Here is a 144,179-nt window from a genome sequence, read left to right on the forward strand (position 1 = left end):
CAGCAGGCCTCACTCGGGCAGGGCCTGAGGTGCCTGGGGCGAAGGAGATGCCCACCCTCCTGGGTGAGCAGGCACAGGCTACTCGGTGGGGGGCTACTGGGAGGGCGGTGCTGATACGTGGGTGGTGGCTGTACCTGTAGCTGGGGTGGTTCCAGAGGTGTTCGCCACCACCAGGGAGCTCCCATCGGAGGAGGTTTCAGAGTCAGTGTTGTCACCTCCTTTCCCCATCGTGGTGCCCCCCTCACCCTCCATCTCACTGGTCCCTTCTACGTCTGTGGACTCTGCCTCCCGGGTCCCGTGGGCTGCAGCTCCCTCACTCGTCGGTGAACCTGCTCCTTCGCAAGATGATGCTAATGCACACATGGAGAGACTGACAGAAGAAAATAAGGGGGGTGAAGAAAGGGAGCACTGGGTCAATTACAGCACCAACACCACAGATTGCTTACACATTACAGTCACACACAGGGACCAAGATTGAGAAGTATGCACTGCACTGGCATGCCACTGGCTAGGTACCACAGCAGGATCAGAGCCAGACACTGCCATCTGCACCCCTTCTGGGACCTACTAAGTCCTGTCTGACATGGAAAGCCACCTAGCTAGCTATCCAGATATTGGTATTCACCCAATAACCTTGAGCTGGACCACACAGCAATGTATGAGCTGGCATAAAGGGGCATTCACTGACTAAAACCCACTGTCAGAATCCAATGGCAGGCAACAAAGATGGTTGTCACACACTAGACATACCCCCTTGTGGCTGCTGTGATGCCCTCAAGCGCCCATCCAGCTCTAGATAAGCCACTGGCAGTATGCAAGCCATCAGGGGGATAAGATTCCGGGAACCCCTTCCTTGTTGAGAGGCCATCCCCAGCTTGGCCTCTGCGGTCCAGTGTCTCAGGTCCTTCCACCGTTTTATGCAGTGGGTGCTCCCCCGGTTATAAACTCCAAGGGTCCGCACCTCCTTGGCAATGGCATGCCACAGGCCCTTCTTCTGATGGGCGCTGACCTGCAGGGAAACACAAACAAAGGGACAGCATAAATCCGAATATCCAGTCTGTCACACATATGGCATTCAGACATAATTTGCCCCTCAAATGGCACACACATTACCCGGAGCCCTGCATATACACTACCACCAGACCTACCCCCCCACCCAAATGACACATTGGCAGCACATGCACACATCTCCATGCAGCCTTGTTGCATGCAACGTCCTCATGGTGTACTCACCTGTTGGTCTGGAGGCCCATACAGCTGTCCATACAGGGATAAAACCCCATCCACCAAGCGCTCTAACTCCTCCGAAGTGAAGGCAGGGGCTTTTCCCCCAGTCACACAGGTCATGGCAGGTTTCAGACACAGGTCACAGCAGCACACACAGTGGAGGTGTTATCCTGTGGAAATTCAGGAATCAAGTGAGGTCATAGTCAGAAAATGGCAGTCACGTCCACGCGGTGTACACCATCACCGCCGGCACTGATTCTCACTGGGTACTGTACTCTATAGAGCCCCATGTTAACCAAGGAGGAATTGCACAGCAGTGCAGACCGCCTTCTGCCATGACCGCCAACGTCCATGGACTGAGGTAACTTCCGCCTGTCCCTACATACAACACAGGCTGTGTCATGTTAAAGGGCTGGTACACAATTTAGAATAAAAACTGCGTCATTGGTATCAATTGTTCATTTATAGCCATTTACAGTGTCCAGTTACATACATGCTCTATCTACACTGAAGTCGTGGATCCATTTTTCATATTGTCACTCCCTTCTCACTCTTCTGTCCCTTAAGTACCTACCACTGTGGAGGAATAGGAGGAGGAGGCAAGCCCCCATGTACAGACCCTTTGTGGACTTGGCTACACTGGAGGACAGGCACATAATACTCACCTATAGACTGGACAGGGTCACAATCACAGAGCTGTATGCTCAATTGGAGCCTGATATGATATCTGCTATCTGTCATCCCACAGGGATTCCCCCCCTCTTGTGCAGGTCCTATCAGTGCTCCATTTCCTGGCAACAAGCTCCTATTCCAAGTGACAGTGGGCTTGGCTGGAGGACTGTCACAGCCAATGTTCTCAATAGTGCTGGCAACGGTTTGGGCTGCCTTGCTCAAACACATGTGCAGCTACATCGCTTTCTCCCAAGTAGAAGATTTGGCCACTGTGAAGGCTGGATTCTATGCAATGGGACATATTCCAAATGTTATTGGGGGCTTTAACGGAACACATATTGCCTTTGTCCCCCCCCCCAGGCAATGAACAGGTGTTCAGGAATAGAAAGAGTTTCTACTAACTCAATTTCCAGATGGTGCGCCTTGCTGACCAGTACGTCACCCATGTTGCTGCCAAATATTGTGGGTCAGTGCATGAAGTCTTTGTCCTGAGGAATAGCAGTGTCCCACAAGTGATGGCACAACTACAGAGGCACAGAGGGTGGCTTATAGATGAGCCTGAGGCCCCACCCAATGTATGTCAGTGTGTGCTTCCATGCCATTGTGCAAGGCTAATGTTTGTCTCTTCCTTCTTGCAAGTGACTGTGGCTAACCAAACCTGTCCTGGCTCTTGACCCCTGTAAGGATTCCGAGGACAGGGGCTGAGAATAGCTATAATGATGCTCATGGGCGTACCAGGAGGATTACTGAGAGGATCTTCGGTCTCCTGAAGAACACGTTCAGGTCCCTCAATCTGACAGATGGATCTCTCTGCTACTCCCCTGAGAAGGTCTGCCAGATAGTTGCTGTATGCTGCATGTTGCACAACCGGGCCATCAGACAACATGTGCCCTATCTGAAGGAGGAGGAGGGTGAAAATGCTCCAGTGGCAGCAGTGGACCCTGAGGAAATTGACGATGGGGAGAAAGAGAATGAGAATGTGGACAATAGGACACCAGTTATACGTCAGTACTTCCAATGGCACACAGGTAAGACAGTAGAACTGACCATTCCTCAAATAAATTATTTTTCTGTGTGGCTGTAGCATGATGACAGTCACTTCCTTAGCATCCCAACTGACTGTCACCTATGCCTTCCCATTTTGCAGATGTTGGTGTGGTTACAACTGAGTACTGATGTGATGACTACAAACTGCTAAAGTTCTGGACAATTGCACAGGATGATACTGTTCAATACATTTCACATATCTGTCAGATAAAGCACCAGTACTCCAGTTGTGTTGTAGGGTTTTTATTGAAGTGAAAATTATGAAGGAATAGTGCAATGGAATGGGGTGAAGCTAGAGGAAAGTCCAGTGTATGGTCCAGTCTGTTTGTAGCACAGGTCCACTGTCCAAGGGCTCATAGGAAAGAGAGCAATGGCAGTTCAAAGTGGACAAGGTGACACAGTAGAACACAAGGGGGACATTCAGGAGGGGCTCATTTTGTGGTGGTGGTCTTGGTCTTGGCAACTTTCTTTGGTGTCTGAGTCACAGGCAACGTTTGTGGAGTGGTTCACCTTCTGCAGGGGAGGGGTGCTGCTGGCCTATGGGTCCTCTGGCAGGGCCTCCTGTCCACTAGCTGCAGCAGATGTGGAGGGCTGGTCAGTTGGCTGGTTAGTGGAAGGGGCCCACTGGTGTGATGTGTACTCCATCCTGATGTTGGCCATATTACCCAGCACCCCTGCTATGGAGACCATGGTGGTGTTGATGGCCTGCAATTCTTTCTTGATCATCTTGTGGTCTTCCTCCTGCAGCCGCTGGTTCTCCTGCATGGTGTCTATCACCTGACCCATCTTGTCCTGGGATTGTTGTTAAGCCTTCAGTACATTAGTGAATGCCTCCTGGCCAGTCAGTTCCCTGGGTCTGTCCTCCCCCTGGCTCATAGCTGTCCTCTGAGTGTCCCTGGTCCCCTGTGCCTGTGTCCCCTGAACGGTGTGCCCACTGCCACTGACCCCAGGATTCTGATGGTCTTGCCTGTAAGGTGTGGACTGGGGTCCCTGTACAGGTGGACACACTGCTGATTGACGTGTCCTGGGGACAGAGGTCTGAGGACGTTGGGTGGCTGCTCTGGTGTTGGATACTGAGGGGTGAGGCTCTGTGGTGGACTGAGTGTGGGCTAGGGTATCTGATTGACTAGTGATCCCTGATGGGCCAGGGAGTTCATCCAGATCCAGAAGTCCAGAGTTACTGTCATCACTGGGGGCATCTTCTTGTGGGGGACTGGGTAGCTGTGGCACCTCCTCCCCACTGAGATTGGCTGGGACACCTGTGGGGATGTAAAAGGTGTATTATGCTACATGTCTGTGACATACTCTGCATCCCTAGCTTCCCCTATACTATTGCTGTTGCCCTGCCACCTTTGTTTGTGTATGGTGATGGATTGTGGGATTGTTAGTTCTCCATGCTGCGCTTGCATTGGTGGTGGGTGCACATGCAGGGCTGGCAGGGATGTGCATGCAGTTGGTATGGAAAGCAGGGCTTGGCATTTAGGTTAGTTAATTGTGGTGGTGCACTGTGTAGGATGGAGTGGAGTTATGGGTGTCAGGGTGAGGAGTGGTGGTGGCATGCAGGTATGGGGGGGATAGGTAGAAAATATTGACTCACAAGTGTCCAGTCCTCCGGCAACTCCAGTGAGTCCCTCAGGATGCAGAATTGCCAAGACTTGCTTCTCCCATGCTGTCAGCTGTGGGGGAGGAGGTGGGTGTCCACCTCCAGTCCTCTGGATAGCGAGCTGGTGCCTTGCTGCTATGGAATGTACCTTCTCCCGTAGGTCGTTCCACCTCTTCCTGATGTCATCCCTTGTTCATGGATGCTGTCCCACGGCTTTCACCTGGTCCATGAATCTCCACCATAGCTTCATCTTCCTAGCAATGGAGATCTGATGGATCTGTGCTCCAAACAGCTGTGGCTGTACCCTGACTATTTCCTCCACCATGACCCTCAACTCCTCATCAGTGAAACGGGGTGCCTTTGTGAGGACATGGGTGTTGTGTGGTGTGTGTTGTGCAGAGGTTGTTGAGTAATGTGGTGTGGCTTGTGGGGTGTGTGATGGATGAATGGGTGGTTGTGGTGTGCATGTGTAGTTTTCTGTGATTTTTGTGGCTAGCTATTGCAGTCTTTTCGTGTTGGCAAAGGGTTGTGGGTAATGTCGGTGTGTGTTTTGTAGCGCTTTGGTGTGTGTGTGTGGTGTGTGTACTAGTGTCAGGTGTGTGTTTTCAGTATTGGCAAATGTTATGTTGTTTTGTATTTGGGTGGCGATTATGAATGCACTTGTCTGTACCGCCAATGGTTTACCACCGTTGAATGTCCACTGTGGTGATTTGTGGGTCATAATGTGGAGGGCATTTTTTTGTTGGTGTAACAACAGTTTAACACTAACCTTTGGGCTGGCAGATTTGTGTTTGTGGCAGTATTCTGTCTGTTTGGTGTGTGCGTGTCATAATATGGTGGATGGATGTTCGGCTCCACGACGGTATGTTGGTGGCCATCATCGTGGCGGTAAGCGGGATTCACCGACAATGGCAAAATGAGGGCCTTTATATGTCTATTCTGCATGTTTACAAACATTCTCTTTCTCTCATTTGAAAGAGTTACACAGCAAGGCTTTTAGTGCTTTTTGGGAAATGTGATGGTGTGATGATATATTCTAAGAAAATTGTACCCCATGACATAAATTCAAAGGATATTGCAAGTCACCTTGGGGTTTTATAACCTTATAAAGGAACATGTCCTACAAACCTGTACCTCTATATGGTCATGGAACTCTTTGATGACTTGCAACTTCTTTATATTGCATGGCAACGGGAATTTTCACCCATATATATTGACCTGATTCAATCTTACCTTGACTTTGACAATGCAGTCTATCTTGTGCTGCATAAGAAAAGTATTACTCAGCTGCAACTCATCCAGAATTTAGGGTCACATGTATGAATGTTTGAATTAGCGATTTCCTAATTGCCAGTTCCAGCAAACCATAATTGGGAAATCCCTAAATCAAATGTATGAAACCCTTTAGAGGTTCACCTGCAATTCATAGTGGGTCGTAAATAGACATACCTGGTGAATATTAATAATGTAGGTCGCAACTTGCAACCCATTAGGAATCACAGCCAGCACAGGCATGGTGACCTGCTGGGGTCAGCAGACCACCATGATTGTGATTGCTTTTAAATCAAGCAATCTTTTTTTTAAGCTAAGCCCATTTTCCTTAAAAGAAAACGGGATGCATTAAAAAAGTTAAAAAAATGGAACGTACCTACCACTGTCTACTCCCTTAAGGACCCCTCCCCATTTGAGAACGGGTTAACACCAACTTTCTATTGACGGTAAACTGCAAATGTGTTGTGACCACTCAATATACCTTTCAGATTCTGTATTTCGAAGGAGCACCCTCAACATGCCCTTTCCTAATACCAAATCACAAAACCCAAATTGTCAAGTTACTGAATCACAAATTGGACTTTGTACAGAATGTATGATGGAACAACGAATGCTGGAACCATGCATGCCTGAACAACACGGTTGGAACAATGACAGCGTTGTTCCCACGAATGCCTTTACCACGCATGCTTCTACAATGATTATTCATTGTAAAAGCATGCCTAGTAAAGGCATGGATAGGAACTGCATGCATGGTTCTGGCATGCGATGCCCTCACAACAAAAGTACCCTGATCCCCAATCCCCCAAAACAATAGTACCCCAACTCCATCCCCCTAAAAACCAAACTACCCCCACCCCCAAAAAACAAACTACCTGATCCCCACAGCTACAAAAACCAAACTACCCCAATCCCTCACCCCGACCCCAAAAACAAAAGTACCCTGATCCCCAAAACAAAACTACCCTGAACCCCCACCCTCCAAAAACCTAACTACCCCAAACCCCTACCCCCCACAAACCAAACTACCCCGACCCCCACCCCAAACCCAAACTACCCTGATCCCCCACCCCCAAAAACCTAACTACCTCACCCCACCCCCAAAAACAAAAGTTCCCCGACCACCACCCCAAAACAAAACTACCTGACCCCTACACCACCAACATCCAAACTACCCGATCCCCATACCCCAAAAGCCTAACTAACCTGAAAAAAACCTACCTCCCACAAACCTAACTACCCTGATCCCCTCCACCCCAGACTCAAAAACCAAACTACCCTGCCCAATCCCCAAAAACAAAAGTGCCCGACTGTTGGACCTGGCTTTTTGACAGGGACATCCCCAAACTTTTTGCCTCCTTCCTCCTATTTTTTCTGACCTGTTGTTGTTGGCTTTTGACCTCTGAGCACTTTACCACTGCTAACCAGTGCTAAAGTGCCTATGCTCTCTGTGTAAATTGTACTATTGATTGGTTTATCCATGATTGACTATTTAATTTACCTGTAAGTCCCTATTAGAGTGCACTACATGTGCCTAGGGCATGTAGATTAAATGCTACTAGTGGGCCTGCAGCACTGGTTGTGCCACCCACCTCAGTAGCCCCTTAACCTTGTCTCAGGCCTGCCATTGCAAGGCCTGTGTGTGCAGTTTCACTGCCACTTCGACTTGGCATTTAAAAGTACTTGCCAAGCCTAGAACTCCCCTTTTTCTACATATAAGTCATCCCTAATGTGTGCCCTAGGTAACCCCTAGAGCAGGGTGCTGTGTAGGTAAAAGGCAGGACATGTACCTGTGTAGTTATATGTCCTGGTAGTGTAAAACTCCTAAATTCGTTTTTACACTACTGTGAGGCCTGCTCCCTTCATAGGCTAACATTGGGGCTGCCCTCATACACTGTTGAAGTGGCAGCTGCTGATCTGAAAGGAGCAGGAAGGTCATATTTAGTATGGCCAGAATGGTAATCTAAAATCCTGCTGACTGGTGAAGTCGGATTTAATATTACTATTCTAGAAATGCCACTTTTAGAAAGTGAGCATTTCTTTGCACTAAAAACTTGTTGTGCCCTTCAATCCACGTCTGGCTAGGTTTAGTTGACAGCTCCTTGTGCATTCACTCAGACACACCCCAAACACAGGGTACTCAGCCTCACTTGCATACATCTGCATTTTGAATGGGTCTTCCTGGGCTGGGAGGGTGGAGGGCCTGCCCTCACACAAAGGACTGCCACACCCCCTACTGGGACTCTGGCAGACAGGATTGAGCTGAAAGGGAACTTGGTGCATTTCTTAGAGACTCTTTGAAATCACCCCCACTTCAAAGGCACAACTTAGTATAAAACAGGGCCTCTGCCCTACCTCATCAGACACTTGCTGGAGAAGAAACCTGAACCAGAAACTACATCCTGCCAAGAAGAACTGCCTGGCTGCTCAAAGGACTCACCTGTCTGCTTTCTCCAAAGGACTGCTGTCTTGCTGTTGCCCTGCTGCCTTGCTGAACTCTTGTCTGGCTGTGAAAGTGCTCTCCAAGGGCTTGGATAGAGCTTGCCTCCTGTTCCTTGAAGTCTCAGGACCAAAAAGACTTCTTCCTTTCACGTGGACGCTCCGTGCGCCGAAAATTTCGACGCACAGCTTGTTTCGCGGCGAGAAAAACGCCGCACACCGACGCTGATCAACGCGACGCCCTCGGGACGATCGAGACTTCGACGCACAACCTCGCAAGGACAAAGCCGCCCGACTTCCAAGGAGAAATCGACGCGACGCCTACCGTGAGTGCGAAACTTTGACGCACGGCCTCGCAAGGACAACGCCGCCCGACTTCCAAGGAGAAATCGACGCGACGCCTGCCGTGAGACCAAAATTTCGACGCACGGCCTCGCAAGGACAACGCCGCCCGACTTCCAAGAAGAAATCGACGCGACGCCTACCGTGAGATCGAAACTTCGACGCGCAGCCCCGCAGAACGACGCGCAGCCGGAAAATAAGCAGGAGAATCCACGCACAGACCCGGGACGTCTGGTAATCCCCGCGATCCACAAAAAGAGACTGTCTGCGCGCCGGAAAACGACGCCCGACTTCCCCGCGTGGAAAAGAACGACGCAAGTCTGTGTGTGCTGAGCGGAAAACGACGCACACACCCCTTTTTCCACGCATCTCTTCTCCTGTGGCCCTCTGAGGAGATTTCCCACCAGAAACCAGGTACTCTGTGCTTGAAAGACACTTTATTGCTTTTTAAAGACTTAAAGACTCTTAATATCACTTTTCAGTGATATCTTTACAAATTCGTATTGCAACTTTGATCGTTTTGACCTACAATTATCCAGATAAATATTCTATATTTTTCTAAACACTGTGTGGTGTATTTTTGTGGTGTTATACTATGGTGTTGTATGATTTATTGCACAAATGCTTTACACATTGCCTTCTAAGTTAAGCCTGACTGCTCGTGCCAAGCTACCGGAGGGTGAGCACAGGCTGATTTTGGATTGTGTGTGACTTACCCTGACTAGAGTGAGGGTTCTTGCTTGGACAGAGGACAACCTAACTGCCAACCAAAAACCCCATTTCTAACATTGGTGATCAGCGGTGAGGATAGGACTTGTGTTTGTGCAGTGACATACAGTAGCTAAGTATTTCACTACCTACCCACAGTTGAAGGTCAACTTGATTTTTTATCTCTTTTTTGACTTTTGGTCTCTGATGTCCTCCTGGATATACTATTGATATTTTGGACTTTGGATTTTGTTTTTTGCTGGTAAGATCCTATCAGAATGGGATCGCTTACCTACTTATTCTTTTTGCCTACTGACCACCTCACTAAGGCTGACCTAAGGAAGCTTTGCAGAGAATGTGGCCTTCCTGTAGCAAAGAGATCTACTAAAGCAGAGATGCTACGTGCCTACATAGTCTGGGAGGAAGACAGATGGGCAGAGAGAGAGGCAGCAAGAAACCAAATGACTAAGTACCCCTCAGAGGAGGAGGAGGACGACTCAGATGAGGAAAGAGACCCAGTGAAAAAAGAATGGCTCATGGCTCAAGCACGGTGGATGGAAGAGCTAGATGAGTTTATTGAAAGGGCTGAGGCAGCAAGTCTCTTAGCCCTGGAAGAAGAAAAGATTGCAGCTCAAGAGCTGAGCTGTAAAGAGCTGAAACTGGAGGCCGGAAGGGCTGAGTCCAGTTCAGATGGTGGCAGCAAAAATCTTGCATCTAGTACTGCTGAAGAAGGGCACAAGCCCAGAGATGTGGTACCCAACTTGAAGAAGAGAGTTGACACACCCCAGGCGGTTCAAGGGTATGAGGTAGTTCCCGTTATGCACAGGGTCCCTGAGAAGGATTGGGGAACTGGCACAGGGAGTCATATTCCTACTGGGGGGAGGGACACTTTACTGACTCTAGCAGAGAGTGACAGAGAAAAGGGTTCCCCCCTGGTGGACGTCCTGGATATAGAGTGTAGAGACATCCCAGAAGAGTTTGGGTTGAGTGTCAGGGACAGTCAGATACTGTCTCACCAGTCTCAGGAGGGTGAAGTAGAGTGCTTTTCCAAGGTTGAGTTACTAGGTGGTTGGGTGAAGGGTACTGTGGTTAATACATGTGAAGGGCAGAGTGATGTAATTGCTGGAGAGCATATGTCTGGTCCTTATTTTCCAGAGCTACGCCAACACCAGGTGGAGTGTGAGTTCTCTGACCCCAGGGAACTTACAGTGGAGGCAGACTTTTGGGTGAGTACCAGAGAGTCTGAAGAGGCATTTGGGGGTGCTCCTGAAGGGAGTGGTCTAGGTGGTTCCCGACCAAGTGAGGTGGGAAAGGATTGTAGTGTCCCAGGTAGGTCTCAGAGCCTAACCTGTACCGTAGGGCCACCTTTTGAGGGAAGCCCCGCAGTGGCAGAAGAACTTGGGGGGATGACTGTAGACAACATCCCAACAGTTCTGGTGTCTGGCAGTACCACTCCTAGTGAGGGGGTGCAGAAGTCCAGACATAGGGTTGAGAGGGGGTGGCAGACCCCAGTGGAGGATCTTGAAAGTCAGGGGTCAGCTCTGAGAGCAGAGCCCCCCAGGAATGACCCAGGTGAGACCGTTTCTGGTTTGGGGGAAACCCAGACTCTGCCGGATGGGCAGAGGTCGGGAGACCTGCGCCAACCAGACTCTTGTGTGGCCCTTGGGGACGGCGTGTCCCTTGTGGGGGGTGAGAGTGCCCCCCAGGAAGTCCTGGCATGCCAGGCAAGGATTCAACCTCAGGGTGGTGACTCTGGGTTGGATAACCGGGTTCAGAGGTTAAACTTTGACCTGGTGGGGGGTAGATGTGCCCCCCAGAAAGTCCTGGAATGCCAGGCAATGGCTCAACCTCAGGGTGGTGACTCTGGGTTGGCTTACCAGGTGAAGAGGTCAAACTCTGACCTGGTGGGGGGTAGGTGTGCCCCCCAGAAAGTCCTGGCGTGCCAGGCAGTTGTCCAACCTCAGGGTGTCGACTCTGGGTTGGATGGCCAGGTTCAGAGGTTAAACTCTGACCTGGTGGGAGGTAGGTGTGCCTCCCAGAAAGTCCTGGGGTGCCAGGCAATTGCCCAACCTCAGGGTGGTGACTCTGGGTTGGCTAACCCGGTTCAGAGGTCAAACTCTGACCTGGTGGGGGGTAGGTGTGCCCCCCAGAAAGTCCTGGTATACCAGGCAATGGTTCAACCTCAGGGTGGTGACCCTGGGTTGGAGAACCAGGCTCAGAGGTTAAACTCTGACCTGGTGGGAGGTAGGTGTGCCTCCCTGAAAGTCCTGGCCTGCCAGGCAATGGTTCAACCTCAGGGTGGTGACTCTGGGTTGGATATCCAGGTTCAGAGGTTAACCTCTGACCTGGTGGGGGGTAGGTGTGCCCCCCAGAAAGCCCTGGTGTACCAGGCAGTTGTCCAACCTCAGGATGGTGACCCTAGGTTGGAGAACCAGGTTCAGAGGTTAAACTCTGACCTGGTGGAGGGTCAGTGTGCCCTCCAGGAAGTCCTGGCGTGCCAGGCGATTGTTCTACTTCAGGGTGGTAACTCTGAGTTGAATGGCCCAGTTCAGAGGTTAAACTCTGACCTGGTGGAGGGTCAGTGTGCCCTCCAGAAAGTCCTGGCGTGCCAGGCAATTGTTCAACCTCAGAGTGCTGACTCTGGGTTGGATACCCAGGTTCAGAGGTTAAACTCTGACCTGGTGGGAGGTAGGTGTGCCTCCCAAGAAGCCCTGCTGTGCCAGGCAATTGTCCAACCTCAGGGTGTTGACTCTGGGTTGGATGACCAGGTTCAGAGGTTAAACTCTGACCTGGTGGGGGGTAGGTGTGCCCCCCAGAAAGTCCTGGCGTGCCAGGCAATTGCCCAACCTCAGGGTGGTGACCCTGGGTTGGGGAACCAGGCTCAGAGGTTAAACTCTGACCTGGTGGGAGGTAGGTGTGCCTCCCAGAAAGTCCTGGTGCGCCAGGCAACTGTTCAACTTCAGGGTGGGGACTCTGAGTTGAATGGTCAGGTGCAGAGGTTAAACTCTGACCTGGTGGAGGGTCAGTGTGCCCTCTAGGAAGTCCTGGTGTGCCAGGCAATTGTTCAACTTCAGGGTGGTGACTCTGAGTTGAATGGTCAGGTGCAGAGGTTAAACTCTGACCTGGTGGAGGGTCAGTGTGCCCTCCAGGAAGTCCTGGCGTGCCAGGCAATTGTTCAACTTCAGGGTGGTGACTCTGAGTTGAATGGGCAGGTGCAGAGGTTAAACTCTGACCTGGTGGGGGGTAGGCGTGCCCCCCAGGAAGTCCTGGTTTGCCAGGCGGTGATCCAGTCTGAGGGTACAGACCCTGGGCTGGAAGACCAGGTTCAGGGTGTCCCCCTGGACCTGGAGGGAGGGGCTACTGATAACAGTGCCCCTACCATGTTGTCTTCTGAGGAGGCCACTCCTAGTTGGAGGGTGCTGGACCCCAGAAGGGAGGGCAGGGGGAGGGAAGCCTCACCCCGGGCCCTAGTCCCACCTGAAGGTACAGACCCCAGGTTGGAGGGCCAGTGGCAGGTTAACAGCCCTGCACTGGTAGAGGAATGGTACAGGGCGACTTCTGTAAGCCCCCTGGCCATGTTGGACTCTGGGGGTACCGCTCCAGGAAGGAGGGTACAAAGCCCCAGAGGGGAGGACCAGGTTCAGGCTGTCATCCCTGACCTGGTGGAAGGGAGAGTGGTTAAAGGGTGCCCAGCACCTGGGGCTACCGCCCCCCACTCTCCACAGCCACAGTGGTTGGAGAGCTTTGAGAGGCCTGGGGCCTGGCTCTCATCCCTGGCAGCTGTCAGTAATCACTGTGGCTTGCTGTCCGGGTGGACAGAGTTATCCCTGGGGAGGGGACAAGTGTCACACCCCAGGGGTAGAGTGGGCAACACCACTATGTTGGTCATGGGGGTACTATCCTGCTCCTGGGATACATCTGTGAGCAAAGTAAGGTTAGGTGCTGCACAGATGGGATCCGCAGGAAAGGAGAAAGGTTCCCCATGGATGGGCTTAGTGGGCCCTGAGAGTATGGACAGAGGGATCCAATTGGAGTCAGGAAGGCGAAGAACTGGAGCATGCCCCTGCTGTTGTGGGCCTGGGTCCTTGTTCTGTCGCCTCAAACAGGGAAGTACATCAGGATAGTGATTGTTCTCCCCTGGCTTTAGGCTGGTGGGGGGTCATGTTGGACCTGGCTTTTTGACAGGGACATCCCCAAACTTTTTGCCTCCTTCCTCCTATTTTTTCTGACCTGTTGTTGTTGGCTTTTGACCTCTGAGCACTTTACCACTGCTAACCAGTGCTAAAGTGCCTATGCTCTCTGTGTAAATTGTACTATTGATTGGTTTATCCATGATTGACTATTTAATTTACCTGTAAGTCCCTATTAGAGTGCACTACATGTGCCTAGGGCATGTAGATTAAATGCTACTAGTGGGCCTGCAGCACTGGTTGTGCCACCCACCTCAGTAGCCCCTTAACCTTGTCTCAGGCCTGCCATTGCAAGGCCTGTGTGTGCAGTTTCACTGCCACTTCGACTTGGCATTTAAAAGTACTTGCCAAGCCTAGAACTCCCCTTTTTCTACATATAAGTCATCCCTAATGTGTGCCCTAGGTAACCCCTAGAGCAGGGTGCTGTGTAGGTAAAAGGCAGGACATGTACCTGTGTAGTTATATGTCCTGGTAGTGTAAAACTCCTAAATTCGTTTTTACACTACTGTGAGGCCTGCTCCCTTCATAGGCTAACATTGGGGCTGCCCTCATACACTGTTGAAGTGGCAGCTGCTGATCTGAAAGGAGCAGGAAGGTCATATTTAGTATGGCCAGAATGGTAATCTAAAATCCTGCTGACTGGTGAAGTCGGATTTAATATTACTATTCTAGAAATGCCACTTTTAGAAAGTGAGCATTTCTTTGCACTAAAAACTTGTTGTGCCCTTCAATCCACGTCTGGCTAGGTTTAGTTGACAGCTCCTTGTGCATTCACTCAGACACACCCCAAACACAGGGTACTCAGCCTCACATGCATACATCTGCATTTTGAATGGGTCTTCCTGGGCTGGGAGGGTGGAGGGCCTGCCCTCACACAAAGGACTGCCACACCCCCTACTGGGACTCTGGCAGACAGGATTGAGCTGAAAGGGAACTTGGTGCATTTCTTAGAGACTCTTTGAAATCACCCCCACTTCAAAGGCACAACTTAGTATAAAACAGGGCCTCTGCCCTACCTCATCAGACACTTGCTGGAGAAGAAACCTGAACCAGAAACTACATCCTGCCAAGAAGAACTGCCTGGCTGCTCAAAGGACTCACCTGTCTGCTTTCTCCAAAGGACTGCTGTCTTGCTGTTGCCCTGCTGCCTTGCTGAACTCTTGTCTGGCTGTGAAAGTGCTCTCCAAGGGCTTGGATAGAGCTTGCCTCCTGTTCCTTGAAGTCTCAGGACCAAAAAGACTTCTTCCTTTCACGTGGACGCTCCGTGCGGCGAAAATTTCGACGCACAGCTTGTTTCGCGGCGAGAAAAACGCCGCACACCGACGCTGATCAACGCGACGCCCTCGGGACGATCGAGACTTCGACGCACAACCTCGCAAGGACAAAGCCGCCCGACTTCCAAGGAGAAATCGACGCGACGCCTACCGTGAGTGCGAAACTTTGACGCACGGCCTCGCAAGGACAACGCCGCCCGACTTCCAAGGAGAAATCGACGCGACGCCTGCCGTGAGACCAAAATTTCGACGCACGGCCTCGCAAGGACAACGCCGCCCGACTTCCAAGGAGAAATCGACGCGACGCCTACCGTGAGATCGAAACTTCGACGCGCAGCCCCGCAGAACGACGCGCAGCCGGAAAATAAGCAGGAGAATCCACGCACAGACCCGGGACGTCTGGTAATCCCCGCGATCCACAAAAAGAGACTGTCTGCGCGCCGGAAAACGACGCCCGACTTCCCCGCGTGGAAAAGAACGACGCAAGTCTGTGTGTGCTGAGCGGAAAACGACGCACACACCCCTTTTTCCACGCATCTCTTCTCCTGTGGCCCTCTGAGGAGATTTCCCACCAGAAACCAGGTACCCTGTGCTTGAAAGACACTTTATTGCTTTTTAAAGACTTAAAGACTCTTAATATCACTTTTCAGTGATATCTTTACAAATTTGTATTGCAACTTTGATCGTTTTGACCTACAATTATCCAGATAAATATTCTATATTTTTCTAAACACTGTGTGGTGTATTTTTGTGGTGTTATACTATGGTGTTGTATGATTTATTGCACAAATGCTTTACACATTGCCTTCTAAGTTAAGCCTGACTGCTCGTGCCAAGCTACCGGAGGGTGAGCACAGGCTGATTTTGGATTGTGTGTGACTTACCCTGACTAGAGTGAGGGTTCTTGCTTGGACAGAGGACAACCTAACTGCCAACCAAAAACCCCATTTCTAACACCGACTCACCAAAAACAAAAGTTCCCCGACCCCTCACCCCCAAAAACCTAACTAGCCTGAGCCCCACCCCCAAAACCCAAACTATCCTGATTCCCCACCCCCAAAAACCAAACTACCCCGATCCCTCCCCCCACCCCCAAAAACAAAACTACCCCACCCCACCCCAAAACCAAAAGTACCCCGACCCCCACCCCAAAAAAACCTACCCGACCCCCCACCCACTGCCCCTAAAAGCAGAACCGCCGATCCCTTCCCCTAAAAACCAGAGCCACCCTGATTCCCCCACCCCTGCCCCCCCAAAAAAAACTACCTTGACCAACACCCCTGCCCCAAACCCTTAATCCACCCGACCCCTAAAAACTACTCCCCAAACCCTGCCCCAGCCCCTCTTACCTGACCCCCTCCTCTCCTGATGCACTCTTATTTTTTCTCTGCCTTAACCACGCATGTGCGATGTTCAGCACATGCGTGGTTAAGGCAGAGAAGAAGGGAGTTGTTATTAATGCAAGCCTGCTTCCGCTTGTGTTAACAACGTAATTGTTGTTTCCGAGTTGTCATTCTGGATGTTTCCCCTTTGTACATTCCAAAAATAATTTTTCTAGTTGCAAATGGCCCGATTCCGTGAATAGGCCCATTTGCAAGTAGAATTTTTTTTGTACATGTGGGCCTTAGTCACAAGATCAGGATTTTATCTGAGAAAGTCTAACCTCATTGTTGATCAATTGAGCAAAATCCATTGGCTAGAGGTGCACAAAAGGACTGTTTTCAAAGTAAATTGCATCAGCTATAAAATGATTTACAGCTGAAGCCCTGCATCATCCACAAAATGATTTACAGCTGAAGCATGAATCTTCTTGCACAGAAATTTACCAAACGTGTGCATTCATGGCACTTAAACTCGTTTTTCAGCCTGACATGAAGGCCATTGATTCCCCCTGCAGTGATGTTTTAGCTTGAACTACTGCTGTCATTGCTGCACATTCTCTGTGTTTCTTAGGAAAGTTTGTACTGCTAATGCCCGTGCTTTACTTTTGCTGTATGAGTGTGTGAAGCTTGCACTCCTGCTACCTTTGGTGTGCTTATTCTATTGGCCTGATTACAAGTGGTTTGGTTAAACCCCTATTTATGCATGGGTAGGAATTACACGTTTGGCTGTATTTAACATATCTAATAATTCTCAAATGTGTTAAATACCTAAACCGTCATTACATTTCAGCAGGTCAAATTTAACAAAATTTAACGATTGGAGATCATTTTGTATTTACATACAATTTTGATTTTGGTGGGTAAAAGGTATTCCTCACAAACTCGTAATAGGTGTCATTTATCGTGCCTAATAAATAACACAACCCATGGTATTGTTGTTTGTTAGGTGCGATTAATAATAGCTCAACTCGTAACCTGTCTACCTGAAGCCTCCACAGCTGATATCTGTGCTGTTCCACTTCTGCATCTGTGAATGAAGCTTGCACTGCTGCTCACCGTGGGCTTGCTGCTGACCCTTGTGCTTTAGCTATTCTGTGCATAGAAGGAAACTTTGGATTTCTCTTGTCATACTAGTTCTGTGCATTATGGAAGCTTACACTGTTTTCAACTAGGCTGTTGTGCATATGTATGTTTTAGCAATGCTTAGAAAGCAACTGTCCCTTATACAAATGGCAAACAATTGGTATTATCAGTTCTAATAGCATGTGTATTCTAAGATGTTTTCAGTTTAGAAAGCTCTCAGCCCAACAGGAAGAGCCTGAAATGGCAGGTTTTAAGTGGCCCCATAGGGTGCTACAGCTTCCGCCTTACATGGATTATTAGTTTTTATTTTTACATGTAGGTATTTATTTATTTGTGTGTTTATGTGTTTATTTATTAACTTCTTTATTCATTTGTTTTGTTTATTTGCACTTACCTGGGCCAGGGATGTGGTCTGTGTACCTTACCGGTCGAGGATCCTTACTCCCGAGCCTGGCTCCAGGTCTATCTTTATTAACAGGCCGTCTTGCTAGTAGTGCAGGGTCGCGCACTAGTCTTTCTCCACTGTGTACAAGGAAACAGGCACATGCTTACAGGAGGATGTTGGATGCTAAAATGCTGTGTAGCGTAAGCCTGTCTGCACCCTTACATTCCCCTTTTGCATGTTTGTTCCACCGTGAGGCTCATCTACTTGCTGCAGTTGCTGGCCCTAGCAGGTAGGGACAATTATATCAGAGATCACTTCCTGTAAACGATGTGATTGATTTTGTCTTCAAATTCTCACCACATTCCCTGTGCACTTTTCAAGGGAGGGTTGTTTAATGCAAGATCTTTGCCAAACATTGCTGGGAAATTTAAAATCTTATCAATTCTAACTTTTATTTGTTACCAAGATGTGGCTGAAATATCTAATTCTGACCTCCGCATCGCTTTCCCTGTTGGTTTCAGCATTTTGTGTAGCAATATGGTCGGTTAGGAAGGGGTTGGAGGGGCTAATATTCTTAGGTCAGATCTCTCAGTCTTCTTAGATGTTCTCTCCTCTTTGACACTCTTTGTGAGATCAGTTTATCTTAAACATCCTTCTCTTTCACAATGACCTGGTCCTTCATTTTAACATTCCAGCTTGGCTTGATAACTTTAAAGAACTGGGTGAGAACTGGTGTTATCCTCCTTCATAATTACCATTTTGGTCAATTCTAATCTTCATGCCAAAACCATAAATGAGGACTCATCACTAGCTACCAATCTCTCCCCCCATGGTAGTCAGTTTGTATTTAGACCCGAATACAGGGCAAATCACATGATGGACTCTATTGTTACAGTTAATGGTTCTATCAACATGTGTGTAACATTCCCTTTCTCCTCAACCTAGCCTCATCAGTATTTATTCCATTTTTGTAGACTGGCACCTCATCATGATCTCTCAGATTAACAGTGCGCCCTCTTCTGATCTAAATTCAGGAAACTGAAGCAGTTCAACACTGCAGCAGAAGCACAGAGTCTTGGAAGGTTCTTGTTTTGGAGGGAAATGCGAGGGCAGCATTCCCTTTCTGTCAGGTCAATGACAAACTTTTTTAGTTATCCTATTGCATCGCTCCATGACCTCCAAAGACAGGATGGCATCAGCTGGGACATTTGCTAATAGATAGGTTACTCTAGAACGTAGGCAACTTTGCTTGCAGGAATGGAAGGATTAAAGATGTTGGATGTGTACCTATTCACCTGACTTGTGAGACTCATTTAAAGGTCAGATGTCACACTATAAAGCCAGGGTACATATTGCCAAAGCATCTTTTATAGCAACCAACCTGACCATGCCCTCTAATGTGTCCTGTGATCTTTTTTTCATTTACTCCTTTATGGGGCCTGACTGCAAGGCTCCCCTCGGCACCCTTTCTCAAACATTATTTGACAATCTTTTATCCTTTTTTGCTATACATCAAAAAATATGAACAAAATGATTCCACATGCTCACACGGTTCCTTTTCTGAATCTAAATGATGGAGGGGCAGTCTACCAAGATCACCCAGCTTCCTCCTATGTCTCAAGCTGAGGTCGTAACAGCAGTTAACTTATTGACATCAGGCTTCCCTGAATTTCCTTGTTCCCCAGCCATCCTAAAATCGATTGCTACCAATCATTTGTAAGGCCATCAGTGTTTCTCTTGGTACTGGAATTGTGCTTGGCATCTGTAAAAGGTGAATTGTTTCCCCTTTTCTTAACGAGGGCAGGGAGTGTACCCAGAGGATCTGTAAGTCCATCACTTATTATTCCTACCTTTGCCAAAATCATGGGACACTTTCTGAACAAATGGCTGGCTGGAATTTTGAGAGGCATAGAATTCTTGGAACAGACCCAGCGTGGACTTTGGTTAGGCCATGGCACTAAGGCCATCTTGGTTGTAGCTCTTCCCGTTGTAAAACATCTGACCTAGGCACCACCATTGGCCTCTTGTTGCTCAGTTTGTCTTTGGCCTTTGATCCAATGTTATCATTTGTGTCTTAACGGGTCAGGCTCACTGAGACAGCCTCACTGAGACAGTATTGAAATTGTTCTTGTCCTTCTTCTCAAGTTATGCTCTGTTTGTTACATTGCCTCCTTTTTGCTCTAAAGACTAGCATTTGACTTTTGGAGTCCCACTAGAATCTGCACGTTCTTCCATTCATTTCACTGTGTTTGTGCAGCCCCTGATTGAGCTGATTCAGAGCTTGAGATTTCAGGCGCTGTGATGAGACAACAACACCTACATCCTCCTAAAGTTCAACAACATGGCCTTTGATTCAGAGTTACCTTGCAGAATGTTCTTTGCCACTCAATAAAGGAGGTCAGAGAAATTCCTCAAACCTAATGGGAACTAGACTGAAATTCAATTAACTGAAGGCAGCTTCTCGGTCCAGATAAGGTTTATCTGACTGATGTTTTTGGGCAAGCTTTGCATCTCTTGCCACACAAGTGAAAAACCATTGTCTTTAGACTGATCAAGAGCTTTCATTTAATGCTCGGATCCAGAAATCCAGTTCTTCCTCTTGTGCCCTGTTGAAAACCGTGAAGAAAATTCTCCCACTTATTCCTTGTAATAACAGGGCAAAGGTGATCAGCTCCACTGTTCTTTCCCATCTAGATTATCGAAACACTTTATATCTGGGCCTCCATGATGTCTAGTTTTCTAAAGTGCAAAGTGTTCATAAAGTTGATCTGGCTCTGTGGAAATTTTCCCACCTCTTTCATGTGCAGCATGCTCTTGTGGATTTGGTGTCCTGTTGGATGAATGCTTCCACACTGACACCCCACACCGATCAGACAGAGGAGCTAGACTTTAGTGACTCCTCCTTCTAGTGCCCTTACTGCTGGCCTCAGTCTCTAAACGCCCATACATCTCCTACCTCCAGGGTTGGTAGTCTATGGGTAATTTCTGATTCAAAACGTTCTTTTGAAGCACAGATTCTTAAACGTATAGCCATCGGTTTTTATGATAACTGTCCTGAGAATGTCCTGAGAAAAATCATGCCACTCATTCCCAGTTCCTCTAATACAATTTTAGTTCAGTACCCCATCAAGAATAGACCGGATTCAAGTAATTCTCTGTTTTTTGGTCTTTTCTCCCTCCTCGTTAAAAGGATATAGCTTATACAGAATGTGTCTGCCCTGTCCTTCCTGATTGCTCATTAGCTCCAGCTAGGTCGTTTTGGACAGAATCCCTTTTTGCTTTAAAAGATGTCACGAAGAAGTTAGGCACGTTTTGGAGGAAGAGCCTTTAGAATCTTGGGCCCCACATTTTGAAATAATTTGCCTCTGGAGATTCGTCAGATCACCTCCCACTCTTCGGTTCTTGAACAACTAAAAAAGTTTGTTGTTGCTAGTCTGTTGACGTTCCCTTCCCTTTCCTATCTGATTTTGCCTTGATTTGCAACGCAAAGATAACTATGGGTGATAGTTGTGCATCACACATAAATAAATAAACTTTGCAATAATAGGCTAAAAAATACCAGCAAACAAAGAGCTGTCGGTTAAAGATCAGAGTTAGCTAAAGCTGATTGAATAGCATGCATCCACTTGATCCGTAAATATAAGAAAATGTTACAATTCAGCTTTACAAGCACAGTCCTCTTCATGCACTGGTCATCTCTACTGACACAGGAATGCCAGCTTATCCAGCACTGGGAAAGCCAGTAGATCTGACTGTAATTTACTAACACATGCAGTCGTCATTGACGCAGTCCTGTATTTGCATGGTTCTGTATCTTAAAACCAGATCATTTACCTTTGTCAATATTTGTTTGGCTAGAGTAGAACTGCATTTGAGTGTGAGTCAAGATCTGATAAGGGCCCGGAGGATTTTGAGCCTAATGATTGCTGTAATGATTGTGGTACTAAAGAAGAACATTTATATATTTGCATATAATCAATTTTGCATCTTGTGTTTCCTTTATGTTACATCAGAGGGACTGGACTGCAAAAAAAGTTTCTGCCTTTATAAAGTATTTATTTTTCATCAAGCATAAACAATGCAAAATCGCATAGTGAATGCATGGCAGACATGCAAGATAAAAACTAACTGTACCACAAGAGGTTCCTATTTTTGGAGAACGTCAGGTTTGTGTACCTGAGTAGAGGGGATATTTTGCCTTAGGCATTCTGCAAGCCTCTAGAGTGTCATTGGACCGCGAAACAATTCTATATACAGTATCTGTCCCCTAGGAACTGACAAGTAGCATTGACTCACTGCTCCCACAACACCTTTCGATTCGAAGCTCGGCCCCCAGACTTCCACTACAACAATGTAAGTACAGGCCGCACGGCGAGGCATTGTGATCACTGTATTATGCAACACTTCTCTGTGACTTGGCCATTGCACAAGAAATAAATTAAATCTTATAAAAGAGCTGTTGATGCACCCTTGCACAGTATAATAAATGCCTTGACTATAAAACAGAAATTGCTTGCAAACAAATTTAAATGCTTGGTAATTACAAAAACATAGTCATCCATTTCATCCTATCCCCTGCGGGGAGTGCGGATGCTGGACCTGCCGTATCCCTCACCGAAAAAAGCACACGCAGCATCACAGCTCAGCTGCTTCAGTGATTGATACGTGAGTCCCCGATTGATCTCGCCTGCCTGTTAACATTTCTTACTGGGGGTAATTAAAAAGTGCTAAGAATAAAATAAAAACAGCCAATTAACCTTTCACATGATCGCGGCCTGACCATTATCTCTCCCATCCATTTTCTAGACCAGACAACTTGACAGTCAAACTGGTCCATCGTCAACGATAAATATAGACAGCAATTAATGGCCCTTTGCATCAAGCAGAAAATTCCTGCTGAAGTAATCGCAACAGTAAAAGAGAAATTATCTCTTAAACACAATTCTTAAATGTGATAAAACTTCTTGTTTCTCACCAAGCAGTGTTTGTCAAGAGGTATTATTTCATAACTATAAATTGTTTAGGCCCTGATTATGATTGACCTGCATGAGGATGCAATATCTCAACCACTGTAATCCAAAACATGGAGGCACTGAAAGCGATTGGAGGTGACAATAGCACCTCTCTTCAGGATCACCTCCAACGTTTTTGCCTTCACCTGTCTTATTTTCTGAACATGTTTTTGTTGGCATCAGGACTCTGTGACTTTGCCATTCCTAACCAGTGCTAAAATACTTGTGCTTTCTTTCTTAAAACATGCTAAAATTTACCTACACCTGATTGAAACATTTGGTTTACCTATATCCCTCGTAAGTAGTACAACATGTACCCAGGACCTGTACCTTAAATGCTACTAGTGGAGCTGCAGCACTTATTGTGCCACCCAATTAAGTAGCACTTTAAGCATGACTTAGGCCTGCCATTGCAGCCTGTTGCACAGTTTTAAACTGCCAGTTCAAGCTTTCAAAATATTCCCTTTTCCAGGCCTAATCCTTCCTTTGTAATTCATATAGGTTACCCCTGAGCTAGACCCTCAATAAAGCCATAGGACAGGGTGCATTGTATTTAAAAAGTGGGACATGTGTTTTTAGGTGTTACATGTCCTAGTAGTTAAAAACTCCTAAATTTGTTTTTCACCACTGTAAGCCTACTTTCCCATAGGATAATAATGGGTTACTTCATGATATTTAATAAGTGCTAACTTTCAATTGGGAACAGGTAGTAATGACTGAATTGTAGGTCAAAACCCTCTTTAATGGTAAAGTCAGATTTTCAGTTACAATTCTGAAAATGTTACTTTTATAAAGCTTGCATTTTCTGCCCTGAACATTTGTGTTGCTCTGCCAGTGCCCTGGGTCACATAAATGTAGATGACTTTGCTTTTGAGGTTTGTATATTCCTTTCAGACTGTGAGAGAAAGGGGGCTAGATTGTGGCAGGATGGGCCATCCTGCTTGGATTGCTCAGGCCAGAGCCCCACTGCCCCACTTACATTTCAAAGAGTTGCCAGCAGCACACATACAAAAGAACATGACACTAGTCTTTTGTCAAACCAAACTTCTTGATGCCTTCAAAGGGGAAGGGAAAAACTTTCCAGAACCAGATGTGAGGGTAGCCTAGAAGATTCCTCCACTTCCCACTTCAGAGCCTGGTATCAGGTATAAATATTATACCTCCAAAGCCACTCTTCATTGCACTCCTGGACATGTGGACACTATAGAAGAAGGACTGCACTGTTCCCCAGAGGACTGTCCTGCTGTAAGAGGTTTGCCTTCTTCCCCAGAGGACTGCCCTGCTGCTATCAGAGGACTACCCTGCTGTTTGAGGCCTGTCTTGTTCCCCTGAGGGGTACCCTGCTGCTTGAAGCCTGCCCTGCTGTTAGAGAGGGAAGACTGAACATGCTCCCTTCACCCCAGGCTAATCTGAGTCACTGCAAGAGTCAGTTGGCTGACCTCCTGTTCTGAGCTACAGGAACTAAGTAAGCTCTAGAGGCTCTCCCTGCAGCTGCCGAGCTGACCTGCTGCAACCGGACCTGCAACTGGACCTTTCTGAATCCTGCTGGCCTCTGCTAAAGTGAGTCCATGATCCCCAAGAGGTGTCTCCCCAGGACCCTGGAACCTTGGCAGGCATCAGAGGGCACTCCTCTGTGAACAAAAGAAAAATCCTAAAGTTTTGGGCTCTTCATGACAGCAAACGGGCTTGTTCATAGGTGAGACGCTGCTGCTTGCAATTACCTCCAATGTGAAACTCTTGTGAACCTGATTATTTTTGCAACAGCAACTGCCATCAACAACAAAAAATGCAAGATCTGCACTTCACACTACAGCAACAACAGCCTGCAAGGACCGCCATCGCGAAGGTGTAGCAATGACTGTCCATGATGCCTGTTCTGATATTCGTGATACAGTGACAACGATCTGCGACACCAGGCCTACTCTTTGTGCTACTGCCACAACTATCCACATAGCTCTCCCTGCTCCTCTTGGCATTCTCAACCATGAACAGAATTCTAACAGCCAGACTTTGAGAAGGTAACTTCTTCTACATGACCAACCTTGCACCTGCATTTGGCTTGTGCTACACTGCAGTCAGCTTGAACTTGTAACCTCCCCCCAGTCTAACATGAGCGACTCATTGTGCTTTTAGGTGCTATACTTAAATAGAACTTTGAAATTCAATACTTCCAGTTCTACTGGTTAGATTTTTGCCATTCATGTATCATTTTATTTAGTACAATTTACACTATTTTTCTAAATTGGTTTAGGATTTTTTTGTGTTGTGTTTCACTTCATTACTGTTTGTGTATCAATACTCAACACGGTGCCTCTAAATTAGGCCCAACTTCTTTTGTGCCACACTACCACAGGTTAATTTACTGACTTTTGTGGTTCACCCTGACAAGAACTGTGGTTGTTGCCTAACTGGGGTTTCCACACCCTGAACCAATGACATTACTTTTTTACAGCACCATTTACAATTATAGCCTGAAAATGGGTACTAATGTGCACATTTTGGTGCTTTCTGCATCAAAATCTGCATATCCCATTATTTTATGTATATTAAAAAAAAATGAATTATTATTTTCAGTCATAACAGAGAACAAACACAATGCAACGCAGTAAAAGCTGCAAAAGAATATCACACCTGATCAACAGACAATTAGTGCAAGAAATATAGAGGGTCATTAAGACCCCGGCAGTAAAAAACGCCTACCGCCGTGGTCTAAAAGACCGTCGCTGCAGCTACCAGCCATCCACCGGATTATGACCACAGCTGGATTTCTGCCAGAAGGAAGGAGGAAATCTGCCGGTGGCCATGCTGGCGGATGGCAGTAAGGTGCCGCTGCTGCCAGCAGCAGCGCCACACCAGTAGACTGCTGCTGACCGTATTATGAGAATAATACGGCCTGGCGGACACTGCTGCTGGCAGCAGCTCCCCTTCCCGTCTCCTGCTGGAGGACCCCTGACTACAGGTAAGTGGGTGCTTCGACAGGCAAGGGGGTGTTGTTTGTGTGAGTGGGGGTGTGTGTGTATCTGTGCGTGTGTGTATGCGGGTGTGTTGTATGTTGTGAGTGTGTGCATATATTAATGTGTGAGTGCATGTATGTTGAGTTGTGTGAATGTGTGTCTGCGTGTATGTATGTAAGTGTGTGTAGATATGTGTGTAAATGGATGTATGCTTGCGTGGATGAATGTTGGAATGGGTGTGTGTATGCACGTGTGCGTGTGTGAAGGGAGGGGCATGTATGGGGGTCTGGAGATGAAGGGGGGTGGGGAAAACCTGTCGAGGGGAAGGGGGCGGGGAAGATCCCTATCATTGACAGAGAAGGGATTCCCTGTCACTGATAGTGCCTACCGCCATGGTTTTCATGGCAGTAAGGATTCCACGAAAACCATGGTGGTAGGCAGGGTCATAATCCTGCAGGTGTGCAAGTGACGGCCGGTAGGATGGAGAGTGAAGTCTCCAGCCTGGCGGTCATTACGGCTGTGGCGGTCGGTGTGGTACATAGGTGGTTTGGCTTTAGCCAAACCGCCAATGTCATAATATGGATAAAAGAACCGCCAGCCTGTTGGCAGTACTTTCCTCCATATTAACTCCGACCGCCGGGGTCATAATAACCCCCATACTGTGTTATTGATAAAAATATAACATTGGTTGGACAGTGGGTGGTACAATGCCCAATTGAGGCAAAGCTGAGATAATAATATGGAAAAAGTGGATTTCAGCGTGAGTTTGCTTCAGTCGAGGTCTGCGAGTCCAGCGAGGAAGCAGAGATAGTGTTTAAATAGTGCCTCAGAAGCTGCCAGATATCTTTAGGTCTACGCGATACTGGATGGAGCGAGACGTACAGTTAACTATTGGTGTCACAACATGTTTAGGCTGGCCAACCAGGAGGCAGCGCTAGGTGCATGATTTGAGCCCCAAAGGAGAGTTATCTCCCACTTCACCAACAGGAGCGATATTGCAGTGAGGTGCCTAATGTCTTTGGCAATTCATCAGCGTATCTGAGCAGGGTTGTAAGTGGGTCAGGACTAAGAGGCCAACCCACAATGACCGATAATTGATCAAGCACCTCGCACCAAAATCGACTAATATTGGGGCAAGACCATGACGTGTAAAAAACCTGCAGTTGGCGCTTGGCATTTGGGGCAGGCGGAGGAGCGAGCTGGGTCAATACTGACCTTATCACTGGGGGTAATGTAGGTTTTCCTAATGAATTTAAAGTGGATTTGCTTGTGGCACTAGTTGGGTGAAACAAACCTACTCCGTGCACAGCATGCCTCCCAGACTTTCTGGGACAGGGGGCACCCCAGATCACTTTTCCAGGATTGCCTGAACCCAGCATCTGGAACAGTAAGAGCCATAATACACATTAGGTGAAGCTTGGAAACCAATCGGGCTCCCGAGTCTGCCAACTCCACCAGTGGACGCAGAGCACTCTGTAGTCAGCATAATATGAAATGCTGCAACTGTGTGGCAACAGTGAAGTGGGTATCTATAATGTGGGAAAATATGTGGTCGTCCGGGAAGGTGTCCCCAAAGATATGGTGTTGAAAAGTCTGCAACATGCGCTGAACCAGCACCTCCTGTGTAATGGGTATGAAAGGATTATTAATCGGTTGTAGCAAGTGTTTGGATATCTCTGCAATGCAATGGAACACCACCGGGCAACAAGGTGCTCAACGGAACAGGGGCTGACAGGTCCTGCTCTGTGATGGAATATGAAGGGCGGACATCGGGGTGAAACCAATGATATGTATATTGACATTGTGCCACCAAATAATGAAGCAGTAATGGGGAACCCCAAGGCCTCCACACCAAGAAGGAAGAGTGAGGACTTCCCAACGAATGCGTGGGTGTCTATTTGCCCACACCAGCAGAGTGACCAGACCACGGAGTGTGGCAAAGAAAGAGTTAGTAAGCAGGACCAGAATGTTCATAAAAAGATACAAGAACTGTGGAAGAACCACCATTTTAATGAGTGATATTTGGCCCGCCATGGACAGCGGCAGTTTCGCCCACCTGTACACTTGAGCAGTAAATCTCTCAATTGCAGGCTCATGACTTAAATGTATCATCTGTTCCTGATCTCTATGGATGTGAATACCTAAGTATTTCGCAGAGTCAGAACAACAGCGCAAGGGAAACTCCGTTACAGGTGGGCGGGTGATGTCAGTTAACAGAAAAAGTTCCTACTTGTTCCAGTTTATATGTAAGCCGGACAATTCGCCAAAATGCTTTACTTAATCCAATTGTGGAGTAAGATTAATGTCTGGATGGCGAATGAAGATTAATATATCATCAGCACATATTGACACCAGGAATGGCCCACTAGTAAATTGCAGTCCTCACCTCAGGTGGCGCACTAGGGGATCCATCACCAGAATGAAGAGCAGTGGTGACAAAGGGCACCCCTGCCGTGTACCACGTGTGATAGGGAAAAAGGGGGCGAAAACTCCATGAGCTGTATGGCTACAGTGGGTTGCAAATATAACAAGGAAATCAGATCAGTATAACCGCAAGGGAACCTGAGCTTACCAAGTACAGTGTGCAAGAAGGGCCATTCAAATTAATCAAAAACCTTTTCGACATCTAATAAAGCAATCGCCGGAACCTCCAGTGATATTCCATTTAGCAGCGAAAAAATGTGCGAGGATTGATGCAGTTGGAGCAGTGTGGTACAAAACCAGACTGAACAGGGGAGATAATCTCGTCAAGTAAGAGGGAGAGGCGGGTGGCAACCATCTTGACCAGAATTGTATTGTCAAAGTTTAATAGGGAAAGAGGTCAGTATGATCCGCAATGTAGGGGATCCTTACCGGGCTTGGGTAAAACAGTAATTACCGCCTCTTGCATGGTTTCAGGTAGAACCCCGAATTCCATCGCCTTAGCATAGACTGATATGAGGCACGGACTAAGTATATCTTTGTATTTCTTATACAACGCCCCAGTAAACCCATCCAGCCCCGTAGGACACAACCCAGCAAACGACTCAATAGTCTGTGTCACCTCAACAGTGAAAGGCCCACTGAGGAACCGCTGCTGGGCAGATGTCAACCAGACCATAGCAATTACATCAAGGTAGTCCTGCAATGCCAGACGTGGCAGTGTGGGCTGCGCTGTGTACAGATTGGAGTAGTATGTGTATAGTTCTGCCTGAACCTCGGCGTTGCCAATGGCCATACTGAATTCCGGCCTTTTAATTTCTAATATATAGGACTCGGGATAGGATGGCCTAATCAATCTGGCCAATAACCTCCCGGGTCTGTCCCCCTCACCATATCTAAGGGCTCTAGCGTACCTGCCCGTGTATTGCGTCTCCCTGTCCGCCAGTGTATTAAACTCATTGAGCAGGAGCTTACAACGATGCAGTTGAGGGGTAACCTCAGTGGGCTGAGTCTTGCGGTCAGTATCAGAGAGCTGTGCCCCAGCCTCCACCAGCTCACGACGTAAATCTCTTAGGATGCCAGTGTGCATGGATATGCAAATATCTCTGGTATATGCCTTAAAGGCATCCCACAGCACCGCCCAGGTGCTCACTGAGCCCTTATTTAACTCGCAATAATTGACTATTGCCTTCCCTAAGGCTGCGCAGAATGAAGCATCTAGTAGTGCCATATCCAGAAACCTCCAAAATTTCCTAGCACCACTGGCTTCGGGGACAGCAAGCGTGATAAGTACAGGTGAGTGATCGGACAATGTACAGGGCAAATGTTTAACAGCTGTGACCCAGTGTGCAACAGTTCTAGTGACCAGCGAATAGTCAATACGCGATCAGGTGCCATGAGGTGCTGAATGTAAGGTGTAAGCCAGGGTGCCACTGCCAATCGATCGCCATAGTTCGTAAAAAGCTAGAGTGCTGCAGAGGTCCCACAGCACCAATAGCGAGCGGGGTTTAGAGGTTGGGGCTTGGGAAGTGGTGTTAAGTGTGGGGTCCATTGCTGTGTTAAAGTTTACACCCATCATGATGTGTTCCACGTCTAAGTGATCAATGTGTGTGTGGAGATCATGAAAAAATTCTGGAGCGTCAGTGTTGGGTACATAGACGTTTACAAGCAAAATCTTATGGTTATCCAGGAGCCCTGCTACCATCACATATCTACCATTGGTTAACAGTGACCTAAACGGTACAGTTTTGTGAACCATGATACACACCCCACAAGAGTAAGTGTGGTAGCTAGCAAAATAGAGGTGCAGGCCCCATGTGGACACAAAGGAGGGCGCAGCGCCCATGGGGAGTTGGGTTTCCTGTAGGGAAAGCAATTTGAACCGCATGCCTGCAGATGTATTGCAGCACCAATTTGCCTTTGCAGGGGTTGTTGAGACCACAGATGTTCCAGAACATGAGCCGGAGTTCTAATGAGTTTCTCGAAGCTGAGGCGTCAGCCTTCGCGTGTTGAAAATGCGAAGTCATGTACAAAACTGATAAATGTGGCATTACACTGCACTGCATAACAAAACAACATTTCCACACCCATCCCATGGAGGTAGAACAGCCCTCTCCCCTCCCATACTCAGCCCAAAAATAACAAGTGATACACACATAGCCCTAACCAAAAACCAGTACAACAAAAGAACAGATATCTTAGTATAAACCATGGGAGCATGACAACGCAGCCACGGTGATCTCCTACTTCAGTAACAGGAATTTCAAAGTGAAATATGAGTGGGCAGTCTTTAGTTGAAATCTGTGACGGGGCTACAGAGCGGCAACATAGAATTGCCCTTAAGTAACCGAGGGAGACTCATTGTTAAGTCAACAGGATAGGGAACTAGGCTCGACCAGCTCAATCCAGTCAGGAGGAAATAGTTCCATGCTTGAGGCAGGCCTGGAGTCTGGATGGTCCTGTTCTCGGAGGGACCCACGGGGTGATCCACCGAGCCCAGGGAGTTGCTTGCAGAAAGCCATGGCATCCTTAGGGTTGTCAAAATAGTGCGGTTTACTTTTCACCTCCACTCTCAATCTAGCTGGAAATGTTATGCCATATCGAACACCAACAGAGCAGAGCGCCGACTTGACCTCAGAAAATATCCGCCTGGCTTCTTGCACTGTTGGCGGGAAGTCGGGAAAGAGGGAGACCACTGCTCCCCGATATTGCAAAGGGTCCCTCTCTCTTGCCAATCGGAGGGGAGTATTGCGGTCTCCATAATTCAAGAGGTGAGTGATAATCAAGTGGGCAGGCACCCCGTGGAGGGGGGCCGAGGGCCTAAGGTGCGGTGTGCCCTTTCAACCACAAAGGTGGATGTCAAGCTTTGTCGTCCCAGCAGCTCTGTCAGTAGGTTCACAATGAACTGGTCCAGTCGGCCAGTGTTGGTGGATTCTGTGATTCTGGGTATGCGCAGGTTAATACGGAGCCACCGTGCCTCCAAATGCTCGTTTTTAACAGCCACAGTTTTCAACGTCCCCTCCACTGTCTTGAGGAGCTTTCTCAACATCGCTGTGTGGTTCTCAAGAGCAGAAATGTGACCCTCTGCACCCTCCAGGTGCGACTGCTGCTTATCCAACCTGCTTCCCATAGTATGCAGTCTGGAGGTGAGTAGATCAAACCTTGTATCAATGGCTCAGAATCCGGCCCGCAGCTCCATCCGAATATCCTCCGCCCAATCGCCTGGTCTTGCACCAGATCATCCCAGGCCTCGCCGTCATCCCCTGCCGGAGCGATAGCCATGTCCAGCTGCTGTCACTTTTCAAAGGGGAGCTGCCGCTTTTTAAGGTCACCATGGCCTCACAGGGCCTCACCACAGCCTCCTCAAACAGCCCACAAATGCTCCAGACACCAGAAGGCCACACACTCCACTGTCCAATAGCGGGGGCAGCCAGGGGAGATGACTATCACCCAGGCCGCCAAAGCCGCAGTCCACGGCCGGACCGCCAGGCAGACACCCAGGTCATCATGGTCATAAAGGGGCCAACACGGTAGTGAGAAGCAACTGGTGCGCGTAATGGGGACAGACCAGTCAGAGTCGTCAATGTCCAGACTAGGGATAAAGGGCACCCAGTCAGTCACTGGGATTCAGCACCGGAACTGGTTTCTAGGTCGGTCAAACCTTCAATACATGCACGGTTCCCCCTTGCTGCCCAGCAGCACAGTAGGGGGCAACAATGACCTCCCCCGCCACCACCATCAGTCCCGGGGACAGCAACCAGGCCACACCCCCACAGCAGTAGGACGTGTCACCGGTTGCCCCCCCGTGGGTGCCACAACACCAGCAGAAACGCCCGTGCCAGGCAGCCACCAAGCACAGGCCCAGGAGGGCGGATAGTGCTTTCCCCAGTCACATTCTGTGGTGGGAGAGTGACCAGCGACGACTGCCACAGGCGGCACCGAGCCACTTGTAGGCCTTGTGTCTCAGGTTCACTGAGGCCTCTTTCACCTCGGGGACTCAGAGGCGCAGGAGCCGGCAGGCATGGGCCACCGCATCAGCAGCGTGCACCTCCCATACCCCAACCCCCTTCTCTGCACCGCTTCATTACCACTGCAGACCGGGGCATGTGCCAACCACAGATCGCCTCGGTTTGAATGGAGACTCCGCAGGAGCTTCATCGCCGCGTGGCCATTTGGGTCGGTGGCACAGCCACCCCACCACCTCCTTCATGTCCCATTATTAACTAGACACTTTCACCCCAGGTAAGTTTTGGCTTGCTAGAATTTACCTGGGGAAACATGTGCTAGGTACAGTGTTTACCAAACAACTCATAATTTTAATATGTGCAGGAATCTTTGTTACTAAATGTATCAGAATTAAATAGAATAGGTCAACAGTAAAAAGGGGCCTTAGTCTTTTTGGTATGCAATATCATGAGGCAGCAGTGTGCTGAAGATTTTAACTGCAGGTGTGAAAACATCCAAGTCTGTATCTATGAGTTGGCATTGCCTTTATTTGCATTTTTCAAAAACATGTTAACATACTTAGGGCCCGATGTACTATAAAATTGGTCACAAAAATGTTTGTGGCTAGTATTTAATTTTGTGAATGTGACAATAGGTCTGTTTTCAAAATTCCAAAATGGAGTGGGTCACAGTCCAATCTTCTTCCTTAATATCATGAGGTAGGCTGCAAATTACAACTCACTCAGGTTGGCCTCAATCACATGAATGCTGGCATGCATGGGCCAGCAGACCATAATTTCTGAGTTTCTGTTTAAATAAAAATAAAAAAACGGTGTCCATTTTCTTTAAATGAAATGGGACTGCGTTTAAAAAAAAAAGTTTTTTGAAAATCATTTTAAAACATTCCACAAGGGAAAAGGGTCCAAAAAGGACCCCTTCCCTTTTGCGAATGGGTTACAACCACAAGTTGTGGTCAGTAACATTTCAATAGTTGGCAACCAGAATTATGCCTGCAAATCATGGCTACAAATAATGAATCTATATTTGGAAGGTCTACAACATGCGCCTTCCAAATATGGATTTAGTATGGAGTCGCAAGCCAAATAAAAAATATAACAGGCTCCTAAAAAGCCTTTAGTTCATTGCAAAAAAACGTTTTTGTAATCTCAAACAGCAATTCAGACTGTTTGTGATTGTAACATTGCTTAATGCATCGGTTTTAAGAAGCATAGTGTGAACTTTTGGCGCAATACTTTTTTACTGTTTTTATTAATCTTCAATGCTGTTAAAATGTATCTGCCATTTACAAACATTAACTTGATAACAATTTGAACAAAGTGTACAATTGGCACTAGAGACAGTAAACTATACCATTTTTACTGTGGGCTCTTCAGCTATATACTAAAAAATATTAGTAGGAAAAGCCTGAAGTTGGCGCCCAAGTCAGACAAATACTAGTTTAAGTCAAAAAAATGTATTCTAATATAAATATATAAACAAATACAGATGTCAGAAATCATATTCAGAATTACGTTTTCATACAACTGATTTTAGAAAGGCCACAACAGCAAAACAAACATTGGAGTCCTACAGCATTTTTAGAAAAATAAATTATATTCGACCACTGCAATTGTTATGTCTCTTGAGTACTGGGTTAAAGACTTGCTTGGTAACAAACTGATAATATTTTTTAAAAAAAACATAAAATGAAGTAGATTCTGATCAGAAAATTCATTGCAGGGACAGGAACACACAGAAACATTGCTATTTCAGCGCAATGGCAAGGACAGTGAATGATGTTTTGTCCCAATTAAATCTCAACAAGAGAGCGCTCTCCCAGATTGCAAAATCCATATGAAGATAAGGCTCCATATTCCTAGTTGTCGGGATTATAGCATAAACCCTGATAGAAGCTTTTTAAAAGTCAGCATCTTCTCTTAATACACATCTTCTAGCCAAAAAAGATTTCATAACTCAAGATTTATCCAGCTTGCATATTGCTGAAGGGTGTTCAAATAAATAAAGCCTTCAATGGCCTTTCATTACAGATTTAACGTATGACAACCAATGTGTTTTGGAACCATTATCAATTTTCAATCAACCATCAATGAGGTTTTTATTAATTGGAGCACAAAGAGTTTTCCAGTTAGAGACTCATAACAATGAGGGAGCTAATTTGATAATATCTTCAGCATATAAAAGCCCCAGTTTCTCATTACAGAAATATTGGGGGACACTAGGTGGAAGAGACAGGAGATGCCACAAAAGCCAGCCACCTCAACCAACAAGCACCACCTATTAGTATAGTTTTATATCCCTGCACCATAAGCAAGGATGAGAATGCATGGCATCTTCTAAATCTCCAAAAATGGAGCAATATATCTTTCTCCAATGTCAGAAGAGATATACAATACAGCACCAATTGACTGAGAGAATTTTGGGGCCTAAATGCCAAGTAAGGAAAACATAGATTAACCCAATCAAATATCACCCAAGGTTGGGACATTGTTCCACTTTCTCCAATACTTTACCCTTAACATAAAGTGTACAAGATCTAGTGCTTTAGGGACAAGTGCCATAAGATTTTGTGAAATCAGTATCTTAGCCAAAATTTGCCCACAAAGGTCGCAAATACATTAACCAGACATAGCAACCCATTGGGCATACATGGTAACACTACACCATCAACCGCATACAGTAGATCTGTAATCAGCCTTGTACCTACTGAAAGGAACATCCTGTCCTGACATCATAAAACAATTATTATTAATAATACATAAAGTAAATAGAATAGTGGATCATTGCACAGCCCTGCCTTACCCCTTTTTTCTATTTGAAAAGATTACACGCACTCACCATCATTCCCAATTCTGACTTGCGTCATTAAATCAGAACTTTGCGTCATTAAATCAGAATTTAGCAAGAATAAAAAGTTGACTAAAGCATCCTCCAGACTGATTTTACTGAGTTGCTGCCACAGTTTCAATCTGTTGATAAGTTTAAAAACGCTAGAGAAGACCATGAAGGCCAGGTGCAATGAGTACCTTGGCAATAATATATTTACTAATTATTAGGAGTAAATTAAATCATTGCTCATTGTACTTAAGTCCTCATGGAACCCATACTGTGGATCTTAAAGGTTGGTATTTTCAGAAGCTCAATCAAGAATTATTTTGTGCACAACTCTTCCAATAACTTTAACCATGGAGTCTGGTAGGATATGTCCCAATTGCACCGGGAAACCAGTCTACTGCCCTTTTTAAAAACTGGGACTATGCTAGACATGGCCCAGGAACTGGACATTTTGGACCTGCTAGTGTGGTTTAATGTATCAGTAAGGAGGCGTGCCCAGAGATTTGTGTTTGATTTAAAGAGTTTTATGGGCACAGCGTGCAGCCGATGTGCCTTTCCAGAGAGCAGATCTACTGATTAGCAGTAATGTGAGGCCCCAAACTAGCCATGAGGTCATTTTTCTTTTTGATGGAATTTACCGCCCGTCCGATTAATTTTAGATCTTTTGCCTTGCACGCAGTCATAAGAGACTCCATTTAATTATTTTCAGCTCAAGTTTTCTCAATTTTAACATGACCTTAAAATGCAGTTTATGAACGGATTCATCCTCCGTATTAATTGGCTTGTTAGACAAAGCAATACAAAGGCATCTATTAAAATGAACATGCATTGTTGAATCATCTTCTTTCCCTTGAATCATAATAAGGCAGAAGTTTAATAGCAATCGTCTAAATGTGTTACCCAACCCGATGAAAGGGTTAATAACATGTGCATGAATAGTTTCAAAAGAGATACAAATTGCAAAGAGAGACATGTGGCCTCTAATCAAGTTAATAAAAAGGTGCTTGATAAAACATGTTTCCAAGCCAACCTGTGCCCATTATCCTTTGACAGAGACACAGAAATTGTCATTAGTAGGTACACAAACTAGGGGTATGGGAAATTAAAAGGATTCTCCCAAAGAATTATGATCCTCAGTAGTCTTTTTCCAGCACCGCCCTAACCAAGAGATAATTGGCCATGTTCCACAACACAATCCCTGCAATCCCAATATTCTCTCACCCCACTCCATACCAGGACCCCCACCCTCTATCCCCCTTCTTGTACAGCACCCCCACCCCCCACTCCCCGCATACATGCACACACACACAGACACCCACATGCACCCAGCATACACTCATTCATGCACCCCGCATACACTCATTCACCGACACATGCATTCACTCACAAGCATCCATACATGCAAACACTTCAACAATCATACACGCATTTGAACATGCATACACACACCCATACACACATGCATTCATACACGTATACACACACGCATTCAAACACACATACACACACCCACATACACACGCATTCATACACCCATACACACACCCATACACACACACATTCATACACGCATACACACACATATTCAAACATGCATACACACACCCAACATACATGCATTCATACACGCATACACACACGCATACACACACACATGCATTCAAACGTGCATACACACACCCATACACACACAAATTCATACAGGCACACACACACGTATACACACACATGCATACACATATACACACACGCAGACAACACTCACTCACACATGCACACACAATACCCCCCACCCTCCCCTGTTGGACGATCGACTTACTTTGTCCGGCAAGGAGGTTGTCTGGCAGGGAACGGGAAGAGGCTCTTCCACCGCTAGCAGCGCCTGCCATCAGGACAGCGCCAGGCTGTATTTCAGGTTGTATTACGGCTGATGGAGTCTTTTTGGCAGGGAGGGGTCTGAAGTGGAACCGCCCATGTGCCTTTGACCGCCGACAGGACTACTGGAGGATTTCTGCCCAAAATGTGGTGGAAATCCTTCAGTACTCGTAATTTGGTAGTCAGAAGACCGCCAGCAATCTTCTTACACCCGTGGCTTCGAGGGTCTGCTGAAAAGTCAGCTGAAGTCATAATGAGGGCCATGGTTTGAACTGATCCGACCTCAAGAGTCAGATAGTACTCTAATCCTAATTCAGAGCTGAAATAGTCAAACAAAAAGGTGATAGTTGTAGTTTAGCATGGACATAGTCAGGTTGTTAGCATAGGATGTTGTTCACCAGACACAAGCCATCAATCAAGGTAAATAAATGATTTCAAGTACAGCCCTTAAAGACATCAATGTAAAAATGGATCCATTAAAATAAAATGAAGCAAAAGTTAAATCTTATAAAAAATAGCTGAATTGTTTGGTGGCTTGATGACACGAAAGCCCAGAATTCTTCATACCACAAGCCTTTGCTGAAGAAGGGGCTTGGCTGCATTGAGCACTACTTAAGCACATGGACATTCACACAGGAAGACCAGCCATGGGTTGCACCACAGCATGCGCTTGGGTTAAGGCCAGGCCAGGAGTGGGCCTGTCTGTGCCTGTCCATGCTTATTTAAGAATGAGCCCACATTCTTTGGTTGCATTAAGCTGTGACATGAGTAAGCCCAAAGTGATGTCTATTTAAAAAAGCTCTAAGGAGACCGGTGCTTCCAGGAGCTCCTCAATTATTCCATGTTTGACTTCAGCTGCGGGGGCTCCTACCTATGACATTCTTACAGTTGAGGAAAAATTCAGCCTGGGAAGCTCCAGCCCTGTAGGGGTCACATGGGTTACAGCAAACCCTACTTCTACCAATTCTAGTTGGGTGAATGCGAGAGCTGCAGGTATTATTATACAGACTACGTGGTAAGCCAGAACAACTATTGTGGATGTGCATCCTGTCCCACTGGAACTCCCCTCTGTGCTCAAACTGTTGGTATTTAAGCACAAGAATAATCCCACTAAGTTTTGTCTGTGGGGGAACATTGTTTTTTGGGCTGTTAACAGGTGTAAGAGAGATGCAGGGACTGATAGGAGGGTTTTGGGTTTGCTTGTCTGAATATTGACTCTGCTTCTGCTGGTGTTGCATCGCTGCTTGATCAGTTGCTAGCACAGAGCTCTTGTAACTTGAAAGGCCTTGCCAATGCTACGTTTGACACCATTATAGTTAGGCTCATAGCTATTGAGCAAATTCTTTCCAGTCCACACTCTTGTGCTGTTACCCATGATCACATTATGTGTCCACCTCCTGTTACCTCTGTTTTATTATCTTCTGCTTCTCTATCATTACAGTCCCAAACGAGTGAATAGACTGTAATAAGATAGGTCTGCGGCAATGTAGTTCCTTCATCTAATGTTCCACTAGACAGCCAGGGCTTGGCTAGGTTGCGTGAAGTAGAAGCAACAGAACAGTCTACCCTGCTTGTTGGGGACCTACCTCATTTTCCTTCACAAGGTGGGTCTGCCATCCTTGCCCCCTACCCAGCTGTGCAAAGGTTTGAAGAACCAGTGATGGGGAGGGTGGAAATTAACTCCCTTATCTATAATGGCTCACACATTAATTAGGCCCTATTATCTTAGATCTCCCTCCCAGTGTTGTTCCATATGTGTTGGTTCTAACAAATGTCCCTCTGTTATGTGAAGGGAGAACAACTCAGTAACAAAGTTGTACATTTGTATAGTGGATGCATCTGTGATGGGACTTTCTTTTTTTAACCTATCATCTTAGCCAGGAGGGTTGTTTGGATGAGCTGTGACCGTAAGGATGAACCTGGGGATTGTGTGGTGATTAATTTTGATCATCAAAAAATAGTGGGAAAGCTGATTTCACATCTAGCTCAGGATTATGGTCATGATTCTTGAATTAGGGTCCATCATTTGGCCTTTTTTATCCTTCTGCCTACGGGTGATCAGGGTCTAGACAATCTCACTCTTGGATTGGGACACAAAGGTCACATGAGGACAATTTTGTTGTGCCACTTCTAACAGATCCTTAATCTTAAGTACTGTAGACAGGGTGGATGACTTGCTCAATGTCTAAATGATCCTAGCCCATCTGATATCATAGCATAGGGGTATTTCAGAAGGATGAGCAGACACTTCCAGTCATGCTTAGTAGTAAACTAACCAAAATAGGCTGCAAAATGAATCAACCTTTGTGGGTTATGTTTATTTAAACTTATAGCATTGTTTGTTGTCAGGAAACCTAGGATATAGCCAATGCTTTTTGTATTGATGGTCATAGATCCTTTTTTTCTCCTACCATTCCTTTATTCTAGTAGAGCAAAGGGTGGTTTAGGGTGGTTTAGCTACACTAGTTTCTCACAACCTGATCTCTGTTTATTTGATGAGGGTTATCTTACCATTTTCTAAAACTAATAGTGTTCTTTTGTTGAATGTTTATTACTCTAATGAGGCTTTAGAAGCTTCAGCCCAGTTGGTAGCCCTTTGGGCTTCATTAGTTCAGCTATGAAGGGATTCTAACTTCTTTATTCCGGTAATGCTCCTCAGAGATTTTAACCTACATCTGTGTGGACAATATTGTGATTTCAACCTAAGTTATGGCTGAACTGGATTAGTTCCTACAGGTAGAGGGTCTGCTACCAATATTGATTATATGCTTCTCCCTTCCTCTTTAAGTCCATTTGCAAGAAATTATTCCATTTTAATTCACACCTGGAGCCATCATAACCCAATTACTGTAATCACCGGTTGGAACCTTGCTTCTGCTTCGTTCTGTTCCTCGCTCTTGAGGAGTAGTAATGTAGCAGTTGCTGCTTAATGGTGAAGGATTAAATGGAAAAAAGATCTGCCCAAAGCCTTTTTAAAAGAGTTGATAATGCTTTGCCCAAGGTGTTTTGAGATTTGCCTCCCTATGGATTCTCTCAAGTAGACAGTGGTGGCCTCTTTCGTTAATGTTTGTGAGTTGACAAACTTGATACTAACTCGACAGGGGGAAGGAGTGTCTCAGAGGCAGCTCACATTGTTTGATCATGTATTCTTGAGGGCTGTCTCCTAGGGTGGCTGAATGCAGGCAGATTTGCAAAGTTGATATTAGAAATAGAAAGGATCTCCTGTGGTGTGAGCCCTGGGCAAAACTCAAAGATGCCTGTTCTTTCAAGTAATGTGCAAATAGTTAATTGCCCAGTGTCTTTTAGCACTGACTTTCCAGACATGCATGACCACACTGACCCTGATAAATGGGTGGTTAACTTTAGAAGCATCTATGGGTTTGCAGACCCTCAGGGCAAGGGTGGTGGGCATTCCTATATGTTGGGCCCTTCTAATCTTGTCTTTTAGCTTGGAGAAGTCAGGGAGGCAATTTACCGGTTCAGTAACAATAAAGGGCAGGGCCTGATGGGGTCCCTTCTGTATTATCTAAATTGGATACTGACTTGTGGGCGCCCTTGTTTACCCAGTCTAATAATGTGGTATCTCTATTTTAAAAAAGGGTGTTAAGTCTAACCCACACTGGTATTGACTGATCTCCCTATTTGATTCAGTCATTAAGGTTGCTGGGAGGGTGATTTTATCACATCTCCAAGAGTGGGGGGAACAGAATCAGATATTATCTGACATTCAACAGGGGTGTAAATTAGGAAAGGTAACATCAACTAGTCCTTGAATTTATATTTAATTGTGAACAAATTCACCCTAGCCATGCCCAGAGGTGCTCACTTGGTGTTCATGGACCTCTGATCGGCCTTCAATAGAGTGAACAGAAATAAACTATGACCATTGATGATCTCAATGAGTATTGATGTTGATATTATTGTGTATTGATCTGCCTCAGAATACGAATGCTTCTGTGAGGTGTAGTGGGAATGGAGACTGTACGGAGGGGTTCGACATCAAGTGTGGAATTAGGCAGGGAGGCATCTTGGCTCCTTTTATATTAACCTTGTATGTTAACTATCTGGAGGATCATTTGTTATGTGATGGCCATGACTTGCCATGAATGGATAAGAGACCTTTTTGTAGTTTTGCTACATACAGATGATGCAGTTCTTCTACTAAGGAATGTACTGGGCCTCCCGTATCTACCTGACTAATTTGTGAGTTTTATGGTTTGTTTCGATTCATCCACAAATTTGGGGAAGTCCCATGTTATGATCATTGACCCTAGATCTACTAAAACCAGAAAGCATGTTGTCTTGGGGAGGAAATGTCAAGGTTTTTTTTCTTTCCCTTGGCTCCGAGTTTTATTTTGCCCACAAATGTTCTTGGTCCCATTAATTTCCTCTAAACAGCTTCACTTTAGGAGGAGAGTGGAAGCTTTCCTTTGATTTTGCTACCAGGTTTGGGAGCAAGCTGATTCAGACCTTAGTTAAGGTATATGAAGCCAAATGTGTTTCAACAGTGCTGTACGGTAGTGATCTGTAGGGGTATATGAATTGTTTGTCTATATCATATTATTAAATTGCACTTGAGGAGCTAATACAGAGCTAGATATCTGACACTGTTACCTTTAAACCATTATTAAAATCACTGTCTATATAAACCTAGATTTGGAACTCAGTAGGTAATTTCTGAAAGATTGTCTTTCACTGGACTATGCTAACAGAATACATTGGCTTAATTATGTCTTATATTATGTTATGTGTATTTGTGAAGTGCACAATCCCCCCCGAGGGCATCCTGGCATTCAGTAGGTGTGTGTGCCTAACCCTACCTATGGTAGACTAGTTAATTAAAAAGCCAGGTCTTCAACATCTTTCAAAATTCAAGTGGAGAGAAGGAGTCTTTGATGCAGGGAGAAAGGTAATTTCATGCTTTAGAAGCAAGGTAATTGAACACTTGTTGACCTGATTGGGTTCTGTGCAGGCATGGGATATTGGCGAGTAGGAGTCCATTCCATGCTTTAAGAGCAAGGTAAGAGAATGCTTGTTGTACTGATCTGGTTCTCTGTATGATTGGGATGTTGGTGAGTAGGAACCCTGCAGAACGGAGGTGTCTGGATCATTGGTGGAAGGAGATGTGACCATTCAGGTAAGGGACCTGAGTTGTGTGGGGCAGCTGTGTCAAATGCTGCAGATAGGTCAAGGGGAATGAGGGCTGTCATGTCTCTTCTGTCAAGGATCATGAAGATGCCATCTGTGTTATCTGTGGCAGCAATGAGTGCTGTTTCTAAACTGTGGTTGGACCTGAATCTAGACTGGGTGGCATCAAGGAGCTGGACTTTGGGTCAGTTTGGTCTTATAGGTGAAAGTTAAGGTCTTCAAAGAGGGCGAAGGTGCCAGCGTTGATGATGGGGAGTGTGATGAAGTCCCTGATATCACTGGAAAAATTGGTGTGGGGTCCAGGTGGTCTGTATACGGGGTTTCTGCCTAGGCAGAAGTTGGCTGTGACATGTATCTTGAACATGAGGCATTCCATGTCACTGGTGGGGTTGTCCATGTAGGTGGTGTGGCTTTTGTGGCTCTTAGTCATCAAGATTTGTGTACAGCTCCCGAATCAATCAAAAAAGTCGCTAAGACCTTGTCAAAAACACATTTTTAATACTTAGAAAAGTCCATTAGGGAGGTTCTCAAAAGGTAGAAAGGGACTGCAGGTATGTATGCTATTGTCAAAAGGATCATGCATACTGAACCTTATCTAATTTTCAGCAGTAGTCAATATCTTTTGATTCGGTTCAGGCATGGTTTGTTACATCATTTGTTGGCTGTTCCCAAATGATGGTCTTTGGTTGATGACTTTACCTCCTGCAGTTGTGATATGTTCTCGACCAAGATAGCTTGTATTTTACTTTCTTTTGTGATTTTCATTCTGATTTATGTGGCACATTTATTTTACACCTCCTCAAGGATATGAATTTTATCCAGGTGAGACCTGCTCTTTGTTTCTTACAAACACTTTCTTCTGAATGTATTTGTTCCTTTGATTGCAGGTTTTCCAGAAGATGCATTAAAGAAAAGATCCAGCTTGGGAATGTATTTGTTTTTAGTTTGTCCTTTTTCTGAGAGGACTGATTATATTTTATCTCCGCTTTAATCTCCTCTATTTACGGTCCTGATGTTTGTTTTTATTATCTATTGTGGATGTCTGGTTTTTAAAGTGAATATGTATTTTTAATTTTGTACTGTTTTATGGAACTTATTTTCCGAAATGAACACGTTAGCAGATGAATTCCGCTGTGATCAACATAAATTTCAGAAATGTTGCAGAATGATTTTAGTTTAAACCAAGGTCATCATCCACCATTAATTTGGCCTGAATTGAATGATGTGCCAGATTTTGAATAACAAGCAAAACCGCCACAGCATATCTCTGAGCATCGCCCAAATCTGCAGGAATGCTAGGACGTTGAGTTGGTTTATAAACTCCATCTAATCGTTCAGGTTGATTTTTGTATTAATGCCAATAATGTTCTAACTTAACATCAACAAATTTCCATGAGTAGCATTCAAATAAGAGATGATAGGCTGACCACATTGCATTAATTGATAGATGCTTGGCAAAACGGTAGCACTCCCTAACGTGACAACAAACACCTAGGAGGTGCAAAGCCTCAATTTAGCTCCTCAACGGAATCCAAAGCCTGAAATTTGTTGAGCGGTGGGAAAGTGTTAGCACACTTCTGGACAATAAGAACCTGGCCTAGTGCACAGTTGAATTCATTAAACAACATGGTCGGATGATAAAAAAAAGCCCAGCTGTAATATCTAAGTTGTGGCCACCCACCCTTTCTCTTGTTAGAATAACCAACTCCTATTATAGATCTCTTTAATAAAATTAATCACTACGCAATCACCAGGAATATGCTTGTGGGAGGAGCCAATCCATACAACTCTTCAAACAAATACAATATGATCAGAATGTACTACATTAAAATGTAATGATTCGTTCACAGGGACCTACTTTATTATGGAGATGGTCAGAGTTGACAGACATCTGAGGGTGCAAGGCAGGCACTTTCAGTAAAATTAATACATAGGGAAAAGATTGATGCTGCAAGCTATGATTCATACATGTGGTTAAATATTGGACCAGTACAGTCACGCAGCCGGGCTGAGGTTTACAAAAAAGCTGTCAGGACTGCAGACCTGGATGACTCAAGGTGCAATAAAATGAGGTAAGTGACAGAGTGATCGAAAGGGGAATATTATAAGCTGGCCACGATCAGCTATATAAAAATTAGTCCTCAACACAATAGATTGATTCATTTGTGGGATGGTGAGCATTTTCTGGAATGAAGAGTGGTACATTGGACTGTAATAAAGTGGACAAAATTTTCCACACAAGGGCAAGAAAAGGGAAAGGATACAGAATTAATAACTGAAACAGGTTGTTAAATTCTGAAGCTTTAAGCTTTGTCCAGACATCCCTCAATGTGGTGTAGATGCTTAACAAAGAGTTGTAACTTCTTTTCAAGCATAGCACATAATTTCAAATATAAATCACTGGAGATTAACTGCTGGAAAGAGGAAGCAACTTCAGTGTCCATAGTTGCATCAAAACCTTCGTCTAGTTTTTTCGCGGAGCAAGAAATTCACTGCTTGCATTGGTATGATAGCAGCAGGAGCAGTGTTCAAGGAAGCATCCAAGTTCCCCACTACTTGACCAGTACAGGGCAGCCCGCAAACATCACATAGATGAGTACTGTCATCAATAGAGAGGCAATGTTTTGCTAACTTGATATCCTTGGATATGGCACCTATTGCCCGCGCCAAAAACAGTCAATAGTAGAACCCTTAAGTGAAGGGAAGTGCTAGAATTAGAGGTAAAATTATCAAACTTTTCCCATTTCAAAGCAATTTTAAAAGGAGGTTGTCCCCTGTAACACGAACAGGCAGGCCTGTTCATGGATTGGTCTTCGCACAGTCACAGCCCGACACAATCTGTCAGGTGCTGCAGGAAGACTCGACTCCGTATATGTAGGCTACTCCTCCTCCACCAGTAAAGGCACAATGGATTGAGGGCTTTGTAGTCTCAGCCCACACCAGCAGCAGATATCTCCTGGCGTCTTGTGCTGCGGGAAGACTTAAAGCGCTAACGGTCCTCAGGCCCCTCTTCTTCCACCAGTAATTGCAGAGCGGATTGTGGGTTTGGGAGTTCCAGCCCACACTAGCGGCAGAAGTTTAGTTTCTTTGGCAGACACAGACTAGCAAAGTGCCCACTCTCCAAAGATGACCGCCAATAAATCAGACAGCAGTTGTTAACACGTATTAATAGTTTGAAACACAGTGTTGCTGAAAAAATAAATTAGATTCGAGAGAACTGACATATTTCTCAGTGTAACTACTTCGTGCAGTTCGTTCAGTGGCACTGGGCCCACGGACCTGAGGGACCAATTGAATCCTGATAGTTGCTGCATTCTACCATCCAATCAGTCAGCGAGGGTAATTTTCTTCCTTGCACCAGGGCCCGCGACACACTGGCTACGCCACTGACCTCAAGTACCATGGTCCCTTGACTGGAGGAAAAGGGCCAAGGTGAACACACTTATACTGGTTAGTGCAACAAAAAGTGCCTCAGTTCCCGCTGGGCAGGACGAACACGCACAGTGCCTGCAAAGGCAACACCTGGACCAACACCAGAGGCCGGAAAGACTGGACTGGACCTCCATTTTTTAGCTTCACATTTAGACAACAATTAGCAACCTGGGCAAAACGAAAGCCACCCCCTCTTGAACGATTACGATAAAAAACAATAAAACTCCTTCCATTTTTGATAAACCTTTGGCTCAAGCAGTGGGTGCGTTGAATGTAGAAACTACTGTACAGAAAATTTCTAATATAACAAATTCTGTTTTAGTTTCAACCAGTAGTTCAATTTTGATGGAGGCTTAGGTACATTACGACGGTAACTCTAGTGCCATGTTTTTATTGACAGATGATGCATTCTGTCCCTGCACTTGGCCACCTAAACAAGATTTTCATAGATTTTTGTTCTGCAAAGATCAAGAATAGCTTGTTGTCAAAGTTTATTTCCAATGAGGAAACAATGGAAAAAATAACACAGACATTTCTAGTAAAGATGATTCCATTGTGACTGTCCCTTGTAAGCTTGGATGCAATTGTAGCACAGTAGTGCATTCAGACACGACATCTATTCGAGTGGGTATATTAGAAAATAAAGGGCCATATTTATACTTTTTGACGCAAAACTGCGCTAACGCAGTTTAGCGCCCAAAAAATTAGCGCGGCTAACGCCATTCTGAAGCGCCATGCGGGCGCCGTATATTATTGAATGCCGTTAGCCGGCGTTAGCCGACCGGCGCTGCCTGGTGTGCGTGAAAAAAAACCACGTACACCAGCCGGCGTTAAATTCAGGCGCAAATGCAGGTTTTTTTGCCCCGCCCACTCCCGGGCGTCATTTTTGCCCGGGAGTTTAAATACCACGCACATGCCTGGGAGTCATTTTTTAGACGGGAACGCCTACCTTGCATCTCATTAACGCAAGGAAGGTGTTCACGCCAAAAAATGACGCTAACTCCATGAACGTTGGCGCTAGACGCGTCTAACGCCAAAGTATAAATATGGAGTTAGTTTTGCGTTGAATTTGCGTCGAAAAAAACGACGCAAATTCGGCGCAAACGGAGTATAAATATGCCCCAAAGCTTCTTCATTCCACTATCCACAGGAGACAGCCAATATGGCCTTTCTGCTTGGCAATGCAATTTATCTTATATTGTGAGGTCTACCAAGACTGTTGTGCCCCACGCCTCATGTGATCATTTGGCTACTACCATACAACTGCCCCCACAATCTTCAAAATCATCTTATTTTATCTAGTGGCCAAAGGGAAAAGTTTGTTAAGCTTAAAAATAAAACAATGCACCTGCTCCACTCACATAATAGGAAATTTTACATTTTATTTAATTATGTCATCATGGTTAGACCCTGATGGAGACTGTATAACTGCAACATTTTAAGCATCCATTACGTCTTGGTGACCACATTTCTGTTATTACAACAGAGTATTCATTAGACTAATGGATTTCTTTCGTACCTCTTTTCGAAGATAACCAAGAATATACTACCGAGCTTTCAGGCTCATTGAAGTTATCATAGAGCAAGTCTTCTCATTGAAGGTATTGCATATTGCATAGTGACCAAGATTCCAACGTATCTACCACGTAATTATTAAGTTTGATGTGGCTTTGCAGGATTATCCGGCTCTGTTGGTGGTTAAGAAGGGAGATAAGTCCCCAGCGCCTTTGAGATATGTGGATAGGATGTTTATATCTACACTCCAATTGGAAGATTGAGCCAGGTGCCACACATAAAGTCATTCTGTATAGGACCCCAGATTGATTTACGAGCCCCAACTTTCATTGGGGAGCACATCGAAAGAGCGTTATAGAAAATAGCCAGTTCGGATCCATTCTTTTTAAAATGAAGCCCCTTTTGAAAATGGTGTCCAGCGAGTGCTTGTTGGCATGAATGTCTTCTATGTAGGTTATCAGTGCATTTCTCTCTGAAATGGCAGCTGAGAGAAACACCTGGAGCCAGATTTACTAACATGGCTTAGTAACTCTCACTTAGGCCTTAGCGTGGTGCAAGGGCAACACAAGGGCTTAGTAAACTTGACTCTTGGTTAATCCTTAGTTCATCCAGAAATTAGAAAGTTCTTCAAACAACAAATATGACCACTAAGGCTAGTGAGGGTTTAATTTTTCAAGGCTTTGTGGTTTCAAGCATAACAATTAAAGAATCGGTGACTATTGTTTAACAATGGGATCTTTCTAATTGCAATTAGTATATTAATTGGCTATCTAGAGTGGGATGCTTTTTAAATTCAGTTCCCTTTATGTTAGGGATGGGCATAACGCATGTAATTTGCCCTAGCATAATTAAACACAATACTGTAAAAGTATGTGAGATTATGCAGAATTGTGCAAGGAGTGTACCCCAGCATTTAGTGCTAAATGCAAAAGAACACAAACAGCAACAGCCACTTGTATTCTATTACACTTCTGTAATTATAGTTTTGCCCATGCCTGCATTATATATTTAAAAAAATCTCAAAAGTTCTGATATTAACAGAAAAGACACTCAGGCCTAACTGATACTCAAACCCCACATACACAACGTTGTCATCAGTTATATTATTTCAGATGTCATCAATAATTTTGTCAATAATGGTTTAGAAAAATGAATGAGTGATACAATAAGTGAGATCATAAGCAGTGTATGGTGAGGGCGCAAGGTATAGTTACTTCAGTTAACTATAACTGATGAATTTCAATGTTTTTCTGAGTATAAAATGTCTTGTTTTAACTGACACTTTGTCCTATCTAGAGCGACATTTTAACCTTTGTTTTTTTCAGTGAATTTCTGAGGTTTTTTCAAAACTGTAAAGAAAGATATTCTTATTGGACCTAACTATAATGTCACTTTAAACTTTGACTTTTGAAGTGAATTTCTAGGATTTGTTTATGTAAAGTAACAATATAAAAATATGTAATTTTAAGCAAGGCAGCCCTACTGGCTTTGTCAAAAGTTTAGAATACCAAAATATAAAAGGCTTTAATAAGGGGTCAGCACATCAACCTATATAAAACTGTGCATTAGCTTTATCAAAAAGTCACTACATTAATTTATCAATAACCATAATGCAAAGTGTTAGTTATAATAAATGCCACCAATTGAAATATCTAAAAACAAAGCCGATGCAGGGCATTATGGGGCACTCCCGGGAAGGACCACTGAATATGTACTGAGCAGCTTCTCTTCTTTGATAAGGAAGTGGCTACAACTATCTGTTTTCATTTTTTTTTTAAAAATTCTGGGTACCCCTGTCCCACCCAGAGTACCCACATCCTATTTATCTTTTTAAATGAATGTGCAGGGAACATATTTTCTATTAATTTCTTCTCACCAGGGGCACCCACAACATTCAAATCAGAGTCTTTGGAGCCACAGGTGGAGGCCCATTGCCCTCATTGCCCCGTCAGCTCAACTGCCAGCATCCATCCTGATGTCAGGCTAGGTTGGCTCCACTTCCTTGGTCCCACACATCAGGAACAGTTTGTGTTTCTGCTCTCAGCTGAGGGTAGTAAATCTATTTTCTCAGGTACCAAGAGGGCAGGCAGGGACTTAAGTTTGTGTTCTCTGGGTGCGCTCTCACAGCCAGAGAACAACAGTATCCCAGGTATTGGAGGTCACTGGGACACTGCCTGCTATAAGGCCTCAGGAGAGGGAGTATCTGGGGCCATTAATCGCCACGAGGGGAGGGCACACTACACTTTACCCAAAAAAAGCAGCCTCCCTCCCCACAAAAGTGAAAACAATTAGTCAGCACCCCAGGAGTGGCTCATGAGGTGGCCGCAAGCCCCCTCCCCTTAAAGTAATAATCGATCACCCACCTGGGCCCTGGCCAACTCGGGGGATTCTAGTTAAAAAGGGCACAAGACCGCATTTTCTTTTTTAAATGTTGCTGCAGTACTTTGGTACTACTGCAGTACTGCAAAAACACAGTTTTTTTTTGTAACAGGTGGGTCCTATGAGACCACCCCACAATGTCCACGGGGTGATGGTATCCCTATCCTACTTGTTATGTGGTATCTCATTCTGTGTAATACAGCAATCAATTAGATACTAGCTGTTTTGAGAAATTTAATTTAAATATGTGACAACTGTCAAAATAAACAGTTTTTTGCTGTGTTGACCACAAATATTACCCCATCTCTGCCAGTGACATACACCTGTGATGGCCCAACAGATTAAGGACCCTCAGAGGGTTGTCACTTTGTTCACCCACCCTGTTTAGATGTCAGTCTGTCACACCAGGTAAAAGCTAGTGGCAAGAGACAATGAAAAAACTGTTCAATCACCCCTCATCCCCCCCCACACCATCGGAACAATCTTCCATGGTGAGCTGGTCACTGTTTTTTTTGTTTTCAAAAAGAAAATACAGCTTTGCAAATTTTGGGGAAAAAAAAGTGTGCTGCACGACTCCATCATGTTGACAGAGCCGTCTGTCAAATATTTAATACTTTTACAAGAACCATGGTGACAACAATTTCTGCAAATGCAGGAGATATATAGTGGGCCAGCAGACATCTAAAAATTTGGCAGGCGGGTACTCCCTCCTGAAGATGGAGTAAAGTAATGACAGTGCAAAATATCCATCAGTACTGAGAGAGAGTCTTATAAGAATAAAACATTATTATATTAGCCACTTGCAAAGGATTTGTAGGCCTTAACTAAAAACTGCACTCTTAAAATGGGTATTGCATTTGAAGCTTGCATGATGATATGTACTTGGCTGAACTGCTGGCAAGGACACATTCTTTTTCCTTCCTTTCTTTGGTCTTTCCTCTTTGTTAGTTTTGACCTTTGTCATGGTCATAAGTATAACCTTTCATCAAGCACATGTTCCATGGTAACAAATACATGAATAGAGAGAGTGTTAGAGCTTTGATTCATGACCATTTAACCTATGAAAAGAATTATTGCAATGTTAGGTTAGTCATAAAACCTGTTTCTTTATCAAGAGGCTCTGTACGAAAAAATGTGTGATCATTGAAATGAAGTCATTAGAAATGTGTATCATGCTTCCTTAAATGTTCTTTGCCTCATAGACACCAAACAGTGATAGGAAACCTGTTTGTTTCATTACTACTTGGATATTAGTTAAATCTATTTTGTATTTAGAATGTTCTTTGTTAAAACTTGCCATCTTGATGAAAACTGCCCTGTTCACATGAAGACATCAAGCTCTGATTGATCAGAGCTGAAGATTATCTACCCAGGTTTTATAATTTGTTGCTGTATACAATGTTATGAAAAAGTGTGCTCCAAGACTACAGTAAAGGCTAGACTCTCTAGATCTAGCTCCCTCTACTCACTCAGTTGAGCTTGACTCAGTTCTTCTGGGAGAGCACTCAGTCCTAATCCTTGATTCAATCTGAGACCAACTTTGTCTTACCTGAACCTATTGATAAAACTGCACATTCTCAGTGAGATGCTCTATTAAAAATGATATGCTTTCACATCTGAGAAAAGCACTCTTTATGGGTTCTACTGAATTGTAAACTTTTCCCTGAGAACAGATTAGATTAGTGACTAGATCTTTATGTGACAATCTATATGCTATGTGCTGTAATTTGAATTGAGAATACATGGTTTGCTAATACAAAAAATGATGAACTAATGATTTAATAAAATCTTGAAAAAAGAATCCAAACTCTCATTAGTGACTCTAATCATAGAGAACTGAATGAATATTATGTATGAATGTGCAGTTCTTAAGCTCATTTACCATCTACCTTAAATAGCTTGCCTTTAGAGATCAGAAGGGGAGCAGGACATTTATATTCCTGAAGGCTCCCAGTAGTGCTCAAGGGGTATCATTAAAATTGATGCTTCAGAAGTACTTTACTCTGAGACACGTCCATCTGCCAAACTCTATTCAGGCCCAAAGTCTCTGAAAAAGAAGTTACAAATCCTAAGAGGATCAAAGTAGCAGGCTGTGGTAGTTTGGGAGGTTGGTATTTACTATGCCAGAGTGCTGGAGTACACTATTTTGTCACCCTCAGGGAGTACAAGGCCTCCACATTGAGTTGTTGGCCAGCACAGAGGATTTCTCTTGCACTTACAGGAACTGCCTTGAGGGCAGTTGCTGTGAATCTGTTGAAAGTTTGCTGGATGACTCTGTCCACATGATGGAGCCATTCAGCAAATTTGCAATTCTTTTTATTTTTCAAAAAGAAAATGTAAAAGCAGGATATTCATTTTAAAAATATTAAAATCAATGACCTCCTCATATTGGGAGACTTCTACCATTGGGCCACTGAACAGTTTTCACTTTCCTTTACCCTGACAGTGAGAGACAGAGAATGGTGGCCGATTGCCCATCCACTGTAACTAGGGTGGGGGGCTAAATGGCCAACCCTCCGATGTTGATATACTGAAGGCCTTCTAACTCTAAATGAGAGGGGCAGACTTCAGTTCGATGGAGAGGGTACTTCCTTGCAGTCTCATCACCTTACTATAAATCAGAACCTTAGACACCTTTTTTAGAGCTCAGATTCTTCTAATGGGGCAAGGCTACAGGCTGTAGTCGAAGAGTACTCCGCAAAGCTGGATATCTTCTCTGCAAGGTTCCTCAGAATCAAATTTGCTGCTGCGGAAAAGCTGTGTGTGGAAGTAACCTGAATCTTTCACCTAGCAGCAAAACACCTTCAGATGATGGGCTTGGCAAATTAATGCTGTCCTCCAGAGCTCTTTGAAGCTAAAAAGTTTCCAGATTTCAGGGAATGTTACGAGGAGTACATTTTGACACAGGAAAAAGGTTAATGACCTTGGTGTTGGCACTCCAGAAGAAGCCAGCAGCAAGGTCCATAGTAGGTCCAGTTGAAACTGGTCAGTGGGTAGTTGCAGGAGAGGCCTTTTGTAGTTTGCTGTGTTCCTGTAGTCTGACAGGAGGTCAGCCTTATGACCCTTGGAGTCCACTTCTTTGTCCAGGGTTCAATAAGAACAACAGGTTCAGTCTATTAGGCTCTTTTTAGGTTGCAGACAGCAGGTCCAGTTCTCCTCTGTTCTTCCACAGGTCCAGGAAGTGATTTTCAAAGGGTACTGTTGGTGCCACATTTGTGCCTGGCACCTGCCCGTGGGGGTGACTCCTGACGCTTCCACAACAAATGGGGTAAAAATTCCATGCAACAACCCTACACACCTTTGCAGCAATATGTGGACTGCTGCAAACTATCCCACAGTGTCCCTATCCTCCTGAAATCTATAGAGGTCAAGAGGCTAGACTCCACCCACCTGACCAATGGTACAAGTCTGCTGAAACAAAGAGTAAGCCCCCAATGCCCCCCGGGCCTGGATACCTACATACAAAAAGTTGGGACTGTGTGATGGCAGCAGGTCTCAGAGGAGTTAGGATGAGAAAGAGAAATAAGACAGTCTGTCTAACTTTAGGGAATAGAGCTTCTTTTGCATATGACTTCTCATGGTTCTGAAGGGGAGTTTGCCGGCCGTCAGCTAGACACTTTGTACTGTGTACTGTGAATAGTGAAGGTGAAAGAACATGAGCACAATTTACAATTTTGTGTTATCCCTTACCCATACCTTGTGTATGTCTCAGCAGTTGATTTATCTTTATGCTTGCCCATGGAAAGTCACCTGTCTTCTACTTATTTGCTACTTACTGACACCCTTTGCAGCAGGACAGTAGCAGAAGGATGAGGTTTTTATAGGACTGCAACTAAGTGCGTGGCAGGACAAAGTCCAAGGCAGGTTACAGGCAGAATGATGAGGTCTCTATAGGGTACCTAAGGGCATGGCAGAGTGTGGTCCAAGGAAGGTTCCAGGTGCAAAACGAGACCTTGACAACAAGGAACATGAGAACAATGAAGTAGGTTATTAATATAACAACACAAACAGCACGGGAGGGAAATGTTAAGGTCCTGGGGCCTAATTTATAGGACAGGTCACTGAATAATTAGTGAAAAGGGGCAGCCAAGAAAGCGTAGAGCAGGCTATGCTTCCTGAACAGGACATGCCAGAAGTTCAGCACCCTTTTTTCCCTGTGCAAAGCCTGTCTGCCCACCTCAGAAGTGGCCCAGAGAAATGAACAACCCCTCCTCTGTGCTTACTCTGTGCTTACTCTAAACCAGTTCTCAACACAACTACTCTCTCATTAGGTTTGGGACCTGCCTTCCTGAGAGAGCAAAGGAAGGCCCTGCCCAGGTGTCAGCTAACATGTTCTTGTGAAAGTGTAGGCCTCTTTGAAGTTAATGATGTTGCTGGGCACAGCCCAGATGGACATCGAAAACACAGACTCACACCTGAGCCCCTCTCCTGCTCTGAGAGCTGTTTTCAAACCTCATGAAGGGGCCAGTTCAGCTACCAGATGACAGTTGAATATCATGCCAATATAACATAAGAGGCTAAAGTCAGGGGAAAGATTTCTTTCTAAAAGTATTGTTTCCAAAATATGTATTAGAAATCTGACTTTACCAGTGAATTGGGCGTGTAATAAATATTAAAAAAAACACAAGAATGTTTTGTAGGTGATTCCTAGCCGGAGATAATATTACTAAATTTAATATTGAATCTCAGTGTTTTCCTATGGAATATCCAACTGTGCCATAGTGAAAATAGCTTTTGAGGCATTTTCATTGGAAGGACATGTGTAACATTAAAGTTTAACATGCCCTTTTTAAAAATGCCATGTACCCTGACTTGTGGATAGTATGGGCTCCTTAGGAGAAATGCATAAATATTTAGAAGGAAAGCTTAGGCCTGTCAAATGAAGGTCTAAGAGGTCACATTTGCAGTTTTAAAACTGTACAGCAAGGCTGAAGCCACGTTTACACTGTCACTGCTGTAGGTGGCACAATCGGTGCTGCAGCTCACCCATGACATTTAACTTACAGGCTCTAGGTACACTTTTTGTACTATATACTAGGGGTATATATGTGTTAAAAATGTAAATTAGGGGTATCTCAATTTCATGATGATGTTCATGGTGTTGAAAGTGGGAGCACAAGCACTTCACCTCTGATTGTCAGGGGTAAAGTTTCCAGAGTTCTACAGCCAGCAAAACCAGTCAAGGCAAAAATCTGGGTGGAAAAACAGCCAAACAATGGTGTTTACCAAAACATATGGACCTTGAAGGCCTTGAACTCTAACCTTTACAGAATGCCAAGCAACTTAGATTCATCCTGAACACCAACCTCACTCTCAAGCAGCACATTGCCAAGAGAACAAAGACAGCTTGGTACCAGCTCTCTCTTGGTTGCTGTTCAAGCGCACACAATCTGGCACATGAATGATTGTAATGCCCTACTCCATTGCCTCTCAGACTCCACACTGGCACCCCATAGTGACATCATACACATCACAGCACATCTCATCCATGGCCATAAGAACTGTGACCACATCACCCCATCCTAATTGAACTCCATTGGTTCTCATTACTGGTTCACACAATATTCCAAACTAGCTCTATCATTAACAAAGCTATCATGAGCAACACCCTAGCATATGTTCAGACAGGGTCACTATCTTTGGTGTTTTTTGGCAAACCCATAGCCATGGCACCATCAGACTGCAGACTATGAAGTAAAAAATAAATTAAAAACACAGCTTGCTTTTTCTGTTGTTGGGTTGCCATTTTAGTTATAGCTTCATACATGATATATTAGCAAACTAGGCCTGCCGCTGTGCACTTTAACCTAGACATATTTTCTTCAGCTTTGTTTTATTATTTTAACAATAGCCACATTTGTGGTCTTGTTTTATTTTCTCCAGCTAGCTGTTCTTTGCCTAGGCCAGCACTGCGTTCTTAAACAAGATATTTCTTTCACTCTGTGCTTTTCTCAAGGCTCCAGGCCGGCAAAAGTGGTACACTTTGTCTCTAATGGTCACAGAAACATACACATTCTTATGTGGTGATCCTTTCTTGGAACGTCAGCTGTTTTATTATAAAAACAGTACTTTGACCCATGCACTTTAGAGGGAGATTCCAACATCCAGCAGCTCGCATAGAAAGAGCAAAATGCCAGAAATTATTGTTTATGTGTGGGAAGGTGTCCATTCCTACACATAAACAATCATTTGAACATGATGCTTGTCACTTCTGTGTGTGCTGCATTGTGTAGCGCACACAGAAGTGTCAAAGTGCCATTAGTGATAGTTTATGTGCAGGAAGGGACACCTTCCCACACATGAACAAACACAACCCTCAACGTAGACATCCTCGCACAATGGTGCAAGGATGCCTGTGTTGGCACTAGGCAGCTCAATTTAGCATCAGCGCAGGGGGAAACGCAGGGGGCGCCGTATTCCCTTAAATACTGTGCATCCCTGCGTTTCTGAAGTGATGCAGAGTGGCGCTGTCAATTTTGGCGCAGCACTGCGTTGCGTCACTTTTCAATAAATCTGGCCCTCAGTGCGCCACAACACGTCATAGCTCCAGTTATGGGCACCACCACGTGTTATTTTAAAAATTAGGCTCTTAGGAAGCATACTTCAAATGCATGAAGCTAGGGGAAGGTTGCTTTGGAATAGATATGCTAATACAAATGCGTGCAAGCAGACACAATACTTAAAAGGAATGGGCTTGCTGCTTGTCATGCAGTAAATGAAACAGAGGGAGATAAGGTAAAAGGCAGAGATTACAAATATAATAACAAGCACCTGTTATCCTTAAGCAACTATATGTAAGTGCTACATTATTTTAAATTGTTGTGAGCAGTAATATTTTAAGTATGATTAAACCCAACACGTAAGAGTATATCCTATTGTTTTTCCCCTTGAAGATAAAACAAAGCACTTTTGAAAGTGTTACAATGAGGCTGGCTGTATCCCGTGAAGAAATGTTACCATGTCTGTTAGAAATGGGGTTTTTGGTTGGCAGTCAGGTTACCCCCTGTCCAAGCAAAAGTCCTCACTCTAGTCAGGGTAAGTCACACACAATCCAAGATTATCCTGTGCCCACCCTCTGGTAGCTTGGCACGAGCAGTCAGGCTTAACTTAGAAGGCAATGTGTAAAGTATTTGTGCAATAAATCATACAATACCACCATATAGCACCACAAAAATACACCACACAGTGTTTAGAAAAATATATAATATTTATCAGGATAATTGTAGGTCAAAAAGAATAGAGTTGCAATGGGAAATTGTAGAGATATCACTGGAAAGTGATATAAAGTGTCTTAAGTCTTTAGAATATAAACAAAGTCTCTTTCAAGCACAAGTACCTGGCTTAGCGTGGAAAAATCTCCTCAGAGGGCCACAAAAGAAGAGGTGCGTGGAAAAAGGGTGTGTGCGTCGATTTCTCCTCAGCACACACGGACTCTTGCGTTGTTATTTTCAACGCGGGGAAGTCGTGCGTCGTTTTCCGGCGTGCAGACAGTCTCTTTTCGTGGATCGCAGGGATTACCAGATGTCCCGGGTCTGTGCGTGGATTTTCCTGCTTGTTTTCCGTCTGTGCGTCGTTCTGCGGGGCTGCGCGTCGAAATTACGATCTCACGGCAGGCGTTGCGTCGATTTCTCCTCTAGAGGTCGGTCGGCGTTGTCCTTGCGAAGCCGTGCGTTGGATTTTCGGTCGTCCCAAGAGCGTTGCGTCGATCAGCGTCGGTGTGCGGCGTTTTTCTCGCCGCGGAACAAGCTGTGCGTCGAAATTCACCAGTCAGCAGGATTTTGTATTACCATTCTGGCCATACTAAATATGACCTTCCTGCTCCTTTCAGATCAGCAGCTGCCACTTCAACAGTGTATGAGGGCAGCCCCAATGTTAGCCTATGAAGGGAGCAGGCCTCACAGTAGTGTAAAAACGAATTTAGGAGTTTTACACTACCAGGACATATAACTACACAGGTACATGTCCTGCCTTTTACCCACACAGCACCTTGCTCTAGGGGTTACCTAGGGCACACATTAAGGGTGACCTATATGTAGAAAGAGGGGAGTTCTACGCTTGGCAAGTACTTTTAAATGCCAAGTCGAGGTGGCAGTGAAACTGCACACACAGGCCTTGCAATGGCAGGCCTGAGACAAGGAAAAGGGGCTACTTAAGTGGGTGGCACAACCAGTGCTGCTGGCCCGCTAGTAGCATTTATTTTACCAGCCCTATACACATAAAGTGCCCCTTACTAGGGACTTATAAGTAAATTAATAGTCCAATCAGGTACGATTCAAGGTTACCATGTTTTAAGGGAGAGAGCATATGCACTTTAGCACTGGTTAGCAGTGGTAAAGTGCGCAGAGTCTAAAAACCAGCAAAAACAGTGTCCACAAAGTGGAGGGAGGGAGGCAAAAAGTTAGGGGTGACTACCCTAAGGCTGTCAGGTCTAACATGTGTCCCTCCCAGCTGAAAGTGGGGAGAGCTACACGACCTCCTGGGAGCTCTCATCGCTAAGGCGGAAGTACCTGGAGAGACCATCAGCATTGGCATGGTCAACCCCTGGGCGATGTTCCACTGTAAAGTCCATCCTCTGTAGGGAAATGGACACCTCAAGAGTTTTGGATTCTCACCCCTCATCTCCATGAGCCATCTGAGGGGCCTGTGGTCTGTCTGGACCCGGAAGTGAGTCCCAAACAGGTAGGGCCTTAGCTTCTTTAGTGCCCAGACCACAGCAAAAGGTTCTCTCTCAATAGCACTCCACCTCTGTTCCCGTGGTAATAGCCTTCTGCTAATAAAGACTACTGGTTGATCTCGGCCCTCCTCATTTAGCTGTGCTAGGACTGCCCCTATGCCATGCTCTAAAGCGTCTGTCTGCACGATAAATTCCTGGGAGTAGTCAGGGGCCTTGAGCACGGGGGCTGTGCACATGGCTTCCTTCAGGGCGTCAAAGGCTTTCTGACAAGCCTCTGTCCAATTCACCAACCTAGGTTGTTTCTTGGAAGTGAGCTCTGTCAAGGGTGATACAATGGTACGTTAGCCCTTGACAAATCTGCGGTAGTATCCTGTGAGGCCTAAAAAGGCTCTCACCTCAGTCTGCATTCGCGGTGGTTGCCAGGCCTTGATAGTTTCAATCTTGGCCTGGAGTGGCTGCACCTTGCCACCACCCACTAGGTGTCCCAAGTACACCACGGAACCCTGCCCAATCTGGCACTTACTAGCCTTGATGGTCAGGCCTGCCTGTTGCAGGGCCTGAAGCACCTCCTTGAGGTGAAGCAGGTGTTCCTCCCAGCTGGAACTGTAGACAGCTATGTCATCCAGGTAGGCTGCACAGAAGGCATCCTTGCCACCTAGGACCCCGTTAACCAACCGTTGGAAGGTAGCGGGGGCATTTTTCAATCCAAACGGCATCACCCGTTTGGACTGGTAATGGATTGGAACTGGTAATGGCCATCAGGGGTTGAAAAGGCGGGTCTTTCCTTAGCCCCCTCAGTCAGGGCGATCTGCCAGTACCCCGAAGTAAGATCAAACGTACTCAGGAACTTGGCAGCGCCCAGCCTTTCAACAAGCTCATCAGCTCGGAGGATGGGGTGAGCATCAGTCCGTGTGACTGAGTTGACACCCCGGTAGTCCACACAGAACTGGAGTTCTGGCTTCGCACCTGGGGCAGTAGCCTTAGGGACCAACACCACTGGGCTGGCCCAGGGACTACTGGATTTCTCAATAACCCCTAGAGTCAACATCTTGGAGACCTCCTCCTTGATGCTGGCCTTCACCTTATCCGACAACCTGTAAATTTTGTTCTTCACAGGGAGACTGTCACCGGTGTCAATATCATGAACACAGAGGTGGGTCAGTCCAGGAGTAAGGGAGAATAGGGGGGAGAACTGCTCCAACAGCTCATAGCAGTCTCCTCTCTGGTTTAGAGTCAGGGAGTCAGAAAGAATGACCCCTCTTACTGACCCATCACCTTCTTGGGCAGAGAGGAGGTCGGGGAGAGGTTCACTCTCCTCTTCCGTTCCTTCATCTGTGATCAGAAGCATGTTGATCTCCGACCTCTCACAGTGAGCCTTTAGTCGGTTCACATGGAACACCCTTAGGGGATTCCTAGGGGTTTGGAGGTCCACTAGGTAAGTGGCCTCCCCTTTCCGCTCCTTGATTTCAAATGGGCCAGACCAGCGGTCCTGGAGAGCTCTAGGCTCTACTGGCTCCATTACCCACACTTTGTCTCCAGGTTGAAACTCTACCAGGGTGGCCTTCTGGTCATACCAGTGTTTCATTACCTCTTGACTGGCCTCAAGGTTACTTTGGGCCTCTTTCCAGAAGCGGGTCATCTGGTTGCGGAGGGCCAACATGTAGCTGACCACGTCCTGAGGAGGTGCCTTTGGAGCTTTCTCCAATCCCTCCTTGACAATGCTTAAGGGTCCCCTGACAGGGTACCCATAGAGAAGCTCAAAGGGACTGAACCCTACCCCCCTCTGGGGGACCTCTCTGTAAGCAAAGAGAAGGCATGGTAAGAGGACGTCCCACTTACGCCTCATGGCCTCAGGGAGGCCACCAATCATGCCTTTCAGGGTCTTGTTGAATCTCTCCACAAGACCATTAGACTGGGGGTGATAGGGTGTGGTGAACTTGTAGGTTACACCACACGCATCCAACAGAGACTTCATGTATGCAGACATGAAGTTAGTGCCTCTGTCAGACACTATCTCCTTGGGGAATCCCACACGGGTAAATATCCCCATCAGAGTTCTGGTCACCACCGGTGCAGTTACGGTCCTCAGAGGGATTGCCTCTGGGTAACGGGTGGCATGGTCCACCAAAACCAGGATGAACCTGTTGCCTAAGGCAGTTTTGGGGTCCAAGGGACCAACAATGTCGATGCCCACCCTTTCAAAGGGGGTGCCAACGACAGGAAGTGGAATCAGGGGGCTTTTACCCCTTTTTCCTGCTTTACCACTGGCCTGGCAGGTAGGACAAGATCTGCAGAATTTATCTGAGTGTGTCCTCATTTTGGGCCAATAAAAGTGGGTGACAAGCCTGTTAAAGGTCTTGCGTTGCCCCAAATGTCCTGCCAGGGGAATGTCGTGAGCCAGACCCAGTAGGAAGGTTCGGTAACATTGGGGGACCACCAGCGTACGTGCTGCCCCAAAGGCCGGAACCTTACGCTCACTGTAGAGGAGATAATTCTCCCAGTATAGGTGGTGATCGCCAGAGGTGTCACCTGCCGCCTGGTTTGAGGCTTGTTTCCTCAGACCTTCTAGAGTGGGACATTCTTTCTGCGCCTTGCAGAATTCCTCCCTGGTGGGTCCACCCTCAACTTGCCAGCCAGCAAGCTCAGGTAAGTCACCTAGGGTGGCAATGTCTTCCCCAGTTGGCTCGGGAGCCTCCTCCTCAGGAGCCCTGTCAGCCACTGCGGGAACTTCTGGGGCCGGTTTCCCATGCCCCTGGTCCCTCCTCTTGGCCGCTCTCTGGGCCATCGTTCCAGGCTCCAGACGACCTTGACTTCCCTCTCGGTCAGCCATGGACCGTGTGGTCATGCAGAACCACTCAGGTAACCCTAACATCTCCAGGTGAGACTTGAGCTCCACTTCTTTCCAAGCAGTATGCTCAAGATCATTGCCTAACAGACAATCTACAGGCATGGCAGGACTCACAGCTACTTTTAGAGTACCCGAGACCCCCCCCCCACTCAAAAGGAACCAGAGCCACCGGTAGGTGACTCTCGCGATTGTCAGCGACTATGACCTGGTGGAATGTATTAGGTACTATCTGCTCTGTTGACACCAGCTGACTCTTGATAGTAGTCATACTGGCTCCTGTGTCACGCAGAGCCTCCACCTTCTGCCCATCAATGGTGACCCACTGCCGGTACTTGGAAGTATTTTTGGGCATGTGGACCTTGGGCACCATTTCTCCTTCTCCCAGGGACACTAGGGAAATCTCTACCTGTTCCCCAAAGCTATCTGGGTCCATCTCCCCCCGAGCGCTACACTAGTCAACCCAGGTGCCTGTCCGGTAGTGGACAGTGCCCTCTTGGGGCACTGGGGATTGCCTTTATAGTGACCATACTGGTAACACTCCATGCATTTGGGGTTAGGTTTCCCTGACCTGTCATATGTCCCTGGCTTTTTCCCAAATTTGGAAAAGGAAGGGTTGCCACCACCTCCCTGGGGATTCTTTTGGGGGCCTTTGGAGAGTTCCTTATCTGCAAGTTTATCTCCCCCCTCTTTCTTCTGTTGGGAACTCTGACCACCTTTGTGGGAGTCCCCCCCAGGTACCTTCTTGGACACTCTGGTGCTAACCCAGAGGTCTGCCTCCTCAGCAAGCTTCCTGGGATCAGTCAGCTTGCTGTCCACTAAGTGCAGGTGCAACTCTGTATAAGTAGTATTAAGCATATGCTCTCTTAGAATCAAGTCATATAAACCTTTATAATCAGCTACTTTGTTGCCCCGCACCCATCCATTCAGTGCCTTAGGGGGGAAGTCAAAGAAATCTACCCATGTTTGTGTGGTTTGTTTGGTGCTGTCCCTGAACCTCTGACGGTATCCCTCAGGGGTCAGCCCAAACTTGCCAAGTAAAATGGCTTTCTGAAGTGGGTATGTGTTTTGATCAGGTTGATCCAATGTGAGGAGTGTATCCCTCCCCAATGGCGGTACATAACCCCACATAGCTACCCCCCATTGCCCTTCAGGAACCTCATGAGCCCTTAGTGCAACTTCATAAGCAGCTAACCATTTATCTATGTCATCTCCCACCACAAAACTGGGCACCACATTTTTGGGTATACAAACCTTCTTTTCTCCAGCAGGTCCTGTCAGTATGCTGCCACCATTATTGCTGGATTCAGACTGTCTTGCCTTGATCTCCAGCTCCTTGAGACTCAGTTCATGAGCCAACAATAGTTTCTTTTCAGCCAAAGCTCTTTCAGCTTCCACCTGTTTGGCTGCTCTTTCAGCTTCCGCTTGTTTGGCTGCCCTTTCAGCTTCTGCTTGAATCTGTTTGGCTGTTCTTTCAGCTTCAATCTGTTTGGCTGCTCTTTCAGCCTCAGCTTGTTTGGCTTCTCTTTCTGCCCTTCTCTCCTCCTGTTGCACCTCAATTTTCAGTGTTGCCATTTGCAATTGGAACTCCCTTTCTTCTCTCCTTTCCTCTGCGGTCAGGCTTTGCACAGAGACACTGCTCGCTGGTCTGGAAGGGTGCACAATTGCAGTGGTAACACCATCCACAGATAGTGAAAATTCCTCTGAGGGGCAATTTTCTGGCTCCTCTTCCTCATCATCCTCTAAATGGGCTTCTGCCCAGGCCCTCAGCGCCACTTGAAAGTCCTCCTTTCTGGAGGCCCCTTGGGTGGGTACCCTCAATGCCCTGCAGAATCCTATTAGTTGTTTGACCGTATATGTATCCAACTGGACTAGGTCAAAGTCCCCTGTCTGAGACCCAGTCAGAGACATGTTGAGTGAGGATTTAGTTTTTGAAAATTGTCAGGAAAAAAAACGGATTTGCAAAAAGAGATAAAAACCAAGTTGACCTTCAACTGTGGGTAGGTAGTGAAATACTTAGCTACTGTATGTCACTGCACAAAAACAAGTCCTATCCTCACCGCTGATCACCAATGTTAGAAATGGGGTTTTTGGTTGGCAGTCAGGTTACCCCCTGTCCAAGCAAAAGTCCTCACCCTAGTCAGGGTAAGTCACACACAATCCAAGATTATCCTGTGCCCACTCTCTGGTAGCTTGGCACGAGCAGTCAAGCTTAACTTAGAAGGCAATGTGTAAAGTATTTGTGCAATAAATCATACAATACCACCATATAGCACCACAAAAATACACCACACAGTGTTTAGAAAAATATATAATATTTATCAGGATAATTGTAGGTCAAAAAGAATAAAGTTGCAATGGGAAATTGTAGAGATATCACTGGAAAATGATATAAAGTGTCTTAAGTCTTTAGAATATAAACAAAGTCTCTTTCAAGCACAAGTACCTGGCTTAGCGTGGAAAAATCTCCTCGGAGGGCCACAAAAGAAGAGGTGCGTGGAAAAAGGGTGTGTGCGTCGATTTCTCCTCAGCACACACGGACTTGCGTCGTTATTTTCCACGCGGGGAAGTCGTGCGTCGTTTTCCAGCGCGCGGACAGTCTCTTTTCGTGGATCGCGGGGATTACCAGATGTCCCGGGTCTGTGCGTGGATTTTCCTGCTTGTTTTCCGGCTGCGCGTCGCTCTGCGGGGCTGCGCGTCGAAATTACGATCTCACGGCAGGCGTCGCGTCGATTTCTCCTCTAGAGGTCGGGCGGCGTTGTCCTTGCGAAGCCGTGTGTCGGATTTTCGGTCGTCCCAAGAACGTCACGTCGATCAGCGTCGGTGTGCGGCGTTTTTCTCGCCGCGGAACAAGCTGTGCGTCGAAATTTTCGGCGCACGGAGCGTCCAAGTGAAAGAGGGAAGTCTTTTTGGTCCTGAGACTTCAGGGAACAGGAGGCAAGCTCTATCCAAGCCCTTGGAGAGCACTTTCACAGCCAGACAAGAGTTCAGCAAGGCAGCAGGCCAACAGCAAGGCAGCAGTCCTTTGTAGAAAGCAGACAGGTGAGTCCTTTGACCAGCCAGGCAGTTCTTCTTGGCAGGATGTAGTTTCTGGTTCAGGTTTCTTCTCCAGCAAGTGTCTGATGAGGTAGGGCAGAGGCCCTGTTTTAAATCCAAATGTGCCTTTGAAGTGGGGGAAACTTCAAAGAGTGGCTAAGAACTGCACCAGGTCCCCTTTCAGTTCAATCCTGTCTGCCAGGGTCCCAGTAGGGGGTGTGGCAGTCCTTTGTGTGAGAGCAGGCCCTCCACCCTCCCAGCCCAGGAAGACCCATTCAAAATGCAGATGTATGCAAGTGAGGCTGAGTACCCTGTGTTTGGGGTGTGTCTGAGTGAATGTACAAGGAGCTGTCAACCAAGCCCAGCCAGACGTGGATTGTAAGGCACAGAAGGATTTAAGTGCAAAGAAATGCTCACTTTCTAAAAGTGGCATTTCTAGAATAGTAATATTAAATCCGACTTCACCAGTCAGCAGGATTTTGTATTACCATTCTGGCCATACTAAATATGACCTTCCCGCTCCTTTCAGATCAGCAGCTGCCACTTCAACAGTGTATGAGGGCAGCCCCAATGTTAGCCTATGAAGGGAGCAGGCCTCACAGTAGTGTAAAAACGAATTTAGGAGTTTTACACTACCAGGACATATAACTACACAGGTACATGTCCTGCCTTTTACCCACACAGCACCTTGCTCTAGGGGTTACCTAGGGCACACATTAAGGGTGACTTATATGTAGAAAAAGGGGAGTTCTAGGCTTGGCAAGTACTTTTAAATGCCAAGTCGAGGTGGCAGTGAAACTGCACACACAGGCCTTGCAATGGCAGGCCTGAGACAAGGAAAAGGGGCTACTTAAGTGGGTGGCACAACCAGTGCTGCTGGCCTGCTAGTAGCATTTAACTTACCAGCCCTATGCACATAAAGTGCACCTTACTAGGGACTTATAAGTAAATTAATAGTCCAGTCAGGTATGATTCAAGGTTACCATGTTTTAAGGGAGAGAGCATATGCACTTTAGCACTGGTTAGCAGTGGTAAAGTGCGCAGAGTCTAAAAACCAGCAAAAACAGTGACCACAAAGTGGAGGAAGGCAGGCAAAAAGTTAGGAGTGACTACCCTAAGGATGTCAGGTCTAACATGTGTCCCCCCCAGCTGAAAGTGGGGAGAGCTACCCTACCTCCTGGGATCTCTCATCGCTAAGGCGGAAGTACCTGGAGAGACCATCAGCATTGGCGTGGTCAACCCCTGGGCGATGTTCCACCGTAAAGTCCATCCCCTGTAGGGAAATGGACCACCTCAAGAGTTTTGGATTCTCACCCCTCATCTCCATGAGCCATCTGAGGGGCCTGTGGTCTGTCTGGACCTGGAAGTGAGTCCCAAACAGGTAGGGTCTTAGCTTCTTTAGTGCCCAGACCACAGCAAAAGTTTCTCTCTCAATAGCACTCCACCTCTGTTCCCGTGGTAATAGCCTTCTGCTAATAAAGACTACCAGTTGATCTCGGCCCTCCTCATTTAGCTGTGCTAGGACTGCCCCTATGCCATGCTCTGAAGCGTCTGTCTGCACGATAAATTCCTGGGAGTAGTCAGGGGCCTTGAGCACGGGGCGTGCACATGGCTTTCTTCAGGGCGTCAAAGGCTTTCTGACAAGCCTCTGTCCAATTCACCAACCTAGGTTGTTTCTTGGAAGTGAGCTCTGTCAAGGGTGATACAATGGTACCATAGCCCTTGACAAATCTGCGGTAGTATCCTGTGAGGCCTAAAAAGGCTCTCACCTCAGTCTGCGTTCACGGTGGTTGCCAGGCCTTGATAGTTTCAATCTTGGCCTGGAGTGGCTGCACCTTGCCACCACCCACTAAGTGTCCCAAGTACACCACGGAACCCTGCCCAATCTGGCACTTACTAGCCTTGATGGTCAGGCCTGCCTGTTGCAGGGCCTGAAGCACCTCCTTGAGGTGAAGCAGGTGTTCCTCCCAGCTGGAACTGTAGACAGCTATGTCATCCAGGTAGGCTGCACAGAAGGCATCCTTGCCACCTAGGACCCCGTTAACCAACCGTTGGAAGGTAGCGGGGGCATTTTTCAATCCAAACGGCATCACCCGGAACTGGAAATGGCCATCAGGGGTTGAAAAGGCGGATCTTTCCTTAGCCCCCTCAGTCAGGGCGATCTGCCAGTACCCCGAAGTAAGATCAAACGTACTCAGGAACTTGGCAGCGCCCAGCCTGTCAACAAGCTCATCAGCTCGGGGGATGGGGTGAGCATCAGTCCGTGTGACTGAGTTGATACCCCGGTAGTCCACACAGAACCGGAGTTCTGGCTTCGCACCTGGGGCAGTAGCCTTAGGGACCAACACCACTGGGCTGGCCCAGGGACTACTGGATTTCTCAATAACCCCTAGAGTCAACATCTTGGAGACCTCCTCCTTGACACCTTATCCGACAACCTGTAAATTTTGTTCTTCACAGGGAGACTGTCACCGGTGTCAATATCATGAACACAGAGGTGGGTCAGTCCAGGAGTAAGGGAGAACAGGGGGAGAACTGCTCCAACAGCTCATAGCAGTCTCCTCTCTGGTTTAGAGTCAAGGAGTCATAAAGAATGACCCCGCTTACTGACCCATCACCTTCTTGGGCAGAGAGGAGGTCGGGGAGAGGTTCACTCTCCTCTTCCATTCCTTCATCTGTGACCAGAAGCATGTTGATCTCCGACCTCTCACAGTGAGCCTTTAGTCGGTTCACATGGAGCACCCTTAGGGGATTCCTAGGGGTTTGGAGGTCCACTAGGTAAGTGGCCTCCCCTTTCCGCTCCTTGATTTCAAATGGGCCAGACCAGCGGTCCTGGAGAGCTCTAGGCTCTACTGGCTCCATTACCCACACTTTGTCTCCAGGTTGAAACTCTACCAGGGTGGCCTTCTGGTCATACCAGTGTTTCATTACCTCTTGACTGGCCTCAAGGTTACTTTGGGCCTCTTTCCAGAAGCGGGTCATCTGGTTGCGGAGGGCCAACATGTAGCTGACCACGTCCTGACGGGGTGCCTTTGGAGCTTTCTCCAATCCCTCCTTGACAATGCTTAAGGGTCCCCTGACAGGGTACCCATAGAGAAGCTCAAAGGGACTGAACCCTACCCCCCTCTGGGGGACCTCTCTGTAAGCAAAGAGGAGGCATGGTAAGAGGACGTCCCACTTACGCCTCATGGCCTCAGGGAGGCCACCAATCATGCCTTTCAGGGTCTTGTTGAATCTCTTCACAAGACCATTAGACTGGGGGTGATAGGGTGTGGTGAACTTGTAGGTTACACCACACGCATCCCACAGAGACTTCATGTATGCAGACATGAAGTTAGTGCCTCTGTCAGACACTATCTCCTTGGGGAATCCCACACGGGTAAATATCCCCATCAGAGTTCTGGTCACCACCAGTGCAGTTACGGTCCTCAGAGGGATTGCCTCTGGGTAACGGGTGGCATGGTCCCCCAAAACCAGGATGAACCTGTTGCCTAAGGCAGTTTTGGGGTCCAAGGGACCAACAATGTCGATGCCCACCCTTTCAAACGGGGTGCCAACGACAGGAAGTGGAATCAGGGGGCTTTTACCCCTTTTTCCTGCTTTACCACTGGCCTGGCAGGTAGGACAAGATCTGCAGAATTTATCTGAGTGTGTCCTCATTTTGGGCCAATAAAAGTGGGTGACAAGCCTGTTAAAGGTCTTGCCTTGCCCCAAATGTCCTGCCAGGGGAATGTCGTGAGCCAGACCCAGTAGGAAGGTTCGGTAACAGTGGGGGACCACCAGCGTACGTGCTGCCCCAAAGGCCGGAACCTTACGCTCACTGTAGAGGAGATCATTCTCCCAGTATAGGTGGTGATCACCAGAGGTGTCACCTGCCGCCTGGTTTGAGGCTTGTTTCCTCAGACCTTCTAGAGTGGGACATTCTTTCTGCGCCTTGCAGAATTCCTCCCTGGTGGGTCCACCCTTAACTTGCCAGCCAGCAAGCTCAGGTAAGTCACCTAGGGTGGCAATGTCTTCCCCAGTTGGCTCGGGAGCCTCCTCCTCAGGAGCCCCGTCAGCCACTGCGGGAACTTCTGGGGCCGGTTTCCCATGCCCCTGGTCCCTCCTCTTGGCAGCTCTCTGGGCCATCGTTCCAGGCTCCAGACGCCCTTGACTTCCCTCTCGGTCAGCCATGGACCGTGTGGTCATGCAGACCCACTCAGGTAACCCTAACATCTGCAGGTGAGACTTGAGCTCCACTTCTTTCCAAGCAGTATGCTCAAGATCATTGCCTAACAGACAATCTACAGGCATGGCAAGACTCACAGCTACTTTTAGAGTACCAGAGACCCCCCCCCACTCAAAGGAAACCAGAGCCACCGGTAGGTGACTCTCGCGATTGTCAGCGACTATGACCTGGTGGAATGTATTAGGTACTATCTGCTCTGTTGACACCAGCTGACTCTTGATAGTAGTCATACTGGCTCCTGTGTCACGCAGAGCCTCCACCTTCTGCCCATCAATGGTGACCCACTGCCGGTACTTGGAAGTATTTTTGGGCATGTGGACCTTGGGCACAATTTCTCCTTCTCCCAGGGACACTAGGGAAATCTATACCTGTTCCCCAAAGCTATCTGGGTCCATCTCCCCCCGAGCTCTACACTAGTCAACCCAGGTGCCTGTCCGGTAGTGGACGGTGCCCTCTTGGGGCACTGGGGATCGCCTTTATAGTGACCATACTGGTAACACTCCATGCATTTGGGGTTAGGTTTCCCTGACCTGTCATATGTCCCTGGCTTTTTCCCAAATTTGGAAAAGGAAGGGTTGCCACCCCCTCCCTGGGGATTCTTTTGGGGGCCTTTGGAGAGTTCCTTATCTGCAAGTTTATCTCCCCCCTCTTTCTTCTGTTGGGAACCCTGACCACCTTTGTGGGAGTCCCCCCCAGGTACCTTCTTGGACACTCTGATGCTAACCCAGAGGTCCGCCTCCTCAGCAAGCTTCCTGGGATCAGTCAGCTTGCTGTCCACTAAGTGCTGGCGCAACTCTGTATAAGTAGTATTAAGCATATGCTCTCTTAGAAACAAGTCATATAAACCTTTATAATCAGCTACTTTGTTGCCCCGCACCCATCCATTCAGTGCCTTACTGGAGAAGTCAAAGAAATCTACCCATGTTTGTGTGGTTTGTTTGGTGCTGTCCCTGAACCTCTGACGGTATCCCTCAGGGGTCAGCCCAAACTTGCCAAGTAAAATGGCTTTCTGAAGTGGGTATGTGTATTGATCAGGTTTATCCAATGTGAGGAGTGTATCCCTCCCCAATGGCGTGTACATAACCCCACATAGCTACCCCCCATTGCCCTTCAGGAACCTCATGAGCCCTTAGTGCAACTTCATAAGCAGCTAACCATTTATCTATGTCATCTCCCACCACAAAACTGGGCACCACATTTTTGGGTATACGAACCTTCTTTTCTCCAGCAGGTCCTGTCAGTATGCTGCCACCATTATTGCTGGATTCAGACTGTCTTGCCTTGATCTCCAGCTCCTTGAGACTCAGTTCATGAGCCAACAATAGTTTCTTTTCAGCCAAAGCTCTTTCAGCTTCCACCTGTTTGGCTGCTCTTTCAGCTTCCGCTTGTTTGGCTGCCCTTTCAGCTTCTGCTTGAATCTGTTTGGCTGTTCTTTCAGCTTCAATCTGTTTGGCTGCTCTTTCAGCCTCAGCTTGTTTGGCTTCTCTTTCTGCCCTTCTCTCCTCCTGTTGAGCCTCAATTTTCAGTTTCGCCATTTGTAATTGGAACTCCCTTTCTTCTCTCCTTTCCTCTGCGGTCAGGCTTTGCACAGAGACACTGCTCCCTGGTCTGGAAGGGTGCACAATTGCAGTGGTAACACCATCCACAGATAGTGAAAATTCCTCTGAGGGGCCATTTTCTGGCTCCTCTTCCTCACCATTCTCTAAATGGGCTTCTGCCCAGGCCCTCAGCGCCACTTGAAAGTCCTCCTTTCTGGAGGCCCCTTGGGTGGGTACCCTCAATGCCCTGCAGAATCCTATTAGTTGTTTGACCGTATATGTATCCAACTGGACTAGGTCAAAGTCCCCTGTCTGAGACCCAGTCAGAGACATGTTGAGTGAGGATTTAGTTTTTGAAAATTGTCAGGAAAAAAAACGGATTTGCAAAAAGAGATAAAAACCAAGTTGACCTTCAACTGTGGGTAGGTAGTGAAATACTTAGCTACTGTATGTCACTGCACAAAAACAAGTCCTATCCTCACCGCTGATCACCAATGTTAGAAATGGGGTTTTTGGTTGGTAGTCAGGTTACCCCCTGTCCAAGCAAAAGTCCTCACTCTAGTCAGGGTAAGTCACACACAATCCAAGATTATCCTGTGCCCACCCTCTGGTAGCTTGGCACGAGCAGTCAGGCTTAAATTAGAAGGCAATGTGTAAAGTATTTGTGCAATAAATCATACAATGCCACCATATAGCACCACAAAAATACACCACACAGTGTTTAGAAAAATATATAATATTTATCAGGATAATTGTAGGTCAAAAAGAATAAAGTTGCAATGGGAAATTGTAGAGATATCACTGGAAAGTGATATAAAGTGTCTTAAGTCTTTAGAATATAAACAAAGTCTCTTTCAAGCACAAGTACCTGGCTTAGCGTGGAAAAATCTCCTCAGAGGGCCACAAAAGAAGAGGTGCGTGGGAAAAGGGTGTGTGCATCGATTTCTCCTCAGCACACACGGACTTCCGTCGTTATTTTCCACGCGGGGAAGTCGTGCGTCGTTTTCCAGCGCGCGGACAGTCTCTTTTCGTGGATCGCGGGGATTACCAGATGTCCCGGGTCTGTGCGTGGATTTTCCTGCTTGTTTTCCGGCTGCACGTCGTTCTGCGGGGCTGCGCGTCGTAATTACGATCTCACGGCAGGCGTCGCGTCGATTTCTCCTCTAGAGGTCGGTCGGCGTTGTCCTTGCGAAGCCGTGCGTCAGATTTTCGGTCGTCGCAAGAGCGTTGCGTCGATCAGCGTCGGTGTGCGGCGTTTTTCTCGCCGCGGAACAAGCTGTGCGTCGAAATTTTCGGCGCACGGAGTGTCCAAGTGAAAGAGGGAAGTCTTTTTGGTCCTGAGACTTCAGGGAACAGGAGGCAAGCTCTATCCAAGCCCTTGGAGAGCACTTTCACAGCCAGACAAGAGTTCAGCAAGGCAGCAGGCCAACAGCAAGGCAGCAGTCCTTTGTAGAAAGCAGACAGGTGAGTCCTTTGACCAGCCAGGCAGTTCTTCTTGGCAGGATGTCGTTTCTGGTTCAGGTTTCTTCTCCAGCAAGTGTCTGAAGAGGTAGGGCAGAGGCCCTGTTTTATACCCAAATGTGCCTTTGAAGTGGGGGAGACTTCAAAGAGTGGCTAAGAAGTGCACCAGGTCCCCTTTCAGTTCAATCCTGTCTGCCAGGATCCCAGTAGGGGGTGTGGCAGTCCTTTGTGTGAGAGCAGGCCCTCCACCCTCCCAGCCCGGGAAGACCCATTCAAAATGCAGATGTATGCAAGTGAGGCTGAGTACCCTCTGTTTGGGGGGTGTCTGAGTGAATGTACAAGGAGCTGTCAACCAAGCCCAGCCAGACGTGGATTGTAAGGCACAGAAGGATTTAAGTGCAAAGAAATGCTCACTTTCTAAAAGTGGCATTTCTAGAATAGTAATATTAAATCCGACTTCACCAGTCAGCAGGATTTTGTATTACCATTCTGGCCATACTAAATATGACCTTCCTGCTCCTTTCAGATCAGCAGCTGCCACTTCAACAGTGTATGAGGGCAGCCCCAATGTTAGCCTATGAAGGGAGCATGCCTCACTGTAGTGTAAATACGAATTTAGGAGTTTTACACTACCAGGACATATAACTACACAGGTACATGTCCTGCCTTTTACCCACACAGCACCTTGCTCTAGGGGTTACCTAGGGCACACATTAAGGGTGATTTATATGTAGAAAAAGGGGAGTTCTAGGCTTGGCAAGTACTTTTAAATGCCAAGTCGAGGTGGCAGTGAAACTGCACACACAGGCCTTGCAATGGCAGGCCTGAGACAAGGAAAAGGGGCTACTTAAGTGGGTAGCACAACCAGTGTTGCTGGCCCGCTAGTAGCATTTAATTTACCAGCCCTATGCACATAAAGTGCACCTTACTAGGGACTTATAAGTAAATTAATAGCCCAATCAGGTATGATTCAAGGTTACCATGTTTTAAGGGAGAGAGCATATGCACTTTAGCACTGGTTAGCAGTGGTAAAGTGCGCAGAGTCTAAAAACCAGCAAAAACAGTGTCCACAAAGTGGAGGGAGGCAGGCAAAAAGTTAGGGGTGACTACCCTAAGGCTGTCAGGTCTAACATGTGTCCCCCCCCAGCTGAAAGTGGGGAGAGCTACCCGACCTCCTGGGAGCTCTCATCGTTAAGGCGGAAGTACCTGGAGAGACCATCAGCATTGGCATGGTCAACCCCTGGGCGATGTTCCACTGTAAAGTCCATCCCATGTAGGGAAATGGACCACCTCAAGAGTTTTGGATTCTCACCCCTCATCTCCATGAGCCATCTGAGGGGCCTGTGGTCTGTCTGGACCCGGAAGTGAGTCCCAAACAGGTAGGGTCTTAGCTTCTTTAGTGCCCAGACCACAGCAAAAGGAACTCTCTCAATAGCACTCCACCTCTGTTCCCGTGGTAATAGCCTTCTGCTAATAAAGACTACCGGTTGATCTCGGCCCTCCTCATTTAGCTGTGCTAGGACTGCCCCTATGCCATGCTCTGAAGCGTCTGTCTGCACAATAAATTCCTGGGAGTAGCCAGGGGGGGCCGTGCACATGGCTTTCTTCAGGGCGTCAAAGGCTTTCTGACAAGCCTCTGTCCAATTCACCAACCTAGGTTGTTTCTTGGAAGTGAGCTCTGTCAAGGGTGATACAATGGTACCATAGCCCTTGACAAATCTGCGGTAGTATCCTGTGAGGCCTAAAAAGGCTCTCACCTCAGTCTGCGTTCGTGGTGGTTGCCAGGCCTTGATAGTTTCAATCTTGGCCTGGAGTGGCTGCACCTTGCCACCACCCACTAGGTGTCCCAAGTACACCACGGAACCCTGCCCAATCTGGCACTTACTAGCCTTGATGGTCAGGCCTGCCTGTTGCAGGGCCTGAAGCACCTCCTTGAGGTGAAGCAGGTGTTCCTCCCAGCTGGAACTGTAGACAGCTATGTCATCCAGGTAGGCTGCACAGAAGGCATCCTTGCCACCTAGGACCCCGTTAACCAACCGTTGGAAGGTAGCGGGGGCATTTTTCAATCCAAAAGGCATCACCCGGAACTGGTAATGGCCATCAGGGGTTGAAAAGGCGGATCTTTCCTTAGCCCCCTCAGTCAGGGCGATCTGCCAGTACCCCAAAGTAAGATCAAACATACTCAGGAACTTGGCAGCGCCCAGCCTGTCAACAAGCTCATCAGCTCGGTGGATGGGGTGAGCATCAGTCCCTGTGACTGAGTTGAGACCCCAGTAGTCCACACAGAACCGGAGTTCTGGCTTCGCACCTGGGGCAGTAGCCTTAGGGACCAACACCACTGGGCTGGCCCAGGGACTACTGGATTTCTCAATAACCCCTAGAGTCAACATCTTGGAGACCTCCTCCTTGATGCTGGCCTTCACCTTATCCGACAACCTGTAAATTTTGTTCTTCACAGGGAGACTGTCACCGGTGTCAATATCATGAACACAGAGGTGGGTCAGTCCAGGAGTAAGGGAGAACAGGGGGGAGAACTGCTCCAACAGCTCATAGCAGTCTCCTCTCTGGTTTAGAGTCAGGGAGTCAGAAAGAATGACCCCGCTTTCTGACCCATCACCTTCTTGGGCAGAGAGGAGGTCGGGGAGAGGTTCACTCTCCTCTTCCGTTCCTTCATCTGTGATCAGAAGCATGTTGATCTCCGACCTCTCACAGTGAGCCTTTAGTTGGTTCACATGGAGCACCCTTAGGGGATTCCTAGGGGTTTGGAGGTCCACTAGGTAAGTGGCCTCCCCTTTCCGCTCCTTGATTTCAAATGGGCCAGACCAGTGGTCCTGGAGAGCTCTAGGCTCTACTGGCTCCATTACCCACACTTTGTCTCCAGGTTGAAACTCTACCAGGGTGGCCTTCTGGTCATACCAGTGTTTCATTACCTCTTGACTGGCCTCAAGGTTACTTTGGGCCTCTTTCCAGAAGCGGGTCATCTGGTTGAGGAGGGCCAACATGTAGCTGACCACGTCCTGAGGGGGTGCCCTTGGAGCTTTCTCCAATCCCTCCTTGACAATGCTTAAGGGTCCCCTGACAGGGTACCCATAGAGAAGCTCAAAGGGACTGAAACCTACCCCCCTCTGGGGGACCTCTCTGTAAGCAAAGAGAAGGCATGGTAAGAGGACGTCCCACTTACGCCTCATGGCCTCAGGGAGGCCACCAATCATGCCTTTCAGGGTCTTGTTGAATCTCTCCACAAGACCATTAGACTGGGGGTGATAGGGTGTGGTGAACTTGTAGGTTACACCACACGCATCCCACAGAGACTTCATGTATGCAGACATGAAGTTAGTGCCTCTGTCAGACACTATCTCCTTGGGGAATCCCACACGGGTAAATATCCCCATCAGAGTTCTGGTCACCACCGGTGCAGTTACGGTCCTCAGACGGATTGCCTCTGGGTAACGGGTGGCATGGTCCACCAAAACCAGGATGAACCTGTTGCCTAAGGCAGTTTTGGGGTCCAAGGGACCAACAATGTCGATGTCCACCCTTTCAAAGGGGGTGCCAACGACAGGAAGTGGAATCAGGGGGCTTTTACCCCTTTTTCCTGCTTTACCACTGGCCTGGCAGGTAGGACAAGATCTGCAGAATTTATCTGAGTGTGTCCTCATTTTGGGCCAATAAAAGTGGGTGACAAGCCTGTTAAAGGTCTTGCCTTGCCCCAAATGTCCTGCCAGGGGAATGTCGTGAGCCAGACCCAGTAGGAAGGTTCGGTAACATTGGGGGACCACCAGCGTACGTGCTGCCCCAAAGGCCGGAACCTTACGCTCACTGTAGAGGAGATAATTCTCCCAGTATAGGTGGTGATCGCCAGAGGTGTCACCTGCCGCCTGGTTTGAGGCTTGTTTCCTCAGACCTTCTAGAGTGGGACATTCTTTCTGCGCCTTGCAGAATTCCTCCCTGGTGGGTCCACCCTCAACTTGCCAGCCAGCAAGCTCAGGTAAGTCACCTAGGGTGGCAATGTCTTCCCCAGTTGGCTCGGGAGCCTCCTCCTCAGGAGCCCCGTCAGCCACTGCGGGAACTTCTGGGGCCGGTTTCCCATGCCCCTGCTCCCTCCTCTTGGCCGCTCTCTGGGCCATCGTTCCAGGCTCCAGACGACCTTGACTTCCCTCTCGGTCAGCCATGGACCGTGTGGTCATGCAGAACCACTCAGGTAACCCTAACATCTCCAGGTGAGACTTGAGCTCCACTTCTTTCCAAGCAGTATGCTCAAGATCATTGCCTAACAGACAATCTACAGGCATGGCAGGACTCACAGCTACTTTTAGAGTACCAGAGACCCCCCCCCCACTCAAAAGGAACCAGAGCCACCGGTAGGTGACTCTCGCGATTGTCAGCGACTATGACCTGGTGGAATGTATTAGGTACTATCTGCTCTGTTGACACCAGCTGACTCTTGATAGTAGTCATACTGGCTCCTGTGTCACGCAGAGCCTCCACCTTCTGCCCATCAATGGTGACCCACTGCCGGTACTTGGAAGTATTTTTGGGCATGTGGACCTTGGGCACCATTTCTCCTTCTCCCAGGGACACTAGGGAAATCTCTACCTGTTCCCCAAAGCTATCTGGGTCCATCTCCCCCCGAGCGCTACACTAGTCAACCCAGGTGCCTGTCCGGTAGTGGACAGTTCCCTCTTGGGGCACTGGGGATTGCCTTTATAGTGACCATACTGGTAACACTCCATGCATTTGGGGTTAGGTTTCCCTGACCTGTCATATGTCCCTGGCTTTTTCCCAAATTTGGAAAAGGAAGGGTTGCCACCACCTCCCTGGGGATTCTTTTGGGGGCCTTTGGAGAGTTCCTTATCTGCAAGTTTATCTCCCCCCTCTTTCTTCTGTTGGGAACCCTGACCACCTTTGTGGGAGTCCCCCCCAGGTACCTTCTTGGACACTCTGGTGCTAACCCAGAGGTCTGCCTCCTCAGCAAGCTTCCTGGGATCAGTCAGCTTGCTGTCCACTAAGTGCTGGTGCAACTCTGTATAAGTAGTATTAAGCATATGCTCTCTTAGAATCAAGTCATATAAACCTTTATAATCAGCTACTTTGTTGCCCCGCACCCATCCATTCAGTGCCTTAGGGGGGAAGTCAAAGAAATCTACCCATGTTTGTGTGGTTTGTTTGGTGCTGTCCCTGAACCTCTGACGGTATCCCTCAGGGGTCAGCCCAAACTTGCCAAGTAAAATGGCTTTCTGAAGTGGGTATGTGTTTTGATCAGGTTGATCCAATGTGAGGAGTGTATCCCTCCCCAATGGCGGTACATAACCCCACATAGCTACCCCCCATTGCCCTTCAGGAACCTCATGAGCCCTTAGTGCAACTTCATAAGCAGCTAACCATTTATCTATGTCATCTCCCACCACAAAACTGGGCACCACATTTTTGGGTATACAAACCTTCTTTTCTCCAGCAGGTCCTGTCAGTATGCTGCCACCATTATTGCTGGATTCAGACTGTCTTGCCTTGATCTCCAGCTCCTTGAGACTCAGTTCATGAGCCAACAATAGTTTCTTTTCAGCCAAAGCTCTTTCAGCTTCCACCTGTTTGGCTGCTCTTTCAGCTTCCGCTTGTTTGGCTGCCCTTTCAGCTTCTGCTTGAATCTGTTTGGCTGTTCTTTCAGCTTCAATCTGTTTGGCTGCTCTTTCAGCCTCAGCTTGTTTGGCTTCTCTTTCTGCCCTTCTCTCCTCCTGTTGCACCTCAATTTTCAGTTTTGCCATTTGCAATTGGAACTCCCTTTCTTCTCTCCTTTCCTCTGCGGTCAGGCTTTGCACAGAGACACTGCTCGCTGGTCTGGAAGGGTGCACAATTGCAGTGGTAACACCATCCACAGATAGTGAAAATTCCTCTGAGGGGCCATTTTCTGGCTCCTCTTCCTCATCATCCTCTAAATGGGCTTCTGCCCAGGCCCTCAGCGCCACTTGAAAGTCCTCCTTTCTGGAGGCCCCTTGGGTAGGTACCCTCAATGCCCTGCAGAATCCTATTAGTTGTTTGACCGTATATGTATCCAACTGGACTAGGTCAAAGTCCCCTGTCTGAGACCCAGTCAGAGACATGTTGAGTGAGGATTTAGTTTTTGAAAATTGTCAGGAAAAAAAACGGATTTGCAAAAAGAGATAAAAACCAAGTTGACCTTCAACTGTGGGTAGGTTGTGAAATACTTAGCTACTGTATGTCACTGCACAAAAACAAGTCCTATCCTCACCGCTGATCACCAATGTTAGAAATGGGGTTTTTGGTTGGCAGTGAGGTTACCCCCTGTCCAAGCAAAAGTCCTCACCCTAGTCAGGGTAAGTCACACACAATCCAAGATTATCCTGTGCCCACTCTCTGGTAGCTTGGCACGAGCAGTCAAGCTTAACTTAGAAGGCAATGTGTAAAGTATTTGTGCAAAAAACATACAATACCACCATATAGCACCACAAAAATACACCACACAGTGTTTAGAAAAATATATAATATTTATCAGGATAATTGTAGGTCAAAAAGAATAAAGTTGCAATGGGAAATTGTAGAGATATCACTGGAAAATGATATAAAGCGTCTTAAGTCTTTAGAATATAAACAAAGTCTCTTTCAAGCACAAGTACCTGGCTTAGCGTGGAAAAATCTCCTCGGAGGGCCACAAAAGAAGAGGTGCGTGGAAAAAGGGTGTGTGCGTCGATTTCTCCTCAGCACACACGGACTTGCGTCGTTATTTTCCACGCGGGGAAGTCGTGCGTCGTTTTCCAGCACGCGGACAGTCTCTTTTCGTGGATCGTGGGGATTACCAGATGTCCCGGGTCTTTGCGTGGATTTTCCTGCTTGTTTTCCGGCTGCGCGTCGTTCTGCGGGGCTGCGCGTCGAAATTACGATCTCACGGCAGGCGTCGCGTCGATTTCTCCTCTAGAGGTCGGGCGGCGTTGTCCTTGCGAAGCCGTGTGTCGGATTTTCGGTCGTCCCAAGAACGTCACGTCGATCAGCGTCGGTGTGCGGCGTTTTTCTCGCCGCGGAACAAGCTGTGCGTCGAAATTTTCAGCGCACGGAGCGTCCAAGTGAAAGAGGGAAGTCTTTTTGGTCCTGAGACTTCAGGGAACAGGAGGCAAGCTCTATCCAAGCCCTTGGAGAGCACTTTCACAGCCAGACAAGAGTTCAGCAAGGCAGCAGGCCAACAGCAAGGCAGCAGTCCTTTGTAGAAAGCAGACAGGTGAGTCCTTTGACCAGCCAGGCAGTTCTTCTTGGCAGGATGTAGTTTCTGGTTCAGGTTTCTTCTCCAGCAAGTGTCTGATGAGGTAGGGCAGAGGCCCTGTTTTATATCCAAATGTGCCTTTGAAGTGGGGGAAACTTCAAAGAGTGGCTAAGAACTGCACCAGGTCCCCTTTCAGTTCAATCCTGTCTGCCAGGGTCCCAGTAGGGGGTGTGGCAGTCCTTTGTGTGAGAGCAGGCCCTCCACCCTCCCAGCCCAGGAAGACCCATTCAAAATGCAGATGTATGCAAGTGAGGCTGAGTACCCTGTGTTTGGGGTGTGTCTGAGTGAATGTACAAGGAGCTGTCAACCAAGCCCAGCCAGACGTGGATTGTAAGGCACAGAAGGATTTAAGTGCAAAGAAATGCTCACTTTCTAAAAGTGGCATTTCTAGAATAGTAATATTAAATCCGACTTCACCAGTCAGCAGGATTTTGTATTACCATTCTGGCCATACTAAATATCACCTTCCCGCTCCTTTCAGATCAGCAGCTGCCACTTCAACAGTGTATGAGGGCAGCCCCAATGTTAGCCTATGAAGGGAGCAGGCCTCACAGTAGTGTAAAAACGAATTTAGGAGTTTTACACTACCAGGACATATAACTACACAGGTACATGTCCTGCCTTTTACCCACACAGCACCTTGCTCTAGGGGTTACCTAGGGCACACATTAAGGGTGACTTATATGTAGAAAAAGGGGAGTTCTAGGCTTGGCAAGTACTTTTAAATGCCAAGTCGAGGTGGCAGTGAAACTGCACACACAGGCCTTGCAATGGCAGGCCTGAGACAAGGAAAAGGGGCTACTTAAGTGGGTGGCACAACCAGTGCTGCTGGCCTGCTAGTAGCATTTAATTTACCAGCCCTATGCACATAAAGTGCACCTTACTAGGGACTTATAAGTAAATTAATAGTCCAATCAGGTATGATTCAAGGTTACCATGTTTTAAGGGAGAGAGCATATGCACTTTAGCACTGGTTAGCAGTGGTAAAGTGCGCAGAGTCTAAAAACCAGCAAAAACAGTGACCACAAAGTGGAGGAAGGCAGGCAAAAAGTTAGGGGTGACTACCCTAAGGATGTCAGGTCTAACATGTGTCCCCCCCAGCTGAAAGTGGGGAGAGCTACCCTACCTCCTGGGATCTCTTATCGCTAAGGCGGAAGTACCTGGAGAGACCATCAGCATTGGCGTGGTCAACCCCTGGGCGATGTTCCACCGTAAAGTCCATCCCCTGTAGGGAAATGGACCACCTCAAGAGTTTTGGATTCTCACCCCTCATCTCCATGAGCCATCTGAGGGGCCTGTGGTCTGTCTGGACCTGGAAGTGAGTCCCAAACAGGTAGGGTCTTAGCTTCTTTAGTGCCCAGACCACAGCAAAAGTTTCTCTCTCAATAGCACTCCACCTCTGTTCCCGTGGTAATAGCCTTCTGCTAATAAAGACTACCAGTTGATCTCGGCCCTCCTCATTTAGCTGTGCTAGGACTGCCCCTATGCCATGCTCTGAAGTGTCTGTCTGCACGATATATTCCTGGGAGTAGTCAGGGGCCTTGAGCACGGGGCGTGCACATGGCTTTCTTCAGGGCGTCAAAGGCTTTCTGACAAGCCTCTGTCCAATTCACCAACCTAGGTTGTTTCCTGGAAGTGAGCTCTGTCAAGGGTGATACAATGGTACCATAGCCCTTGACAAATCTGCGGTAGTATCCTGTGAGGCCTAAAAAGGCTCTCACCTCAGTCTGCGTTCGCAGTGGTTGCCAGGCCTTGATAGATTCAATCTTGGCCTGGAGTGGCTGCACCTTGCCACCACCCACTAAGTGTCCCAAGTACACCACGGAACCCTGCCCAATCTGGCACTTACTAGCCTTGATGGTCAGGCCTGCCTGTTGCAGGGCCTGAAGCACCTCCTTGAGGTGAAGCAGGTGTTCCTCCCAGCTGGAACTGTAGACAGCTATGTCATCCAGGTAGGCTGCACAGAAGGCATCCTTGCCACCTAGGACCCCGTTAACCAACCGTTGGAAGGTAGCGGGGGCATTTTTCAATCCAAACGGCATCACCCGGAACTGGTAATGGCCATCAGGGGTTGAAAAGGCGGATCTTTCCTTAGCCCCCTCAGTCAGGGCGATCTGCCAGTACCCCGAAGTAAGATCAAACGTACTCAGGAACTTGGCAGCGCCCAGCCTGTCAACAAGCTCATCAGCTCGGGGGATGGGGTGAGCATCAGTCCGTGTGACTGAGTTGATACCCCGGTAGTCCACACAGAACCGGAGTTCTGGCTTCGCACCTGGGGCAGTAGCCTTAGGGACCAACACCACTGGGCTGGCCCAGGGACTACTGGATTTCTCAATAACCCCTAGAGTCAACATCTTGGAGACCTCCTCCTTGATGCTGGCCTTCACCTTATCCGACAACCTGTAAATTTTGTTCTTCACAGGGAGACTGTCACCGGTGTCAATATCATGAACACAGAGGTGGGTCAGTCCAGGAGTAAGGGAGAACAGGGGGAGAACTGCTCCAACAGCTCATAGCAGTCTCCTCTCTGGTTTAGAGTCAGGGAGTCATAAAGAATGACCCCGCTTACTGACCCATCACCTTCTTGGGCAGAGAGGAGGTCGGGGAGAGGTTCACTCTCCTCTTCCATTCCTTCATCTGTGACCAGAAGCATGTTGATCTCCGACCTCTCACAGTGAGCCTTTAGTCGGTTCACATGGAGCACCCTTAGGGGATTCCTAGGGGTTTGGAGGTCCACTAGGTAAGTGGCCTCCCCTTTCCGCTCCTTGATTTCAAATGGGCCAGACCAGCGGTCCTGGAGAGCTCTAGGCTCTACTGGCTCCATTACCCACACTTTGTCTCCAGGTTGAAACTCTACCAGGGTGGCCTTCTGGTCATACCAGTGTTTCATTACCTCTTGACTGGCCTCAAGGTTACTTTGGGCCTCTTTCCAGAAGCGGGTCATCTGGTTGCGGAGGGCCAACATGTAGCTGACCACGTCCTGAGGGGGTGCCTTTGGAGCTTTCTCCAATCCCTCCTTGACAATGCTTAAGGGTCCCCTGACAGGGTACCCATAGAGAAGCTCAAAGGGACTGAACCCTACCCCCCTCTGGGGGACCTCTCTGTAAGCAAAGAGGAGGCATGGTAAGAGGACGTCCCACTTACGCCTCATGGCCTCAGGGAGGCCACCAATCATGCCTTTCAGGGTCTTGTTGAATCTCTTCACAAGACCATTAGACTGGGGGTGATAGGGTGTGGTGAACTTGTAGGTTACACCACACGCATCCCACAGAGACTTCATGTATGCAGACATGAAGTTAGTGCCTCTGTCAGACACTATCTCCTTGGGGAATCCCACACGGGTAAATATCCCCATCAGAGTTCTGGTCACCACCAGTGCAGTTACGGTCCTCAGAGGGATTGCCTCTGGGTAACGGGTGGCATGGTCCCCCAAAACCAGGATGAACCTGTTGCCTAAGGCAGTTTTGGGGTCCAAGGGACCAACAATGTCGATGCCCACCCTTTCAAACGGGGTGCCAACGACAGGAAGTGGAATCAGGGGGCTTTTACCCCTTTTTCCTGCTTTACCACTGGCCTGGCAGGTAGGACAAGATCTGCAGAATTTATCTGAGTGTGTCCTCATTTTGGGCCAATAAAAGTGGGTGACAAGCCTGTTAAAGGTCTTGCCTTGCCCCAAATGTCCTGCCAGGGGAATGTCGTGAGCCAGACCCAGTAGGAAGGTTCGGTAACAGTGGGGGACCACCAGCGTACGTGCTGCCCCAAAGGCCGGAACCTTACGCTCACTGTAGAGGAGATCATTCTCCCAGTATAGGTGGTGATCACCAGAGGTGTCACCTGCCGCCTGGTTTGAGGCTTGTTTCCTCAGACCTTCTAGAGTGGGACATTCTTTCTGCGCCTTGCAGAATTCCTCCCTGGTGGGTCCACCCTTAACTTGCCAGCCAGCAAGCTCAGGTAAGTCACCTAGGGTGGCAATGTCTTCCCCTTTTGGCTCGGGAGCCTCCTCCTCAGGAGCCCCGTCAGCCACTGCGGGAACTTCTGGGGCCGGTTTCCCATGCCCCTGGTCCCTCCTCTTGGCAGCTCTCTGGGCCATCGTTCCAGGCTCCAGACGCCCTTGACTTCCCTCTCGGTCAGCCATGGACCGTGTGGTCATGCAGACCCACTCAGGTAACCCTAACATCTGCAGGTGAGACTTGAGCTCCACTTCTTTCCAAGCAGTATGCTCAAGATCATTGCCTAACAGACAATCTACAGGCATGGCAAGACTCACAGCTACTTTTAGAGTACCAGAGACCCCCCCCCACTCAAAGGGAACCAGAGCCACCGGTAGGTGACTCTCGCGATTGTCAGCGACTATGACCTGGTGGAATGTATTAGGTACTATCTGCTCTGTTGACACCAGCTGACTCTTGATAGTAGTCATACTGGCTCCTGTGTCACGCAGAGCCTCCACCTTCTGCCCATTAATGGTGACCCACTGCCGGTACTTGGAAGTATTTTTGGGCATGTGGACCTTGGGCACAATTTCTCCTTCTCCCAGGGACACTAGGGAAATCTATACCTGTTCCCCAAAGCTATCTGGGTCCATCTCCCCCCGAGCTCTACACTAGTCAACCCAGGTGCCTGTCCGGTAGTGGACGGTGCCCTCTTGGGGCACTGGGGATCGCCTTTATAGTGACCATACTGGTAACACTCCATGCATTTGGGGTTAGGTTTCCCTGACCTGTCATATGTCCCTGGCTTTTTCCCAAATTTGGAAAAGGAAGGGTTGCCACCCCCTCCCTGGGGATTCTTTTGGGGGCCTTTGGAGAGTTCCTTATCTGCAAGTTTATCTCCCCCCTCTTTCTTCTGTTGGGAACCCTGACCACCTTTGTGGGAGTCCCCCCCAGGTACCTTCTTGGACACTCTGATGCTAACCCAGAGGTCTGCCTCCTCAGCAAGCTTCCTGGGATCAGTCAGCTTGCTGTCCACTAAGTGCTGGCGCAACTCTGTATAAGTAGTATTAAGCATATGCTCTCTTAGAAACAAGTCATATAAACCTTTATAATCAGCTACTTTGTTGCCCCGCACCCATCCATTCAGTGCCTTACTGGAGAAGTCAAAGAAATCTACCCATGTTTGTGTGGTTTGTTTGGTGCTGTCCCTGAACCTCTGACGGTATCCCTCAGGGGTCAGCCCAAACTTGCCAAGTAAAATGGCTTTCTGAAGTGGGTATGTGTATTGATCAGGTTTATCCAATGTGAGGAGTGTATCCCTCCCCAATGGCGTGTACATAACCCCACATAGCTACCCCCCATTGCCCTTCAGGAACCTCATGAGCCCTTAGTGCAACTTCATAAGCAGCTAACCATTTATCTATGTCATCTCCCACCACAAAACTGGGCACCACATTTTTGGGTATACGAACCTTCTTTTCTCCAGCAGGTCCTGTCAGTATGCTGCCACCATTATTGCTGGATTCAGACTGTCTTGCCTTGATCTCCAGCTCCTTGAGACTCAGTTCATGAGCCAACAATAGTTTCTTTTCAGCCAAAGCTCTTTCAGCTTCCACCTGTTTGGCTGCTCTTTCAGCTTCCGCTTGTTTGGCTGCCCTTTCAGCTTCTGCTTGAATCTGTTTGGCTGTTCTTTCAGCTTCAATCTGTTTGGCTGCTCTTTCAGCCTCAGCTTGTTTGGCTTCTCTTTCTGCCCTTCTCTCCTCCTGTTGAGCCTCAATTTTCAGTTTCGCCATTTGTAATTGGAACTCCCTTTCTTCTCTCCTTTCCTCTGCGGTCAGGCTTTGCACAGAGACACTGCTCCCTGGTCTGGAAGGGTGCACAATTGCAGTGGTAACACCATCCACAGATAGTGAAAATTCCTCTGAGGGGCCATTTTCTGGCTCCTCTTCCTCACCATTCTCTAAATGGGCTTCTGCCCAGGCCCTCAGCGCCACTTGAAAGTCCTCCTTTCTGGAGGCCCCTTGGGTGGGTACCCTCAATGCCCTGCAGAATCCTCTTAGTTGTTTGACCGTATATGTATCCAACTGGACTAGGTCAAAGTCCCCTGTCTGAGACCCAGTCAGAGACATGTTGAGTGAGGATTTAGTTTTTGAAAATTGTCAGGAAAAAAAACGGATTTGCAAAAAGAGATAAAAACCAAGTTGACCTTCAACTGTGGGTAGGTAGTGAAATACTTAGCTACTGTATGTCACTGCACAAAAACAAGTCCTATCCTCACCGCTGATCACCAATGTTAGAAATGGGGTTTTTGGTTGGCCTGTCCAAGCAAAAGTCCTCACTCTAGTCAGGGTAAGTCACACACAATCCAAGATTATCCTGTGCCCACCCTCTGGTAGCTTGGCACGAGCAGTCAGGCTTAACTGAGAAGGCAATGTGTAAAGTGTTTGTACAATAAATCATACAATACCACCATATAGCACCACAAAAATACACCACACAGTGTTTAGAAAAATATATAATATTTATCAGGATAATTGTAGGTCAAAAAGAATAAAGTTGCAATGGGAAATTGTAGAGATATCACTGGAAAGTGATATAAAGTGTCTTAAGTCTTTAGAATATAAACAAAGTCTCTTTCAAGCACAAGTACCTGGCTTAGCGTGGAAAAATCTCCTCAGAGGGCCACAAAAGAAGAGGTGCGTGGAAAAAGGGTGTTCGCGTCGATTTCTCCTCAGCACACACGGACTTGCGTCGTTATTTTCCACGCGGGGAAGTCGTGCGTCGTTTTCCGGCGCGCGGACAGTCTCTTTTCGTGGATCGCGGGGATTACCAGATGTCCCGGGTCTGTGCGTGGATTTTCCTGCTTGTTTTCTGGCTGCGCGTCGTTCTGCGGGGTTGCGCGTCGAAATTACGATCTCACGGCAGGCGTCGCGTCGATTTCTCCTCTAGAGGTCGGGTGGCGTTGTCCTTGCGAAGCCGTGCGTCAGATTTTCAGTCGTCCCAAGAGCGTCACGTCGATCAGCGTCGGTGTGCGGCGTTTTTCTCGCCGCGGAACAAGCTGTGCGTCGAAATTTTCGGCGCACGGAGCGTCCAAGTGAAAGAGGGAAGTCTTTTTGGTCCTGAGACTTCAGGGAACAGGAGGCAAGCTCTATCCAAGCCCTTGGAGAGCACTTTCACAGCCAGACAAGAGTTCAGCAAGGCAGCAGGCCAACAGCAAGGCAGCAGTCCTTTGTAGAAAGCAGACAGGTGAGTCCTTTGAGCAGCCAGGCAGTTCTTTTTGGCAGGATGTAGTTTCTGGTTCAGGTTTCTTCTCCAGCAAGTGTCTGATGAGGTAGGGCAGAGGCCCTGTTTTATACCCAAATGTGCCTTTGAAGTGGGGGAGACTTCAAAGAGTGGCTAAGAAGTGCACCAGGTCCCCTTTCAGTTCAATCCTGTCTTCCAGGGTCCCAGTAGGGGGTGTGGCAGTCCTTTGTGTGAGAGCAGGCCCTCCACCCTCCCATCCCAGGAAGACCCATTCAAAATGCAGATGTATGCAAGTGAGGCTGAGTACCCTGTGTTTGGGGTGTGTCTGAGTGAATGCACAAGGAGCTGTCAACCAAGCCCAGCCAGACGTGGATTGTAAGGCACAGAAGGATTTAAGTGCAAAGAAATGCTCACTTTCTAAAAGTGGCATTTCTAGAATAGTAATATTAAATCCGTCTTCACCAGTCAGCAGGATTTTGTATTACCATTCTGGCCATACTAAATATGACCTTCCTGCTCCTTTCAGATCAGCAGCTGCCACTTCAACAGTGTATGAGGGCAGCCCCAATGTTAGCCTATGAAGGGAGCAGGCCTCACAGTAGTGTAAAAACGAATTTAGGAGTTTTACACTACCGGGACATATAACTACACAGGTACATGTCCTGCCTTTTACCCACACAGCACCTTGCTCTAGGGGTTACCTAGGGCACACATTAAGGGTGACTTATATGTAGAAAAAGGGGAGTTCTAGGCTTGGCAAGTACTTTTAAATGCCAAGTCGAGGTGGCAGTGAAACTGCACACACAGGCCTTGCAATGGCAGGCCTGAGACAAGGAAAAGGGGCTACTTAAGTGGGTGGCACAACCAGTGCTGCTGGCCCGCTAGTAGCATTTAATTTACCAGCCCTATGCACCTAAAGTGCACCTTACTAGGGACTTATAAGTAAATTAATAGTCCAATCAGGTATGATTCAAGGTTACCATGTTTTAAGGGAGAGAGCATATGCACTTTAGCACTAGTTAGCAGTGGTAAAGTGCGCAGAGTCTAAAAACTAGCAAAAACAGTGTCCACAAAGTGGAGGGAGGCAGGCAAAAAGTTAGGGGTGACTACCCTAAGGCTGTCAGGTCTAACAATGTCTTTTCCAAGCTGAGATCTTCTTGACAGTGAATGGCGTGTAAGCAGTGTGAAGTACTATTGAAAATGTCTGTCTGAACATTTAAAAACAAAGTGCTATGTGCTTGAAAAAGAAGTTATGGTAAATTGTAGTACTATAACAGCGTGTTAATTTTGTGACTGTGTTGGGTTAAGTAGTTACAGGCATGATGTAAATAACAATCTTTTTCTGAGGGCAGGATGTAAGCAACTCATGATAAAAATGGTTAATCATTAAAAAGTGTCAGCTTGCTGCTTACCACCAGGCTAAAAATGTGTGCTAAGACAAAGGAAGTCATTAGGAGTTTGGCGGACAGAAACATCCGTCTGCCAAACTCCCAACAAGGAGAGGCTGTGATCTCCCCACCAGCCCCATTACAAATTTCCCAATGGGTTGACTGTTGGAAACCAAGGTTTGCGCTGGTCAGCCCAGTGGGAAAGGTGTGACAGCATTGTTCTGGGCTTCATAATTGAGCTGGCTGCAATGTTGATGCGCGCAGGGTGCACCAGCCCCCCTGAAATGTGCACTGTCAGGGCATGGACAGTGCAGAAGCCCCCCCTGTGGCCCCCTGCACTTGTTCTCCTCCAGCCTTTTCATGGTGGTGAAACTACCATAAGAAGGCTGGTGAGAACAAGGCTGTAATCAGCAGGGTGGCGCTGAGTTCCGCACCGCCCTGACTGATTACAACCAGGACAGCTGTCAGCCTGTCTGAATCGTGGATCCGGACGGGAACAGCCGTAGGTTGGTGGGTCTGTCTGCCAACCTCGTATTGCAGCGGTTGGACCACCACATCGGCTACAGTCTGACTGCCAGACTCAAAATCAGCCTCCAACTATTAAAGTCATGCGTGCTCCATGAATATATTTGGTAAAAAGCGTTCTCTAACTAAAACTAACATTAGTTAAAACGAGTCAGTGCTCCCAAAAAACGAATAAATAATACATATACAAGGAGAGCCACAATGTATACTAACAGGATAAGACTACATTGAATAAATGGTTGCTCAAATTAAAGTTTGCTTTAAATGTGTGCAACCATGTGAAAATTAGTTAAAAAGGAGTTGGCTTGAAAAGAAAGCAGGCAAACATTAGTTTAATTAGTACACTCTTAACGCATGCAGCCAAACATATTGGATAAAAGAAATCGGCTTGCCACCAGGCTTGAAAAGTGTGCTAAGACAAAGTGAAGGGGTCGGCTAAAAGAGAACAATTATATTTTTAAAAAATCATTTGAGAAAGCCAAGAAACAACTGTCTGAAAGCATTCTTTAAATGTGTGCAGTCATCATAGAAAGACAACAAAATGCTGTGAGAGGTCCAGCAAAGCAAAGAAAATGGTGTTTAAAAGCACGCTTTAAATGCGTGCAGCCAGGACAAGATAATGAAAGGCAAACAATAAATGCTGTGTGTGCCTCAGGCAAATTAAAGTAGTTCCATCCATCAAATCTACAAGCAGGGGAAGAGAATCGGAATTGGTAAACAGGGGACTGATAAGAGAAAGGCGCATGTAACAGCAGGAAATAGAATTCCTACAACCAATAAAAAGGAGGAAAAGTCAAGTGACAAGCACAGGACCAATAAGAAAGAAAGGCGGGATGTAATTTCTTTTTTTTATGTTAAATACAATAGATTTCACAAGCACAGCACAAACGCTGTGCAGGCAAAACCTAAAAAGGTTGTATGTTTGCACACCTCTAGGATCAACACATTCTGCATTTGCTTTTAAATAAATAGGGAAGTGCATTACTACCAAGGCTTTAAACCATTTCATGGTATGCTGCTTCATTGTTTCTCCAATACAGCTACTTTTGCCTACTAGAGTGAGGGCCTCTGACAGAGGCTTTGGCTGACTTGTCTTAAAGAAGAATAGTTGGAGCAGAGTTTTTTTTTACTATCTTAGTGATAAATGTTGTCACTGGAAGAATTGCTTTTGCTTGTAAATGTAGCAATGAACAAACACACAACAGTGGGGAAAACAACCCAAAGATCAGCACTGCAATAAACCAAATATGCACACATTGTTAAATATTCTTGTCACACGTTAGGACCTTCACAAAATGTGTTTTCATTATACAATGGTAAAAGGTGTTTCCACTAGTCACTGCCTTACCACATGTCAAGCTCAGTCGTTTGTGCATTATGTATTAATTCCTTTTAGGTACCAGTACATGCCATTGAATAATGTATGGTACAGAGATACATGAGACCATAACTGCAATTGAAAAGGCTCTCTTGTCATGCATGATTATCATTTAGGATCACAAGTGAAAAGGTTAATGTGGGGGAAATAAATATGTCCTCAGCTCTTTAAAATTTTACATCTTCAACCCTCCTATTCCTTTATTTCTGTCACTGTAAATTATTAACCATCCAATTACATTTAATCCCCCTTGACATGGCACAGTTGTGGGATCTCACAGTTGGCAGGCAAGCACCAGTAGGCTATTCAGCTAGCCAGACTGTGCGAGAGTTGAATAGTCTGTGGTCAGCCTTTAGACCTGCACAAGATGTGTATGCCAGACTTTGTAGTTCTATGTAGCATTGAGTTTGGTAATCCTTTATTGGAGACCAACTGTCACTTACTCTGGACCAGGAGGTCGCCAATGCTTCCTGGTCCAAATAAAAACAAAAGTGTACTCAGAGGGTCTGTCCCCTTCCTTTGAAGGTAAATTCAGAATGTAAATTGATTCCTGTTGTTTTTGCTTATTATGTTTTTGGTATTTGCACACCTCTCGTTTCACTATGTTAAAATGCATTCCACAAAGTAATTGTTTTGGCACAAAAAATGTATCTTCTATGTGGTATAGAATCTTAATTGTTTGCAAACATTGTTGCTTTGCAAACAATGCTTAACTTTACCATGCCACTATGACTTGTATTTCTGGTGTATTCCAACATGTGCAATCATTAGATCTTCATGACCATTAAAGATTTGCTAACTGGAGTATTGGAAACCTGTAATTACAGTAACAGGTGTCCAAGAGTTCCTGGCTAAATTGTTGCTTTCTCTGGCCATTCAATATTGTGTACTGCATTTTAATGTTTTATAATATTTGAAATGCCTTACTATACACACACACCACACACACACATATATATATATATATATATATATATATATATATATATATATATATATATATATCAGCATGGGATTTGTGAAAATATTTGATTTAATTGGCTTACCAACCGTTCTAAAAAAACATTTGGATACCTCGTCAGTGGTAGGGTTATGGATGTCTACAAATTAACTATTCATATTGGTGGTTTGAAATAGTAAAACTTTAGATATAATGTTTGCATGTGAAGACCTGTTGAATTATAGATACATTAGTACATGGGATCAATGAGGATTTGTCCTGATCTGCAAGCTAATTAAATCATCCCGATGGGACAGTAGACATACAACGCAACCGAGAAATCTTTCTAATCCTAATATTTTGCAAAAGAAAAGGATACCCTTTAGAATGTCATTAACATTATGCCGGATCATGAAGCTATGTGGGACAAAACAGTAGCTGCTGTGTTTAATAACATTGATGTCAATGTAACACCAGACAAATACAGAGCCCTGGTTCCAGAACAGTAACCAATATTATCAGTGAATTATAAAAAGCATGTTTTTCGTAACTGAAGAAATGGTGAGAAGTTGCATCACTAACTAAATATATTGAAGGTGTGCAGGGTCCTACGAAGATTGCATTTCTTGATCTTGCTAACATTTGGAGATATGAACCTTGATCTATTGGAGGAGTGGAGATCCCACACTGCAGACTGTTCATTGAAACTTATGGGTACACTAGCTACACATGCTAAATGCCATATGGAACAACAAACTAAAATCTTTAATGGATTAAAGAGTTAGATATGGTCTCTGCCCAAGAGGAGGTTAAAATGATGTTCAGAAAAATGGAAGAATGCATCTCGAAACAAGAAGAGGAAATAAGGGCACACAAGCCACATACATTTAATCAAGACAGATTGGATTATGAATATGGCAGGATTTACACCTTCGGCACACAAATATGATACTTTGAGAGCCAAAGATAAATTATACACTGCGACCACCTTAAGCAATACAGATATGAGTTCAGACCCAAGATCCTCAGCAGATGAAGCACTACAACAAAAGCTGGATTTTCCTGAGGAGATGAGACTAATGCAATTGGCCATGCCCTCAATCAACCAGACGCAGATGGTGAGGCTGCAGTAGCACAAGACGAGGAGGGGAAAGAGGAAAGGGAAAAGGGCTCAAGCATAGATGAAGACCCCAATGCACAGACTGAGTCCTTGGCCAGTACCAGAGTAGTTAATATTTAAAAAACAACAATAAACCAGAATCAGGAGAACATTTTAAATCTTGATTTGAGTTTTTGCCCTACTACGAACTGGGACTATGCAAAAACTTGTATTGAAACATATAAATTTGTGCAGAAACTTCAGCTGAAGAAATGTTATGCTATGATAACTTCCTCCAGTAAAGTAACGCAAGGAACACAAGATATCAAGCACTCTGGGTTCAAAATAGGTGACATTCCTGACCACCAAGGACATATCTGATGTAATAACTCTGGATAGATCTTCTGACATTGCTAGCAACAAGAGTGAAATAACAAGATTAAACTCTATGGGTTTCCACAGCCAGTAATTTGAAGCCATTAGTAGATTCAATCCTCAACTACCTAGTGGAAATCTCGTTGATATTTATAATGAATTATTACAGGGCGACATCAACAAATTACGATTGGCAACAAAATAGAAATGATATAGTAACATCACTCACAATGATTGGAAAGAGATTGATACCTTAAAGAATAATGATTTAATCAATACAAAATCTTCAGATAAGGGTGGCAATGTTGTGATTATGGACACTGTTGAATACATCAAGGAAGCCCAGAAACAACTTCAAAATCATGACCATTATAAGAAACTAAAAAGGGAGCCCACTACCATACACCACTACAAATATAATGACATGCTAAAAAACTGGTTGAGTTGTGGGCTCATTTAATATGAAGAACATACTAATTTTATCTAAAATGCCTTGTATATATTTCTTACCCAAGATCCATAAGAACAAATATCATCCTCCAGGTAGACCCATTGTCAGGATTTTTTGCTCACTTTTAAAAAACACATCGAGATATTTTGTCCTCTTTTTATGTCCGTATGTTACTGAGCTCCCTTCATATTTACATGATACAACAGATTTCCTATCTAAAATCCATGATATTCCTTATCAGGACACATTTCTCTTGGTGACTATCGATGCGACATCTCGATACACATCAATTAAATATGAATTTGGTATAGAGGCTTTCAAATATTTCCTAGAAAACGCACTCTACAGAGTTTAGAGAACAAACTGAGATGTTGATGACAATGCTATCATTTTGTCTAACACACAATATTTTTTTGTTTGACAAAGAATACTATCTTCAGAAACAAGGTACGGCAAAGGGAGCTTCATTTGTGCCGACCTTCCTAACCTTAATAAGGGATGGTGGGAAAAGGAGGTGGCATGGTCTGATGAACTAAATGATTACATGAAGAGAGTGGTGCTATGGGTGCACTTTATTAATTAACTGGTGAAGTTCCATGGTTTTGTATGTTTAAAATGTGAGCCTAACTATGTGAATTTCTATATTTTTTTAATTCTATTTCCTAACTATGACGTCCCAGTAACCTTTCCTTACTTCAGTGAATTGCTAGGGTTTTTAAATGTATTTTCAGTACAATACGTTAATCCAACTACCACCACACACAGCCAGAGGCAGCGGTTGGCCACAGGGCCTGGGCTATAAGTATTCAAGCCTCCTATAAGTACCTACCTTGCACCTTGCACGGCCTTTGCCCATGCGTGGCAGGGGTTGCCCTCAAGGCCTGACCTGCAGCCAGACCCTGAGGCCAACCCCCATAACCAACCAACCCCACACTGCACATAGCCCTTTGGCAATGTGCAGCGGGAGTTGACCACAGCCTACCTCTCTGGGTGTGAGTATAGGTGTAAGAGGGTGTATCTTGGGATGAGAGTAACTGTGAAAGTCTCTGTCTGGCTGTGAGAGTGCATGCATCAGTGTCCTAGTGGGTGCATCAGTATCTGCGCAGGTCTGTGAGTGGCTGCATGAGGGTGTCAGTGGGTCTGTGAGTGGGTGTGTGAGTCTGCGTGGGTGTGTGAGTGGGTGCATGAGTGTCTGTATGGGTCTCTGAGTGGGTGCGTGAGGGTTCGAGTGGGGCTGTGAGTGGCTCCGTAAGGTTCAAACTGGGTGTATGGGTGAGAGAAAGAGACTGAAAGAGAGAGAGAGAGAGAAAGAGAGTGACGGGGAGAGAGATGTAGAGTTTTTCAGCCTTTGATGTATGAGGAACTTAGAATGAGATATTTCTGCACAATTTCAAAAGAAGAATTATTAAGATCCCCTTTCAGTATGACCCTTAAACATTTGCAGTTGAAACCGTTAGGCTATGTTTTTTTGTGATATTTATTTTCTTTGTCCTTTATGGGCTTTCTGGGACTGCTAGCTGAGCCTCAAGGCCTGCCTTGCAGTCCTTCTTGATTTTTAAATTTGTATTTTATTTGTAACCCTTTACGGGCCATCTTGGACTGCGAAGGGAGCCTCAAGGTCTCACCATGGTCCCTCTTAATATCTTTTTTATTTGTAGTCCTTTATGGGCTACCTGGGACCTTGAGGCTTACTCCGCAGTCCCAGCTGGCTCCGACCTCCTGCGTGAGCCGGCATTTACTCCAACAACCAAGGAGCTGCTTTAAGTAGCGGCTCCGTGGTTTGCTGGAGCAAAGCTGTCATCTCTGTTCCCTAAACGCATATCTGCTTGCTAGGAACAGAGAATAAAACTCAGATTTGTGACAGTGGGCCCTGTTTAACAGGTCCCGCTGTCATAAAGCAGAGTTATGTTTGCTGTGACTTGGCTGCAGCTGTCAAAGCTGCAGCCAAGCCAGAGCAAACAGCTATGTCCTGGGGTGGGCACCCTAGGAAATAGCAGGTGCTGCCCCCAGGGGGGTGGTGATCCCCAGGGCCATCAGTGGCTCCTTGAGGGGGGGCACATGCCTCCTCTTCCAACATGGAGATAGCATTGGGGATGTGGTGGTCCACGGAGCTGCAGGGGGTCTGAAAAGGAACCCCCCTCTATTTCTTTTCAGGGTGTCCCGGGGAGGCGATGGTTCCTGGGGCAGTGGGAGGGGGCCAGGTGCCCCCCGCATTGTGATAAAAATGCCCCTTGGACTTGGCCCACCAGGGGACTTAAAAAAGATGGAAGCCTGTGCTTTTTTTTTGTTATTTATGGTAGATATACAGATTCACTGTGATGCCTGCTGTAAATTAAATTTAAAAAATGCTTTTTAGCCCTGGGGGTGGTTCCTCTAGGGCTCCACAACCAGAGCTAAGAGGTCAGGGTGTCCCTACCCTGGCCCATTTTCTTATTTTTGTTAACAGAAATTCTGGCACTCAGCTAAAGCTAGTTAATCTGACTCCTCCAAAGTTTAACCCTTTCCTTACTGTTTCTCTTGTTGGTGTGGAAATAGTAAGTCTGACCGCTCCAATGTCCAGCACTTTAAATACATTTGGTTAGTGTGGCATAAGGGTAGTGAATTAGGCCCTTGCAAACTTCAATGATTTCACCAATATTGCTTAGGTTAATGTAAATATGATACCTTCAACATCCAATGCTTTCCCCATAATTGCTTAGATTGGAGAGGGAATAGTAAATCAGATCCCGCCAAAGTCCAATGCTTTCCCCAATATTGCTTTAGTTGGAATAGGGATAGCAAAAATCACCCCTAAAAGTCAAACACTTTCCTTACCATGCTTAGGTTGGATTGAGAAAAGTAACGCTACCCCCCTCAAACGTCAAATATTTTTCGTACTGTTGCTTAGACTGGTGTGGAAATAGTAAATATGCCCTCTCCCAAAGTCCAGTGCTTTCTCTACCGTTGTTTAGGTTGAAGTTGGAATGGTAAATCTGACCCCTCCAAGCTCCAACACTTTTCCTTTTGTAGATTAGTTTGAAGTGGGACCATTAGCTATCATCCTTCTAATGTACAATACTTTCCCTACTGTGATTTAGATGAATTTTTACATAGATTGGAATGTTAATGTTGTTTTAGTTATAATTTTGTTTTCATATTTATTTAGTGCATATTAATTGTTTGATATTTATTTTATTACTGTGGATGAAGCTTTTAAAATATTTTCCCTTTTTTGGACATATATCAATTGTTTTGTTATTTGTAGCTTCTCATATTTTAGTATTTTTCAAGTTTGAATTTATTTTCATTTTAATTGTTGTCATTGTATTATTTTTATTTTTATTGTATTTGTGTGATGTTATTTCACACTGTTGGCCTCATTACGAGGATGGAGGTCTTGTGACCGGCAGCCTCGCAGTGGTGGTCAGGACCACCGCTGCTATGGTGGTCCGACTGCCACATTAAGACCTTGGCGGTCAGACTGACAGGGTTCTGCCATCTCTGCTGGGATCGGTGATCCCGATGGGTTGACGGCAGGTGGAGGTCGCAATCAGCCAGGGTGACGCTGCATGTAGTGCCACCCTGTTGATTACGACCTCGTTCTCAAGAAAAGATTGGTTAAAAACAGGTGCAGGGGGCAACAACGGGGCCTCTGCACTGCCCATGTACTTGGCAAGGGCAGTGCTGGGATCCCCCTGCCCAGCACCATCACAGTATTCACTGTTTGCACACATGTTATGTTATGTTATGTTATGTTATGTTATGTTATGTTATGTTATGTTGTTATGTTATATGATCATTTTGTAGTGTACAATGTAAGTATAAGACTTCCCCAGAGGCTGAGAAAGACCTCTGCAGCGGGATCAAACTTTGAAACACAGCTGGCTAGCAAAGGTTGAGAGCCACCCACAGTTTTGCTTAGTAATGGATACCTCACTGGGGCTCTTCTACACCAGTACCTAGTAAGGGCTCACAAGCATGCTCGCTTCATCAGTGCACCTATTGCATCCCTGTGAGAAGAGAGAAAAAAGACCAAAATGCAACAGGAAAACTACAATACTTCTTTCAAATAACACATTGCATAGCTGACAACAGAAACAACACAATTCTGAAACAATAATGAAACACACAGACATGGCAGTAGAACTGTCAAGGGAGCTCTTCCTCATAAGTACGTCTAGCCACTAGGTGGACTGCATAAATCAAGCTGCATTTTTTAAACTACAAAATGAGAATCACTGTCATATGTGAACAAAACATGGGACATAGTTATGAGCATCACGCTAAGCCAGTCAACACACACGCAGGAGCAGGTGGCCAACATTACTGCCGTGGTGATACTGTGTGATACTGTGTGCTTTGCATAGGCCATGGTAATACTTATTTGTTTTCATATATTCATAATTTCTAACTGTGATAACTTCTCACTGCAGTAAAATGCTGCTCAACATTTTGCAGACATGTCAATGGTGCAGAAGCTGAGTGTTACTGTTCTACACCAATGCACTCTAAACTGTGCCACTCCAGTGTATGCCAGTGTATGCCAGTCTGTTTGACTCCATACAAGGTCACTCCAATTCACAACACTCTCTGCCACTCCACTCTACAACACTCTGTTCCACTTTTTGCCATTCCACTAACTTTTAGCCATGCTGAACAGCAGCAATGCTGGTGTACAACATGGCAATAACACACTGGCCAATCCAATACCTCTTGCACAGGTGTGACCTATGGCTTTGCCAATGCTTGCTGTATTGGGAACCAGGGCCATTACCTAGTTCATCCCTGCATTTTTCTTATTGTGCACGCAGAGCAAATTGTGGCTTCCTTTGATTGCACATACGTAAGTGGCATTTACACGATAGTGGCTACCACACATTATTTGCATGAGCTCGATGCTCATTGGGAATAAAACATGTTATGAATTGGCCGTTGTATTTAAAGCAGAACAAAATGTATAGTATGTTATATAATACAAAATCACAGATATACATATGGAATGTTGTCCTAGTACTCTGATTTAAAACATGTTTGGTCTTTGGAAAGTACAAGTATACTGGGCTTGATTCTGAGTAGTAGAAAGTCCACTAATTTCTTGAGAAATTTCCATTTGTAGATTCCCTATCGGATTTCGAGCGTTTTCCACTGCAACCTACCTCTGAAACAGGGCCATAGAAATACCGCATTCATTTTACACTCTATTTCTCTGGGGAATTCGCTGCGAAGAAAGGTGTCATTATGAAAAAAACTCAAGCCCTGCCTCTGTGGCTCTGATAATCATTTTTCAGGCAAGGCATATAGCGCTGTCCCAGTCCAATAAAAGGCTTTACATTTGATAGCCTTGCAGTTAGGAAGCATCGGTCTGAATCCCAATTGAGCCGATGCTGTTTGAAAATCTATGGCCATCAGCTGTTCAGATATTGTTTGCATTGCCGACATTTCTCAAAGGGATAAGGTGTTCCTTCCCTTTAGAGCACAAGACGAAATAGTAATTCACCTCACAGCCACATACGTTGCAGCAAGAAGCAAACAAAAATATAGTCAAATAAAAAAGAAATATACACCTACTGGAGCTTAAAATTCAAAATTCATTTATGAATGAATCTCACTGATACATACCTGGCTCTATGACTGTGTATGAAATAAAAATGCCCAATTTTAGTGAGTGAGCTAATCCGGCTGCGGAAGTCAAGTAGGAATTATTTTTCAGGTATAGATACAAAAGATAAAAACTATGAAAATGCTGAACACGATGTCATCATTCTTCAAGTAATAAGGTTAACATCACCATGATACATAAGAAGCGTAGAGAGCAAATTTGTGCCTTTGGTGCTTGCAGAATGAGAAATGGGGCAGAATATTTTCCTCCCAGGTGCGTACACGGAGCAAACAGGTTGCAAAACCGTTAAAATACAGCTAACACAGGTATTGCAAATAAATAATTGCATTTGTGTAACTGCGTTTTTAACCGAGAAGAAAATATCGAGGAAATCAATGTTGTACCATTTCTGTTGCTATTGTAACAATCATCGTGAACAGCTAGTTCGGTCTCAAATGTTGTGTGAATTGTTATTGTTGAAATCTTGAACTTACATTTAATTTGAAAAAAATCATGTTAAGGTGATATGTATGATCGATTCACTACTATGAGTCTGGTCAAAAGAGGATGTTAAATTATGTGACCTCTCTGCACCAAATGCACACGTGGTACATGCCAATTACCTGGGGCTGTACCTGGCCCTTTTTGAAGAGTCTCCCCAAACATTTTGCCTTCCTCCTACTACTTTTCTGACCTTCTTTATGTTGGCTTTAGGTCTCTGGGCACTTTACCACAGCTAATCAGTGATAGTGCATTTGCTCTCTCCTCTATACAAGGTATTATTGCTTTACACCTGTTTGGCATATTTGATTTACTTGTAAATTACTTGTAAAGTGGTATACCATATACTCAGTGCCAGCAAATTAAATGTTGCTGGTGGGCCTGCAGCACTGATTGTGCCACCCACAGAGGTAGCATTTCAAACCTGTCTCAGGACTGCTACTGCAGTGTCGATGTGTGCAGTTTACTGCCACTTTGACTTGGTGTTTAAAACTAATTGCCAAGCCTGAAACTACCCTTTTACTACATTAGGTCACCCCTAAGTTAGGCACAAGTACTGTGTGAGTAAAAGGTAGGACATCTACTTTTATGTGTGGCATATCCTGGTAGTGATAAGCAGCCTATTTTATTTTTCACTACCGTGAAGCCTGCTCCCTCATACACTTTTAAGTGGTAATTCCTGATAAGAAAGGAGTAGTCATGTTCAGTATGTTTAGAATAGTAATACAACATCCTCCTTACCGTTAAAGTTGGATTTCACATTACTATTTTAGATATGAGACTTTTAGAAAAAGGGCATTTCTCTCTGCTCATAACCTGTGTGTGTTGCAACCTGCCTCCAGTTCAAGTCTGACCTGGATGACAGCTACACTCTGTGCATACTTTCTAGACAGCCACAACACAGGAAAGGCTGGGTGTGACAGGGTGTTAGGCCTGGCATCCATGGTGTGGTTCCCCTAACTTTTTGCCCTGTGGTGTTTAACTGCCATTTCTACCTGGCAAGTGCACCTATTTGCCAGGCCCAAACCTTTCTTTTTAATATTACTTTTAAGTCACTCTTAAGGTAGGCCCTAGTTAGCCCCAAAGGCAGGGTGCAGTGCATTTAAAAAGTTAGACATGCACTTTTAAGTTCAGCATGTCCAGAGAGTGAAACACTCCCTTTTCACTACCTCAAGGCAACTCTCTCCATTAGAACAACACTGGAGTTACCTTAAAACATATTTTAAGTGTAATGTTCAATTGTGAAAATATATAAATATAAAGTATGGTGTCTATTGACTCACAATTTAAAATCACAACTTATGGTGAAGTTGGATTTTAAAATGTAAGTCTTAAAATGCTACTTTTAGAAAGTTGCAATTTTCTTCCTTTAAGCATTCTGTGCCTCTCTGTCTCTGAATACACTTGTGGTTTTTGACAGCTGGACTTTGTGCAGTCCCTCTCCAAAGTCACACACAAAGGAAGTTTGTATCTAATATTTCATCCTGATGGGCCATAACCAGGCTGATGGGCCTTCCTGGACTACATAGGTGGGAGGAGCTGACACGTATTCTTGAATAGGGCTGTGCCTCTCCCCACACAAAGGGCTGCACAACCCCCTGTAGAGTATCTGGAGCCAGGTAAAGGAAGGGCAGGGACCTTGGGCCAGATGTAGTAACCATTTTGCATGGCGCAAACTGCGAAAATCCCAGTTTGCGCCATGCAAAACGGCTATCGCGATGCACATTCCCATTTTGCGAGTCGGTACCGACTCGAAAAATGGGAATGCGACTCGCAAATACGAAGGGGTGTTCCCTTCCTATTTGCAACTCGCACCGCAATGCAGAATTGCTTTGTGACCACGAAAGCGGGCACAAAGCAATTCGCAGTTAGCACCCACTTCAAGTGGGTGCTAACTCATTTGGAAAAGGGAAGGGGTCCCCATGGGACCCCTTCCCCTTTGTGAATGTCGCTATAAATGTTTTTTCAGATCAGGCAGTGGTCCAATGGACCACTGCCTACTCTGAAAAAACGAAACCAAATGGTTTCATTTTTTTTTTTGTATTGCAACTTGTTTTCCTTTAAGGAAAACGGGCTGCAATAAAAAAAAAAAACTGCTTTATTGAAAAAGCAGTCACAGACATGGAGGTCTGCTGTCTCCAGCAGGCCACCATCCCTGTGAGTGCAGGGAATCTCAAGGGGTTCCCAAATTGCGACCCACCTCATTAATATTAATGAGGTGGGTCTTTGCGACCCCCTTAAGATTCACAGAAGGTGTCTGAGACACCATTCTGAATACGATTTTGCGAATCGGAAATTGCGAGTCGCACCGACTCGCAATTTCCGATTCGCAAAATTGCATTTAGCTACATCTGGCCCCTTATGCTCTTCAAAGGCCTCCTTTGAAGTCTCCCTCACTTCAAAGGCATATTTGGGTAGAAGTACTAGATCTCAAATCCCATCAAATCAGATCTCTACTGTAACCAAGAACACTCTGCCAGAAGGAAGGACTGCTGTGCTGCCAGTAGGGACTGCCACTCTGCAACTGCATTGCTGTGTTGGCCTACTGCTTGCTGTTCTTGAGGAGGAACAGAAACATTGCTACCTTCTCTGCTGTGTTGGCCCACTACTTGCTGCTTCTTGCTTGCAGTGAAAGGGACTGGATTTACTCTCTACATCCTTGACCTCAAGAGCCTCCAAGGTCTTGTTGGCTTGCCCCAAGACTGCTTGAAATTCTCCTGGTGCTCCTGGACTCTGCCACCTGTGAGTCTCACCTTTGCCTGAGGAGCTCCTCTCCAACCCTGGGCCTCAGAAGTGGGTTCTGCAGCTTAAACCTGCAAAAATCAATGTATCACCCTGAGTGTGGCAGAAAAATTGGTGCTTCATATCCCCCATGGTAATGTAGTGGCTGCTCAATGACAGTAGATTTGCAGACTGTGCGGATCCATGACAATGCACCGCCTTCACTTCCACAGAGCCAATGACGATGCAATACCCTGAGTGTGATGAAGCAATATCAACGCATCATGCCCTCGCCGTCAACTCATCACTCCTTCAAAGATACCATTCAGTGGATAATGCTTGGGTACGGTAGCCGGCCTGCCCTTCATCGCTGTTGGCCTGGATTTTGGATGTGCACTGATCCTTCGCGATCGCAAGTAACCTTTTACCTGCTATTGAGTTCTAAGCACTGTTTTCACATTTAATTTAAAAAAAATCATATCTTGACTTCTACTAATTGGATGTTTGTCATTTCTCTCTTGTTTTAATCAGATAAATAGTATCTATGTTTCTATCCTTGTATTGAGTCTTTTTTGTGGTGTCTTCCCCGTGTTACTGTAAGTTACGTTTTGCACAAATACTTTACACATTGCCACTTAAGTTACACCTGAGTGCACTGTGCCAAACTACCAGAGAATGAGCACAGGTTAGTTTAGGTTGTACATCTGATTTACCCTGACTAGAATTGTAGTCCCTACTTGAACAGACTGCCCACCTCTGCGAACTAGAGACCCAATTTCTAACACATCTGCATTCATCTTCATACTGATAGTGTTCCTGGGCTGGAAGAGGGAGAAGTCTGTCACATTTACATGTTAATAGGTTATAGCCTGCTCTTATGCAAAGGGCTGATTTGCCTCCTACTGATCATCTGGAGACAGGGCTGGGCTGAAAGGAATTGTTGTGCAATTCTAAACGTTACTTTGAAGTCCCCCTTCATCAAATACATTTATGACTATAAGTACTAGGTCTTTGACCCCGTGTTTTTAGAAACTGTGTGGATTTGTAACTGGACACTGCTTGCTCTACAAACTGCACATTGCAGCCAGGAGGACTACCATTTGGATTACTTGCTTTGTTGTGCTGGCCTGTTGTCTGTTGGGCTGCTGAAGAGACTGCCACCCCGAAATTGGACTCTTGTGCTGGCCTGCCAGCTACCCTCTTTGTGCCCCAGGGTTCTCCAAGGGCTTGTTGACTTGCCCCCTTGTTAAATCAGAGTATCATGACCAGAAAAGACTCTGCCTTATAATCTCCTGGCCTTGGTACTCTGAGTCCAGTCATCACAAGTTCCTAAAAACGGCACATGTTGAGCCCATTGAACCTGTGAAAAAAACATTTGTAGGGCCCTTCGTACTTCCTATGAGGGTAGCTTATGTTTTTCTACAGCGCGGCCTCCCAGACAGGGAAACTGTGATGTGCGACCTCTTTAAGCTAAGTACCATGCTGGGGAACCCAATCCCCAAAGGCATACCACCCCAGTAAGAGGAAGCTGCCACTGCGCCTCTCAGCTTGGCTTAGTACCACATTGCTCTGCAACCGAGGGCAGACCAAGTCCAGAAGGTTCGTGCCAGCGGCACTCCCCTGGATTCAGTGGGTGTAATATGCCAACTGCCCAGGCTCCACTTCCGAGGCCCGCCAGCCTCTTCTCAGCCCCCAGGATTTCCCTGCAAGGACAAGACCATCACCTGGGTCAGGAAAGACCTTCGTAGAGCCTAAGAAGTACTGTGTTGTGGGCAGCTGCACCCTGCACTCGCAGGCAACTCCATTTGGACACAGGGATAGTGAGTTACCCAGAGAAGTCTCCTGCAGCTCTCCTAACTCTCCTTTACTCAGTGGCATGGATCTTGGGGGCATTTTGAGCTTCTGTAAGCTCTACAGGGAGAGCCTTGATAGAGGTCCCTTAGTGCAGCAGGGTACTACCGCAAGGAAATGTTCCTGGCTACAGGAGACAGTGATTCAAGGATTACCGTATTATATCTAGTAAGCGCACAAGTGCGTCAGTGCCTTACTCTTTTTGCTAATGCACTTGTTTCAGTCACGCCCATAGTGATTACCGTAACCCTGCTAGTAGGAGTGCAAGCTTTCCTGTGTTTTACTTACTGTTATTGATGTGCTTTCCCTCTGCATTACATGCCCTGAGGGCCATATTTATATTCGATTTTTGCTGGATTTGCATAATTTTTTTAACGCAAATTCGGTCCAAAACTAACTCCATATTTATATTTTGAGGTTAGACCCGTCTAACGTCAAAATATTGCATTTTGCACCATTTTTTAGCTGCGTGAACCTGTCGTGCATCAATGAGATGCAAGGTAGGCGTTCCCATCTAAAAAATGGTGGTTAAATTAAGGTCTGTATTTCTAACCTGGTTTGGAGTCTTTTTGTGGTGTTTTCACTGCGTTACTGTTTGAAGTGTTGCACTAATACTTTACACATTGTTGTAGGAGGCTGGCCTGGTTTGTAGTGGGTATCTTGGGTACCCTCACCTTGTACCAGGTCCAGTTATCCCTTATTAGTGAAATGTAGTAGTGTTCTAGCAGCTTAGGCTGATAGTGGTAGCTGTAGCAGAGCCGCTTAGGCTGAACTAGGAGACATGAAAACTTCCTGCAATATCACGATAGTTGCACAGTACTTATACACAATAAAAGACAATGCTCATTGTTACCAAAAATAAAGGTGCTTTTTTTAGTGACACAAGGCCAAAATTATGTTAGAGGCAATACTCCTTCTGGAGCTCAGTATTATACATTAGACACCAAAATAAGGTAAGTAAATAGTCATAGGACAGTGCAAACAATAGAAAATATCACAGAATGCAATAGGAAGAAATAGGTCTAGGGGCAACACAAACCATATACTAAGAAAGTGGAATGCAGATCACAAATTCCCCCCGGGTGAGTGTAGTGTATAGAGAATCACTGGGAGAGTAAGAAAACCACAAAGTTGAGTAAAGTACCACACTCCAGAGCCCAGGAAAGTAGGAGTAAAGTACTGCAAGTTTCCTTAGGACACACTACAAGTCATGATTAGAGTTATTGCAAGAACCTAGCAAGACTGCAAGCAACAAAAGGTGGGTTCCTGGACCTGAAGACCTGTAAAGAGAGGAGACCAAGTCCAGAAGTCGCAGAAGATTCCAGGAAGGCCAGGAGCCCCTTCCAACCTAGAAGATGGTGCAAAAGAGGATTCTCCGGTTGGAAGTAGTCTGCAGAAGAGCACCAAATAAGATGGCTGTGGGTTCCTGCATGATGCAAAGGATGTTCCATGTCGGGATGTTGGATGCAGGTGAGTTGCAGTGCTGGATTCATCCAACAAGCCTTGGTTCAAGTAATGTTGCGGATTGTGTCAAAATGGCGGTGCCTGGACCCAGGAGGGACCTGGGGGCCTCAACGCGGACTGAGGAGGCAGAGGGTGCTCCGAACACTGGAGGGAACCCACAGATGACCAGGCAGCACCCACGGAGGTCCCAGGACACTGGGACAAAGAAGGTGAACATTGTGCTTGTTGCAGCACTACAACAGAAGGTCCCACTCCTCCAGAGAACACCTCAGTGAGCTGAGCATCACAGCATAGAGTGCTGGGGACCTGGGCCAGGCTGTGCATGAAGGATTCTTGCAAATAGTGCACAGAGGCCTCAGGAGGTGAAAATGACACGGTGCACAGGGGTACTGTTGCAAATGGGAAAGGCACGTTCTTACCTCCTCCAAATTAGGACAGCTGGATCTTAAGACGGGCTGTGTCGAAGGGGTCTACCACCTGTGTTCCAAGGCGCAGGCTCATCGCCAGGATAGGAGTCCAAGACAACCAGTTGTTGTCTTAGAAGGTGCCTGCTGGAGCAGGGAAGTGATTCCGTCACTCTACGGTAGATTTCGCTGGTCCTCATGTTGCAGGGTGAAGACAGGGTGTCCCCAGAGCGTGCACCCCATGGAAACTGTTGTAGTTGCTGGCTGGAGCTGAAGTTGCAAAGTCGATGTAGCCCTTCTGGATACTTTGTTGAAGTTACAGCAGTTCCCGGAGCAGTCTGCTGATGATCAGATGTCAGAGGATGAACTAGTAGTTGCAGAGGATTCCTGATGGAGACTTGCAAGCAGAATCTGAAGAGGAACACACAAGAGAGACCCTAAATAGCCCTGAAAGGGTGATTGGCTACCTAACCAGGTATGCACCTATCAGGAGGGGTCTCTGATGTCACCTGCTGGTACTGGCCACTCCGAGGCCTCCAGAGTGTCCCCACACCTTGGAAAACAAGATGGCTGTAGTCTGGGACACACTGGAGGAGCTCTGGTCACCACCCCTGTGGTGGTGATGGACAGGGGAGTGGTCACTCCTCTTTCTTTTGTCCAGTTTTGCGCCAGAGCAGGGACTGAACCGGTGTAGACTGGCTTATGCAAGAAGGGCACCATCTGTGCCCTTCAAAGCATTTCCAGAGGCTCTGGGAGGCTACCCCCCCAAGCTTGTAACACCTAGTTCCAAAGGGAGAGGGTGTAACACCCTCCTCCTAAAGGAAATGCTTTGTTCTACCTTCCTGGGACTGAGCTGCTCAGACCACAGGAGGGCAGAACCCTGTCTGTGAGGTGGCAGCAGCTGTAGCTGCAGTGCAAGCCTCAGAGAGCTGGTGTGGCAGTACTGGGGGTCCATTGTGGAACCCCAGGATGCATGGAATTGGCTCCCCAATACCAGATTTGTAATGGGGGGACAATTCCATTCCCATGGCCATATTCAGAGTTACCATTGTGAAGCCACATATAGGTATCGACCTATATGTAGTACACACACATAATGGCATCCCCACACTCACGAGGTCTGGGGAATTTGGCCCTGCACAGCATGGGGGCACCTTTGCTAGTGCAAGGGTGCCCTCACACTTAGTAACTTTGCACCTAGCCTTCAGTAAATGAAGGTTAGACATATAGGTGGCTTATAAGTTACTTAAGTGCAGTGAAAATGGCTGTGAAATTTCACGCAGGCTGCAGTGGCAGTCCTGTGAAAGGTGTTTGTCTGAGCTCCTTATGGGTGACAAAAGAAATGCTACAGCCCATAAGGATCTCCTGGAACCCCATGCCCTGGGTACCTAGGTACCATATACTAGGGACGTATAAGGGGGGTACAGTGTGCCAATTGGAATAGGTAAATGAAGTCACTAGCCTATAGTGACCAATTTGGAAGTAGAAGGAGCATAAGCACTGAGATTCTGGTTAGCAGAGCTTCAGTGACAGGGTTAAGCACTACTGACAACACACACATTAGGCCACAAACAATGAGCACTGTGGTCCTGACCAGTAGGATCCCAGTGAGACAGACAGAAAAATACTGACATACAGGTAAAAAATGGGGGTAAAATGCCAAGAAAGATGGTACTTTCCTACAGTTGCCTCTTAAATTAAGCCCATCTGCTCTGTGTCAATCTACCAGAGGTTGAGCGCAGGATAATTTAGGGTGTATATCTGAAACCCTGACAAGGATTGTAGTTCCTGCTTGGACAGGGTGCATACCTCAGCCAACCAGAAACCCAGTTTCTAACAACCCCTGAATGGATTAATCACAGAGGACACAGGCATTGGAATATACTAAGTAATTTGGGTACTGTTTTCTGCTGTACTGGTTCCATTTACACAGGAACATTTTTATAGTAAGAACACTTGTTTTTGCATGCATTTTAAAAGACAAAAAGACAAAGCAAAATGTGTTGGTACATATTGAATGTAGCACTGTTCAGTGTTTAGGTCTGAGAACAGAAAGACCACATTGAAATGTGAAATATGTAGCAGTCAATGTATCTTATACGGGATACCTGAAGAAAAACAACATGCCATTGAAAATGCATTGCATAGCAAAATGGTGTCATAGCTGCAGTGTCATTGTCGGAAATTAGGTTTGTTACAAAATTGACTTATTAGTTGGGAAGGATTGGTGCCCACCAAAATTGACTAAGTCACTATCTTGTTAGGTCTGATTGAAGGTTTCATTAATTTATATCTACATTCAACCTCTGGTAGCTACAGTATAGAGTACACAGGCTTAAGTTAGGGAAAATGTGTAAAGTATTTAGAAGTACAAATATGCTTGACAAGTTGAAAAACAACCCAATAAAAATCCAGCTCTAATTTATAAAAGTTGCAAAAAATGTATATGACACCAGAATGATAATAAGGAGAACCAGATATAAGAATGTTAACCATTTAAATGACATTAGCTTCCAAAATGTGCAAAGCACCTCAGTTGGACCACATGTGGAGCTCTAAGAGACTCAGAATTTTAGGCAGAAGGAAACAGCAAAATCTAGTTCAGGTCCTGTTGTCACAGCTCAGCTATGATTCTTCATCAGAATAACCTTGCCCATTTTTTATTTTCCTGGAGCCACCCAAGGGATCAGCCTTGTGGTTCTTGGAGATCTTTCTGTCTTTTTAATAGCACGTTGAAGTGGGTCCATCCTCCGCAGGTCCTTCTCACAGGTCACAGATGGCAAGTGCACCAGGCTCAGTCTGCCTGGTATCCATACATAAGTCCAGCAGTGTTTTGATGGTGCACTTTGGGGTGCCAAATTTATGCCTTGCACTAGCTAGTGAGTGGGGTTGACTACAACTCACTCGGCAACCAATGGCGTGAAAGTTCCTGGGGGCACCCATACCTTATTTTTCAATAGTTTCTGTTTGTCTTACCGCAAATAGGGCCAGGATGCAATGTGTACAAGTGTTTTGAAGACAGCAAAATTATTTGGCCACAGCAAACTTTGGCTCTGAGGGCTGGGTGTTTATGTGGGTGTGCCATAGGAAAATCTCAGTGATCTCCCACATCTAACACTCAAAGGCAATCTGCAACAGGCACTGTACCCACAACAAATCTAGAGACAGACGTGGTAAGACAAAAGCAGGATCTTTCATCAACCAGGCGGTAGATACACAGGCATTGCCTTGGAATTCTGTTTTCTTCTAACAAATCCACCCAAAGTGATATGTGGCTCAATAAACTTGTTAGGAAAGGTTTTGGCAGTGCCATGCCCAAAGGCTACCCACTTCCTGCACTCCAAATAGTCTGTCAAGTTCAGAATAGTCATCTCTGACCATTCAGGTCAGCCTATTGTATGCTCTTGGGAGCCATTTAACACCTATTCCAAGGCTGGCAGGAGCGTATGCCAATTAGCCTTCTGATAGTTCAGACATTTAAAATGAAACTTCCTAAAAGTTATGTTTACTTAATACCATTAAAATCAGATTTTGACATTTAATTATATTTGAAGAACTATTAAAGCAGTGATTTAATTACTTTTGTAGCTTGTCCCATTTTAGAGATAGCACTGTACTCTGGTATTCTACATAGCACAGCTAGATGAGACACTGTGAAAATAAATGTTAGGGCCTTGTCTCTGTTGGGATGTAATACAATTAATTTTCTATATGTCCCATGTTTAAAAACCATGCACTATGGGTGACAAGGCATACATAGGGGTGATCTACTAATATTTAAAAGGGAGGTTTTGATGTGTTAAAATTGGTTATTTTAACAGTTTGCACTACAAGGTGTACACTACAGCAGTCAGGCTACAATGGCAGGCCTGTAACCATGATGTCCCTTTTAACACTAGTGGATGGCACAGTAATTACTGCAGCCCACAACTGGCATTCACGTTTCATGCCATGGGCATATTTTCACACCATTCACTTTGGCTTTATTGAAAGGTAAAATTAGGTATTAGCCAATTTCTATAATTTTTAGGGGTATTGGCACATCACCTGGACACTGGCAGCAAAGCCCCAGTGTGAATAGTCTGGAAATCAACAATACAGTTCTGCAAAAAAAAAGAATGGACCACACAAAAGGGGGCATTTTCCCACAGTGTGCATAGTCTCAAACATTGAATTACATCATTGCTATAGAAGGAGTTGTACTACTATGTCAGCTGATCACAATACAGAGCTTCTACCTGCGAGTGGAAATAAAACAACATTACTGATGTATACCTTACAAATAAGGGCCTGATTTAGAGTTTGGTAGACAGGATTGGAAATGTGACAGAGTACCTAATTCACTGAACTATCAGTCTGCCTTCCTCATTTAGAGGCGGGCAGATCACCAGATTTTCATCAATGGAGTGACTTTTGTCGCCATCAATGGTAATGTTCTCCAATGGTCCATCAGAGCAGAGACTAAAGACATGGCACTGCCCGCAATATTTAGGTGTAATGTCTTTTTTCCTGTCCCTCACCACAAGGTAAAAACTGGTGGTGAGGAACAGGAAAATTCTAATAATCATCTGCACACTCTGTGAGAAACTTCCAGTGTGGGAGTAATTTTTTATAACAAACTCCCACTTTTTAAGTTTATTTTTTTAAACGTTTGGTGTGTGTCTATTAAAGTCGACAGCCGACGTAACCAAGCTTTTTACTTCTGTACATTGAAAACACTGACCATCAAGACAGCTTCTTTTCAATGTACAGAGTTGTCAGATTTGGAAAGCAGAGTACTCTTGGGATGGTGGAGGTAATTTCGTTTTCTATCCCAATGGATATTACTGTCTCTGTCAAACTCTAAATCAGCCACTAAGATATTTCAACTGTGATTCATAACTTTCCTAATTTAATGCATGTCATATCAAAGGTATTATTTGCATAGTTTGGGGCTGATTGTTTCATGCAGCAGCACCACTCACTGTAACAACCCCATGCACTGCATTCTGCAAAATTTGGGCAGAATAAGCCATCTATGCACTGAATCATGAGGCTTGCAAAGTTTATATGGATGTGTGTGGATTTTCCTACCTGGTCTGGGTTTCTCCTTCAGGTCACAGTTCTCTCTGTCTTCAATCACAGAACAATTTTGTGTGCAATTTTGCTCTTTCTCATTTGCCATGAGCTATGCATGGGTTTTCCATCCACCACCTGTCTGGAGGAACTTCCTTTTTTTTACAAATATATATTTAGGGAAATGTTTATGTAATGCCACATTGTTTTGTTGTATAGCCATTTTAGTACTGTCTCTGGGCACATTATTTTAGCAACTAGGCATGCTGTTTGTGCCCTTTAGCCTAGTAACGTTTAATTCTGCTTCATTTTAATATTTTAGAATCGGCCACATCTGTGGTGGTGTTTTATTTTCTTTATCTAGTTGTCCTTTTGCCTAGGAAAGCATTACATTTCTTAGCATGACATTCTTTTTACTTTGTGCTTTCCTCAAGGCTGCAGCAAGATAGGACTGTTGGTACACATGCTACACTACGTCTCTAACATTCACAGAAACACATGTATCCTTACGTAGGGACATTTTCTCAGAACATCAGCTGTTTTATTATTTAAAAAAATCCCTATCCCTAGAGAGGTTCCAGCCAGATGACCACGACCGCATGCTGTCTGACTTTGTTGCAGCTGCTTGCTGAGATCACTGGTTCCCTGACCTACTTGGGGGTTGTGACTCAGTAGACTAAAGGCTTCCTCTCTGCTGACTTATTCAGGATTAGGGGATGATGTGTTCCCAGGGGGAAATCCTGAAGGGTCAATCAGGACTTATCCTGATGTTCTCTAGCATAGCTTAGGTAGGAATCGCATATATTGTGCATAGTGACAGTATGGTGGGACTTTTCCTGTGTTTCACTTTCCTTGTCACCATTTTGCTTCTAGTATATTTCATAATTTTTAATTTTTGATTTTCATGCCATTTTATCTAAGACACAGCTGATTTAATAAATCTTATTGAACCATTTCCTGCCTCTGTTTGTCTTTGCATGTCTGAGACTACTCTAACTGAGAGAACAGGATGAGATCTGATCCATCATCCACCATCATCTTGCACCCAGTTGCCACAAATCATCCCTGTTCTTCACCAGATATGAGGCACTGCTAGTTGTCCGGAAACGGATTAGGCCGACAGTTGTTACATGGTGTGGAATTGGACTCAGTTCCCCACAACCCAGGTGATGCTGCCGCCCATTTCCAGCAGCCTCATTAGGATAATGAGAGGCCATGCAACAGTTTATTTCTTGAACAATTTAGCATCTAAAATCGTTTTAAATGCAAACAGTTATTAAAGTGGCTCAACATAACATGTATTTATGTGCTGTATTGCTTTAGTGCAAACTGAGCCAAAAGCCGGCAAAATGCTCTACGGTGCCAAAAGAAAGCTTAAAGTCAGCGACTGATAGGAAAGAAAGGTGAACTGAGAACAGAGAACTGTTAATGCATTGTGGTGTAGTGTTCTTTAAAGAGTTGAGGCTTCAACTCTTCACTACATTGGAACAGTATTGGGATGGTCCTGGTGTATACATGTATGTTCCAGAACCCACATTCACACAAGGAAAAAGCCTGTTGTTTTTCTTTTTTTGCACTTCATAGTCTGCATCCTGATGGTATCCTGTTTATGGGTGTGCTGAGAACCTGCAAAGATGGTGAGCTTATCTGCAAGATAAGTGGGATGCTGGTTGTGATGGCTTTGGAGCTATCTTTGGAGAAACTGCTGTCTGTATTTCTGCAATGATGTTCACATTGCAGCTTTTTTTTACCTGGTGCAATTGCTCAACTGACAAATTATTTACTTTTTGTCTTAGCTCATATCAGCAACAAAAACTCTATCTACTCACCTGTGAAGGACAGTTTTCTTTTTCTTCTTTCAAACCTTTCTGGTTCGTGGGTGCCTACCTTTCCTGGCTCCTAGAATGTCTTTACTCACTTATCCAGCTTTGACCCCTTAGGGCAAACACACTTCTTCAGAGTTTGCATTAAGGGAATTTTTGTTTTTGTTTTTGTTTTTATTCACTCGGATGCAATACATTATTGGACCAGTGTCATCTATACACTGGTAGTGTGTCATTGTATGTGTTTGTAAAAAGGCATCATAGCCAAGTGAAACTTCATACTTCAGCGCAATGGTATTAGTGCAACATAACACCAGACCGTTATGCATTGCATTGCACTTCACAGATGTTAGTAATTATGTGCCTCAGTATTTTTTTTTTCACCATAACATACCTGTAACATACGTTTTTGTGAACTCGTCGTTTTTAAAATTGTTGGTGGATTTTACAGATTTTTGTAGAAAGCCATACCTTCCCTTAAAACAAGTTTTCACACTCATGACGAGTCTGGCGGATGGGAACACCTGTCTGCCAAACTCCCAACAGGGTGGCCACCACTGTAGTGGTGGCCTCCCTGGTGGCCCCATTTTGACTTTCCCGCTGGGTTTCCACCAGTCAGCCCAGCAGTAAAGTGGCATCAGCATTGTTGTTGCCAGCTCATAATAAAGCTGGTGGCAATGCTGCCGCCTGCAGGGGGCACCAGCACCCTTGCAATGCGCACTGCCTGCCCAGCAGACAGTGTGCATTACAAGAGTGCATGGGTATGAGCAGTACAGGGGCCCCGCTGTGGCCTCCTGCAACTGTTCTCCGCCAGCCCTTTCATGGTGGTAAAATCACCATGAAAAGGCTGGCAGAGAACAAAGTTGTAATCAGCAGGGCGGCGCTGAGGTCAGCACCCCCCTGGCTGATTGTAACCTGCACCCTCCAACTGCCCGCTGTGATCTCTGATCAGGCTGCCTGCCAACCTCGTAATGTGGCGGTCAGACCACCACAGCCGCAGTGGTCCGAATGCCATCGCAAGTGTGGAGTCCAAGGACCGCCACATTCATAATCAGGCCCTTCATTTTTTTTATGATATTCTTGAACTAGGACCTGTAGTTTGTCTTTTCTCCTGGCCTTAATGGTGCTGGATTTGGCATTCAGCCCTGATGGCTAAGACCGGAGCCCAGTTCATTGGCAACAGGCCAGATATTTGTGCACTACCAGGTCTTGCGCCAATCCTCACAGCCTACCCCCACAAATAATACACCTAAAGATGACTGCTCATGAAAAGCCTATTCAAACATATGTGATGCCATGAGCAGTAGATTTGTGGATTAATGTTTTTGTTGCTCACCACAAGTGGGATGCATATTTTTTGTTTGAAATCATATCTATTTCAGTTTTCCCACACCCAAAAAGTGTACAGTGCACTTTGGGTACAGGGGATGCCGAATGGCCATTCCCTGTGATTGGTCCCAGGTAAACAGCACCTAATGTACACCTTCTCTTAACTGGGCTTATGGTGTTATGCAACTTTACTTGGGCCCTTTAGCGCCCCCCCCACACCACCATGTGTGTGCAGCAATTTTGGCCTTGTTGGGCCAAATTAGAATCAATATAAATGATGCTAATGTGGTGCAAGGAGGCTCTTAAGTCAGCCCTATACTCTTTAGTCGCGTGCAGCTGTGTGGCTGGAGGGAATGGCTTTTGGCTATGTGGTGTATATTAAACCACTGCACTCAGGACTTTCTGCACTCTTCTTATTTCTACATAGGACAAATTCTACTCACACCCAGCACGCATGCACTTTGCCTCAATGCCCTGAGAACCTGTGTGTTTGGCCAATGAAGAGCATGGTCGTTGATGAAGCCTAGAGTACAGCCGCCTTAACCCAAAAAGTCATGTGTGTATGTAGCGGACTCTTGCCACAGGATAAAGCTTTTGCTCTTGCCCTGTACCACATTGTCCCCTATTTATCAATGTTTAAAAACTAAAATTATTATTAAGGAAATGCAGACCAAAAATTGCAGTGCCATTATCTTTTGGATCTTTATAGCAGGCATGTTTCACGTGGACAAGCCACTTGGCGGAAAATCTTCTCTCAACATGTTTTATTTTTGGTGGAAAGGTTAACATTTTCCTCATCCCTTACAGTTTTACTGATGCGATTTCGAGAATTGCCCATTTTTAACATAAAATAGTGTCCGAAGTTATACACATTTGTCTTGCATAATATAAAGGCAGCAGAAACAAAACATTTTACTCACATACTGAAAAGATAGACAGTTAAAATGGGTCTTCAAATCAGATTTGTTCATGTTAAAACCTTTTGTGATGGCTCCTACCTGAATCTAGATCAACTGATAAGTCACAAAGAAATGGTCCAAGATGACAATATACAAGTATAACCAGCACCTTAATGAAACATAATTATCTTAGTAACTACTGGATGGATATTCACCAATCCAATAAAAGGGCCTATTCCATGTGCACTTCTATCTTAGTAATGAGTTTGGTACATTTTCTTTCAGTAGTTTCTGCTCTGGGGGAAAATAAGTTAAGACAAATTGGCTGACCGAAAATGATTGGTGAATGAGGCTTATACATTCAGGTGTAAATCATATCTAAGGTCCAAATACTCACAGAAAAAGCATCTGTTTATCTGGTCGGACACCTTTATTAACCAGGTCATATTTCATGTAGTTAGGTTAGAGATGACGATGCACCCTTGGTGAAGAAGGGGATGGATGTATGGATGGAACAGCCGAGGAGCGTAAGAGGTTGGCATAGGAGGAGGTTGGCCTTGTGAAACAATGAGATCCAGGGATTGTCTTTGTAATGGGTTTGGGCCTTGATGAGCTAATGGGTTGCATATGGTCTTGAGCAAGGATAATCATCCCAAACTGAAAGTTCCTTTATCTTCAAATGTTAATGAGATGTGAGCAAACAGATTAAAATTACCTGGGACCCAATACCTAATTGTGAAGTGGCTGTTGTTATGTGGTGCTTGATGAAAGGCAACAAAGAGTGAATGAGTGAATTGGGGTATAGATATTAAGGGTTCTTGGATGGTTAATATTATCTGTATGCTTATTTTGCAGATACTGGTCATACCACAAAACGTAACTGATTACTTGTAGGCACAGAAGAATACAGAAATAATACATTGCACCATTTTAGGTAAGTGGACTACTATGAGAGATGTTAAATAGTTCAAAACCATTTTAGGCTACACAGTTGCATGGATATATATGATACATTGTGAGATTGTATAGTTAATTAGATTACCTTGTTGGTAAGTAGGTCAGGGTATTTGGTTTTGGGCTTGGTAGTTGAAGTTATAAAGATTGAATCTGGTACAGATCTGTAAGGCTTAGTACAAATTAATTGTACAGGTGAGCCCATATTGCATAGCCAAAAGTGCAAGTAAGTAACACGAGTCACAGTTTCTAAATCTGATTATTCACTGCTATGACACAGCAAGAATGCATAGCCCAAATTACAAGTAACTAATGCAAGTGGAAGTTCCTAAATATTATTATTCACTGCTATGGCACAGCAACAATGGTAAATAACAGTTGTTTACTACTGTTGCTATATAGCAAGGGAACTTCAGACTGGTCTGTATGGATCTCAGAATGCTTGTCACTGTGGTGTTGCCTCTCTGCTCCAGTGGAGAGCAGAGAGCTCAGCTTTGAGTGGAGGCGGGCGGAAAACTTAGAGGGTGGTTGGTTAAAGACATGGTATTGCTTTTATGTTTTGGCACCTGAAGGGTGGATTGAAGAGAGGGAGGTGTGGATGGATGGCAGTGCAACAGTTTTTTTTTTCGAATTTGGGTGGAGTTTGGATGTAAAAAATTGGCCTATTGGTTGTGTGGTCTCCACACGCAATAGGTTCACAATTTACCTTACTGGGGCCCACCCCATTGTAGTGCTTGACTCTCTAAGGGTAACAAGGCAGAGCAGTCCAAGACCTGCTCAGGGGAGATGGTGTGGGATAGTAATCACCATTCTCTGGCACGCAATAATAACACCCAATAAATGATTGTCCCATGAGTACTTTTTCTTTAGAAATGTAGTAACATATTTATTACACACACACTACAAAATACTATGCGATATTATACAAATATGTACACTGGCAGATGGAAAATACCTTATATGACATTGCATAATTACCTTTGACCCACCACAGTGGACACACAAAGATATCAAATGAGTCTATTGGTTTTGTCAAGGATCAAGAGTGAGAACCCATATTTTAAAATCATCATTTTGTACTTAAATGCAACCATGAATAATAATGCTCCTGTGTAGATGCACTTATTAATGTTCATGAAGTGTTTTTCACTTTGTTTACTGATCATTGACAACATTATTGAATCTATAAAGCATTTAAAGTGAGCAAAATATGTGTATGTGTATTCCCTAGATAATTTTCAGCCACAAAACTGCAATTGTAAAATAGCTACTAGAGAACATCACACTGTAATTACATTACATTACAGACACATACCTTGTCCCTACCGGGCACTTCAAAGCATATATCTTCTTTAACCACATTCAGGTCATAATGACTGTAACCATACATACAAGCACTAAGAGAGTGCAGCACTCCCTGCTGTAGAGCAAAAGCTCCAGCCGGGAGTGCTTGCAAATATGCTGGAAATACTGAGGAGAGCAGTGTTTTTGAGTTCCACCCAAGTCTTTCTTGGAAAAAGGCAGTACACTCCCTTAGGTGGTTGGTGGTGAGCCCCCTATCCTGGGGGCACCACAAGAGGACAAATATCAAAATTGGGACAAAACAGTCACCAATGGTCCATTGCAGCAGGGCATTGTGAGGTGGTCCTTCAAGAGCAGAGAATTGTTATTTTCAGCTCTCCCCCATGCCAGGAGAGTTGCGGGCATGGTTTTATTTGCTTTTCTGTTTTTCTTTTTTAGGGGTGCCCAGTCCCACCTAGGCACCCTGCATTTCGTCTATGTTGGTGGGTGACCCAGGGATCCCACCACTGGCTGCCCCCGCTGTCTCCTTGCCTGGGCAGTACTCCTCTGTGCTGCGGTGGGACCTGGCAAGTCTCTCTGCCCATCTACTCCTACGGGCAGGCACGGTGATATGTGGTGGCCTCCATCTCCCCTGCGCACAAGGCACAGGGAGTGAGGAGGCTAGCCAACAGTGCTCTGCCATCATTCCTGGCTTGTAGGGATAGGGGATGGGGTCTCTGGGCTTTTAGAGAAGTCAGGGAGGTGGCCCCATGTACACCTCCTCCCTAGGGACAACAATTATCAAAGCTCCCTTGCACAGACCACCAGGACCTGGCCCAATCCGGCGTTATTTATCAGAAGATGTGGCGGAGCCACACACCTTCCATGAGAATAAAGGTCAAAAGTCACTAAACTTAAAAAATGTCACAACACAGGCCCCATTGGGGTGATTTTGACTTTCTTGGGCTCATTTTACTCCTGGTGGCTAGCTCTAGCCACCAGGGGCCATTTCAACATACCTTCTCACCTCCAATTAGGTGCAATCCTCAGGGAGCTTGTTTTCCTGGCTCCCTGTGCCAGCCTTACTCCCAGTCTTGGTTTCCGGGTGAAAATGTCCATAGCTTTCCCTCAGCTAGTTCTCAAGTAGTGTACAAGGGCCAGTTTCAGTGGCCCTTGGGGACACTCACTGGTCCTGGGGTCAACTGGGCAGAGTCCTTTGTCCTTTCTGGTCATGAGGGGTTTCCTCCTTCCAGTTCTACATGACGGTCCCAGGTGACAGTGAAGTGCAGAAAAACCACCAGTGCAAGAGAATTTAAAGAGGAGAGGAAGGTTCTAGATGTCATTCGCCCCTGTCCAAGCTTGGGGTGCCGCGTCACCTCTCCACCACTGTCCCAACACTCCTGCACAGCATGCTGGGACATTCCAAAATGACATCATCCAGGCATCACCAGTCACATCTGCACGGAGGGCGCACAGCTCCACCCCTTGCTGACATCACTGCCAGGTTCCTGCACACTAAACGTTCAAAGGAATCCCCTTCCTAGGTTGGCTCTAGTTCTCTGGAATCTCTCCTTTGTTCAGTGGACTGAGGCAGGCCCATCCCTAGCACAGTGTGACAGCTGATTGATTATTGTAGATCCTGCCACCCACCCCTTTTCTCCTCAGGAGCTGAGTGAAATACTGTTAATTGCTCCCTTTGTGTGGTAAGGCCTTTTTTCCTACTGCTGGAGAGAAATGCAATTAACTGGACACAGAAGGGTGACAGAAGGCCTGGGTTCCAATCCCAAGCTGAGCCTGAGAAATATGAAACCTCTGGATGACCCATGTGTACAGATTTGATTTTGGAAATTACAGAATTGATTTTCCCACACAGACTACACCCCAATTCAAGACATCAGTGGTCTGTGTAGGCCAAAGGGAAGCAAAACTGCACCCAGGTGAATATCTAATCCTGCAGAGTCCCCATTGTACTAGGCTACCTGTGCACAGTTACCGGGATGTGGTTTCCTATGCAGAGCCCACACACATGTGTTCATGCATGTGCACATGAGTTCATGTGTAACTAGCCAAATGCCAATTGCCTTTGATGCTACCAGTTGCCTTACCTTAAACAGTGGTTACCAGCCGTAAACACATGCAGTCCCTTTGCCTTCTGAATAGTGTGGGTGAGACATCTGTAGTGAGACTCACTCACAGTAAAAAGTCCAAAACCGGGTGATCAAAAAAGTGAAAAATATGGACCTAGTGATTGGGTGGAACCCTATTGCAACAGTGGAGGTAAAAGCAAAGGGCACTGTGGGTTAGTGGCGGGACAGCAGGTACTTTTAAAATATATGTTTGGCGAGGAGCAATTCTGAGGATGGCGTAAGAGGGTTGTAGATGCCAGGCATTCTTTCTTTTGTCCTTTCTTTTGGAGTGCTGAGGGGCATGATGGCTGCAGGTGGTGGAGTTAGTGACAGGACACTAGGTTTAACATGAGTGTTAGACCTGACAGCCTTAGGGTGGTCACCCCTAACTTTTTGCCTGCCTCCCTCCACTTTTTGGACCCTATTTTTGCTGGCTTTTAGACTCTGCGCATTTTACCACTGCTAACCAGTGTTAAAGTGCATATGCTCTCTTCCTTTAAACATGGTAACCTTGGATCATACCTGATTGGACTATTTAATTTAATTATAAGTCCCTACTAATGTGCACTATAGGTGTCTAGGGCCTGTAGATTAAATGCTACTAGTGGGCCTGCAGCACTGGTTGTGCCACCCACTTAAGTAGCCCCTTTACCTTATCTCCCCCACTTCAAAGGCACATTTGGGTATAAAACAGGGCCTCTGTCCTACCTCATCAGACAGTTGCTGGAGAAGAAAACCTGAACCAGAACCTGCATTCTGTCAAGAAGAACTGCCTGGCTGCCTAAATGACTCACCTGACTGCTTTCTACAAAGGACTTCTGCCTTGCTGTTGCCCTGCTGCCTTGCTGAACTCTTGTCTGGCTGTAAAAGTGCTCTCCAAGGGCTTGGATAGAGCTTGCCTCCTGTTCCCTGAAGTGTCAGGACCAAAAAGACTTCTCTTTTTCATTTGGACTCTTTGTGCGCCGAATGTTTCGATGCACAGCTTGCTCCATGGTGAGAAAATCACTGCACACCGACGCTGATCGACGCAGCACCTTCGGGGCGACCGGAACTTCAACGCACGGCCTCCCCAGATGGGAAATCGCCGAGACACCTGCCGTGAGAACTAGAATTCCACGCACAGCCTCCCGGAACGACGCGCAGCCGGAAAACAAGCCAAAGAATCCACGCACAGAGCCCGGGACATCTGGTAGTCCTGCGACCCACAGAAAGAGACTGTCCGCGTGCCAGAAAACGACGCAAGACTTACCCGCGTGAAAAATAATGACGCAAGTCTGTGTGTGCAGGGGAGAAACCGACGCACACACCATTTTTCCACGTATCTCTTCTTCTGCGTCCCTTTGTGGAGATTTTCCACTTTAAACCAGGTACTTTGTGCTTGAAAGAGACTTTGTTTGCTTTTTAAAGACTTAAGACACTTTGGGGGTCATTCTGACAGAAGACCGTACCGCGGTCAAAAGACGGCGGCAGTCATTGTGACTTTCCCGCTGGGCTGGCGGGCCACCGGCAAAAGGCCGCCCGCCCGCCCAGCGGGAAAGCACCAGCAACGAGGAAGCCGGCTCCGAATGGAGCCGGCGGAGTTGCTGGTGTGCGACGGGTGCAGTTGCTAGGCAGACACTGAAAATCAATGTGGGGCCCTGTTAGGGGGCCCCTGCAGTGCCCATGCCATTGGCATGGGCATTGCAGGGGCCCCCAAGGGCCCCAAGCACCCGTTCCCGCCAGCCTGGTTCTGGCGGTGAAAACCGCCAGAACCAGGCTGGCGGGAAGGGGGTCGGAATCCCTATGGCGGCGCTGCTTGCAGCGCCGCCATGGAGGATTCACAGGGGCAGGGGAAAACCGGCGGGAAACCGCCGGTTTCCCTTTTCTGACTATGGCTTTACCGCTGCGGTCAGAATTGCCCTTGATGCACCGCCAGCTTGTTGGCGGTGCATCCTCCAACCCCGGCCCTGGCGGTCCATGACCGCCAGGGTCAGAATCACCCCCTTTATATCACTTTTCAGTGATATCTCTACAATTTCACATTGCATCTTTATTTCGTTTTGACCTACAATTATCCTGATAAATATTATGGGGGTCATTCCAACCTCGGCGGTAAAAGGCGCTTACCACCGTGCAGCTGACCGCCATAACACCGCCGCGGCCGCGGTAAACCGCCACGGTCATTCTGACCCACAACAGGCAAACCGCCAAAATACAGACATCCACAAAAGTCCGCCACATCAAAGGCCAGCGAGAAACTGGCGATGACCAAACCTCCACCGTCACGCCAACAGAAATACGCCCATGCCATTACGACCCACGAATCCACGCGGCGGTCTTTCAACCGCGGTATTCCATTGGCGGTACACACCGCCGCGCTCAAAATACACACACACTTACAAAACACAACCACATTGGACAATTAAAAAAACACACACCTGATATACATACAAACAACACTCCCACACACCCAATACAATATAAAACACACACCCACATCACCCACAACACCCACAAACCCCCACTTCTAGAGATTCGTGAACACGCACAGAGAAAAGAGATCCGAGCACACAGACGCGCAATTCACTGTCACCCAGCAATATTACCACGCACTTCAAACTACACACCAACACACATCACCACACTTAGCACCACACAATCCACCCCACATATCACCCACACCACCCCATGGCACCACAAAGACACCCCAGGTTTTCTAGGGCTGAACTCAGGGTCATGGTGGAGGAAATTGTACGGGTAGAGCCACAGCTATTCGGGACACAGGTGCACGCACCACCATTGCCAGGAAGATGGAGCTCTGGAGCAGAATAGTGGACAGGGTCAACGCTGTGGGACAGCACCCAAGAAATCGGGACGACATCAGGAAGCGGTGGAACGACCTACGGGGGAAGGTGCGTTCCATGGCATCCAGGCACAACATCGCAGTGCAGCGGACTGTCGGCGGACCCCCACCTCCTCCCCCAGAATTTACAACATGGGAGGAGCAGGTCTTGGCGATCCTGCATCCTGAGGGCCTTGCAGGAGTATCTGGACGAATGGACTCTGGTAAGTCAAATCTTAACTACTTCATCCCCCCTACCCCACCAGCATGCCAACTCATACCCCCACCCTCACCCCCATCACAGCCAATCCTTGCAAATGTTTCACCATCACAACCCACCCATCCCAACACCAAGCCCTACATGCGACCACAAAGCATGGACACCCATCACCTAAGCATGCCCACTGCACATACCCATCCCCCCCCAAACCACCGTCACAAAAGCCCCCACACAGGAATGCAAGCACTGGGGTACACGGGCACCCACCCATTGCACGCCATGGCACACACAGAAGCAATAACCATATTTGTATACCCCTGCAGGACCCGAACGCCACGTCACCGCGCAGGTGGGTCCACAAATGTCCTCTCCACCCCCAGTAGAGGCCCACAGTGATGACAGCAGCTCTGTCTCCCTGGATCTAGATGACCAGCCCGACCAACCGGGACAGTCGGTTCCCCTCAGACAGCCACAGGCCACAGCAGACCTTCCCCTTTCTGGGAACACCAGCACAGCACCCACCCAGCGGGCCCATACCCCTGTCCCCAGGACACATCAATCAGCGGTGTGTCCACCACTACAGGGCACCCAGGTTAACCCACCACCCCAACAACAACAGGGACCTGGGGGCAGTGGTAGTGGGCACACGGTCCAGGGGACAGAGGCCCAGGGAAACAGGGGAACTGGGAGGACTGCTATGCTACATGGGGGAGCCAGGCCCAGGGAACCCACTCTCCACGAGGCCCTCTCCTCCATCATGGGAGCCTACCACCACTCCCAGGAGACAATGGCGACGGTCCTGGCCAGGTTTCAGGAGATCCAGCTTCTGCAGGAGCAACAGTATATGGGGTTGAGGGAGGAACTAAGAAACATCAGTTCCGCCATGGGCACCATCGTAGTGGCTCTGAATCAGGTAGTCACCACATTGCGGGACACTGTGGCACCACAAAGGGCCCCTGTCACTAGCATGGACCAAGAAGTGCCTACCACCTCCGCCGGCGCTAGTTGACAGGAGGCCCCGACACAAGACCAACAGGTCACAAGAACCCCACCCCCTGCAGAAGGAGAACCACCCCGCAAGCGGGCCCTGAGATCCAGGAAGAAGACAGAGTAAGATGCCAAGACCCCCGCCAGCAAAGGATACCTCCCTGATTGTCATCCCACTATCCCACATTGTCACCCTGTCCAACCTTAAACTGCCCCTGCTCCACTTTCCACAGGCATTTGGACAATGCTCCTGTGATACTGATAGTCTGGACTCTGCCATGGACAATCCTCCACCATCACCCCTCACCGATTTGCAACCACCCACCAATTTAGAGCACTCTAATAAACACACTTATTGCACAAAACAATCTGGAGCCTGGCTGTGATTTTGTACAAATGTATTAGACATGACCGTGCCGAAATGTATATGTACATTGTGATGACAACATACCACTATCACACAGCTGTAGTCCATGGAAAACAAAGCAGATGTCACGCAGTGGGGCCCACATCTCTGAAATCGGAAGGGAAAGTCACAACTCAGTTACCATACACTGGGGGAAAAGGTCAGACAGTAGAGAGGTAGTACTCTTTAAGTAAATGTAATATGCCAGTGTGGATCCTTACCTGTGTGTCATTGGAAATACTGCTGTATTACTGTGTTCCGGTTCTCTATGTCGTCCTCTTCGCCTTCCTCCTCTTCACTGTCCACAGGCTCCACAGCTGCTACAACACCACCATCTGGACCATCCTCCTGCAGAAAAGGCACCTGGCGTCGCAAAGCCAGGTTGTGAAGCATACAGCAGGCCACGATGATCTGGCACACCTTCTTTGGTGAGTACATTAGGGATCCACCTGTCATATGGAGGCACCTAAGCCTGGCCTTCAGGAGGCCGAAGGTCCGCTCGATCACCCTCCTAGTTCACCCATGGGCCTCATTGTACCGTTCCTCTGCCCTTGTCCTGGGATTCCTCACTGGGGTCAGTAGCCATGACAGGTTGGGGTAACCAGAGTCACCAATTAGCCACACAAGGTGCCTCTGGAGTTGACCCATCACGTAAGGGATGCTGCTATTCCGCATGATGTACGCATCATGTACTGACCCAGGGAACTTGCCATTAACATGGGAGATGTACTAGTCAGCCAAACAGACCATCTGGACATTCATGGAATGATAACTCTTCCTGTTCCTGTACACCTGTTCACTCCTGCTGGGGGGGACCAAAGCAACATGTGTCCCATCGATGGCACCTATGATGTTGGGAATATGTCCAAGGGCATAGAAATCTACCTTCACTGTAGCCAAATCCCCCACCTCAGGGAAGACGATGTAGCTCCGCATGTGTTTCAGCAGGGCAGACAACACTCTGGACAACACCTTGGAAAACATGGGCTGGGACATCCCTGATGATATGGCCACTGTTGTTTGAAATGACCCACTTGCTAAGAAATGGAGTACTGACAGAACCTGCACTAGAAGGGGGATCCCTGTGGGTTGGCGGATTGGTGACATCAGGTCTGGCTCTAGCTGGGCACACAGTTCCTGTATAGTGGCTCTGTCAAGCCTGTATGTCAGTATGACATGTCTTTCGTCCATTGTCAACAGGTCCACCAGCGGTCTGTACACGGGAAGATTCCTCCATCTCCTCGCATATCCCAGCGGACGGTGCCTCTGAAGGACAACAGCGAGCACAGAGTCAATCAACCCACAGGTACGTTCCCACAGCTTGCACATAACACGATTCCCAATGCATTGTATGGCTTGTATGAGTGTCGATGCAAGGCCTAGGTATGTGTGACTCAGTAGAAATTAAGCCATGTGGGCCCTTGAAATGGCGGCTGCCTGACCTGTGAAGTGCGACAATGGGATGTGAGGTCAATGCGCTGGCATGGCACACCGTGGCGGTAGGCGGTTGAAGACCGCGGCGCAAAGCAGCATTGGTTAACATTGAACCCTATGGCTCCCAGGAGCCAATGACGATGTGCGCCGGTGGTCGCGGTACGCACCGTCGCGGTACGCACCGCCGCGGGCGTGACCGCCATTTTCTATCTGCTTAATCACTCGATACCCCATCTTCCACAGGAGAGGACCTACACTGCAAGTGCTGCTGTGACCTCGGTCTGGAAGAGACAATGGCTCATGCAACTGGGGAAAGGGCCCCTGCCTTCACTGCTCAGGAATTGGAGAAACTCGTGGATGGGGTCCTCCCCCAGTATGCGCTACTCTACGGTCCTCTAGACCAACAGGTAAGTACACTGGGACCATGCTTTGTGGCCAATGCCTGTGTTGAGTCGGGTGGATGATAGATGGTGGGGAGGGGTGCGAATGAGGCATGCATCAAACGACGGATGACAGGATGTGCCACATGGCAAGGGTAGGGATGGGGGGCCACTCACATTGAGGGTGCAGAAGGTGATGACTCTTTTTCTTCCCCTGTACATTTCACATAGGTCAGCGCCCACCAGAAAATCGACATTTGCCGTGCCATCGCCTAGGACGTCCGGGCCCTGGGGGTCCACCAGCGACGGGGCACCCACTGCCGGAAGAGATGGGAGGACATCCGAAGCTGGAGCAGGAAGACGGCGGAGGCTCAGCTGGGGATGGCCTCCCAACGTGGGAGGGGTGCCAGTCGTAATTTGACCCCCCTGATGTCCCGGATCCTGGCGGTGGCCTACCCCGATTTGGATGGGCGCGCGAGGACATCACAGCAGACACAAGGGGGTGAGTACACTCTAATCCTGGTGACTTTGCGCGCAGTGGAGGTGTCTGGGTGGGGGAGGAGGGCTGTGGGTATCCCTAGGCCAGGGCGATTTCTGTAGGCTAGGCCCCTCCGTAAGACATGGCCCTGTGCCCCGCCCCCCACCTCTGTAGGGTGCCAAGTACATGTATCCATGGCCCTGTGTCATCTATGTGTGCAGATGTTGTCCATAGGCTTGTAGGACATGTCCCACGGATTGAGTAGTGGACCCCAAGTGCGCGGCGTAGTGCAGGGGGCTTCTGTGTCTGTCCTATCCGCCAACGGTGTCGCCAATGCATGCACTCAACATGTCTTTATTTCTCCCCCCCCTTTTTTGTGGTCTTCCTGTTCATGTGTGCATTAGCATCATCAGGCAGAGGAGAAGTGGCATCGGAGCACAAGGGAGCTGCATCCCACATGGCCATGGAGGGCCACGCAACGGACTCCGAATACACCAGTGGGACGGAGGGCGAGGGGAGCTCCACAGCGGGGACTCATGCAGACATTAGTGACAGCCACTCGTCCTCTGAAGGGAGCTCCCTTGTGGTGGCGGCAACATCCGTGCCCCCCGCAACAACAGGTACAGCCGCCACCCAGCGCACCAGCACTGCCCTCCCAGCAGCCCCTCAGGGTTTGCCCCGTGCCCGCTCACCCAGGAAGGTGGGCATCTCCTTCGCCCCAGGCACCTCAGGCCCTGCCCCAGTCACCCCTGCTGCCCTCAGTGAGGAGGTCATTGACCTCCTGAGGACGCTCATTGTTGGGCAGTCTACCCTTTTGAATGCCATCCAGGGTGTAGAAAGGGAGGTGCACCAGAGTAATGCATACCTGGAGGGAATTCATTCCGGTCAGGCTGCCCATCAGCGATCGTTCAACACTCTGGCCTCAGCACTGATGGCAGCAATTGTCCCTGTCTCTAGCCTCCCCCCTCCAACTTCCTCCACCCATACCCTATCACCTGTACCACTGCCTATCCCAGACACACCATCAGACCAGCCTGCACACACCTCAACACCCAAGGGAAGCTCATCCAGACATAAGCACCACACATCACACAAGCATTCACACAAGCAACATCCACATACAGACATACCAACACCCACTGCCTCCACTGTGTCCCCCTCCTCCTCGTCTCCCTCCTCCCTCCCTGCCACGTCTCCACTCACACCTGCATGCACAACATCTTCAGCCACTACGTCCATCACCAGCACACCCACCAGAACACCCCGCACACGTGCAGTCACCACCCCCACTACCATTTACACGTCCCCTGTGTCCTCTCCCACTGTGTCTGTGACCCCCTCTTCCAAGCTACACAAACGCAGGCAGCCACCCACCCAACAGCCATCCACCTCACGACAGCATCCAGCCCAAGCACCTGCACCCAAAGACACCAGACTGAAAACTCCTACAACCACAACCTCTTCCTCCACTCCCATACCCACTACACCTACCCGTCCCTCTCTTCCTAAATTGCTTTTCCTTTCTAAACTTGACCTCTTTCCAACAACTCCCCCACCCCGTCCATCTCATAGGACTCCAGTCAGCACCTCAGCCACCACAAAAGCGGGACCTGTAAAGACAGTTTGCCATGGACTGTGGAGTCCTCCACCCTCAAGGGCAGCCAGTTCAGTTAGGAGCCAAGGCACGGCCAGCCCACCCCCGGTAAAGCACCCGAAGATTGCCAGTGGCAGCCGCGAGAGGCCGAAGACCCCAGGGACCAAAATTCCTACCATGGCTCCGGCAGGAAGTGTGGTGCCACCTGGCACACCGCCAAAGGTGGGAAAGGGCCACAGGCGAACAGGGAAGGGTGGGAAGGGCAGCACGCCCGACAAGTCCGCCAGCAGGCCAGCTGGCCAGGAGGGCCCCGCCAGCCCTATCCAAGGTGGGCAGGAGGACACCCACAGGCCCGGTACTGCAGCCTAGGAGGGCCCGCAAGCCCCATCCCAGGTGGGCAGGAGGACACCCACAGGCCCAGTACTGCAGCCCAGGAGGGCCCCGCAAGCCACACGACAGATGGGCAGGAAGGCACCGCCAGCCACAGGTCAGGTGGCGTCTGACCTCCATGCCATGGCCGGATCCGCTGCACTGGGCCCTTCATCTCAAGCACCGCTGAACAGGGCACCGCCGTCTCAAGCACCGCTGCACTGGGCCCTTCATCTCAAGCACCGCTGCACTGGGCCCTTCATCTCAAGCACCGCTGCACTTGGCCCTTCATCTCAAGCACAGCTGAACAGGGCACCGCCGTCTCAAGCACCGCTGCACTCGGCACCGCCGTCTTAAGCACGGCTGAACAGGGCACCGCCGTCTCAAGCACTGCTGAACAGGGCACCCCCGTCTCAAGCACCGCTGAACAGGGCACCGCCGTCTCAAGCACCGCTGCACTGGGCACCGCCGTCTCAAGCACCGCTGCACTGGGCCCTTCATCTCAAGCACCGCTGCACTGGGCACCGTCGTCTCAAGCACCGCTGCACTGGGCCCTTCATCTCAAGCACCGCTGAACAGGGCACCGCCGTCTCAAGCACCGCTGAACAGGGCACCGCCGTCTCAAGCACCGCTGCACTGGGCCCTTCATCTCAAGCACCGCTGAACAGGGCATCGCCATCTCAAGCACCGCTGCACTGGGCACCGCCGTCTGAAGCACCGCTGAACAGGGCACCGCCGTCTCAAGCACCGCTGCACTGGGCACCACCGTCTCAAGCACCGCTGCACTGGGCCCTTCATCTCAAGCACCGCTGCACTAGGCACCGCCATCACAAGCACTGCTGAACAGGGCACCGCCGTCTCAAGCACCGCTGCACTGGGCACCGCCGTCTCAAGCACCGCTGCACTGGGCCCTTCATCTCAAGCACCGCTGCAATGGGCACCGCAGTCTCAAGCACCGCTGAACAGGGCACTGCCGTCTCAAGCACCGCTGCACTGGGCCCTTCATCTCAAGCACCGCTGCACTGGGCACCGCCGTCTCAAGCACCGCTGCACTGGGCCCTTCATCTCAAGCACCGCTGAACAGGGCACCGCCGTCTCAAGCACCGCTGATCAGGGCACCGCCGTCTCAAGCACCGCTGCACTGGGCCCTTCATCTCAAGCACCGCTGAACAGGGCACCGCCGTCTCAAGCACCGCTGCACTGGGCCCTTCATCTCAAGCACAGCTGCACTGGGCCCTTCATCTCAAGCACCGCTGAACAGGGCACCGCCGTCTCAAGCACCGCTGAACAGGGCACCACCGCCTCAAGCACCGCTGCACTGGGGCCTTCATCTCAAGCACCGCTGAACAGGGCACCGCCGTCTCAAGCACCGCTGCACTGGGCCCTTCATCTCAAGCACCGCTGCACTGGGCCCTTCATCTCAAGCACCGCTGAACAGGGCACCGCCGTCTCAAGCACCACTGGCCCATTGGCAGAAGGGGCAGGCCCGCATCTGTGTCGGGCAGGGCTGCACGAAGCACTCTAGGCACCAGTCCCCCTCCAGAACCAGTGGAGACTGTTATCCACTTGAGAGACTGTGGCTTTGCACTCTCCAGGATGGAACAGTGGGCAACCCACCCACTGTAGAGACTTGAGAGACTGTGGCTTTGCACTCCCAGGATAAAGCAGTGGGCAAACCACTCACTGTAGAGACGAGAGACTGTGGGGGTCATTCTGACCCCGGCGGTCATGGACCGCCGGGGCCAGGGTTGGCGGGAGCACCGCCAACAGGCTGGCGGTGCCCCGCAGGGCATTCTGACCGCGGCGGTTTTGCCGCGGTCAGAAGTGGAAAACCGGCGGTCTCCCGCCGGTTTTCCGATGCCCTTAAGAATCCTCCATGGCGGCGCAGCTCACTGCGCCGCCATGGGGATTCTGACAGCCCATACCGCCATCCTGTTCCTGGCGGTTCGCCCGCCAGGAACAGGATGGCGGTATGGGTTGTTGTGGGGCCCCTGGGGGCCCCTGCAGTGCCCATGCCAATGGCATGGGCACTGCAGGGGCCCCCATAGGAGGGCCCCACTATGTATTTCAGTGTCTGCTTTGCAGACACGGAAATACGCGACGGGTGCCACTGCACCCGTCGCACCTTCCCACTCCGCCGGCTCAATTCTGAGCCGGCGTCCTCGTGGGAAGGGTGTTTTGCACTGGGCTGGCGGGCGGCCTTTTGGCGGTCGCCCGCCAGCCCAGTGCAAAACCCAAAATACCCTCAGCGGTCTTTCGACCGCGGAGCGGTATTTTGGAGGGGGGAACTCTGGCGGGCAGCCTCCGCCGCCCGCCAGGGTGAGGATCACCCCCTGTGGCTTTGCACTCCCCAGGATAAAGCAGTGGGCAAACCACCCACTGTAGAGACTTGAGAGACTGTGGCTTTGCACTCCCCAGGATGGCACAGTGGGCAAACCACCCACTGTAGAGACTTGAGAGACTGTGGCTTTGCACTCCCCAGGATGGCAGAGTGGGAAACCCACCCACTGTAGAGACTTGAGAGACTGTGGCTTTGCACTCCCCAGGATAGAACAGTGGCCAAGGAGGCCCCTCGTGGATCTGGCGTCGTGGACTCATCTGGCTGAGGTGCCTCCCCTTCCCTATCCCCTGAGGTGCCTGTAGTTTTCCTATCTGATGCCTCTGCAGTGTTCTCTCCGTTGGAGTCAGGTATCCTGTGTGGGCTTTGCCCTTGTGATTTGGGCCCAGTGGTCCACTAACAATGACTGCTACAAATATCGGACTTGACAATTTATGTATATAAAAGTTTTAGATGTGTGATATATTTTTAAGCCAGTAATACAATATATTCGACTGTTTATAATCATTTCCTTTTGTCTTTGCATTCTTCTGGGGGGGTTTGGGGGGGGTAACTGTGATGTATTGCTATGCATTAATGTGTGTGTTGTAGTGGGTGAGGGTGGGGGTGGGTGTGTGGCGTATGTGTGTGCCCGTAATTATTTGCCTTCCCTGTGTCGTAGGTGCAGTACTCACCGTCGTCTTCTGCGCCGGCGTTCGTGCTCCTGGTAGAGGAGCAGGAAGACAATCGCTGGGAGGATGTGTAGTTCGGGTTCCATGATGTCCAGATTCCTCGTGGGGTGTATGGAGGTGAGCGTTTTCCTTTTGAATGGCTGTTTCCGCCGTGTTTTTAACGGCGGGGCTACCGCCCCGGAAAAGGTGGCGGATTGGTGGGTTGTGATAGGGTGGGCGGTACATTGACTCCCGTCTGTCTGTTGGCGGTGACCGTCGCGCTGTTTGTTTGTCCCGCCGTGGCGGGCGGTGTGTTGAAGTGACAGTCTCTATTGGCGGTTACCGCCAGGGTCGGAATTCCATTTTTTTTACCGCCTGCCAGTTGACGGTTTAGCCTCCGCTTTAACACCGACCGCCAGGGTTGGAATGACCCCCTATATATTTTTCGAAACACTGTGTGGTGTATTTTTGTGGTGCTATATTGTGTTATTGTATGATTTATTCCACAAATGCTTTACACATTGCCTTCTAAGTTAAGCCTGACTGCTCGTGCCAAGCTACCAGAGGGTGGGCAAAGGATAATTTTGGATTGTGTGTGACTCACCCTGACTAGAGTTAGGATTCTTGCTTGGACAGAGGGTAACCTGACTGCCAAACAAAAACCCAATTTCTAACATTGGTGATCAGCGGTGAGGATAGGACTTGTGTTTGTGCAGTGACATACAGTAGCTAAGTATTTCACTACCTACCCACAGTTGAAGGTCAACTTGATTTTTATCTCTTTTTGCAAATTCGTTTTTCCTGACAATTTTCAAAAACTAAGGGCCAGATGTAGGTAGCCTTTTGCGCCTCGCAAACGGCGAAAAACGCCGTTTGCGAGGCGCAAAAGGCCTCAAGCGATGCAGAAACACATTTTGCGAGTCGGAACCGACTTGCAAAATGTGTTTCCGACTCGCAAATAGGAAGGGTTGTGCCCTTTCTATTTGCGACCGCATCGCGATGTAGAGTTTATTTATGACCGCGAAAGCGGTCGCAAATCAACTCGCAGTTACCATCCACTTGAAGTGAATGGTAACTCATTTGCAAACGGGAAGGGGTCCCCATGGGACCCCTTCCCCTTTGTGAAAGCAAACAAAAATATTTTTTCAGAGCAGGCAGTGGTCCATACTCTGAAAAAAAAGGAACAAAAAGGTTTCAGTATTTTTTCTATTTGCAGCTCGTTTTCCTTTAAGGAAAACGGGCTGCAAAAAGAAAAAAAATCTGCTTTATTCAAAAGCAGTCATGGACATGGTTGTCTGCTGTCTCCAGCAGGCCACCATCCCCATGAATGCATAGACTCGCTATGGGGTCGCACACTGCGACACACCTCATAAATATTTATGAGTTGGGTCTTTGCGACCCCATAACGAGTCGCAGAAGGTGTCTGAGACACCTTTCTGCATTTCCTTTTGCGAGTTGCAAATTGCGAGTCGCTGGGACTCGCAATTTGCAACTCGCAAAAGGAAACCTACCTCCATCTGGCCCACAATCCTCACTCAACATGTCTCTGGCTGGGTCTCAAGTAGGAGATTTAGACCTAGCCTTGTTGGAGACATATACTGTCAAACAGCTAAGAGGGTTCTGCAGGGTGTTGAGAGTGCCACCCAAGGGGCCTCCAAAAAGGAGGACTTTCAAGTGGCGCTGAGGGCCTGGGCAGAAGCCCATATAGAGGAGGATGAGGAGCCAGAAAATGGCCTCTCAGAGGATTTATTGCCTTCAGTGGGTAATGTTACCACTGCAATTATGCCCCCTTCCAGACCAGGGAGCAGTGTCTCTGAGCAAAGCCTGATCGCACAAGAAAGGAGAGAAGAAAGGGAGTTCCAATTGCAAATGGCAAAACTGAAAATTTAACCCAAACAAGCTGAGGCTGAAGGAGCAGCCAAACTGGTGGAAGCTGAAAGAGCTTTGGCTGAAAAGAAACTATTGATGGCTCATGAACTGAGTCTCAAGGAGCTGGAGATCAAAGCGAGACAGTCTGAATCCAGCAATAATGGTGGCAGCATACAGACAGGACCTGCTGGAGAAAAGAAGGTTCGTATACCCAAAAATGTGGTGCCCAGTTTTGTGGAGGGAGATGACATAGATAAATGGTTAGCTGTTTATGAAGTTGCACTAAGGGCTCATGAGGTTCCTGAAGGGCAGTGGGGGTTAGCTATGTGGGGTTATGTGCCGCCATTGGGGAAGGACACACTTCTCACATTGGATCTACCTGATCAAAACACATACCCACTTCAGAAAGCCACTTTACTTGCCAAGTTTGGCACTGAATGGATGGGTGCGGGCAACAAAGTAGATAATTATAAGGGGTTATATGACTTGATTCTGAGAGAGTAAATGCTCAATACTACTTTTACAGAGTTGCACCAGCACTTGGTAGATAGTAAGCTGACTTATCCCAGGAAGCTTGCTGAGGAGGCGAACCTTTGGGTTAGCACCAGAGTGTCCAAAAAGGTACCTGGGGGGGACACCCACAAAGGTGGTCAGGGTTCCCAACAGAAGAAAGAGGGGGGAGATAAACTTACAGATAAGGAACTCTCCAAAGGCCCCCAAAAGAATTCCCAGGGAGGGGGTGGCAACCATTCCTTTTCCAGATTTGGGAAAAAGCCAAGGACTTATGATAAATCAGGGATATCCAACCCCAAATGCTTAGAGTGCTACCAATATGGTCACTATAAAGGCGACCCCCAGTGCTCCAAGAGGGCACCGTCCACTACTGAACAGACACCTGGGTTGACTAGTGTAGCGCTCGGGGGGAGATGGACCCAGATAGCTTTGGGGAGCAGGTAGAGATTTCCCTAGTGTCCCTGGGAGAAGGAGAAATGGTGACCAAAGCCCACATGCCCCAAAATACTTCCAAGTACAGGCAGTGGGTCACCATTGATGGGCAAAAGGTGGAGGCTCTGCGTGGCACAGGAGCCAGTATGACTACTATCAAGAGTCAGCTGGTGTCAACAGAGCAGATAGTCCATAATACATTCCACCAGGTCATAGTCGCTGACAATCGTGAGAGTCACCTACCGGTGGCTCTGGTTCCCTTTGAGTGTGGGGGCGTCTCTGGTACTCTGAAAGTAGCTGTGAGTCCTGCCATGCCGGTAGATTGTCTGTTAGGCAATGATCTTGAGCATACTGCTTGGAAAGAAGTAGAGCTCAGATCTCACCTGGAGATGTTAGGGTTACCTGAGTGGGTCTGCATGACCACACGGTCCATGGCTGACCGAGAGGGAAGTCAAGGGCGTCTGGAGCCTGGAACTATGGTACAGAGAACTGCCAAGAGAAGTGGCAAGGGGCGCGGGAAACCGGTCCCAGAAGTTCCTCCAGTGGTTGTCGGGGTTCCTGAGGAGGAGGCTCCCGAGCCAACTGGGGAAGACATTGCCACCCTAGGTGATCTACCTGAGCTTGCTGGCTGGCAAGTTGAGTGAGAACCCACCAGGGAGGAATTCTGCAAGGCGCAGAAAGAATGTCCCACTCTAGAGAGTATGAGGAAGCAAGCCTCAGCCCAGGCAGCAGGTGAAGCATCTGGCGATCACCACATATATTGGGAGAATGATCTCCTCTACAGTGAGCCTAAGGTTCCGGCCATTGGGGCAGCGCGTGCTCTGGTGGTCCCCCAGTGTTACCGAACCTTCCTACTGGGTCTGGCTCACGACATTCCCCTGGCAGGACATTTGGGGCAAGTCAAGACCTTTGACAGGCTTGTCACCCACTTTTATTGGCCCAGAATAAGGACAAACTCAGATACGTTCTGTAGATCTTGTCCTACCTGCCAGGCCAGTGGTAAAACAGGAAAAAGGGTTAAGACCCCCCTGATTCCACTTCCTGTCATTGGCACCCCCTTTGAAAGGGTGGGCATCGACATTGTTGGTCCATTGGACCCCAAAACTGCCCTAGGCAACAGGTTCATCCTGGTTTTGGTGGACCATGCCACCCGTTACCCAGAGGCAATCCCTCTGAGGACCAAAACTGCACTGGTGGTGACCAGAACTCTGATGGGGATATTTACCCATGTGGGATTCCCAAAGGAGATAGTGTCTGACAGAGGCACTAACTTCATGTCTGCATACATGAAGTCTATGTGGAATGCATGTGGTGTAACCTGCAAGTTCACCACACCCTATCACCACCGATCTAATAGTCTTGTGGAGAGATTCAACAAGACCTTGAAAGGCATGATCACAGGCCTCCATGAGGCCCTGAGGCATAAGTGGGATGTCCTCTTACCATGCCTTCTCTTTGCTTACAGAGAGGTACCCCAGAAGGGGGTAGGGTTCAGTCCCTTTGAGCTTCTCTATGGGTACTCTGCCAGGGGACCCTTAAGCATTGCCAAGGAGGGGTTGGAGAAAGCTCCAAAGGCACCCCCTCAGGATGTGGTCAGCTACATGTTGGCCCTCCGCAACCAGATGACCCGCTTCTGGAAAGAGGACAAAAGTATCCTTGAGGCCAGTCAAGAGGTAATGAAATGCTGGTATGACCAGAAGGCCACCCTGGTAGAGTTTCAACCTGGAGACAAAGTGTGGGTAATGGAGCCAGTAGAGCCTAGAGCTCTCCAGGACCGCTGGTCTGGCCCATTTGAAATAAAGGAGCAGAAAGGGGAGGCCACTTACCTAGTGGACCTCCAAACCCCTAGGAACCCCCTAAGGGTGCTCCATGTCAACCGACTAAAGCCTCATTTTGAGAGGTCTGAAGTCAACATGCTTCTGGTCACAGATGAAGGAATGGAAGAGAAGAGTGAACCTCTCCCCGACCTCCTCTCTGCCCAAGAGGGTGATTGGTCAGTGAAAGGTGTCATTCTCTCTGACTCCCTGACTCTAAACCAGAGAGGAGACTGCTATGAGCTGTTGGAGCAGTTCTCCCCCCTGTTCTCCCTTACTCCTGGACTGACCCACCTCTGTGTTCATGACATTGATACAGGTGACAGTCTCCCTGTGAAGAACAACATTTACAGGTTATTGGATAAGTTGAAGGCCAGCATCAAGGAGGAGGTCTCCAAGATGTTAGCTTTAAGGGTTATTGAGAAATCCACTAGTCCCTGGGCCAGCCCTGTGGTGTTGGTCCCTAAGGCTACTGCCCCAGGTGCGAAGCCAGAACTCCGGTTCTGTGTGGACTACCGGGGTCTCAACACAGTCACACGGACTGATGCTCACCCCATCCCCTGAGCGGATGAGCTCGTTGACAGGCTGGGCGCTACCAAGTTCCTGAGTATGTTTGATCTTACTTCAGGGTACTGGCAGATTGCCCTGACTAAGGGGGCTAAAGAGAGATCCGCATTTTCCACACCTGATGGCCATTACCAGTTCCGGGTGATGCCATTTGGGTTGAAAAATGCCCCCGCTACCTTCCAACGGTTGGTTAACGGGGTCCTAGCTGGCAAATATGCCTTCTGTGCAGCCTACCTGGACGACATAGCTATCTACAGTTCCAGCTGGGAGGAAGGCCTGCTCCACCTCAAGGAGGTGCTTCAGGCCCTGCGACAGGCAGGCCTGACAATCAAGGCTAGTAAGTGCCAGATTGGGCAGGGTTCCATGGTGTACTTGGGACACCTAGTGAGTGGTGGCAAGGTGCACCCACTCCAGGCCAAGATTTAAACTATCAAGGCCTGGCAACCACCTAGAACACAGACTGAGGTGAGAGCCTTTTTAGGCCTCACAGGATACTACCACAGATTTGTCAAGGGCTATGGTACCATTGTGTCACCCTTGACAGAACTCACTTCCAAGAAACAACCTAGGTTGGTGAATTCGACAGAGGTTTGTCAGAAAGCCTTTGACTCTCTGAAGGAAGCCATGTGCATGGCCCCCTTGCTCAAGGCCCCTGACTACTCCAAGGAATTTATTGTGCAGACAGACGCTTCAGAGCATGGCATAGGGGCGGTCCTAGCACAGCTAAAAGAGGAAGGCCTAGACCAACCAGTAGTCTTTATTAGCAGAAGGCTATTACCACGGGAACAGAGGTGGAGTGCTATTGAGAGAGAAGCTTTTGCTGTGGTCTGGGCACTGAAGAAGCTGAGGCCATACCTGTTTGGGACTCACCTCCAGGTTCAGACAGACCACAGGCCCCTCAGATGGCTCATGCAGATGAGGGGTGAAAATCCTAAACTCTTGAGGTGGTCCATTTCCCTACAGGGGATGGACTTTACGGTGGAGCATTGCCCAGGGGTTGACCACACCAATGCTGATGGTCTCTCCAGATACTTCTGCCTTAGCGATGAGAGCTCCAGGAGGTCGGGTAGCTCTCCCCACTTTCAGCTGGGGGGGACACATGTTAGACCTGACTACCTTAGGGTGGTCACCCCTAACTTTTTGCCTGCCTCCCTCCACTTTTTGGACACTGTTTTTGCCGGCTTTTAGACTCTGCACACTTTACCACTGCTAACCAGTGCTAAAGTGCATATGCTCTCTCCCTTTAAACATGGTAACCTTGGATCATACCTGATTGGACTATTTAATTTACTTATAAGTCCCTAGTAATGTGCACTATAGGTGCTTAGGGCCTGTAGATTAAATGCTACTAGTGGGCCTGCAGCACTGGTTGTGCCGCCCACTTAAGTAGCCCCTTTACCTTGTCTCAGGCCTGCCATTGCAAGGCCTGTGTGTGCAGTTTCACTGTCACCTCGACTTGGCATTTAGAAGTACTTGCCAAGCCTAAACCTCCCCTTTCTCCACATATAAGTCACCTCTAATGTGTGCCCTAGGTAACCCCTAGAGCAGGGTGCTGTGTGGGTGAAAGGCAGGACATGTACCTGTGTAGTTTGCATGTCCTGGTAGTGTAAAACTCCTAAAACTCGTTTTTACACTACTGTGAGGCCTGCTCCCTTCATAGGCTAACATTGGGGCTGCCCTCATACAGTATTGAAGCGGTAGCTGCTGATCTGAAAGGAGTAGGGAGGTCATATTTCGTATGGCCAGAATGGTAATACCAAATCCTGCTGACTGGTGAAGTTGGATTTAATATTACTATTCTAGAAATGCCACTTTTAGAAAGTGAGCATTTCTTTGCACTTAAATCTTTCTGTGCCTTACAATCCACGTCTGGCTGGGCCTAGCTGACAGCTCCTTGTGCATTCACTCAGACATACCCCAAACACAGGGTGCTCAGCCTCACTTGCATACATCTGCATTTTGAATGGGTCTTCCTGGGCTGGGAGGCTGGAGGGCCTGCTCTCACACAAAGGACTGCCACGCCCCCTACTGGGACCCTGGCAGACAGGATTGAACTGAAAGGGGACCTGGTGGCACTTCTTAGCCACTCTTTGAAGTCTCCCCCACTTCAAAGGCACATTTGGGTATAAAACAGGGCCTCTGCCCTACCTCATCAGACACTTGCTGGAGAAGAAAACCTGAACCAGAAGCTGCATCCTGCCAAGAAGAACTGCCTGGCTGGCTAAAGGACTCACCGGACTGCTTTCTACAAAGGACTGCTGCCTTGCTGTTGCCCTGCTGCCTTGCTGAACGCGAGAAAATCGCTGCACACTGACGCTGATCGACGCGACACCTTCGGGCAACCGGAACTTCAACGCACGGCCTCGCAAGGACAACGCCGCCCGACTTCCAGAGGGGAAATTGATGCAATGCCTACCGTGAGAACGAGAATTCTACGCACAGCCTCCCAGAATGATGCACAGCCAGAAAACAAGCCGAACAATCCACGCACAGACCCCGGGACATCTGGTAATCCCGCGACCCACAGAAAGAGACTGTCCGCACACCGGAAAACGATGGAAGACTTCCCCGCATGAAAAATAACAACACAAGTCCGTGTGTGCAGGGAAGAAATCGACGCACACACCATTTTTCCATGTATCTCTTCTTCTGTGCCCTTTGTGGAGATTTTCCACTTTAAACCAGGTACTTTGTGTTTGAAAGAGACGTTGTTTGCTTTTTAAAGACTTAAGACACTTTGGGGGGTCATACTGACCTCGGCGGTAAAAGGCCTTTACCGCCGGTCAGAAGTCCGCCATTCTACCGCCGCGGCCGCGGTAAACCGCCACGGTCATTCTGACCCACAACTGACAAATCCCCAAAAATCCGACCTCCACAGCAGGCCACCACATCAGCGGCCAGTGGTAAACTGGAGATGACCAAACCTCCACCGCCACGCCAACACAAACACGCCCATGTCATTCTGACCCACAAATCCACACAGCGGTCTTTCAACCGCAGTAGTCCATTGGCGGTACACACAGCCGCGGTCAAAATACACACCCAGCACCAACACACAGCCACATTGGACATTTTGAAATACACACACCTGAAACACATACACACAACACTCCCACATACCCAACACAATATAAAACACACACCCACATCACCCACAAACCCCTACGACCTAAGATCAGAGACGAAGGAGAGAGAGACACATCACAGAATAGAGAGCTACATCACACAGAGGCACACTACACCATCACACACACCACATAGAAGCACAAAGCACCACACACCAACACACTCATCACCACATACACCATCCCACACCTCATCCACACCACCTCATGGCACCCCAAAGGCACCCACGGTTTTCGGACCAAGAACTCCGGGTCATGGTGGAGGAAATAATAAGAGTTGAACCCCAGCTCTTCGGCTCACAGGTGCAGCACACCACTATAGCCAGGAAGGCGGAGCTATGGCAGCGGATCGTGGACAGGGTCAACGCGGTGGGACAGCATCCCAGAAATCGAGACGACATCCGCAAACGCTGGAACGACTTACGGGGAAAGGTGCGCTCGATGGTCTCGCGACACAACATTGCAGTACAGAAGACTGGCGGGGGACCCCCACCCACTCCACCCGAATTCACAGCATGGGAGCAAGAGGTACTAAACATCCTGCATCCTGATGGCCTCGCTGGAGTACACAGAGGAATGGACTCTGGTAAGTACAATATCAACTACTTCACCCCCCCCAGCATGCTAACCCCCACCCCCACCCTCACCCCCAACCCCCCATCACACATCCTCCCTGAGAATATCTCTCCAGCACAACCCACCCAACACCAACCCCTGCATGCCACCACAAACTATGGACACCCATCACCTAAGCATGACCACTGCACATACCCCCCCCAAACACCCCCACAACACCTCCCCCAAGGGAATGCCAGCACTGGGGGACAAGGGCACCCACAAATCGCACGCAATAGCACACAGAGAAACAATAACCATATTCTCTTACCCAATGCAGGACCCGAACGCCAACACACCGGTCAGGAGGGTCCAGAAATGTCCATCCCCCCCCCGGAAGAGGCCCCCAGTGATGACAGCAGCTCTGTCGACCTGGAACCTGATGACCAGCCCGGACCATCGGGGACCTCTGGACAGTCGGTTCCCCTCAGGCAGCCACAGGCCACAGCAGACCCAACCCCCTCTGGGAACAACAGCACAGCTCCCACCCAGCGGGCCCATGCCTCTGTCTCTAGGACAGGTCAATCAGCGGTGTGTCTGCCACTACAGGGCATCCAGGCTAACCCACCACCCCAACAACAACAGGGACCTGGGGGCAGTGGTAGTGGGCACACCGTCCAGGGGACAGAGGCCGGGGGAAACCGGGCAACTCGGAGGGCTGCTGTGCGACAGGGGGGGGAGGAGAGGCCCAGGGAACCCACTCTCCAAGAGGCCCTCACCACCATCATGGCAGCCTACCACCACTCCCAGGAGACGATGGCGACGGTACTGGCCAGGTTCCAGGAGATCCAGGCACAGCAGGAGGAACGCTACATGGGGTTCAGCAATCAACTCACCAACATCTCTACCGCTATGGGGAGCATAGTCCAGGCCGTGAACCGTATAGAAGACACGTTGCAGGACCATGTGGCACCACACAGGGCCCCTGTCACTAGCCCGGACCAGGAACAGCCTGCCACCTCCGCCGGCGCTAGTGGACAGGAGGCCCCACCACAACGACAGGCCACCAGAACCCCACCTCCTGCTGAAGAACAACCACCCCGCAAGAGGAGCCTGAGATCAAAAAAATAGACGGAGTAGGATGTCAAGACCCCCGCCAGCATGAGATACCCCCTGAAGTCATCCCACTGTCCCACATTGCCACCCTGTCCAACCTTGAACTGCCCCTGCTCCATCCTTCCACAGGCATATGGACAATGCACCTGTGAGACTGAGAACTGTACTCTGCCATGGACATTACTCCACCCCCACCCATCACCGTGTTAATATCATGTACCATTATCTAACACAAAAAATAAATCACTCAATGCACTGAAATCAATCAGGAGTCAGCCTGTATTATTTACAAATGTATAACACATTACAGATCAATTATGTTCTGTTAACTTTGTGCTGAACACATACCGAGGTCAATAAGCATTAGTCCATGGGCTAACCAAGCAGAAGTCACGCAGTGGGTCATACAGCACTGAAAAGGGAAGGGAAAATCAAACATCAGTTGAAAAGAACTGGGGGGAAATAGACAAAGTTGAGATGCAGGAGGCTTTCAGGAAAAGTAAAATGGCGTGGGTGATTCTTACCTGTGTGCTACTGAAAATACTGTTGGATAACTCTGTCCCTGTTGTCTGTGTCGTCCTCTGAGTCTTCCTCCTCTTCACTCTCCGCAGGCTCCACAGCTGCTTCAACACCACCATCTGGACCATCCTCCTGCAGGAAAGGCACCTGACGTCGCAATGCCAGATTGTGAAGCGTACAGCAGGCCACGATGATCTGGCACACCTTCTTTGGTGAGTACATCAGGGATCCCCCTGTCATATGCAGGCACCTAAACCTGGCCTTCAGGAGGCCAAAGGTCCTTTCTATGATCCTCCTAGTTCGCCCATGGGCTTCATTGTACCTTTCCTCTGCCCTGGTCCGGGGATTCCTCACTGGGGTCAATAGCCAAGGCAGGTTGGGGTAACCAGAGTCACCTATTAGCCACACACGTTGTCCCTGTAGCTGTTCCATCATATGAGGGATGCTGCTATTACGCATCACATACGCGTCATGCACTGAACCAGGGAACTTGGCATTCACATGGGAGATGTACTGGTCAGCCAAACAGACCACCTGGACGTTCATAGAATGGTAATTTTTCCTGTTTCTGTACACCTGCTCATCGTCTTTTGGGGGTACTAAGGCCACATGGGTCCCATCAATGGCACCAATTATGTTGGGAATATGTCCAAGGGCATAAAAATCACCCTTCACAGTGGCCAAATCAACCTCCTCAGGGAATAGAATGTAACTCTGCATGTGTTTCGTCAGGGCAGACAACACTCTAGACAAAACTTTTGAAAACATGGGCTGAGACATTCCAGATGACATGGCCACTGTTGTCTGGAATGAGCCACTTGCAAGAAAATGGAGGACTGACAGCACCTGCACCAGAGGGGGAATTCCTGTGGGTTGGCGGATGGGGGACATCAGGGCTGGCTCAAGCTGGGCACACAGTTCATGTATAGTGGCACGGTCAAGTCGGTATCGTAGTATGATGTGGCGTTCTTCCATTGTCGACAGGTCCACCAGCGGTCGGTACACGCGAGGATTCATCCTTCACCTCGCAAGTCCCAGCGGACGGTGCCTAGGAAGGACAACATGGAGCACAGAGTCAAGCAAATCACAGGTACGTTCACCACAGCTTGCATAGCACACGGTTATCTATGTATTGAAAGGCGTGTATGTGTGGCAATGCAAGGCCTAGGCCTGTGTGACGCAGTACAAATTATGCCATGTGGTCCCTTGAAATGGCGGCTGCCTGACCTGTGAAGTGGGACAATGGGATGTGAGGTCAATGTGCTGGTGTGGCACACCGTGGCGGTAGGCGGTCGAAGACCGCTATAGGAAGCCGCATTGGTTAACATTGAAGCCTATGGGTTTCAGGAGCCAATGACGAGGTGCACCGGCAGTCGCGGTACGCACCACCGCGGTACGCACCGCCGCGGGCGTGACCGCCATTTTCTATCTGCTTAATCACTCGAGACCTGATCATCCACAGGAGAGGACCTATACTGCAAGTGCTGCTGTGACCTCGGTCTGGAAGTGACAATGGCTGCTGAGACTGGGGAAAGGGCCCCTGCCTTCACGTCTGAAGAGTTGGAGAAGCTCGTGGATGGGGTCCTCCCCCAGTATGCGTTACTCTACGGTCCTCCAGACCAACAGGTAAGTACACCGGGTGCACATGGAATGGGCGATGCCTGTGTGGAGTCACTGCTGGGGATGGCCTCCCAACCTAGGAGGGGTGCCAGTCGTACCATGACCCCCCTGATGTCCCGGATCCTGGCGGTGGCCTACCCTGATTTGGATGGGCGCTTGAGGACATCACAGCAGACACAAGGGGGTGAGTATCAGCACATTCTCCTATCTTTCTGCGCAGTGGAGGCGTCTGGGTGGGGGAGGAGGGCTGTGGGTGACATTAGGCCAGGGCGCTTTCTGTAGTGTAGTCCTCTCCCTTAGGCATGGCCCTGTGCTCCCGGCCCCCACCTCTGTAGGGTGACAAGTACAGCTATTGATGGTCCAGCATCACACATGTGCGCGTTTGTCGTCTCTAGACCTGTTGTCCTAGTCAGAAGTACTGAGTAGTGTACCCCGAATGCGCGGCTTCGTGCATGAGGCTCCTGTGTCTGTCCTCTCCGCCAACGGTGTTGACATTGTATGCATTCAACCTGGTCTTCGTTTTTCTCCCCCCACCCTTCTTCTTCATCTTCTTGTGCATGTGTGCATTAGCATCATTAGGCGGAGGAGATTTGGCATCGGAGCACGAGGGAGCTGCAAGTCACAAGGCCCCGGTGGGCCCAGGAACAGACACTGAGGGGACCAGTGATCCGGAGGGTGAGGGGAGCACCACAACGGGGACCGGTGGTGAGACCAGCGACACAGACACGTCCTCGGATGGGTGCTCCCTAGCGGTGGCGGCAACATCCGTGCCCCCCGCCTCTACAGATACAGCCGCCACCCAGCGCACCAGCCCCGCCCTCCCAGCAGCCCCTCAGCCTACGCTCCGTGCCCGCTCGCCCAGGAAGGCGGGCGTCTCCTTCGCCCCAGGCACCTCAGCCCCTGCCCCTGTCACCCCTGCTGCCCTCAGTGTGGAGCTCAGTGACCTCCTGAGGACGCTCATTGTTGGGCAGACTACCCTTTTGAATGCCATCCAGGGGGTAGAAAGGGAGGTGCATCGGAGCAATGCCTACCTGCAGGGCATTCATTCGGGTCAGGCTGCCCATCAACGATCGTTCAATGCTCTGGCCTCAGCACTGACGGCAGCCATTGTCCCTGTTTCCAGCCTCCCTCTTCTGACTGCCTCCACCCTGTCTCTGTCTCCTGTTCCTCAGCCTATCCCATCCACACCATCTGACCAGCCTGCACACACCTCAACACCCAAGGGCAGCTCATCCAGACACAAGCACCACAGATCCCACAAACACTCACCCAAGCAACACCCAGATGCAGACATTCCAACAGTCACTACCACCTCTGTGTCCCCCTCCTCCTCGTCTCCCTCCTCCCTCCCTGTGACGTCTCCTCTCACACCTGCATGCACACCAACATCAGCCAGTGCTTCCATCACCACCACACCCTCCAGTACAGTCCGCACGCGTGCAGTCACCACCCCCACTGCCATTTACACGTCCCCTGTGTCCTCTCCCACTGTGTCTGTCACCCCCTCTTCCAAGACACACAAACGCAGGCAGCCACCCACCCAACAGACATCCACCTCACGACAGCCTACAGCACCAGCACCTTCACCCAATGACAGCACACCTGACTCTCCTACAACCACATCCTCTTCCTCCACTCCCATCACCACTTCTCCTACCCTTTACCTTGGCCCTAAAAAACTTTTCCTCGCTAATCTTAACCTCTTTCCCTCCGATGACCCACCCCCTCCATCTGCAAAGAGTCCCAAGAGCACCTCAGCCACCACCAGCCCAGCTTCGAGTGTCACTGTTGTGCATGGGTTCTGGAGTCCACCCTTTGCCAGCTGTGACACTTCAATCAGCAGCAAGGACACATCCAGCCCCCCCCCAGGCAAGAGGACCAGGAAACAAAAGGGCCGCCGTGAGAGGACTGACACGGCTGCCCCCAAGGAGCAAAGTTCGCCCACTTCACCTGCCACAACATCTAGGGGAGGCAAGGGCCCGAGAGTCACATCTAAGGAGCGAAAGGGCAGCAGGGCGGAGAAGTCAGGCAGCAGGAGCGCGGAGCAGGTGGGCCCCACATGCCACATCCCAGCTGTAAGGGAGGACACCAAAGGGCCCAGGACTCCGTCACCGAAGGGTCCAGAAACATCACGGTCGGAGGGCGACTGAGCAGGGAGTCCAGCCCAGGTCTGGCTCCCTTGACTTGCTGGATGAGCACCGCTGAACAGGGCCCGCCGCGCAGTAGAGCACCGCTGAACAGGGCCCCGCCGTGAAGATAGGCACCGCTGAACAGAGCCCCGCCGTGAAGATAGGCACCGCTGAACAGGGCCCCGCCGTGAAGATAGGCACCGCTGAACAGGGCCCGCCGTGCAGAAGAGCACCGCTGAACAGGGCCCCGCCGTGAAGATAGGCACCGCTGAACAGGGCCCCGCCGTGAAGATAGGCACTGCTGAACAGGGCCCCGCCGTGAAGATAGGCACCGCTGAACAAGGCCCCGCCGTGCAGAAGAGCACCGCTGAACAGGGCCCCGCCGTGAAGATAGGCACCGCTGAACAGGGCCCCGCCGTGCAGAAGAGCACCGCTGAACAGGGCCCCGCCGTGAAGATAGGCACCGCTGAACAGGGCCCCGCCGTGAAGATAGGCACCGCTGAACAGGGCCCCGCCGTGCAGAAGAGCACCGCTGAACAGGGCCCCGCCATCTCAAGCACCGCTCCGCTGGGCCCTTCCTGTCAAGCACCGCTACGCTGGGCACCGCCATCTCAAGCACCGCTCCGCTGGGCCCTTCCTGTCAAGCACCGCTACGCTGGACCCTTCCTGACAAGCACCGCTCCGCTGGGCACCGCCATCTCAAGCACCGCTCCGCT

This window comes from Pleurodeles waltl, chromosome 9 (assembly GCF_031143425.1).
Source record: "Pleurodeles waltl isolate 20211129_DDA chromosome 9, aPleWal1.hap1.20221129, whole genome shotgun sequence".
NCBI lineage: Eukaryota > Metazoa > Chordata > Amphibia > Caudata > Salamandridae > Pleurodeles > Pleurodeles waltl.